The sequence below is a fragment of the Lynx rufus genome, unplaced genomic scaffold (genome assembly GCF_022079265.1).
Source record: "Lynx rufus isolate CCGP_SWC_20201006 ecotype Redwood Valley unplaced genomic scaffold, mLynRuf1.p SCAF_27, whole genome shotgun sequence".
Taxonomy (NCBI): Eukaryota; Metazoa; Chordata; class Mammalia; order Carnivora; family Felidae; genus Lynx; species Lynx rufus.
Genome location: NW_025814842.1, coordinates 4,676,545 through 4,797,027, shown reverse-complemented (window position 1 = coordinate 4,797,027; position 120,483 = coordinate 4,676,545). Strand labels below are relative to the sequence as shown.

General features: G+C 46.4%; 3 protein-coding genes across 6 annotated transcripts; 1 reads left to right on the top strand and 2 right to left on the bottom strand.

Annotated features, from left to right (window-relative positions):
- The first annotated feature begins 24,600 nt into the window (after positions 1-24,600).
- Positions 24,601-48,467, top strand: RAC1 (Rac family small GTPase 1). The gene is made up of 6 exons (XM_047089460.1): positions 24,601-24,859; positions 35,014-35,085; positions 37,751-37,868; positions 45,602-45,664; positions 46,436-46,595; positions 46,849-48,467. The coding sequence occupies exons 1-6, from the start codon at positions 24,825-24,827 to the stop codon at positions 46,977-46,979; spliced, it is 579 nt and encodes a 192-aa protein (XP_046945416.1). The 5' UTR covers positions 24,601-24,824; the 3' UTR covers positions 46,980-48,467.
- Positions 47,507-86,415, bottom strand: DAGLB (diacylglycerol lipase beta). Of its 3 annotated transcripts, XM_047089457.1 has the most exons (16): positions 86,252-86,415; positions 84,370-84,521; positions 75,331-75,502; positions 73,880-74,138; positions 72,107-72,229; positions 71,401-71,528; positions 69,826-69,952; positions 68,962-69,045; positions 67,430-67,507; positions 64,758-64,838; positions 64,540-64,667; positions 53,656-53,724; positions 53,501-53,573; positions 51,900-52,150; positions 51,619-51,810; positions 47,507-48,738 (listed from the first exon to the last, which is right to left on the bottom strand). In XM_047089457.1, exons 1-16 carry the CDS (start codon positions 86,344-86,346, stop codon positions 48,726-48,728), a joined length of 2,025 nt encoding a protein of 674 aa, XP_046945413.1. In that variant the 5' UTR covers positions 86,347-86,415; the 3' UTR covers positions 47,507-48,725. The 3 variants fall into 3 exon arrangements, with proteins under 3 accessions (XP_046945413.1, XP_046945414.1, XP_046945415.1); XM_047089458.1 differs by lacking the exon at positions 75,331-75,502 and having other exon boundaries at positions 73,912-74,138; XM_047089459.1 differs by lacking the exons at positions 75,331-75,502; positions 86,252-86,415 and having other exon boundaries at positions 84,370-84,502.
- A 5,510-nt stretch (positions 86,416-91,925) lies between these two features.
- Positions 91,926-109,008, bottom strand: KDELR2 (KDEL endoplasmic reticulum protein retention receptor 2). 2 transcript variants are annotated; one of them, XM_047089242.1, is made up of 5 exons: positions 108,814-109,007; positions 99,156-99,256; positions 95,498-95,656; positions 94,190-94,442; positions 91,926-93,014 (listed from the first exon to the last, which is right to left on the bottom strand). In XM_047089242.1, the coding sequence occupies exons 1-5, from the start codon at positions 108,902-108,904 to the stop codon at positions 92,980-92,982; spliced, it is 639 nt and encodes a 212-aa protein (XP_046945198.1). In that variant the 5' UTR covers positions 108,905-109,007; the 3' UTR covers positions 91,926-92,979. The 2 variants fall into 2 exon arrangements, with proteins under 2 accessions (XP_046945198.1, XP_046945197.1); XM_047089241.1 differs by lacking the exon at positions 91,926-93,014 and having other exon boundaries at positions 93,039-94,442; positions 108,814-109,008.
- Between the last annotated feature and the right edge of the window lie 11,475 nt (positions 109,009-120,483).

The window sequence follows — 120,483 nt, the reverse complement described above, 5'->3', positions numbered from 1 at the left end:
AAATAAATAAAAAATAGGGGCACCTGACTGGCTCAGTCAGTGGCGCATGGGACTCTTGATCTCAGAGTTGTGAGTTTGAGCCCCACATTTGGTTTAAAGATTACTTAAAAACACAGTCTTTAAAAAAATAAAATAATAGAGGCACCTGGGTGGCTCAGTTGGTTGACTGTCCAATTCTTGATTTTGGCTCAGGTCATAATCTCACAGTTTTTGGGACTGAGCCCTGTGCTGGGCTCTGCGCTGACAGTGTGGAAGCTGCTTGGGATTCTCTCTTGCTCCCTCTTTTTCTGCCCCTCCCCTGTTTGCATGCTCTCTCTCAAAATAAATAAACTGTAAAAAAAAAAAAAAAAAGAAAAGCAAAAAAATCACTTTTAATAAAAAATTAAAAAGTAAAATAAATAACATTAAAAATGATAGTAATTAATATTTACTTTGATAGAGAAAGTACAAGAGAGCAGGGGAGGGGGCAGAGAAAGAGTGAGAGACGGGATCCCAGGCAGGCAACGTGGGGCTTGAATTCATAGACTGTGAGATCAGGACTGGAGCCAAAACCAAGTCAGACACTTAGCCAACTGAGCCACCCAGGTGCCCCCTAAAAATGGTAATAGTTAAAAAACAAAATCAAACTGTTGTCCTGACCACACCCCCTCTGAAGGTGCCTGGGAAGAATTCTTCCTTGCTTTTCCAGCTTCTAGCGGTTGTAGCAATCCTTGGTGCCCCTCAACTTGAAGCTGCATCATTCCAATCTCTGCCTCTTTCTTCACTGGGCTGCCTTCTCTATCTGTGTGTCCTCTTGTAAGGACACCAATCATTGGACTTGGGGCCACTGTATACTTCATCTCAACTAATTCCGTGTACAAAGACCCTATTTCCAAACGAGTTCTCATTCTGAGGTTCCAGATGGACAGGAATCTTTTTGGAACACTATTCAACCCAATTCAGTAGCTAATAACAATAACAAAACCAAAACCAATCTCACTGGTTAATGCTTGGAGACAAATTCATTTTTTGTGAACTAGTAAATAAAGTGAAAGAGTAGAGCATTTATCCTACTTCCTCTGTATAAACTGAACTTCAGGGTAAATACCTAAGGGTATATTTCTCTTTATTGAGGGGCCCCTGCTAATAAGTAAAACAGGAATGTTAGAATCAGAGTATCACCATATTATAGCCCTTAATAATTAATGAATCTAACAACTAACCATTGATGAGTGTTAACATCACAAAAAGAAACCACCAGACATGTGACTCCTGAGGAAATACATTGGAAAAAAGAATGGAATCTGAATCCATTAAGCCTCTAGACCTAATTACCAGAGGAACATATTAAATGTCTGCAATGATGCAGCCAGAAAAATCAAGATTGTAACATTTACAAAAAAGATACTTAAAAAAGAATTAAAGGGAAACTTTGAAATCTGAAAACACACTTGAGAGACTTCTATCTACAAATCCAACATATGGATTTTATTTTCAAAAAGTCAACTGTAAAAAAAAAAATTAAGAGGGGACATTGGGAAAATTTGATAATGTTAAGGAATTATTGTTTTTTAAGGTTAATGGAGTTATGGTTAAATTTATTAAAAATTTATATTTTTTAAGGTTTGTTTATTTTGAAAGAAAGAGCAAGTGGGGAGGGGCAAAGACAGGGAGAGGGAGAATCCCAAGCAGGCTCCGCACTGTCAGTGCAGGGCCCAACATGGGGCTCAATCCCACGAACTGTGAGATCATGACCTGAGCTGAAACCAAGAGTCAGTTGCTTAACTGACTGAGACACCCAGGTGCCCCAAAAGTTTGTACTTTAAAAATACATCCTAAAATATTCACAAATGTCATGTAACTTGATTCCAAATAATGAGAGTGGGTATGGATGACCCAAAATAACCCATAAAATTGATCATTGCTAAATCAGGTGCTGTATATATGGACATGTACTCTGCTACTCTGTCTGCTTTTGCATACATTTAACATTTTCCATATTTAAAAATTATTTTTGAGATGATCCGAGAAAATTGGCCATGAGTTAGGCATATCTGATATTAAAGAATTATTGTGTTTAGTGTGCTAATATCTTTATACCTATTTTATTAAGTCTTTCTCTTAGAGATTCAACCTGAAGTAATTATGAATAAAATCTTATGATGAAGGGAATTTGCTTTAAACTACTTCGGTGTAGGGGCACCTGGGTGGCTCAGTCGGTCGAGCGCCCAACTCTTGATTTCGGCTCAGGTCGTGGTCCCAGAGTCATGGGATTTAGCCCCTTGTCCGGCTCTATGCTGGGCAAGGAGTCTGCTTAAGATTGTCTCTCTCTCTCTGTCTGTCTGTCTCTCTCTCCCTCTGCCCCTCAACCCACTCACTCTCTCTCTCTCTAAAAAAAAAAGAAGGAGGAGGAGGAGGAGGAGGAGGAGGAGGAGGAGGAGGAGGAGGAGGAGGAAAAGAAAAGAAGAAAAGTATGCCAGTGTGGAGAATGAGGAGAAGGGTGACATAAAACTAGCCTCATATTTATTATGATCGGTGTTGGGCTATAGGTGCCTAAGAGTTTGTCAGGCTCCTCTATTTTTCTGTATATTTGAAAGTATCTTTACTAAGGAGTTAAAATAAAATCCAAAGACAACAAATATAATGTTTCTGTTAAACTACAAAGTGTCAAAAATTTTCAAGTGTCTTTCATTGTTATCAGCATCAGTTAACAAAACTAATGTTCATGACAAATAGCGGACAGACAATAAATATTTTTTAAGTGAATGATCACTCCAAGGATGTGTCAGAATCAAAAGCATGACATTCAAAAATCGTGGAACAGGGCGCCCTGGTGGCTCAGTCAGTTAAGCATCTGACTTTTCATTTTGGCTCAGGTCATGATCTCACAGGTGGGTTCATGGGTTCAAGCCCTGCATTGGGCTCCGTGCTGACAGTATGGAGACTGCTTGGGATTCTCATTGTCTCCCTCTCTCTGTCTCACCCCCATGCACTCTTGTGCTCTCTCTCTCTCTCTCAAATAAATAAACTTTCAAAAGTCATGGGTCATCTAGGTAAATCCAGATTATTCTCCTTGATGTTAACTCTCATGAAATAAACTGCAAAATTTATTTAGTGTCTGTGGAATGCTTAAAGTTTTATACAGCTTAACAAAAAGCTAAGCATAATGCAAATTGCAAATTATTTTTTAGGTATCAATATAGTGGTTCTCCATAGTCTCATTTCAAATTTTTAGTTTTGACCAAGGTAAGTGTCCCTGTGATGCCTTTTTTATGAGTACTGCTTGAAGACAAAAGAAGTCAACATTGAATAGGCTATTGATGTTTCTACCTGCATGCTAATTGAATACTCTCCCACTGTACCACTTACAGTGTGTGTCTGTGGGGCTCCCCCAGCTCCACAGGATAATGAATGTAGGAGTGGCCATCATCATTCCACAGGACCCTGCTTGCTGTCTATTGTTTGAAGTATTTTAAGCTTAGGAGTGATTTTTTTCAAGTTTATTTATTTTGAGAGAGAGAGAGAGAAAGAGAGAGAATGCAGGGGAGGGGCAGAGGGAGAGGGAGAGAGAGAATCCCAAGCAGGTTCGGCACCAGCAGTGCAGAGCCCAATGTAGGGCTCGAACTCATGAACCATGAGATCATGACCTGAGCCAAAGCCAACAGTTGGACACCCCACCAGCTGAGCCACCCAGACACCCCAAGTTTGGGAGTGATTTGCTACCTAGCAAGAGATAACTCATACATCAAGGACAAAGGTTTAAAAACATGGCAGAATCCCTTCACAGGCTGGATTACCAAGGGCTAAGATTTTTCAGGAACAGAAGCTTTGAACAAAGACTCTAACGGACGGACTGACTTTGATGCTGGCCAAAGGCAAGGGGATGTCAGCAAGGGTAGTGAAAGGGGAAGTGAAAGATGTCAGTTACAGGCTTGTTCCTTGTGGAAATGGAGGCTGTGCATAGTGTCTGGCTGCATTTCCTCGCTTGCTGTATCATTGTTTAGAATCTGTGACATCTCTTTCCTCCTCCTGCTTCTCGTTATTCTATATAAGATGAGTTGGTGGTGGTTGTACTTCCGTTTGGCCCACAGATTGCAGAACTTGAGATAGGACTGAAGGCAGAGGGCACATCCCAGAGGTCCTGGAATTGGGGCCTTCGCCATACCTGGACTGGATTCTGTGTTTCTCTCCCCAAGATGGGTGAGGGTGTTCTTGGTTGAGTATGAGATTGTGATGGTTACATTATGGTGGGTGAGAGCATCTAAAAATATTTCATGTGTGGAAAGATATATGTGTGTGAGTGCCGGACAGCCAGATGGCACACAGTGCATGGGGGCAGGACCTGACAATTGTCCTGTAGGACCCACTCTTCTCTTCCTGAGGGGGAGTAGATTTTTTTTTTTTTTTTTAGCAAGGCCTGTATCTCCCAGCCCGCACACTGGCTTTGTGTGGTCATGTGACTGAGTTCTGGCAGATGGGGTGTAAGAAGTGAGGGAGTTTCCCGGGATCACCCTGAAGAGACCCTTCATTCACACTCCACCCCACCCTTGCCTCCCTGTTTCCCCATCTTCTTGGAACTCGTGTGCTGGCTTGAGCTCCACCTTGGTACATGAGGAAGGAGCTGGACCTTCAGGCTTCATAGATAAGAGGAACATACCGGCCTGAATTACTCACCTCTGGATTTAAAAACAAAATTTTTTTTTAATGTTTATTTTTGAGAGAGACTGAGAACGTGAGTGGGGGAAGGTCAGAAAGAGAGGGAGACCCGGAATCTGAGCTGTCAGCACAAAGCCCAACACAGGGCTCGAACTCGCGGACCTTGAGAGATCATAACCTGAGCCGAAGTTGGACACTCAGCTGACTAAGCCACCCAGGAACCTCTGGATTTTTACATACCAGTGGCATAAACCTTGATCTTGTCTAAACTGCTGTCACTTCAGGTCTCTGTCATTCTCACTGAAACTAATCCTAATGAATACAATGGTATCTTTTCATTTTCCCTGACCAGCCACAACTTCCCTCTTTCAGGAGGACTTCCTCTAACCCATTCCTTGTGCTTCCGGTGGGCTGTGAGTCACAGGATGGACTCCCTTTTCCCCAACAGGCAGGTAGGTGACCAAACCTTACTGATGAGAATACCAGCCCGCTTGCCAGGAACTGAAGCCTGAGTGGAGCTGATGAGGGACCATAAGGCAAACTGACACCCCCCAAAATCACCACCCCCCAGTCTGACACTCCTCCCATACTCCTGGCTGCCCAAGAACAAAGGAAAGGGGAAAGCAAATGGGTAACTGACTAGAGATCAGAGTCCTGCAGGACAGGAGTCTCCATTGGTTTGCAAATCTCTTAGTAAACTACAAGAAAAGGGCAATCTTATCAATAGCCTAATCTCCAGAAACTCCCTACTATTAATGATCTCAATTAAAACAACCTAAGCTTGACAATAGCTAGGCCTCCAGCAACTTTCTCCTTCACTCTTTCACTCTGGGGAGCGTTCCTTAGCATATGGAAATCCCTTTAAGAAACTTCCTCTTTAGTCCCCCAACTCCATAGTACACAACCAGTCACTCTTCACAACCCCAGTGCAGCTCTGTCTGCCCACGGTCCCTGTGCTTTAATAAAATCACTATTTTGGGGGGCGCCTGGGTGGCTCAGTTGGTTGAGCGTCCCACTTCGGCCCAGGTCATGATCCGTGGTTCACCAGTTCCAGTCCCACATCCGGCTCTGTGCTGACAGCTCAGAGCCTGCAGCCTGCTTCTGATTCTGTGTCTCCCTCTCTTTCTGCTCGTCCCTCAGCTTGTACTGTGTCTCTGTCTCTCTCTCTCTCTCTCAAGTAAATAAAAACATTAAAATCAATAAATAAATGAAAATAAAATCACCGTTTTGCACCAAAGATATCTTCAAGAATTCTTTCTTGGCCATCAGCTCTGGACCCCCCGTCCCTCCAAAAACCCCATCAGAGCCGCACCTGCGGGCAGTTGAGCCTGATATTGTGATGTCAGTGCCCTGGGGAGAAGATCCTTGAGGTCCCCAGAGCAGCCCTGGGTCCTGTCTTTTCTGAGCCCCAGTCACTCAACTTGTCCTTAGATTCCATGAGCTCACCAGTGTTCTTCCCATTCATATCTTTGTTTTTTCTCAATCCAGAGTAGCTTTCTGCTGCCTGCACCCCAAGAACCACAGCCCATGATGTCCTCTCATCTCTCCTTTGCCTTCCCATTTTTTCACCTCTGGTTGTGCCAGTATCCCCACCCTGATGCCCCTTAGTCACTTGTTCCATAAAAATATCATCCCATAACTTCATTGCTTAAAGCAACAACCATCATTTTACTATCCTCTCTCGCTGCCGTGGGGGTGAAGTCAGCTGCACTAAACAGGTCTCATTTGGGGGCTCTCATGTTTGCAGTCAAATGGCAGCAAGAACTGCTGTCCTCTTAAAGGCTTCCTGCATTTTCCAACACGACAATTCCTTGACGCTAACTGGGTGTCCAACAATCAACTTAGTTCTGGCACTACCTTCCTGGAGTTAGCATCAGACTCCACAGGTTTCAAGGTCTCAGTCCCATAACACAACCCCTTCTTTGGACACCAATCACAAGTCCTGGGAGCTACTCATGATTCTGACAAGCAGCCTATAAATTCAAGGGTTCCCAGACCCCTGTTCAGGTCTGATACTTCACGAAAATGACTCACAGAACTCAGGAAGCTGCTAGGAACTTGCAGTTACTGGTTTACTATGAAGGGTACAAATGAACAACCAGGTGAAGAGCCCACCAGGATACAATGGAATACCAAGGAAGGGGCGCCTGGGTGGCTCTGTTGGTTGTATTGCATCCACACGACTCCTGAAACAGAATGCTACGGGCACCAGTGACAGTCACAACAAAGTTTATTACAATGAGAGGCAAGGCCGACCGATCGGGACCAACACTCTTGATAAGAGTGCGGCCCCGAACAGCCGGGGTACAGAGTTTTTATAACCGATCACATCGTTTTATCATCACCTGGGAACAGAACAAAGAAACAGGTTCCAGATGAGTTAGAAACGGTTGCCTAATGAGGTGTTTACTTTAGACTTTCTGCCTCTAAGTTGCAACCAGTGGATCTCCTTGACCCTGCCTCTGATGCTCTTTTCTTTGAACTTTTGTTCTTAATTGGTGAAGCCTAATTTACAAGGGTATGAGGCGTAGTTTACCAGAGCAAAGCAAGGCTGTTATCTCTTAACCTTCAGTGTCAACACAAAGCTGTTATTTTTCAAGCTAAGCATTAGCCCTACACTACAATTTAACCCTTACAGTTGAGCATCCAACTTCACCTCAGGTCATGAGCTCGCGGTTCATGGGTTCAAGCCCGCGTCAGGCTCTGTGTTGACAGCTCAGAACCTGGAGCCTGCTTCCAATTCTGTGTCTCCCTCTCTGCCTCTCTCCCACTCTCTCTCTCTCTCTCTCTCTCAAAAATAAACATTAAAAAAAGAAAACAATGAAATCCTGTCATTTGTGACAACGTGGGTGAACCTGGAGGACACTATGCTAAGTGAAATAAGCCAGACATGGAAGGACAAATGCTGTGTGATACCCTATAGATGAGGAATCTAAAATAGCCAAACCAGGGAGCCTGGGGGACTCCGCCAGTTAAGTGTCCAACTTTTGATTTCAGCTCAGGTCACGATCTTGCAGTTCATGGGATGGAGCCCTGCTTCAGGCTCCGTGCTGACAGCACAGAGCCTACTTGGGACTCTGTGTCTTCATCTCTGCCCCTCACCCACTTGAGCTCTCTCTCTCTCTCTCTCTCTCTCAAATAAATACATTAATTAAAAAAATATAGCCAAACTCCTAAGAGAGCAGAATGGTGGCTGCCAAGAGATGGGGAAAAGGGCAGGTGTTAGAGTACAAAATGTCAGTTGCACAAGTTGAGTAATCCTAGAGATTTATGCACAGCATAGCCTCTATATTAACAATATTGACTGTATAATTAAACATTTGCCAAGAGCGCAAGTCTTATGTTTTCTTATAACAAATAACGATAATAGCCAGTAAAGGAGGCAGGAGGTAAGTTTTGGAGGTGATACATGTTTATGGCATAGATTGTGGTAATTATTAATAGTTAAAAATATATGTATAGCTTTTTGTCAATCATGCTTCAATAAACTGGTTTAAAAGAAAGAGTTGTAGGGGTGCCTGGTTGGCTCTGTAGAGCATGCAACTTTTTTTTTTTTTTTTTTTTTTTGAGCATGCAACTCTTGATCTTAGGGTTGTGAGTTTGAGCCCCATGTTGCATGTACAGATTACTTAAAAAAAAAAAAAAAGTTGATGAGGACAAAGTCCAAGTTGAGTGAGGCAGGGTTTCCCTGCCTTCTCCTCATGGAAGCCAGGCACACCACCCAGCACTTTGACCTGTTCACTGACCCGAAGCTCCTCCAGTCTCATTGTTTCAGGGTTTTCTTATGGGATCTCATTACACAGGCACGATTAATTAAGTTACTGGCCACAAGATGGAACTCAATCTCCAGTCCTTTCTCCGGGGGTTGAGGGAAGCTGGGGGGGGGGGGGGGAGTGCTGAAGGGGCCAACCTTCTTGTCATCACATGATTGATGTTTCTGGCCCTCAGTCCCCACCCTGAGGCTATCTAAAGGCCCAGCCATGAGTCACCTCATTAGCATAAACTCAGATGTGGTTGAAAAGGTCTCCTTATGAGTAACAAAGGGCAACGCTATTGCTCAGGGAATTCCAATAGTTTTAAGAACTCTACACCAAAAACTGGGGACAGAGACCAAGTATATATATATTTTTTATAATTTCTTAAGTTTATTTATTTATTTCGTGTGTGAGAGACAGAAAGTGCAGGAGGGACAGAGGGAGAGGGAGAATCCCAAGCAGGCTCCACACTTGTCAGTGCAGAGCCTGACGCGGGGTTTGAACTCATAAACTGTGAGATCGTGACCTGAGTCAAAACCAAGAGTCCAATGCTTAGCCAGCTGAGCCACCCAGGTGCCTCTAAGTATATTTATTATCATATTGCACTTGTTCAAGAATCTGGTGCTGGCCGTGGCTAGGTCCTCAGAAGAGGCTGGCAGTTGGAACACCTGTATGTGGCCTTTTCACGTGGCCTGAGCTTCCCTACACTATGATGATGGGGTTCCAAGAGCAAGCTTGCTGGCCATCCCAGACAGACCCCTGTTTCCACTTCTCCTTAGGCTGTGAGGGAAAGGAACATAGATCTCATTTCTCAGCGGGAGGAGTGTCAGTGTCACGGTGTAGGAGGGCATAGAGGATAGGAGATCTTTTGTGGTCAACTTGGAAAATACAACGTGCTACAAATATGGAAACCCAACCAATACTTGGCCTTTCAGATCCATATCTTCATCCTGCAGTCTTGTCTGCATCATCTCCTTGCCCTCACTTCTATCTTCCAAACGAAAAATGGTTTCTTTCTGTGGCAGGGCTCGTGGCCTTATTATATGGGAAGATCCTTGAGGACAGGGACCAGCTCTTCAAAATTTGTAACCAAAGAATAAATACATGAAGTAGCTTAGTGTAGTGACTGAGAGAGCAGATCCTGACATTAGTTCAAAGTGCCATTTGTGGGGCGCGTGGCTGGCTCAGTCAGTAGAGTGTGTGACTTTTGATCTTGGGGTTGTGAGTTTGAGCCCCAGATTGGGAGTAGAGATTATTTAAAAATAGAATCTTAAAAAAAAAAAGTTTCAAAATACCATTTCCCAGAAACCTGATCTTTTCAACGTTTTTTTTTTTTTTTTTTTTTTTTTTTTGGGACAGAGAGAGACAGAGCATGAACGGGGGAGGGGCAGAGAGAGAGGGAGACACAGAATCGGAAACAGGCTCCAGGCTCTGAGCCATCAGCCCAGAGCCCGACGCGGGGCTCGAACTCACGGACCGTGAGATCGTGACCTGGCTGAAGTCGGACGCTTAACCGACTGCGCCACCCAGGCGCCCCTCCAGAAACCTGATCTTGAGCAAGTTAATAAATGTCAATATGCCTTAATTTCCTCATTTGCGAAATGGGTATTTTAGTACTACCTTACCCTTAGAGTTGTTTTGAGAATTAAATATAATACAAGAAAAACATAAAAATAATACAAGAAAGGCATATACAGTGCTTGGTAGTTAGTATGTTAGTTGGGTTTTGTTCCTGTTATTAATTATTCATTATTATTGAACGCATCCCCCTCAATACCCATAATAATAAGTGTGATGGTTAATTTTATGTGTGAACTTGACCAGGCCATAGAGTGCCCAGTTCACTGGTTAAACATTATCCTGGGTGTGTCTGCGAAGGTGTTTCCGGATGAGATTAACATTTGAAGCAGATTGAGTAGGGCAGATGGCCCTCCCCAATGTGGAAGGCTTAAATAGAACAAGAGGTGGGGTTAGGCAGAATTTCCTGTTTTTAAACTGGGAAATTGGTCTTCTGCTTTCAGATTGGAACTTACACCATCAACTCTCTTGGTCCTCAGGCCTTTAGCCTTGGCCTAGAACTACGGGCTCTCCCAGGTCCCCAGCTTATAGCAGATGGTAGGTCATTGTCAGCCTCCACAATCACATAGGCCAATTGCTCATAATAAATCTCCCTCCCACCTTTCCTCCCTTTCTGTCTTTCTCTTTCTCTCTCAACAAGAGAAACATACATATTTCTCCTGCTGGTTCTGTTTCTCTGAAAAAACGCCAACTAATACAATAAGTATTACTGCATTTTTATTTGTACCATTTATCAGTGTATCTCAAATTATATATTTAATAACAAACACAGGGGCCCCTGGCTGGCTCAGTCAGTGTGGCATGTGACTTTTTTTTTTTAATTATTTTTTTTAAGTTTATTTATTTTAGGAGACAGAGTGGAGGAGGGGCAGAGAGAGGGAGAGAGAGAATCCCAGGCAGGCTCCATGTTGTCAGCGAGCGCAGAGCCTAATGCGGGGCTCAAACCCATGAACCGCGAAATTGTGACCTGAGCAGAAACCAAGAGTTGGACGCTTGACCGACTGAGCCACCCAGATGCCCCTTAAGAAAAGCTTTCAACTGTACGAAGAACTGAAAGGTGGTCCTCATAAAGGTGATGTAGTGGGAAAGATGATCAATAACATCCTCGTGAAAAAAAGCCAAACAGAAGGACCTTTAGACATTTGTGATAGTTTCTCCCAAGCAGGGGCTTCCGTAGCAGTAGCATCATCATCCATTAAACCTGAGTTGTCCTATGCAGTAGACACGTGACTTTTCAGCTTTTGAAATTTACTTCAATTTAAAGATTTTTTTTATTTATTTTTTTTTATTTAAGATTTTTTTTTTTCAACGTTTATTTATTTTTGGGACAGAGAGAGACAGAGCATGAACGGGGGAGGGGCAGAGAGAGAGGGAGACACAGAATCGGAAACAGGCTCCAGGCTCTGAGCCATCAGCCCAGAGCCCAACGCGGGGCTCGAACCCACGGACCGCGAGATCGTGACCTGGCTGAAGTCGGACGCTTAACCGACTGCGCCACCCAGGCGCCCCTAAAGATTTTTTTTAAATGTTTATTTTTGAGATACAGACAGTATGAGCGGGCAAGAGGTAGAGAGAGGAGACACAGAATCAGAAGCAGGCTCCAGGCTCCAGGCTCCGGGCTGTTAGCACAGAGCCTGACGTGGGACTTGAACTCACGAACTGTGAGATCATGACCCAAAGTCGAACACTTAACCGACTGAGCCACCCAGGCACCCCTGAAATTTACTTTAATTTAAATGGAAAAACTGGGGCACTTGACTGGCTCAGTCAGTAGAGCATGCTACTCTTGATCTCGGGGTCGTGAGTTTGAGCCCCATATGGCGGGTAGAGGTTCCTTAAAAAAAATTAAAAACTTGGGGCGCCTGGGTGGCGCAGTCGGTTAAGCGTCCGACTTCAGCCAGGTCACGATCTCGCGGTCCGTGAGTTCGAGCCCCGCGTCGGGCTCTGGGCTGATGGCTCAGAGCCTGGAGCCTGTTTCCGATTCTGTGTCTCCCTCTCTCTCTGCCCCTCCCCCGTTCATGCTGTCTCTCTCTGTCCCAAAAAATAAATAAACGTTGAAAAAAAAAATTAAAAACTAGTAAATAAATTTAAAAACTGATTCAGTTATTGGAAAAGTTTTAAGTATGTCTACTTTATTTTTATTTTTTTTTTAATTTTTTTTTCAACGTTTTTTATTTATTTTTGGGACAGAGAGAGACAGAGCATGAACGGGGGAGGGGCAGAGAGAGAGGGAGACACAGAATCGGAAACAGGCTCCAGGCTCTGAGCCATCAGCCCAGAGCCTGACGCGGGGCTCGAACTCACGGACCGCGAGATCGTGACCTGGCTGAAGTCGGACGCTTAACCGACTGCGCCACCCAGGCGCCCCAAGTATGTCTACTTTAACCTGAGTATCGGGATTCTACCTTTTGAACAGTAAATTTTACAAAATCTAAATACAGATCAGATATTTCTAATGAACACTAAAGCATCTAAATCTAAATATGATACAAGTGTAAAATACACCAGATTTCAAAAACTAGTACCAAAAAAAGACTGTCAAATATCTTCACAATTTTGGGGGCACCTGGGTGGTTCAGTCGGTTAAGCATCCGACTCTTGATTTCAGCTTAAGTCATGATCTCACTGTTTATGAGTTCAAGTCCCACATCGGGCTCTGCACTGACAATGCGGAGGAGCCTGCTTGGAATCCTCTCTCTCCCTCTCTCTCTGCCCCTCCCCCACTCACTCTCTCTGTCTCTCTCAAAATAAATAAACTTAAAAATTTTTAAATCGCCACAATTTTAATATTGATTACATATTGAAATAATATTTTAGTCCTGAGTCAAATAAAGCATGTGATTAAAATTAATTGCATTATTCCAAACTCATCAAGTTGTGTACATTAAATATGTACAGCTTTCGTCTGTCAATCGCACCTCCATAAAGTGGCTTAAAAATTAGTTGCAGCGTGGGGCGCCTGGGTGGCTCAGTCAGTTAAGCGTCTGACTTCAGCTGAGGTCATGATCTCACGGTTCCAGAGATCAATCATTGGTTTCTGAGTTCAGCTCAGAGCCTGGAGCCTGCTGTGGAAACTGTGTCTCCTCTCTTTGCCCCTCTCCCATTTGCACATGTGCTCTTTCTCTCTCTCTCTCTCTCAAAAATAAACATTTGGGGCGTCTGGGTGGCTCAGTCCGTTGAGCGTCCAACTTCAGCTCAGGTCATGATCTCACAGTCCGTGAGTTTGAGCCCCATGTCGGGCTCTGTGCTGACAGCTCAGAGCCTGGAGCCTGCTTCGGATTCTGTGTCTCCCCCTCTCTCTGCCCCTCCCCTGCTCATGCTCTGTCTCTCTGTCTCAAAAAAAAAAAAAAAATTAAAAAAACATTTTTTAAAAAAGGAAAAAAATTAGTTGCAGGGCACATGGCTGACTCGGTGGAGCGTGCAACTCTTAGTCTCAGGGTTATGAGTTAGAGCCCCATGTTGGTCAGGGAGCCTACTTAAAAAAAATCAAACTAAAAAAATTAGTGCTTTTGCCCTCCCCTCCCCGCTAGAGCCTAAGCACCTTCAGTTTTAAGAAGAGCTGCGTGCTCCCTCTGGTTCTGGAAACCCCGCTCATAGCCGGCAAAAATGGCCTTGGACCACAGCCTTCCAGACATAGTTGTCGTTTCAGGAGTCCTGTTCCAGCAGGCCTTCACAGGGTCCAAGATGGCATAAACAGAAAGGCCTCCTTTTGCTCTTTTTAACGTGGCCACTAGAACATTCTTATGTAATTTGTGTTATATTTTTGTCGGCCATCTCTAGGGAGATAACCTGGGGTGACACATCACACCTAGGAATCTTAGCAAACACAGGAGCAAGCAGCGACCAGCTTGGAGTCTGAAGGGGTGTGAGATAGTTTTGTTTTTTGTTTTTTTTTTTTTTAATTTTTTTTTTCAACGTTTTTTATTTATTTTTGGGACAGAGAGACAGAGCATGAACGGGGGAGGGGCAGAGAGAGAGGGAGACACAGAATCGGAAACAGGCTCCAGGCTCTGAGCCATCAGCCCAGGGCCTGACGCGGGGCTCGAACTCCCGGACCACGAGATCGTGACCTGGCCGAAGTCGGACGCTTAACCGACTGCGCCACCCAGGCGCCCCATAGTTTTTAAAAAATGTTTATTTATTGATTTTGAGAAACAGAGAAAGTGCAGGAGGGGCAGAGAGAGAGGAGAGAGAGAATCCTAAGGCTGACAGCTCAGAGCCTGATGCAGGGCTCAATCTCACATTAATTTTAACATCTTTCCCATGCAAATTCTGGACAGGACTGTGCCCTTCAGGCCTCTACCTGTCCTGACTTCAAGGACAAAATGGATGAATGTACAATGAGTATGAGTAAGTGCCCTTGGGTCAGAGGCACAAGCCTGTTGCCAGAGGCTGCGTGGTCACTCTCGAACTGCCCAGGCCTTCCTGGTCCAGGTGAGCCTCTGGAGCTTCCTCATTTTACCTGGGAGGATCCAGAAACAGTAAGAAGAGCAAAGAAGAGAGGGACAGTATCTTCTTTAAAGTTTCAACAGTACCCACGAAAAGAACTAAAATAGCGAAATATACATTAAGGGGGGAATGGTAGCGTCAGTGAGCCAAATCTGCATTTATCACAGCAGAAATGTAATGTTGACAGTTGATCAAGCGAGAAATAGTGGTATCAGTTTGTTCTTTGGAGATTCGGAGGAAATCACTGCAAGAAGACAAATAGAATTAAACATGGTTGCCCCTAACTGTACATTTAGTTTCATGCCTTCTTGTTTTGGTTTTTTATGTTTATTTATTTTTTGACAGGCAGAGAGACAGAGCACGAGTGGGGGAGGGGCAAAGAGAGAGGGAGACACAGAATCCGAAGCAGGCACCAGGCTCCGAGCTGTCAGCACAGAGCCCGACACAGGGCTCAAACTCACAAACCGTGAGATCATGACCTGAGCCTAAGTCGGATGCCTAACGACTGACCCACCCAGGTGCTCCCATGCCTTCTTCTTTAATTTGTTGTATTTCACAATTTTGGGGCAAAGCTTTTATTTTGAAGTAATCAATGTGGGGTTTGAACTTACAACCCTGAGATCAAGAGTTGCATGCTCTACCAACTGAACCAGCCAGGTACCCCGATTTCACAAATTTTTTTTTAAAATGTTTACTTATTTATTTTGAGAGAGAGAGAGAGAGAGAGAGAGAGAGAGAGAGAGAGAGAGAGCAGGAGAGAGGCAGAGAAAGAGGGAGAGAATCTGAAGCAGGCTCCATTCTCAGCGAGGACCTGACGTGGGGCTACATCTCATAACCATGAGATCATGATGTGAGCTGAAATCAAGAGTCAAATGCTTAACCAATGGAACCACCCAGGCGCCCCTACAATTTTTTTTAAAGAAAGGGGTGGCCCCTTGGGGGCCGACTTGGGAGTGAGGAGACCCAAGGAGAGGCCGGGCTGGGGACCATGATCTTTAGTATAAGCTGGGCTGTACCAATTGTTATTTTAACAATATGCATGCATGTCTATATTTACAAAAAATTCCAATAACATAGTAATGCGTCGGTACAGCTTATTTCTCCTTGTGTTTACAGTCTTTGCTGTTCTTGTGGAACACAAAACTGAGAGCACAAGCTTCATGTCATTGTGCAGATGAGCAGAGAAGTTTGGTGACTTAGCAAATCCATAGTCCATTGGTGACAAAGCAGGGGCATTCCTGGGCTCCTATGCTAGAGTTCCTTCCCCTGCCACACTTATGGCATAAGACGGCCGCGAGGCTAACATGATTAAGACAAGTTGTCTGTTGGAGTGCCTTGGTGACTCAGTCGGTTGAGTGTCCGGCCTTTGGCTCACGTCATGATCTCATGGTTTGTGTGTTCGAGCCCCATGTTGGACTTTGCACTGACAGCACAGAGCCTGCTTCAGATTCTCTGTCTTCCCCCCTTCTCTCTGCCCCTCCCCTACTCTCTCTTTCTCTCTAAAATAAATAAAAGACACCCTTATTAGCAGAGATATGGAATTTATCTTTATTTTAGTTTTTTTGTTTGTTTGTTTGTTTGTTTGTTTGTTTTAAGTAGGCACTACACCCAGCATGGAGCCCAACACAGGGCTTGAACTCAGGACCCTGAGATCAAGACCTGCCCTGAGATCAAGAGTGGAATGCTTAATCACTGAGCCAGGCTCTCCAAGAGATATGGTTTTTTTTTTAATTTTTTTTTTAACATTTATTTATTTTTGAGACAGAGAGAGACAGAGCATGAACGGGGGAGGGGCAGAGAGAGAGGGAGACACAGAATCGGAAGCAGGCTCCAGGCTCTGAGCCATCACCCCAGAGCCTGACGCGGGGCTCGAACTCACGGACCGCGAGATCGTGACCTGAGCCGAAGTCGGACGCTCAACCGACTGAGCCACCCAGGCGCCCCGATATGGATTTTAAACCAGACAGAGCTGTAGAAACAACCCTTGTTAGTTTTTTTTCCATCTACTACCTTAGCTTAGAATTCCCTACTTACTAGGAAATTATTAATTATAATTATTAATTCATTAACAATTGTCTCTGTCTAAAATGTATAAAAACTGTCTGCCCTGGTCATTTCATTTGGTCTTTATTTCAGTATTAGGCCTCCGTGCACATGCACATGTAATAAAACAATGTTTATTTGTTTTTTGTCCTGTTTACTTGTCTCATGTAAATTTAATTCTTTTTTTTTTTTATTTTTTTGAACGTTTTTTATTTATTTTTGAGACAGGGAGAGACAGAGCATGAACAGGGGAGGGTCAGAGAGAGGGAGACACAGAATCCGAAACAGGCTCCAGGCTCTGAGCTGTCAGCACAGAGCCCAACGCGGGGCTCGAACTCACGGAGTGCGAGATCATGACCTGAGCCGAAGTTGGCCGCTTAACCGACTGAGCCACCCAGGCGCCCCAATGTAAATTTAATTCTGAGTCAGCTGGAAGACCCTGAGGGGTAGAGGGAGAATTTTTTCCTTCCCTACTGAGCAGGGGAACAGAACATGTCCCTCATACTCCTTTCCCAGGTACCCAGGCCCCTCCCCAAAGTCAGCACTGTTCCCAGTTGCTGTGTCCTCTTGCAGAGAATGTCAATGCATCGATAAGCATGTATATATAATAATTTTTCTTATTTGGAAGGATGTGTGTTTTTGTCTGCAGTGTAGCCCAGGGCTATTAGAAGACTCTTGCACATTGTTAGTTCAAAGAGGGCCTGGTGGAAAGCCCACACACAAAAGTGGGCTATACCAACAGCTACCGGGGAAATGCAAATTAGAGAGATCACTAGAAATCCACCAGAATGACTAAACTCTAAAAGACTGATTAGATAGGGGTGCGTGGGTGGCTCGGTCCGTTAAGCTTCTGACTTCAACTCATGATCTCACAGTTTGTGAGTTTGAGCCCTGTGTGTTGGGCCCTGTGCTGACAGCTCAGAGCCTGGAGCCTGCTTCGGATTCTGTGTCTCCCTCTCTCTCTGCCCCTCCCCCGCTTGCTCGCTCTCTCTCTCTCTCTCTCTCTCTCTCTCAAAAATAAATAAAGGTTAAAAAAATAAATAAAAGACTGATTAGATGTAAAGACTGATAACACTATGTGTTCATGGGGATACAGCGTGATGGGAATGTGAAATGGAACCATGAGTTTGGAATAAAGTCTCAGTTTCTAATAAAATGAAACACATCTACTCTATTGACCTGGCAATTCCACTTTTGGGTACTTACACTCAAATAAGTGAAAATGCGTGTCTAAAAAGATCTGTACAAGAATGTTCTTCTCAGCTTTATTTTAAATGTTCTTCGCAGAGAGTGAGGGGGACGGAGGAGCTGAAGCAGGCTCCACACTGACAGCAATGAGCCTGATGCGGGGCTCGAACTTATGAACTGTGAGATCATGACCTGAGTGAAGTGGGATGCTTAACCAACTCAGCCACCCAGCTGCCGCAACGTTTTAGGTCTTGATGGAGTTTTGCATTACAGCTGCGTAGATTTGTCAAAAGTCAGTGAATGGTAAACCTAAGGTTTGTGCATTTTATTGTATATAGTTTTACCTTAAAAAAAGATAATTACATGTGTGGTAAAGTGTTTAAAGGTGAAAAGTATTGATTTCTCTAACTTCTTTTGAAATGCGGCCAAAAATTGATGAATTGATTGTTTTAAAGTTTATCCATTTATTTTGAGAGATAGAGAGAAAGCAGGGTGGGGGGCAGAGAGAGAGAGGAAGACAGAGAGAATCCCAAGCAGGCCCCGCACTGTCAGTGCAGAGCACAATGCTGGGCTCGAACTTGCCAACTGTGAGAACATGAGCTGAGCTGAAGTCAAGAGTCGAACACTTAACCAACTGAGCCACCCAGGCGCCTCTTGATGAATTGTTAAACGGATAAATAGATATGTGATAAAGCATAAATAGGAAAATGCTAATTGGAGAATTTAGATGGATATGTGGACGTTCACTGTACATTCCTTTCAACTTTTCTGTGTCAAAATTTGTATAATAAAATGTAGGGGGAAAGCAAAGAGAAAAAGAGAAGTACAGGGGTAGTGTGACCATTCACATCAAGAACTACTTCTCTATTGTCTCCTCGTTACTTTTTCAGTGTTGTCACATCCTCGTTCTGTCACCAGAGCCCAGCTGGTCGACAACAGTGCTGGTTTGTCTTTCACTATCCCTGGCTGTCCACGCTGGGGGAAGTAGGAGGAAGTGGCCAGGAATACAGGCAGCGTGTGGTTTATGGCCACAAAATTTCCCCGCTCCCAAGTGGGCTGGTCATAAAACAGTCACCATCCCCATTGTGGGGGTGGGGGCCCTTCTCCCCTCTGCTGTGTTGCATCTCTGGCTTCTGCGCTCCAGCTTCTTTTGGTTTATTTCCTCCTCGTGGAGGAACACATGTTCCAGAAGCTTCCTGGGATATGGTGTGTGGGAGATAAAACTTTTTTAAGAACTGACTTGTCTGAAAATGTTCTCATTTCACCCACCCACTTGATCGATAGTTTGGCCGTGAATAGAATTCTCAGTAAAAAATCATCTTTCTTCAGCATCTGGAAGGCATACTGCTCCATCAGGGCAACTGTTGGGAAATCTGAAGCCATTCTATTTCCTGTTTCCTTGTGTTTTCTCTTTGGAAACTTGTAGAATCTTATCTGTTCCCATTGTTCTCAAGTTTTCACAATGATGAACTCAAGGGCGGGTCTATTTTTTATTCACGGGGCTGGCACTTTCTGTCTCTGAACTCAAGTCTGGGAAATTTCCCTGAATATTTTCGTGGATATTTTCCTCCTTTGCTTTTTCTTTGTTCTTTGTTTTCTATTACAGGATATTATTAGGGTGACAGTTGGACTTCATCAGCTAGTACCTAATGTTCTCACCGTTTCCTATTTTCTATCTCTCCATGTTTTCTGGGTCCTCTGAGAGATTTTCTCATCTTTCTGTTGTTTTTCCTGCTAGTTTTTTTTGGGGGGGGGTTAATTATCTGAATGCTTCTTTTTTTTTTTTTTTTTAAATACCACTTCCGGGGCGCCTGGATGGCTCAGTCGGTTGAGCGTCCGACTTGGGCTCAGGTCACAATCTTGCAGCTGGTGGGTTTGAGCCCCATGTCGGGCTCTGTGCTGACAGCTCAGAGCCTGGAGCCTGCTTCACATTCTGTGTCTCCCTCTCTCTCTGCCCCTCCCCTGCTTCTACTCTGTCTCTCTGTCAAAAATAAATAAACATTAACAAAAAAAAACTTAAAAAAAATAAAAAAGATTCAGCCTAGGCTACTAGATCCCTTTGTTTTTGTTTTGTTTTCCCAGGCACTGTGCCTGGACTCCCTGCCTATCCCCCCCACCCCGCCCCAAACCACCCCCCAATCCAAATACTCTCAGTTTACGCTCTCTGGAGGGGAACCTCCAGTCTTTTGTAGGGGAGGAAGAGGGCAGCCACCTTGCCCAGTGGAAGATGGGAAGGGATGTAGACGGCCTGTTGCTGCTTATCAGCTTTTGTGCCATTTCCGTGCCCCATTCTCTCTCTACCCCAGTTCTGTAGGTGCCTGCTGCTGTCAGTTCCCAGCTCTTTGGTGATCCTCTGGTGTTGATCTGGTGTCCCTTAGCTTTTCCCACTGCTAGTCTAGGAGACTAAATCAGTTACAAGCAGTCTGTCTCCTCATCCCAATCTGTTCTAAGATTATGTCTTTTTTTTAAATCCCTTTTCTGAAGTTCTAGTGGGGTTTTGGGTAGAAATTAAATTAGATACTTGTATTAACCCATCATGTTAATCTGGAAATGAATACTATATGTTCATTTGCTTACTAAGCATCTCTCCTACGAGGATGTAGGTTTCCTGATGCCAGGAATCTGTTTTGCTCATTTCACACTTCCAACACCTTGACAGTAACTGGAACAGGATAACTGATTGACCTTGAATGAAGGACCTCAGTAGGAGATATGATTGTGTTAACCTTAAACATAAAACTGCCAGGGGGGCACCTGGCTGGATCAGTCAGTGGAGCATGTGACTCATGAGCTCAGGGTTGTGAGTTTAAGCCCCATGGTGGGTGTAGAAGTTACTTAAAAACAAAATCTTTAAAAAAAATTTTTTTAAACATTTATTTTTGAGAGAGACAGAGCATGAGCAGGGGACAGGCAGAGAGATAGAGGGAGACATAAAATCTGAAGCAGGCTCCAGGCTCTGAGCTGTCAGCACAGGGTCTGATCCAGGGCTCCAACCCACTAACTGAGAGATCATGACCTGAGCCCAAGTCGGTCGCCCAACCGACTGAACCACCCAGGTGCCCCTAAAAACCATATCTTTAAAACACACACAATAAAACTGCCATTTTACCTGTAAAAATGAGCTTATTTGGGAATAGCAGAGAATTGCAATTGAGGACAAGGAGGCTACAGCAAAACCACAGGACAGTCTGATAAACAAAGGAGAGGAACATTATTTTATGGGGAAGGAGGAAGTTGGGAGGTTTTTTTTTTTGTTTGTTTGTTTTTTTTTTTGAGAGAGAGAGAGACAGCACACACCTGCACTTGGGGGTGAGGCAAAGAGAAGGAAGGGTACAGAGGATCGAGGATCCAAAGCAGGCTCTGGGCTGACAACAGTGAGCCTGGAACTCAGGAACCGTGAGATCGTGACCTGAGCTAAAGTCGATGCTCAACCAACTGAGCCACCCAGGTTCTCCAGGGAGAGGTTGTTTTGAATAAAAGCCCACTGGAGAGAAGCAAGAGTTGCCAGTGATGACGATTTCCCATTGGCTGAGTGGCAGGGGTGGTTGATTTCTTATAGGAGATGCAATGTATGTGTCTCCCCGTTGGGCCCTGTAATGAGTGGTTCTTTTCTGTTGAGACTCTTCTGTTAGGTGTCTCTAATTGACAATTTTTCCTGTAATTGCCATTCAGTGCTGGGGTTCCCTCTACCAGCCTCCCCTTCTAGCATCTTTTTTTTTTTTTTTCAACGTTTTTTATTTATTTTTGGGACAGAGAGAGACAGAGCATGAACGGGGGAGGGGCAGAGAGAGAGGGAGACACAGAATCAGAAACAGGCTCCAGGCTCCGAGCCGTCAGCCCAGAGCCCGACGCGGGGCTCGAACTCACGGATCGCGAGATCGTGACCTGGCTGAAGTCGGACGCTTAACCGACTGCGCCACCCAGGCGCCCCAAGCATCTTTTTTTTTAACTCTTTAAAATATTTATTTTTGAGAGAAAAAGGGGGGACGGGGGAGGGGCAGAGAAAGAGGGAGACAGAGAATCTGAAGCAGGCTCTGCACTGACAACAGAGAGCCTGATGTAGGGCTCGAACTCACAAACTGGAAGATCATGACCTGAGCCAAAGTCAGACGTTCAACTGATTGAGCCACCCAGGTGTCACTAGTTTTAATTTTAATTTTTTTTGGCCCATTTGTTGCCATGGAGAACATTACTCAAGGTCAAACGTGGAGAAGTTTTAAATTAAGTTTTATTATTTTTTTTAAAGTTTATTAAATTCAGTTTTATTTATTTATTTATTGAGAGAGAGAGAGAGAGAGAGAGAGAGAGAGAATAAGCAGAGGAGGGGCAGAGAGAGACAGGGACAGAGGATCCAAAGCAGCTCTGAGCCAACAGACAGAAGAGAGCCTGACGCAGGGCTTGAACTCATCAACTGTGAGATCATGATCTGAGCTGAAGTCAGACGCTTAACCGACTGAGCCACCCAGGCGCCCCTTAAACTTTTAAATAAACTCAGTTTTGAATCAGTGTATTTTCATATGTGAGTTGTACGCTGATTTTGTTATTGTATAGACACAGTCAAACCTCTTGGGCAGTGGACTCTCACTTTACCAATCTAGAAAAATCATGATCTGAATGTGGGCTGTGTTGCCTGTTGGCTCAAAAACACATGTATCAGAATCAAGTCCGTCCTCAAGGCAGCCTTTGATGACCTCTCTGGATTCCAGACCCAGAGCTGCTCAAAGGCATGGCTCCCTTGGAGTCACATGTGAGGATGGCTTCTAATGCCCAGGCCTTTGTTCTCACTATGGAAAATTCTTCTTATTCCATCAAGACCCACCAGAAATCCTACCCAGTGCCTCCTTTCCACTCTTATCTTTTTGATGAAAGCCCTTTTTATTAGTGTGAATACAGTTTTTGGTCCCTGAGGTCAGCACTATGTTTATACCCCACTTAACAGGGAGAAGAGTGGGCCCGGTATCCTGGCAACTATGTCTCTATCTGTTTCATTTACTATCAGTCCATTAGGCAAGTGCAGCCCTCCACTATTTGTTCAATTGAGGTAAATTATTGACCTGAGGCCCCACCCTTTTATTTGCTCCTGTATTTAGACTACGTAGTTTTTGTTGGTCACAGATTCCCTGGATATTTTTGGGGCATCTGGGTGGTTCAGTCGGCTGAGCGGCCAACTCCAGCTCAGGTCACCATCTTGCAGTCTGTGAGCTCCAGCCCTGTGTCAGGCTCTGTGCTGACAGCTCAGAGCCTGGAGGCTGCTTCGGATTCTGTGTCTCCCTCTCTCCCTGCCCCTCCCCTGCTCACGCTCTGTCTCTCTGTCAAAAACAAACATTAAAAAAAATTTTTTTTTTTTTAAAGATTCCCTGGATATTTTTACCAGCAAAGGGGACACTGTTGCTCTAGTACCCTTAAAATTTTGACTCCTCTTTAAGGGAGAGCTTTAGGAACAGCGAAAAGGAGATGTCCTTTGCCCCAGGACCATATTATTTTGAAATAACTGCAAGACAAAGATGCTTTAAAAAAAAGAAAAGAAAAAACCCATGTAGAGAAGGTCTGATTTCAGAACACTGTTACTTCAACAGAGTGAATTCTAGAAAAAGAAGATCTCCAGGTAAAAATGTCATTGGAAATAAACTCCCCTGGAGGGTCTGTTGTCAAACAGAGCTGGTGGGTGGTGAACCAGTTACCACTTTGCAGGAGGGCAATGCAACAACAGGTATGGAAGTTTTAAAAACTCCATTTTGGGGCGTGTAGTCTAAAGAAATCAAACTGTGAAAATTCTGGCACAAACATGCCCAGCTCAGCACTGTTTCTCAAATAAGGACAATTCCACTGTCCAGTAATACATGAATTGGTTAAGGGACATGTGCATAATGGGACTGAATAGCAACGGGCCATTGAAAATGTCCCAACGTTCAGTGTTTCTACATTCTGTTTAAAACATGTTGTTACAGGAGCGCCTGGGTGGCTGGTCGGTTAAGCGTCCGACTTCGGCTCAGGTCATGATCTTGCAGTCCGTGGGTATGAGCCCCGCGTCGGGCTCTGTGCTGACAGCTCAGAGCCTGGAGCCTGTTTCGGATTCTGTGTCTCCCTCTCTCTGACCCTCTCCCATTCATGCTGTCTCTCTCCGTCTCAAAAATAAATAAACGTTAAAAAAAAAATTTTTTTTTTAAATAAATAAAACATGTTGTTACAGGTGCGCCCGGCTCTCTCAGCTGGAGGAGCGCACAACTCTTGATCATGGAATTTTGAGTTCGAGCTCCACCTTAGGTGTAGATTACATACATGCATGCATGCATACATACATACATACAACATGCTGTTGCATACATAAGTAACCAAGAGGGACTCCTGACTGGCTCAGTTGGTAGAGCAGGCGACTCTTGATCTCAGGGTCATGAGTTCAAGCGCCACGGTGGACATGGAGCCTGCAAAAGGAAGGAAGGAAGGAAGGGAGAACTGAAAGCAAATATCCCAAATATTGGCACCTTAATGGTCTGCCTACAGAACATTATCTCCAGAACTCGTACAAAGCATAGGGCATAGTAAACGCTCAGCAATGCTGGAAACAAAATGCATACGTGAGCGAACAAATTTCAACATATTTTTGACCTAATGAACAGGAGTTTTCTTTGAAAAATGGTAGTGTGGTATTTCCTTCTTTAGAGTTTCAGGTTCCGAATTTTCAGGAGGAACCTCCTCCTCTCCTAAGTTAAGGATATCACAGAAGAAGGCTAGACTTAGGCCAAGCATCAGGCGGCACGAAGATGGCGGCCGGCCGGCCCCGCGCCCCGCCCCCGAGCCGAGCGCCCTCGAATTGAGCCGAGCGCTCCCGAGCGTCTCCCGAGCATCCCCGAAGCCGGCAGGAAGCTCGGGAGGCGCGCGGGTAGGAACGACCCCGCCCCGGAGCCTGGGAGCGGCGCGCCCGCGCGGGGGGGGAGGGGAGACCGGATGTGAGTGGAGCGGCCATTTCCTGTTTCTCCGCAGTTTTCCCCAGCTTTGGGTGGTGGCCGCTGCTGGGCTCCGGCTTCCCGTTGGCGGAGGGCGAGGCGGCGTGGACAGCGGCCCCGGCACTCCGCGCCCCGCCGCCCGCAGCCGCGCGCCCGCCCGCCCGCCGCGCCCCGAGTGCGCCGCTTCTCGCCTCAGCGCCCGGCCGCCGCCGCGGCCCAGCGAGCGGCCCAGATGCAGGCCATCAAGTGTGTGGTGGTGGGAGACGGGTGAGTGCGCGGGTCGGGGCCGGGCGGGCTCGCCCGGGGTCGGAGCCGGCCTCTCTGCCGCGCGTGGCGTGGGGCGCGGGCCGCCCCTCACTACCCCCGGGACCGGGCGGCACGGGCCTGGTTCCGGCTACCCCCCCACCTTTTTTTTTTTTTTGGTGGGGGAGGGGGTCGCCGACCCGCGGCCGGAGGGAAAAGTGAACTCCACCCTCCCGCCTTCTGTCGGGCCCGCTGATCGCCGGGTGGGACCCCCCAGCCGCGCCGCCACCCTCCCTCGTCCGCCTGGACACCGGTGGGCTTGGAGTTGCTTTTCTCAGAAAACGACCCCTTCTGGGCTTTTACATCAACCTCTCGAGCCCGGTTGAGAGCTTCCGTGTGTCCCGGCGGTCAGGTCGATAATACCGGACGAATGTTTGCCTGGGCGGGTTTGGTGGCCCTAAACTGATTTACCACGGGCTATCTTCCGCTTGCACTTGGCCACTTGTTAAGATTTTTTTTTTTAGGTGATTATTTTTACTCTTAACGTGGAGAAACTTCTGAGATTCTAGCTGCGAGGAGTCGGGTGTGATTAAGACTGTTCTTTTCTCTGAACGTGGTGTGGTCATAAAAAAAAAAAAAAATTGGCTTTCGCTTCTTGCATTAGGTATGGGATGTAGCAGAACAGGCTCCCTGAGCGGAGCTGCCCTGTGACTCAAGGCATTTCTTTTCATTACTGTCTGTGGTGGTTACAGGCCCTAGAGGAAGACAAGACTTGGCTTATGCAGTTTTTTTTTCCTCCTCCCATAGAAACAAGAATCTCAGTGTAATCCGAGCAAAATTGTGTGTCTCAGCAGGGCTAGAGTAGTTGAGTGTTAACAAGGAAGCTCCAAGAATTACTACCAGTTTCATGAAATTCAGAAGGCGGTGGGTGCGTTTTTCAAGTTTTGTAAAGTCGAAGGAAGCGTTCTGGCATCGCTCTGTCTTTTGATTAATATTCCCCAAACTTGTCATTAGGACTGATGTGGCTTTTATGCCTCTCCAGTTGTGAATTGGCTTTGTTTAGATTGTTGCAAATTAGACATTCGAAATTGTTTCCACAGCTAATTCAGATGTGGGTACAGTTGAACTGATTTTTAAAAGATGCCCATCTGGGATTTGTCAGAGTCAACATGTGAAACATTAACACTTCATGGTTCTATGTATATAGCCAACAATTACACCTCCCACCTATTTGGGAATATGTATGGTACCTTTTTTTTTTTTTTTTTAAACCCTTCAGAAGAAAGTTTTATTTTCATCAGGGTGGGGGGGAATGTTCAGTTACTTAATAGGGAAGTCAGTAAACTGTTTAAGTGAAGTTTAAATTTAAACGTTTATCAAGTTGTCTTAACGCTTTAAGTGAATTTCTCTTAAAAATTAAAAATGTTGGGACGTCTGGGTGGCTCAGTTGGTTGAGCGTCCAACTTCAGCTCGGGTCATGATTTCGTGGTTCAGGAATTCAAGCCCCTCGTCAGGCTCTGTGCTGACAGCTCGGAGTCTGGATCTTGCTTCAGATTCTGTCTCTCTCTCTGCCCCTCCCCCTGCTCATGTTCTGTCTCAAAAATGAATAAACGTTAAAAAAAATACCAGAAAATATTAAAAATTAAAAATGTTCAATCAGTAATGCTTAGAATATGAAATAATACTAGTTTTTAAAAACGCCAAATTGCTGATAATTCAATAACCCTAGTAATATCCTATGTAATATCCTTAATTGAAAATTTCTGGAACTAAAACATAAGCACAGCAGATATATTTAACGCCTACAGATTATGGACCTCTGCTGTTTGTATTGGCTTGTTTACCTAGTCGCATACTTGTTGAACGCCTACTGTGGGATCTGGATCCTTCCTTCAAGTCTCTACCCCGCTGCTTAGGGGGAAACCCTGGGCATATCAGTCATCCTCCACAAGACAGGTGCCTCAAGTTGAATTTGTGAGGATTAAACCAGATGCTGGATACGAAGTGCCTCCCAGGTGTCTGCCCTGTGCGGAGTACGTGCTGTTTCTCTTACTCCGAGGCACTGAGGGACTCTGTGAGGGGAGTGGTAGGCATAAGACAGTTCTTGGCTTGGCTTAAAGTTTTCAGTTAGTTTTTTTCGTATTTGACATTGATGTAGACTGGGGGGCTAAGAATCCTGTTAAAAGTGGATTAAAAAAATGTAAGGTATTTATTTATTTTTAAAGATTTATTCATTTATTCAAGTAATCTCTACACCCAGTGTGGAGCTCGAACTCACGACCCCATGATCAAGAGTCGCATGCTCTGCCAACTGAGCCAGCCACGTGCTCCCTCTGTTACTTTAAGGGACGGCATATAGCAAACGTTACTTCAGTGAAAAATTTAGACACATGATTTTCCATACCAAAAATATTTTTCTGCTTTTACCCAAACAAAACATCAGCCTGATGATATGGTTGGAATGTTCTTTTATTCAAAAGTTGTTAAAGCTGTAAATGTAGGTCTACATTTTGTGGGGCAGAGAACTCCATGGTGGGGAATCTGAGGCAATTAAGGGCAGTTTAAGCAGTAAAGGCAAATTGAAATTGCACAAATTGCAAGCTTCCTTATTTAAAAAAAATATTCTTGGGAACTACAGTTAGAAGCCATGTCATAATCATATTAGAACTAGGATCAATTAGCCTATATCCTTCTTATGGATTATTTTCTATATAGCAATTCAGTTGGCATTGAGTACAAAATGTGAGCTGAAACTTTGATACTTTTTATGCTATTAATCCTTCTCTTGGTCCTAATTCTGTTAGTCCTTCTTGAACACAGGGTCTGTCATTCTTATTTGATGGACATCTGCCCCCAAGATTCTCTCAGTTTTACTTAGGTAAGACAGCATCTCACATTCAGATATTGCTAAGCCATTCAAAAAAAAGTTTTTAATGTTTTTAAATTTTATTTTGAGAGAGAGAATCCCAAGCAGGCTCTGCACCGTTAGCACAGAGGCTGATGTGGGGCTTGAACCCACGAACCATGAGATCATGACCTGAGTTGAAATCAAGAGTTGGGAGCCTTAACTGACTGAGTCACCCAGGTGTCTCTCCCTAAACCATTTTTTTAAATGTTTATTTATTTTGAGAGAGAAGGCATGAGTGAGCAGGGGAGGGACAGAGAGAGAGAGGGAGAGAAGATCCTAAGTAGGCTCTACAGTATCCAGAGCCTGACATGGGGCTCAAACTCATGAACCGAGAGATCACCACCTGAGCCAAAATCAAGATTTGGGTGCCACCCAGGCACCCCTAAACCATTTTTAATAGTGTTGTTTTGGCTTTTTGGTTGACCAGAAGGCTGGGAGTGAATGAAGCCCCTCTTAGTTCACTCCAGATTGGGCTAGTAGTCTCTCCAGCCCAGTGTCTAATTTAGGCATTGCTGTCCAGGAATGTTTTTAGTTGAGCATAAAAAATACCTTCCATGATGATGTCATCTTTTTAGGAATGCACCAGTTCCTCTCTACTTGTTTCCATTGAACAATCACTGATGGTCCGATCCATGAATTTAAGTGCTTCGTGAATTGTCTGTGTGTTTTGCCTTGAGCATGGGGTTCCATATGTTTGTGTTTGACCTGTTGTAAAGGTGTTTGAATTCTGCACTGGCTTCTAAGTTTAGATTTGTTTAAAAAAAAAATTTTTTTTTTTTAAATATTTATTTATTTTTGAGAGAGAGAGTGTGAGCAGGGGAGGGGCAGAGAGGGAGGGCTACACAGAATCCAAAGCAGGTTCCAGGCTCTGAGCTGTCAGCACAGAGCCTGATGTGGGGCTAGAACTCATGAACTGTGAGATCATGACCTGAGCCACCCAGGCGCCCCTAAGTTTAGATTTGTTGTTTGACTCTGATCTTGGTGGTTAAAATTATACGTATGCTTTTTTTTTTTTTTTTTTTTTTTTTACTTTCAAATGATAATCCCAGTAAAAGTTTGGGGTTGGATTCATTAGAGGAGTATCAGGAATCCATTTTTAGAGAACTTAAAGCCACTTTTTATGATGTTCTTTCTTTTGCATTAATCATCTAATGTATTAGTGCCTCCTACTTTTTCACCTCTGCCTCACCAGGTAGTTCTTGTAATTTTTAGTCTTCCTAAAAAGGAGATGTTTTATCAGGAATCCTGCTACCGGGGCAATTACCGCATGTCATCAGAAGAATATTTTTCCTTCCACATCTAAATATGAAAAGCTTCAGAGATACAGAAAAGTTGAAAAAATTGTGTAGTGAACACCTGCCACTTAGATTTTGTAATCAGTATTTTGCTATATTGATATTGACATATCTTCCCATTATCAGGGCATATTTTAAGAGGATTTGATTTTGAAGAAGGATGAGGCTGATATGCAGTTAGATAAAAAGTCTTTTTTGAACTTTTTTGTATCTTCCGCAGATCCAGATAATAACTATTCTAGGATTGGGTTTGGTGTTTCTAGAAGGGGGAGGGTTTCCTCTGTAGCTTAAAGGCTACTTCAGAATTGGACTCTCTTAGGGGTAGCATCTTCAGCCTTGAGGGTTCTAGAAGCTCCACAGTTTTTGAATTTTTTGAAGCCTCCAATGGTGATAATGGCTGGTTTTCCTAAGTTGGTTATGATGTCCCTGTTAGTGACAATATCAAAATTTCACATTAGGTTTTGTGTTTTTGTGAGCTAAACTACTCTATTCATGTATTTCCTGAATTTATTCTTTGCATGGTTATGCATTTACTGAAGGCCTACAATTGGAGAGTTCCCAAACCCCATTTCACAGGGTAAATTGAGGACTTTCATTCAGGGTCTTTCACTGATGCAATAAATATGAATATATATTTAATACTTTCACATTCCACTATGTTCTGTTAATATATCGTTAAGAACTAGGTACCTTTTTAAATTTTTATTGTTTTTTAAAGTTTATTAGAAAGTGCATGCAAGTGGTGGGAGTTGCGGGAGGGGCTGGGGGGGAGACCATCCCAACCATCAGGCCCCATGCTGTGGGCGCAGAGCCTGATGCGGGGCTTGCACTCATGAGCATGAGATCATGACCTGAGCTGAATTCCGCCGCTTAACTGAGCCACCCAGGTGCCCCAGGATCTAGGTACTTTTAGACAGCAATACAGGCTCCTTATTTTCTCATTGGAGAAATCTGGTCTTTGAGTCCTAAGATCAGTGTATCCTTTTTTTTTTTTTTTTTTTAAACGTTTGTTGATTTTTGAGAGAGCGCGAGTGGGGGAGGAGCAGGGAGGGGGATAGGATCCCAAGCGGGGCTCTTCACTGACAGCAGCAAGCCTGATGTGGGAGAACTCATGAACCATGAAATCATGAGCTGAGTCAAACTCAGAGACACTCAGCCTGTTGAGCCACCCAATAGGTAGGCGCCCCTCCCCTCCAAATTTTAAACGTTTCCTTGAAGTTCTCCTAATGGGAAAATGAAGAACATAATAGGGACATGAGTTACTGGCTTTAATCTTTGTAATTTCTACTAGAGCAGGAGAGGCACAGATAGGCTTAAAAAATGTTACTCACATAACTTTCTTTCAGTAGATTCGTGTTCATTTTCTACAGTTGTGGCAGCTTTCAAGGATTAAAAAGAGGTTGAACTCCGTGGTAGCATATATAAAAGTGGAAATTCCAAACCAGATAGTAACTTTCAGAGGTTCTTGGCCGCATCAGTCAAGGTTGTGACCAAATGCAGCTTCCATTCGTCGCGTGGGAGCTGTGTTGACTTTGGCCTCTCGAGTTTATTTGTGGAGTGTTTTTAAAAGGAGTGGATAAATAACACTAATGGGAGGTAAATCACCATTATTTTTTTCTTTTTATCTTTTTTTTTTTTCAACGTTTATTTATTTTTGGGACAGAGAGAGACAGAGCATGAACGGGGGAGGGGCAGAGAGAGAGGGAGACACAGAATCGGAAACCAGGCTCCAGGCTCTGAGCCATCAGCCCAGAGCCCGACGCGGGGCTCGAACTCACGGACCGCGAGATCGTGACCTGGCTGAAGTCGGACGCTTAACCGACTGCGCCACCCAGGCGCCCCATCTTTTTATCTGTTTTTTTAAAACTAAATATTTAAATCAGCGTTTGGACATGTACTTAATTAAGTCGGAATTTTATAATTTAATAATTTCTTACAGATTAGTTTGTAGCTGTAATGGTTGGTAATAAAATTCCAGCCTATCAGGGTATGCCAATACCTTGAATTCCTTTGCAGTTAAACCTTTCAAAAGATGATGCCTCGGCTAAAGGTGAAGTTTCAGGAAAAGAGATGTTAGAGCTTTTGGGTTTTTTTTTTTTATTATTATTAAAAACTGGTTGAGTTTTGGGGCGCCCGATGGCACCGTTAGGCGTCCACCTCTTTTTAAAGAAAAATTTTTTTTTAACGTTTATTTTTGAGACAGAGAGAGACAAGGCATGAACAGGGGAGCCTGGTCAGAGAGGGAGACACAGAATCCAAAACAGGCTCCAGGCTCTGAGCTGTCAGCACAGAGCCCAACGCAGGGCTCGAACTCACGGACTGTGAGATCATGACCTGAGCCGAAGTTGGACACTTAACTTACTGAGCCACCCAGGCGCCCCAAGATCTTAGAGCTTTTGAAACAGAGTGGGTCATATTTATAGTAATGGCTTTGTTCCTATACATATGGAAGAGATTTGGGATAGTACTCTTAAAGGAAGTACTGCTATGACGTTTTATCATAACCGTTAAAACCTTTATAGCCTCTTATCCTTGATGTTAAGAGGCAGTAACTATTACATTTTTACACATTTGTAATTTTGAAAAGAGGCTCAGCAATGATGGCCTTAGACTCCGTTCTCTTCCTCAGCTACCACATCCAGCCCATGGCTGGGCCATCTTGTTCTGCCACACGCCTAGGAAGCTCTAGAAATGGCCCACTTCTTTTTACCCTGAATCTCCTTCGTTGGTTCAAACCACTCTTGTTTTTCTGTCTCCAGTCCCAGCTTCCTTCCTCAGTCCTCTTTTCCACACTGCAGTTGGAGGCTGCTTCTAAAAATGCAAATTTAATGGTTTCTTGGCAACTAAAAACTTTCTGGGACTTCCCGAGTAGGATCAAGTCCCATGTCCTTAACAAGAAGAGATGACAGCCTCCTCAGAGTTTCCTTTGCTGCTTCCCCCTTAGTTCTTGGTTCTTCATTTGTGCTGGGCTTCTGGGCCTCCCCATCAATGCTGCTGTTTTTGCCTAGAATGTTCCTCCTGTCATGTCCCCATTCCTCCTAGGTTTCAGCGTACATTGCGACCTCTATCGGCTCCAAGACTAGGTTAGATCCCTTTGCATCTTAAAAAATTTTTCTTTTAATGTTTATGTTTGAGAGAGAGAGAGACAGAGTACGAGCAGGGGAGGGGCAGAGAAAGAGGGCGACACAGAATCCAAAGCAAGCTCCAGGCTCTGAGCTGTTAGCACAAAACCTTACGTGAGGCTTGAGCTCACGAGCTGTGAGATCATGATCTGAGCTGAAGTCGGATGCTGAACCAACTGAGCCACCCAGGCGCCCGCCCCCCCCCCCCCGCCCCTGCCACTGCCCCCTCGCCTTTTTTAAAGTAGGCTTCACACCCAGTGTGGAACCAAATGCAAGGCTTGAACTCCCGATGCCGAGATCAAGACCTGAGCTGAAATTAAAAGTCTGTTGCTTAACCCACTGAGCCACCCAGATGCCCCTAAAGATACCTTTTTTTTTTTTTTTTTAACTAGGCTCTACACCCAACGTGGGGCTCAAACTCAGGACCCTGAGATCAAGAGCTAGATGCTTTAGGGACTGAGCCAGCCAGGCATCCCCCAGACCATCTTTAGTAACACTAATGACTGCACTCTTCATTTTTTCTTCGAGTTTTTTTTTAAATGTTTACTTATTTTTGAGAGAGACAGAGCGTGGGGGTGGGGGAGCAAAGAAAGAGGGAGACATAGAATCTGAAGCAGGCTCCAGGCTCTGAGCCGTCAACACAGAGCCTGACACGGGGCTTGAACTCACAAACTGTGAGATCATGACCTGAGCTGAAGTTGGATGCTCAACCGACTGAGCTACCCAGGCGCCCCTATTTTTTTTTTTAAGTTTTATTTATTTATTTTGAGAGAGAGTGTGAGTGGGGCAGAGAGAGGGAGAGGGAGAATCCCAATCAGGCTCTGTGCTGTCAATGTAGGGCTTGGTCCCTCCAACCGTGAGATCTTGACCTGAGCCAAGATCAATAGTCTCATGCTTAACAGACCAAGCCACCCAGGTGCCCCATGCACTCTTCATTTTTTTACTTTAATAACTGCACAAATGGGGCACCTGGGTGGCTCAGTTTGTTGGGCATCTGACCTCGACTCAGGTCATGATCTTGCATCCGTGAGTTCTAGCCCTGTGTCAGGCTCTGTGCTTGTCAGCTCAGAGCCTGGGGAGCCTGCTTCAGTTTCTGGGTCTCCCTCTCTCTCTGTCCCTCCTCCGCTCACACTCCGTCTCACTCTCTCTCAAAAAATGAACAAACTTTAAAAAAAAAATAACTGCACAAATTCCATGAAGTTTTGTTCCTTGGAATATCTTCAGTACCTGGTATACTTCCTTGCATAGCACACACTTTGTTGGTATAGATTGAAATAGAATTCACGCTTTCAGTAGTTTTGTGATGGAGTTGGTAGTTTTGCATCCATTTTACAGTTGAAAAAACTGAGGCATAAGGGAGTTGAAACTTACAAAAAAGTCCAGCCTAGTAAGTGATACAGAGTTGGTCCCGTGTCTCAAATCTAGGCTAATGACTATGGATCTCCGCCTCCTGCTTATATAGGTTTGACATTGTAAGCTTTTAACAAAATGTATGGTCAATGAGTCATTTTTGTTGAGAAAGCCTTTAGGAGTTGGGAGCTACTTCCTGATGATGTAATGTAATGTTTGAGTCTGTGAGGTCTTCAGGGTGGGGGAGTTCTAATTTTTAAGCCCTTAATAATGTTATGAGTAAAACAAGTATTGGCAAACCGGATGGGCCTGTAATCTGTCTTCGCAGAGAGGTTTTTGCCTTAAGCTAAGAGTGCTAAGAAAATAGAAAAGCACTTAACTTCTTTATGTTGAATCCTAATTCATAGTAGTTGCGATTGGACAACAAATTCTTACAGCTCAGAGCTTCATTGTGTGAGGAGAGCATTTATATCGCTTCTCAGCCTTCTGGCTAAGATAAAGTATAGTAAGGAGAGCATTTAGTGAAAACTTAGGCCGGGGACACAGGCTCTCAGAAGCCCCTGAAGTCACCCTGAGAAATGTCAAATTTGGAACTCATTTTTTGGCTAAGGGCACAGTGATCTTAATTTGTAGGTGATATATTCTTATGAAAATTTCAAGTGGTTGGAAGACTCCAAGCCACCAGTCTGACCTCTGCCCCGTGGTACACTGTATCCCCCACTAGTGGTGCGGGAGGGCCTTCTGTCTCTGGAGAATTTCTACACGATTCTTTTTTACTTTCTCCTCTTTGCAGCTTTGCGAAGTTTATGCCAGCGTCCCTGAGCCGTTAGTTAATACGTCTGGAATATATTGTGTTAGCCGCTCTAAAGGCTTATGGTGATGTGTGAGGATGGGGGTTGCGGAGTGGCAAATGAATACAGATGAGTTAAAGTGAGTTCTGTATGGCTCTTTGTGGCTCACAGTTCTGTGTGCGGTGGTTAGTGACTAAGCACTCTGTTAAGAGAACAGTCATTACTGGTGCCAGGGGGAAGGCTTTAAAAGGTGGTGGGTTTGAGCTACCACTCTGAGGCTGCAAAATGTATTACTTAGCAGCCAAGTGGAAGTTGCAGAGGAAGGCTGTGTTTGCATATTAGGACGCATCAAAGTGATTTGAGGATAGAATTGAAGATGCTCAGATGAGAGACTCCTACACATAGTCGCAGAAGAGACTTTCCGTTTTAAACTATCGTTCCTCTTCAACCTGTGCTTAATTAACAGCTGGTTCTGTGAATGCTAATTCCTAAGCAGAGCAGGAAGGCTCCTTTTTGAGAAATTCGAGTTTGTTTACTTTAAATTTCAGGATAGAAAATGTGTAGGCTTCAGTAGAAGGTTACAGAAACTGTTTAATGCTAAGTACTTGGTGTATACTTCTTGATTTTTTTTCCTGTAAGTTTAACAGAATAATGAAAGAATTACATTCATGTTGACTAAGCAACTTACATCGTTGTTTTTCTCTTTCCTTAGAGCCGTAGGTAAAACGTGCCTACTGATCAGTTACACAACCAATGCGTTTCCTGGAGAATATATCCCCACTGTGTAAGTATCTGGAGTTAAATAAGGAATTTACTTGTGATGTGTTTTTTTAGTTCTTTTGACCTTTGTTTTGCTGTAAAGGCATTCTTAATTCTTACATGAACAGATCTGATTAGTTTTCCACTTAAACGTGAACATTGACCAAAGTCTGATTAATAAGAGAATCAGGCTTTTAAAAAATACTTAATCTGATGTAAAGTTTGTGCGTTGTGATGAAACACACAGCTTTCCTAATTGGTTTTTAGACATTCAGGAAACAAAGTTAACAAACCGAAGTGTGAAGACTGGATACAGTAAGAGTTTCATTCATATAAATTTGGCACTCGAGCATCTGTGTGTGAAGGATCAAGGAGCCAGAACATGAAATAGTCTGTTCTATTGTGATTGGCCTTTTCTGGCAAGTGATCCCAATGGTTCCATGTCACTGTTGAGTTATCAGGCTGTGGAACTGAAACAGGGTGGTGCTGGGGGCAGTTACGGGAGGACGGAATTGGCCACTGAGCTGTTTATTCCCTCTCCGCAGCAGAATTGGGTGGAGATGGAAGTGTTTTTCCGATGATAGGATTACTAGGGAGCCCCGTGTAGCACGTCACCCTGCTCTGTCCTCACAGCTGCCATCCTAGTAGAGGAAACACCTCAAGTCCCACCCATGCTGACCTTGTCGAGCACAACATGTGCGCTGCAGTGTTGCCCAAAGTTTTGCAGAAGTGGGATCATACTGTCCGTGTTGTTCAGGTTTTATGGTGGGGACTTTCCTAATCTACACATGTAGGTAGAACTAAATCATGATCACTGTAGGTGACTTTGAACTACTGTACACTGGTCATGGGGTTTGTTTGGGTTTTTTTTGCCGTGTTGAACATCATTGCACACGTCTTTGTGCACATGTGATAGATGATGACAAGTGGAGGTGTGCCAAATCCAGAGGGAATGGATATTTCGATTTCTGATAGGTTAACTACCCATGTGCTGCCCAAAGGCTGTACTTGGACCAGCTGTGACTGAAGCCGGCTCCTCTGGTTGGACTGTGGGTGACAGGAGTTGAAAAAGTTACTTTCTCATTTGCATTTCTGATCCCCGGTGGGGTTGAAATCCCTCAAATGTTCACTGTCCATTTGTAGTCTTGTGTGGATGGACTGTTGAAATCCTTTGCTTATTTTTTTATTGAGATTTTTTTCTTACTGATGGAACTTCTGTGTACAAGAAATATCAATTCCTCTGTCTCTCCTTTGCCCTCTGTCTCTTTGAACTTCATTATGAGGTCTTCTGCCATAAAGAAGTTTGACTTTTTTTTGTTTAAAAATTTTTTTTTAGTATTTATTTTCGAGAACAAGCATGAGCAGGGGAGGGGCAGAGAGAGCGGGAGGGACAGAGGATCCGAAGCAGGCTCTGCACTGGTAGCACAGAGCCCGATGCAGGACTTGAACCCGTGAACTGTGAGATCGTGACCTGAACCAAAGTCGGACGCTCAACAGACCAAGCCCCCCAGGCGCCCTAAGAAGTTTGATGTGTTTATGTAAATATGCCACTCTACCTGCATGGAGTTTTATGTCCTGCTTAGGAAGACCATTCCTACTTCAGTGATGCAAAAGTAGGTTTTCTAGATTTTTGTGGCTAACGCTTTAATCTTTAACTCATTTAGAATTTATTTTTTCGTACAATAGGAGGCGGGCACGTGATTCTTTTTCCCAGATAAAAAAGTCATGATCTTGTTCATTTGAATAATCTGTCCTTTTCTCACAGAAGCAGAATTACGATACCCCAGACCTTGTCTTCATGGGAGCTAGTGTGGTCGTTAACGTTCGTTAAGCCACATCGGAGCCTTACTCAGACTTCGGCTTTGCCGTCGCAGTTTAGGAAGTCCCTGAGTTTCAGTGTCGAGAGTGTGTGAAGGTGGCTTCCAAAATTGTATCTTACAGGCTGCTGTATTGGGTCCTGTTTGGTACTTGCCCTGGTTTGAATGGCAATGCCAGGTTTTCTTTTTAATGAAGTACTTGGTGGTACTTGTGGTTTGCTTTGGTTTTGTGGAAGTCCACCTTCCTTTCTGCCTGTCAGCCAGGCTTTCCTGGGCCTCTGCTTATCGTTAAGTAATCACTGGGGTGACTTGGTATGCATGTAACCCAGTACACTCACTCTGAAACGGTCCACCCCAGCCTCTCATATTAGGTTCATTTCATGTTCCCTTCGCGCTTGGGTCGCAGGCCTGGCTGGATGACCACGACCTGACTAATTGTCGCCCTGACTCAGTGCGGTGGCTCCGTGCCGCGCCACCTTGCTGAAGATGAGCCACATGTGGATGTGAAAAATCTCAGCAAGTGGGATTTGAAAGAGAGGGACTGATTTATACTCTGTTTCTCTGGGGCAGAAGAATCTTAATGTCCTGTTGAAGAGGCAGAGGTTCCTGTTGCTGCCACTGCTTTGTTTCGGGTACATTGAGGAGCTTGTCCTTTGTTTCTTGGGCGAGTTTCTCCAGGTGTTGGTTTGTTTCCCTTACACTCGTCCCAGTTTCCCTCCAACATTAGCTCCGCCCCCTGGCCCGGCAACCCCCAGACTGCACCTGGCCTTGGTGCATCTCCTCTGGGGCCCTCGCTGGGACAGTCACTCGAGTCCCTGATCTGTGCCCAATGCTCCATGGCTAAAGACTAACCATTTTTACTCCATTCTGCAGCTTTGACAACTACTCTGCCAATGTTATGGTGGATGGAAAACCGGTGAATCTGGGCTTATGGGATACAGCTGGACAAGAAGATTATGACAGATTACGTCCCTTATCCTATCCGCAAACAGTAAGGATCGTGACTGATTTTTAATGTGTCCTTTAGAATATATGATTACTGAATATGAAATTGCACATCACCTGTGGGTTTGCTTGCACAGTTGGCCCGTGAACAACACATTTGAACTCCACATGTCCGCCTAGACTAGGCCTGTCGGTACATTTCAGTGAGTATGTTTCTTCCTCCAGATCTGAGGGAAATTTTTTCTCTGGCTTACTTTAGTGTAAGAACGCAGTACCTAATGCACTTAACATATGACTGTTGATGTTACTGGTAAGGCTTCCAGTCAGTAGCAGGCCATTAAATTTTGGGGAACTTTTGATTGCATGGGGGGGTCGGCACCCCTTACGCTTCCCCCCCCCATCGCCCCCCGTGTTGTTCAGGGGTCTGCTGTATCGCCATCTTTGGGGCATCCTGAGTAGTAGCAAGCTCATGTTAGTTCAGTAGCATGTGTCCCCTACGTGCCAACCCAGAGTTGGCTTGTTCTCATTTCTCTGGTCTTAACCTGGTATAGAATATGGTGCTGTGCAGTTTACATGCTTCCATTGTTGCAATTTGTTTATTTATATATGTATTTATTAGAATTTTTTTTAATGTTTATTTTTTGAGAGCTAGAGTGTGAGCAGGGGAGGGGCATAGAGAGAGGGAGACACAGAATCCAAAGCAGGCTCCAGGCTCTGAGCTGTCAGCAACAGAGCCTGATGCGGGGCTTGAACTCATGAACCATGAGATCATGACCTGAGCCAAAGTCAGACTCTTAACCGACTGAGCCACCCAGGCGCCCCCCCCCACCCTTTAAATATTTATTTATTTTGAAAGTGAGAGTGTGTACAGGGGAGGGGCAGAGAGAATTCCAAGCAGGTTCTGCTCCCTCAGCGCAGAGCCCAGTGATGAGGGGCTCGACCTCCTGAACTGGGAGATCATGACCTGAGCCAAAATCAAGAGTCGGATGCTTAACTGAATGAACCACCCAGGTGCCCTGTTAGGATTAAGGCTTTTGAAAATCAAGTTAGTGACTTGTCTTTTGGGTTTAGTATTATTTTTTCTTTCTTTTTGTTTTTTTAATTTTAATTGGGCTCCATGCTCACGAATCTGAGTTCGAGCCATACGTTCCACCGACTGAGCCAGCCAGATGCTCTTTAATATTATTTTTCTATGTTACTCATGCTCCTTTTTCTATGGCTTTATTATTATCATTTATTTTAATGTTTATTTTTGCGAGCATGGGTGGGGGGCGGCAGATGCAAGGGCAGAGAGAGAAGGGAGACCAAGGATTTGAAGCAGATTCTGTGCTGACAGAGCCACATGCAGGGCTCGAACTCACGAACCATGAGATCACGATCTGAGCCGAAGTCAGACGCTTAACCGTCTGAGCCACCCTTTGGCTTTAGCACTTACATCTTCTCAGTGTAGAGTCAGGTTTCGGTTTTGTAAAATTACGTCCACAGTGTCCAGTCAGAAAAACTTCTAGATTGTTTTGCTTCCATTTCAGACGATTAAATGATCCGTGTACCAAAAGCTAATGAGAGTTGGTGGAAATATGCTTAGAGGCCTCTTTTCTTTAAATTAGGAATTGTCTTCTTTGCATCGTGTGCTTCTCTCATTACACATTTGTTCTTCGTCTTGAAAGTATTTGAAAATAACTCTGGAGACTCAAGTGGCTAACCAGCCGAAGGAATATGCACTAGCACAGACTCCTTAGGTTTCCACCCTGCGCCCTTGCTTCCCAGCTCTGTGACCCTGGCAGATTTCCTCAGGGCTCTAGTTGTCACCTGTCTCGACATAGGATTAGACGAGCAGTATGTATAAAGCTAACAGAAGGGTCCCGGTACGTCACAGACACTCCAGTGTTGTTGCGGTGAAGACGCACATCTGGAGAGCTCTTCACGTCCCAGCTGGCTGGGCCCGAATGACTAGAAGTTGCTGTGCGTGCTCTCAGCAACTCTGGATGACCAGAGGGGTCAGGGTCAAGGAGACACCCTGGAGAAGGCAGGTGTCAACCCTTGGATGGACCTGACCGTCACCATCCTGGGGGCGTAGTGTGGGTGAACATAACCATAGTTCTAGTCTTCCCAAATCTTTTGTTTTTAAATTTAACTTCCCGTTTTTAGTAATGATAGTTTTTTTTTTATACTTTTGAGTACAGTTTTAGAATGCAACAGTCATTGTCTTCTGTATTTATTTTCTCCTGGAGGAATTGCCAAATCCAGTTTCTTTGAGCTATAGATTTTTGCTGAGTGTCCTTCAATTGTAACCAGAACTATAAAATGGGAGGTTTGAATGAGTGCTCAGTTAATCTCCAGCTAAAAATTAACTGATTAAGGTTTGAAAATCAGTTCATAATCACCAAATGGTTTGAGTTCTTCAACATGTTTAGGAAACTCTTCTGTCCCCAATGGGTGCTTGATAATTCCAGATTTTAAATGGATTTGCTAACCTATTGACAGAGTAGGAGTCTTTAACCCACTGGATCCATCTGGAAGGGTGGGGTGTCACTTCTGAGAAGTGAGAGCCACCTCCTGTGACTCACGGTCCGGGCAGGGTGTGGCCTTTCTCTCTGAGGGAGTGGCTCACAGTAAGTCAAAGGTGACTTGGCAAGGTCCCTGCTCTGTATGCCAGAACACACGCAGGTAAAGTGACAGATTGAATCAGTCCGCAGGGTGTTGTCCTTCTGGGGCAGGACTTAAACTTTCTGTGTCCCTTCTGTGTAAGGTGCTCTTTTCCTGCCAGACGCTTGAACGGCTAAGGGGGTGAGGCACGACTCTAGCCCTCAGATGGCTCACACGTGCTGTGTGACACATCACGCGCCAGCAGACGGGTGTCCTGGGCACTTTGAGCAGAGAGGAGAGCGGCTGTGTAGCAGTTAAAGATGCGCCCGCTGGCCTCCTGCGGATGAGGACGTTTCATTGGCTCCCGGAGGGGCGGCCCCAAATGCGGAGATTGGTGCCTGGAAGGTCTCCTTCCTTTGGGCCACACTGTCCCTGCAGGGGGAACAGGCCCGGTGGCTGCCGGCTGGCACCTTGGCAGCGGGGGTGCCTCTGAACTTTGTACTGACTGGAACGTGGTCTCTGGTTGTTGGCTCTACAAGGCCTGTTTATGTGGCTTGTCCGTGACCGTGCTCAGACCTCCCCTGAAGGGCCGGTAGACGATTTTGTATCCACATGTCACCCTTAGGGCTTGGCGACCCCCCAAAATAGATGTCATGTTTCCTGTGGGCATTTAATGCTGCTGTCCTCCGTTGGGCAGCTTGGGTGGCGAAGTTAGGTCTGTTTAAGGCATTCGTTTTTGCGTTCTCCAGAAGATGGCGAGCAGGTAGTCCTGTTCAGTAGAGATTGCCCTCGAAAGTTTTATTTTTCTAAATTAAGTAATCCTTAGGGCTTTCCTGTCCTTTAATAAGTTATCTTTATATTCTCTTTTTAAAAATGTGCCGTAATAGGGGCTCGTGATGGTTTGGTGGGATAAATGTTGGGCTCTTGATCTCAGCTCAGGCCTTGATCTCACGGTTGGGAGTTTGAGCCCTGCATTTGAAGTAGGCCCGACGCGGAGCCTGCTCTCCTGCACGTTCTTTGTGTGTGTCTTGAGTTGATTTGTCACCGTGGCAGCGTGACCCGTGTGGTGCTCGGGCCCAGCATCGTGCGTCGTGTCGAGTCAGCTGCGTTTGCCTTTTTGTCCAGGACGTGGTGTGAGTGGGAACCTGTGTGCCTCGCCGGGGTCACGAGGCCTGAGCTCCGTGCGGGTCCGGAGAGACCTGTGCTCCCCGAGGCGCCGGGCCTCTTGTGTCCGGGCCTGCGGGGGCCCGCGGGGACCTGGGGTGTGTGTGCGCTCAGCTCGGGAGTGCCGGGTGGTGGCGCGGAGGCAAGGAGAATGGCTGTGTTTGGCTTGGCCGTTTGGATTTTCACCTGGCTTTTTCTGCTTTGTTCGGGTGGCCGCCTCTACCTGTGTCCTCCGGCCACAGGTCACTAGGAACACACCTGTGGCTTGAACAAAGTCGGGTTTGTTCCTGTGCCCCAAACGAGACCTGCACCTCGGGGACTGTGGGGTGTGTGATTTGGGTGAGGGCTTGCTCTGGATTGGGTGCTGGCAGGAAGTAGGGTAGCTCTGGGGCCAAATCTGTGACTGGTGCAGACACCGTCACACAGTCTCGTTGGCTGCGAGAGGGGGCGTTTGGGGTTTCTATAGTTTGCACGGTGACCTTGTGTTTGTGGTTAGACAAGATTGTTAAGTGGTCTTCTATTCGTTTCTTTGCTTCTGGTCTCATGTCAGCATGGTTGCGTGGTCTGACATGGGCGCTCTGGGAGATTGTCACATTCAGTGGGAACTCGCCGTAGCCTGGCTCCTGGGGTTCGGGGCTGTCCTGCTCTTTCTCCTGAGCAGCTCCCCATGGGTGCCACACACACAGCATCTTTGCTCTGTCCTGTTTGCGCCCTGGTCCTTTGCCCGGTTCCTAGAATGTCTGTAGGAAGAACTATTCCAGGCCTGAAAGTAAAAGCCGGGCGGAAGGCCTTAAGAAGAGAAGGAAATGAGAGGGAAAGAGAGAGCGCGCACGTGCACGAGCAGCGCTAGGGTGTTGGGAGATCCCAGCCACCCCCGAGTCCCCTCCCGTTCCACCAGGAACCTCTCTGTGGTGCCCCCCGCATGCCTGGTGGATGCGGTGGACCTGGCCAGTGAGGGAGCGGTGTTTGCGACCCGGAGCAGTCACTGAAGGCCTGGCGGGAGCCTGTATGGTCGGGAGTCGGCTGCCGGTGTGAGGAGAGCAGCGTCCGGGCCGGAGGGAAGGGGAGCCCGTGGCCTGGGGAGGCCCGGGCAGAATAAAGAGGCTCCAGGACACATGGGAGGAAGGCTGGGCCAGTCCTGCTGCAGGCGGCCCTGCCATGGAGCTCCGGCCTCCGGGGACCCCCGTGGACATCGAGACACCTGCCAAGGTCGAGCAGCAGGAGTCTGTGCGGGGTGTCTGGTTGGGAGGCCAAGGCTGCAATGAATCCCTCCTGGAAGAGCAAAGTGTCAGAAGGACTAGACGTTTTATGATTTCCATGTTATTGTTTTAGAAGAATTACCACATTATTCTTTACACCTTTTTAAAGCCTTATTTAGGCTGGGGGAAGAAGGAGAAGGGAACGGGCAGATGGTGGAATGTTAACGTAGGATGGAAAAGCATGTTTCTAGATCAAAAAGTATGTTTTAAAAATTGAAAAAGGTAGAACAGATGTGGTTGGAGGATATTTTGGAGCTGCGTTTTTGTGGCCAATCCCCAGGGGTCCCTGTGTCACCATAAAGAGTCGGGAGCACAAATCTTTAAAAGTAGCCCATAGATGAAGGTGGCAACTTTAATATTCTCAGAATCGTGGGTCAGAGAAGCTAGAGAGAGAGAGGAAATTAAAATAATTCTCTTGTTCATCTGTTAAAAGACGTGTGGGGTTCTGTGTTGCTTGAAGAGCAAGTCTTTCTTTCGATTTTTGTTGCAACAGGGGCGAATTGAAAGCCCTGTGGTGGCCGCTGGAGGTGCCGTCCCCTCTGGGTGGCCGTCCCGTCCAGAGCTGCAGGGGCTTGAGGGGGGGGGGGCGCAGTTCAAGTTCTCAGTGCATTGACACCGTTCACTCAGATCCTCTAGCTCCCTGAATTCGATCCGCACTTGCGGAATTTGGGGGGGAGAGTGAGCGCCAGCCTTGTCACCGTCACAGCTCAGACCCAGCAGTGCTTCTTGGGGCCCTTTCCTCCCAGAGGCCCGGTCCTACGGACAGATGCGCCTCCCGTTGGTGGCTGCTGCCACTGGGCCTGTGTCTCGGAACATGGACAGAGATCTTTGACCCGTGTGTCTCTTGCTAATGGACGCACGGACACGCCTTTGCTAAGGAGGAACGCACGCTTTCTGCACGTTTCCTGAGTGGACAGAGCCCGTGCGCTTCCTCGGGCGGGCGGGCAGGCATTTGTGTCATCAGGCATGGTGGCGCTGCTGCCGGAACAGGAACCTTCTGTGTGCTCCTGTGGGTAGCCCCCCCCCCCCCCCCCCCCCCCCGCCAGAGTGTGCCTGACCTCTGTCTTCATCATGGCCTTCACAGGTGTGATGGAGTTTCGGTGGGGTTTGGCATCACAGATGCTAGATAGTCCTCTGCTTTGGGATCCTTTGGGAGGGTTGAGACAGAATTCTGATGAAGAAGAAATAATGGATTGTGTTGACTTTTACTTTCCTCAGTTTTTACTAAACTCAAACACAGTTCTCATGCATTACTAGGTTGGAGAAACGTATGGTAAGGATATAACCTCCAGGGGCAAAGACAAGCCGATTGCCGTATGTAAAACTTTCAGTCGACTTCAGTTTCAAGCTTTATCTGTTCTCTCGTTTCACTTAGTTCCCCAGGATTTCCTCTCGAGCCCCACGTTCCTTGAGTGCTTTGTGTTCACTTCACTCGAGGTTGGGTTTTGCTTGATGAAATGTGCTTTCAGTGGAGCGAGACAGTTTACCTACTAGCTCGAATTAAAGCGGTTTGTGAACTGCTTGCTTCCCTCCTCCCGCGTGGAAGGAGGGACCTTCGTGAGGGGCCTCCCAGGCCGTCGAGGCTCCACGTGACGCCCACCCACCGTGGAGCGGGACTGAGCATGGCTGCGGGCACCTCCTCCTCCGCTTTGGTGTCCCCTGGTGTCTCTGGTGTCCGGGGCGCGGCTCTGCGGCTGAGCTAACCTCCCCCTGCTTCCAAATGATGTAACCCGGTGCCGACCTGCCGCGGTGATTCTCCGACGAGCCTGTGCATGCGCTAGCGTTGGTTAAATGTCATTTATAAAAAGCTGTTGTGTGGGATGTTTCTTTCCCTTTCCAGGTACAAGGGATCAGCTGGATGATTGAAAGTGCTAGCTTGGGAGAAGATACATTTCACAAAGTAGCAGAATTGCCTTTTTCTAGGAAAGGGATTTATAAACCTAGCATTTTAGAAACTCTTAGGCATTTTTAATACAGCTAAATATTTAAATGTGACTCTTGACACAATAGAGTGGGGCAGAGGTTTTACGTTTAGTCGGAAATCCTTCCAGGTATTTATTCTGCACGGACTTTTCCTCTGAATCTTTATTTCGGCTACGACTGCCCAGCGTCGAGTCCTCCAGAGCCCTGCTCGGGGCTGAGAACCGACAGCTGGGAAGATGCCGCTTACACCCGGGAACCTCCGTCACGGCGGAAGGTGCTCAGCGAACAGCCGGACCCCACTCTGTGCCGGGGACCCCGGTGGCAGTTCTTAAAGCAGTTTAATTGCAACCCCAGCGGTCAACTGAAAGTGTACTTAATGTGCACCCGGGGAGCTTAATGAAAAGCGTACCATTTATACATTTTTTTTAAAATCAACTCTGCTTTTGAAAAACAGACCACGTTTTACAGAAATGAGTGGTACCTTGACCCTGGTTTGGGTCCCTGTATATAAATAAGAGCATTAAAGTTGCCAGTGGGAGTTGGGAGTGTGAAGGAAGAGGCCTCCTGGGGGTCTGATTGGAGGCCTCTCCAGCCTCTAGGAAATGCTAGCACATTCTAGTAAATCCTCTCCCCTCTTCTCGTAAGTAGCTGGCTGCTTCATGTGCTGGTTCTGGTCTGGGAGCTTCTGACAGAACTGAAGGGTTGTAACCAGGGAGTGAGCTTTAGACACGGACTGCTGGTGCATAACATGCACTTCGTCTTGTGAATCGTCCCCACAGTGTTTACGAAGCAAAGCGCGCTCGTCACCGTGAGATCATTTCTAAATGCCTCTCTTTCCTCTTTATAGGATGTATTCTTAATTTGCTTTTCTCTTGTGAGTCCTGCGTCATTTGAAAATGTTCGAGCAAAGGTAAGCCGGGATGTTTTAGACCAATGTTTTGTTACATAGTGTCATCTTTGGGAGGTAAAACTACCATTTAGTGATAGAAATTTTAATGATTTTGTAATTCTACTTTAGGTAGATCAATTTTTGAAATCATTGACTTTATTATGTAGAATTCTAAAGTTCAGGGTCTGATTCAGAAACGCTGCATCCCTTGTTAAAATAACACTTTCGAGTCCATCTGATGGAGTCATCTGCTAAAACAGCGGCCATGACTTTCCTCTCCTGCGTCTTTCACACACTTCCAGTGAAAAGTGCCATGTGCGGGATGTTCGTTGTGATCAGGGATGTGTCCAGTGAGAGTAGTGGTGGCAGGGCTAAGACCTCAGTCCACATACATAATTCAGGCTCACTGTTGAATATATGTAGGTAGGATTCTCAGAGTTCATGTAAGAGCTTGACCCATTTTACCAAAAGGTAGTTTTTTGGGGAAGGAGGACCTTCCCTTCCTACCCCCCCTCCCCCCCCCCCGACAAGTAGAGCCTGTTCTGTTGGGTCTTTAGTCTTGGAATCCTGGTTTGCTGATCAAACACCCACAGGTAGGCAGGCCTGTGGTTCTTGAAAGTATTGAAGGGGGGGGGGGCGTGAGCACGGCAGGGGGGGCGCTTCCTGCCAAAAGGGCTGAGGGACTAAGGTGGGGTGGTGGGGTCAGTTGGGCACCCGGATGGGTATCGTTTAGGCAAAGAAAGTTCATGAGGGAGGGGAACGTGTCATGACTTTCTTCTCTCTTGCATCTAGTGGTACCCTGAAGTGCGACACCACTGTCCCAACACCCCCATCATCTTGGTGGGAACTAAACTTGACCTCAGGGACGACAAAGACACGATTGAGAAACTGAAGGAGAAAAAGCTGACTCCCATTACCTACCCGCAGGGTTTGGCCATGGCGAAGGAGATCGGTAGGAAATCCTTGCATTTTCACGTCTGCTTTCTTCGCACGGGTTTTATTTTCGTGACAGACTGGACTCCAGTCTGGGGAAGTAGAGAGCGTGTTTTCCGACTCAGGGTCGTGATGACGCTCACCAGGTGGGTGCAGGGTCAGGGCTGCCCCGCTGGGCCACACGTGCCGGCAGGTGGCGGGGCCCGGGGAGCTGCTTCTTCGTCCTTGTCCGGGTGAGAAGAGCGGGGCTGAAAGAGGCTGTCTCCCGGCAGGTGCTGTAAAATACCTGGAGTGCTCGGCGCTCACGCAGCGAGGCCTCAAGACAGTGTTTGATGAAGCTATTCGAGCGGTTCTCTGCCCCCCTCCCGTCAAGAAGAGGAAGAGAAAATGCCTGCTGTTGTAAATGTCCGGGCCCCTCTCCTGCCCTGCCCCCCTCAGAACCTTTGTACGCTTTGCTCAAAAATGGTGGAGCCTTCGCACTCAATGCCAAGTTTTTGTTACAGATTAGTTTTTCCATAAAACCATTTTGAACCAATCAGTAATTTTTAGGTTTTGTTTAAAGTGTAAGACTTCAAACTTTCACATTATATTAAAATTTAGCCCTAAAATGGCAAGCTTTTTTAAAGCCTTATTTTTCAGAAGCCCCTATTCTTGCTCAGATTAAGAGTTGCCAAAATACCTTGTGAACTAAATTGCATTGTTGTGCTGAGAACACTAAGCACTAAACCGTTTAAGACCTTTGTCTTGCTTGAGAAGAGACCGCAGCCAGCCTCTCAAGTTCGGACGCACAGACCCCTGCTGGCTGGTCTCTGCCGGGAGAGCCCCCAGCCTCCTTCCGGAGACTGGCCGCCTGGCGCAGCCCGGCCGCCCCCAGCACCGAGCTGTGTGTCCTCCTGGAACGAGCGTAATGACTCAGCTCTCTGATCAATCTTTTTGATTCTGTAGTGAGATTTTTTTTTTTTAAAGTAGTGTATTCGCTTTTGCTGAGATTTGGAACCGCCCTCTGGCTCCCGCCCCTGTGATGAAAGGGTCTGCTGTGGCCATGGGCACCTGGGGAGGGTGTGCGGGCCACGGGACGCGATCAGAGGACGAAGACAGTATTCTGACAAAACACTACACTGTGCACGTCATTACTAAACTGAAAGTGTCACGGGTAAAATCTTAAAAGGTTAATTTCTGTCAGATGCAGTAAATGATGAAAGGTCGGTATCATCACTAAGTGTTTTAAGCTTTTTTTCTTAGACTCCATCCCTCCTGAGATCGGGCATTTAATTCATCTTTGAACTGGTCGTTCCCATAGTTGCTGACTTAGTGCTTTTCTTATAGAACCCCTTCTTAATGAGCAATATGCCTCCTTGTATTATAAAATCTTTCTGATAATGCATTAGACTTTTTTTTTTTTGTAGATTTAGTGAAAGTGCATTCCTGTTCCCTCGTTACTTTATTCAGAGCTAATAAGCGCTTTCCTTAGTTTTCTAGTAACTAGGTGTAAAAATCATGTGTTGCAGCTTTACAGTTTTTGAAATATTTTAGATATTCCTAAACTATGAACTTTCGTAACATCACTGTCTTGCCAGATCACCAGTACTGTACCTTGACTAATGCTGACCCTCCTCCTCGCCGCCTTCCCCCGGACACACGCTTCCTGTCGCTCTGCCTAATCAACCACGTTCCTTTGGGTCTGTGAGGTTCTGTAAGCCCGTGCTCGTGCTAACCAAGTTCTGTACAACTTACCCGCTGGCAAGAATCCAAGGTTGGACCTTTCAACCACTAGAACAAAGTTTTTTAAATTGACCGTTGCAGACTTGTGGAGTGTTTTTACATTGATCTTTTGCTAATGCGATTAGCAGTTATGTTTTGCATGTGTGACTTAATAAATCCTTGAATCATATGACTGTAACACTTGAATTCTTGAGAGCTCGAACGACCTCCTGGGGTATGTGTACGTTTGCCTCACCTGAAATCCTAGGCGCTTGGAAACACTGATTTCCAGTGCAGGTTTTCATGCTGGGGGACGGGGAGAGGCTCCTCCAGGGGAGAAGCTGAAGAGTCAGCAGGGACCGGTGGGGAGTCGGGCTGGGTTTGGGACCTTCGGATGCGGGTGGGGCGTCCACATGGGTGCTCGTGCAACTGGGGCCAGAGCTCTGGGCTAAAGCTGGCGGCTGTTGGAAGCCCGAAAAGGGGGAAGGAGGCCGATTATGACCTTAAGCCTGAAACTGTACTTCAATGAACAGGTAATGTCAGAATCCATTTTCTAAATCCTTTATATCATTCTGAAGATTGCTTTATTTTTGAGTATTTTTTAAAGATGTTTTTAAAAGGCAGTTTCAATACCATGTAGTTCTGAAGGTTTGCTACAAAAACCGCTGTCTCCCATCACACCCTCCCCCAAGGCAACCAGTTTGGGTTCTTTTAACCTTCGTTTTATCTCCATACGGCTAAGTGATGTAGCTTTTTACCTACCAGTTTTTATCACCAGTTGCTTAGCAAAGAGGGATGCGTAGGGCCGGGTGTGGGGGAGAACACAGAGCCCCCACGCGGTTCCCAGCTCCCTCCCCACCCCAAATCTCCCCGTGTTCACCGATCCAAACCGCCAGCTCTCTGGACCCGTCCCGCTGGGTGAGGCTTCGTCACAGAGGCGCGCGTGCCTGACGCGACCGCCGGCTCTTTGCTTCACCCTCCAGCCCCTCTCCCCTCCGTGGGGGTCTGGCGAAGTCACAGGACTTTGGTGCTGGTTGCAGTTTTCAGTTTCAGCCGTTACCATTGGTCCTCCCGGGAGCCCCGGCTCTTTCCCAGTGGCACCCCGCCCCCGGCATACCTTTCCTTCCCGATCCTGGTTGGTGTTTGCTATTTAGCATCCGTGTTACTGTGCAGATGCGCCTGGCTGAGCCACTGAGGAACAAGACTGTGCTGCACAACTACTCATTTCTTTGAGGATAATTAAGACTATTTGCTCTTCTGTGTGCTTCACGATTTAACTGCAGACTTCCAGCCGATACCGAAATTCCTCAGGATGTTTGCTGAGTTTCAGCAATTTGCATTTTCCTAAAGTCTCAGAATCCTCTGGCCACCACTTTTCTTGTGTGTCGATGTTTTTGGTTTGTTTTTTTTTTTTTTGAGTTTATTTTTTAGTAATCTCTACCTCCAACGTGGGGCTCAGACTCCGACCCCAAGATCAGGAGGCACTGCTCTACCTACCGAGCCAGCCGGTGCCCCCGGCTCCTTGTCTCTTAACTTGCTTCCTCTTGCTGAACACATTCTCCGGGTGTTTCCTGAGAAAGAAGCATGTGGGGAACCCGTGCTCTCACGTCTTGGCCACTGCAGTCGTGTGGGATGTCTTCCCGCCTTGCACACCCTGTGCGGCTGCTGTCCCTTGTACTTCCCCCTCTGTCCTGCCTGCCCTTCTGCAGGTGGCCGCCGCCTGGCTGCTTTGGAGTTGATCTTTCTTGCTTTTAACTTTCAGGTGTTCTCTCTCATTCTCTGCCAGTTTTTCAGTGTCGGGATCTGTCTTCTCTGTCCGCAAGCTGTGGTGGGGGTAGCTGGAAGTTTCTCCCGGTCGCTTGTCGCTCACGTGCCTGGTGGTCCTTGGCCTCGGGCTTAAAGGTCGACAGCCTTTACAAAGCAGATTGGAAACAAGCCCACAGGTGGCGTCCACGGGCGTCTCAGATCTGTCAGCTTTCTGCCCCGAGTGTACGGGAACTGTGTCTAGAACCCAAACTCACAGCAACTGGACATTACCGTGGCATCTCAACTGGCGTTTTCTAAATGGGCCTTTGCAGGTTTGCGGAACCTAAGGCGTTAATGGCTGTGACAGCTCAGAGGCCCGGAGGGAAGGGTCTCTAGAGGTCAGATAACTTGGAGACTCTTCATGAAGGTTCTGGCAGCCAAGGGTGAGAAGCTGAGAGACCTCATCCCCTTGCCTTCAAGTGCGCTGCTGTCCGGGGCCCCCTCCACCCCAGAGCGAACCAAGGGCCAGATTTCTTCCAGCTTTCTGGCAGACCAGCTCACCTGACTAGTCCTGTGCCGCGCTCTGTCCCAGGTGCCTGGGGAATCTGAGCTGTAACCCAGGGCGGTTCTGGTCTTTCCTCCTCCACGTAAGATCCTGTTTCCTCCAGTCAACCATTTGTTCCTTCTCTTCTCTCCCCATCCTGGGGTATTTATGCTTTTTAAAGAGACCAATTTACCGTCATTTCCTAGCGTTCGGTGGGGTTAAATCAGATGCCTTTGCAATCTCAGTCTTTAGCCCAGAGCTCCAAGAAAAAAAACTATCCAAGAAGACTTCATTTTCGTTCAGACAGAAAGCTTTTCAAACGCGATTGCTGTGAAACTACCCAGTAAAACAGGCCTTCCCGCAAACATCCAGTGGAAGAGTACGTCACTGTACAGACGCGAATGACACGTGTAAGTGCTTTATTATAAACTCCCTCGGAATCCACTGGCTGACGTCCAAAAGCCAAAGTAATAGGTGAAAGTAAAGCAGCTTGATGTTGAGGCTGGAGCGCCGAGGAGCAGTGGCCCCAGTTCCCAGTCTGACCTCGGGGCTGACCCTTAGCGCCACCCAGGAGAAGACCCATCCGTACCCTTACAGTGACGCACTAAGATTGCGTAGCCAGGAAAATCCAGTCTGCCGGGTTCAGACTCCTAAACCGTGGTAAGACAAGACCCTGTCAGTGAAAAGGTGGGACCGGGGGGGGGGGGGGGTGAGAGTCCACAGATCCGTCAGGTCCTTAAACCTGGCCGTGGATCCCAACTTTTGCTGGGACGGTTCTGAGATCCTCAGGGAATTGCCCTGGAGCTTCCCGAAGCTTCCTACACGAGTCCCGTCATCTCCATGTTCTCTCCTGACACCCGATCTTGCTAACACTGTGATCAAAACGACTTCCCAAATCGTTCCGTGATTCAGAAGACCACCAAATCTAGTACCTGTCGGATTCCTATCGACGGACATCCACCGGCATCACGGACGTCACTCTGCTACTGTCCACGTAAGAACAAAAGTGTGAGTCTGCCGTCCTCGAGCGGTTTAGAGTAGCTCTACTTACACCACGTCCACGTTGGAGCCACCTCCGGGGGGACAGAAAACGTAGGCGGCCCTGTCGGACACCACGCTGTCCAAGGCTTTCATCAGGACGTCGGGCATGTGGTCCGTTAACATCTTCGGGCCGATGAGTATTTTGCTGAACTGTGATTCGTGTGCCCACCTCGCACTGTACCGAGCGGCGGCGCGGCAAAACCTGAGACAGACAGAAGCTGAACTAGCGGAGCGCCCCCCTTGGCTGGAAGCGCGTGTCAAGGGGGACGGAGCCACGCCGCCCGCACTCACCTCCCTGAGGTGCCTTCTTCCTCCAGGTGGATGATCCTGCCGGGAGGGTAGAGATGGGGGTACTTGGCGGGGGACTCCAGGGGGGAGTCGCTGGAGAAGCTGTATGTCGGGGACCCGTGCGTCAGCAGGCTCTGCTCCCCCAGAAGCGGCTGCGTCAGGTGTCCCTGGGCGCCCCCGTCCAGCTCTGTTGGAAGGTTGTCAGGGTCGCCTCCGAACAGCTCATACCAGCACCCGCGCAGCAGGATCTTGTACTGAGGGCAGAGCAAGAAGGCAGGTGCCTGTTACCCAGTCCTTCCCGGGCCACACAGACCTCGGACCACAGCACTTGCTGCGGGACGGTGACCTCAGAGCTCAAATGCCTCCCTGGTTTGTTTAAACCACGGGTCTTAGGAGCGTGGACCTCAGTGGCCCGAACTCCTGTATCTCTTGCACAACGAAGCCACATCAAACTTGAAGCAACAGTAAAAACCACATCATGCAGATTTTGAGAAAAAGTGACCCTTAATTCTTTTTAGGCAGTTCTGCCAACCAGCTTCATTCTCTCCCTTAAGCACATTACTTTTTAAAAATTTGAGGAGTGGGGGGTAGTTGGTAAGGAGAAAGCTTATTAAAAGAATTTTTTTGAAAGTCAGAAAACTTTGTTTTCATAGTAAATTAAATCATCAAAAACTCTACATCCTTGTTACCACATATCATCTGCTGCCTTCAAACATACCTCTAAGAATCATTTTTATATTACTTTTTTAAATGCTTATTTTGAGAGAGAGAGAGAGACTGTGAGCCAGGGAGAAGGGCAAGAGAGAATCCCAAGCAGGCTCTATGATGTCGACACCTGACACGGGGTTTGATCTCCTGCACCGTGAGATCATGACCTGAGCCAAAATCAAGAGCCGGATGCTTAGTCGACTGAACCACCCAGGTGCCCCTGAGAATCCTTTAAAAAAAATAATAATAATAATAAATATATATATATATATGTATGTTTCTTTTGAGACAGTGAGCTCAATTGGGGGAGGGGCAGAGAGAGGCGAACAGAGGATTGGAAGCAGGCTCTGAGCTGTCAGCCTGACGCGGGGCTTGAACCCACGAACTGAGAGATCATGACCTGAGCTGAAGTGGATCATTTTTAAATCTGCCCTTAAAAAAAAAAAAAAAAAAAAAATGTGTTTTTTTTCTCAGTACATCATGGATATCTTTCTCTATTGGTAAATGTTAATTTATGTCACCATTTCTAATGACTACAACATTCCATGGTATACTAATAATTCTTAAACTCTATTTGGCAGCCTTATTTTCTAAGCTTTGGGACCAAAAGCATCAGAATACTGTTGGTCACAAGACAGGGCAAAGACAGCGCATCACTGAAGTGAAACAGGGAAGGTTCTACCACAGTCTCTAACCGTGGCATTTCAGGACTGAGCCGTGCGCTTTCCTTGGCATCGGCCCCGAGCCCCAGATGGAAGGTGTACCCCGGGGAGAGAGAGCCTCAGGCAACGGCATCGAATGCGCTGGGCTAAGAGCCTCTGAACTGAGAAACTTCCTCTCGGGGCACACACAGCCTCCAACTCCTGCAGACCCTCTTCCGGGCACCCCCAGGTTACCTTGGGCTTGTTACAGTGCGCGATCACTCGCAAGATTCTCTTCTTCAAATCTTCCAAGTTGGTCACACTTAACCTGTTTAGCAAAAGACCAGATTGAAGCTCAAAATCCGGTCTTTCAGCTGCCCCCATTCCCGAGGAAGCGCCGGCAGACTCACCTGGGGATGATATCCTTGCCTAGCACAAGCGACACGGTGAAGTTCTTGGAGTGTTCATAAAGGGATTTGCTGAAATTTCAGAAAGATAAACATTCGTCAAGTTTCAGGATTATATTGCCCACAAAGAGCTCCAAAGAGAAATCAAGCAACTTTACCAGGTGACCGAGGTCAGTTTTCAGAGACTTGGGCTGTTCTCTACCCTTTAAAAAAGGGGAAGAGAAAGTAGAGAGCATCCAATCGGAGCGACTCCTTCCCCGGATTCTAGTAAAGCCACAACAGCCGTCAGCCGGATCCAGACGGCAGACCACGCGCGTGCTTGTACCCTTCGCCCCCGCAGCCCCGCTTGGAGGGACCTAACAGACACTCTGGCCGGGCTCCCGGGGGGCTCAGTTGCTTCAGCGTCCGACTCCATTTCGGCTCAGGTCATGATCTCACAGTTTGTGGGATCGAGCCCCAAGTCGGGCTCTGCAAAGACAGCGGGAGCCTGCTTGGGAATCAATCTCTCTCCTCCTCTGCCCCTCCCCGGCTCGTGCAGGGCTGTGCGCGCGCTCTCAAAATAAATACACTTCAAAGAAAAAACACCAACTGGCAAAAACGGAGAAGGACAGATACGAAAAAGGCTATCACTGCTTACAACAGCAGAGGCTGGAAACCCCAACGTCCACCCCTGGAGAGCTGTTCAATTCATACACCACAGCACGTCCAGGGAGTACCGAGTCCTTAGCAGCAGGAGAGTGAGGGTGGCCTGTGCTGCTGTGGGGTGGTCTCAGGACACACGGTCAAGTTACAACAACACCCACGGCAGCATGAAGACTTAGCTACCTTTTATCGAAGAGGAGGAGGAATGCAAAGTTGTATCCGTATTTGCTTTTATATGTAAATAGGTGAGAATTATGGAAAAGCCAAGTTAAAAACTAACGGTGACCTCAGGGAAGAAGGATGGAAAGGAGATCTCTCTGAGTGTCTCTTGCTCTGTAGAGTTGTCTTTGGAACCATGTCATTGTTTTACATAATCATAAAAATTAAAAGAAGGAAAGCAATTCCTAACATCGAGGGTGAAAGAAATGAACCTAGCGGTGTATTAGCCAAACGGAAGGATTATTTCAGGTGAGCTTCCAACAACAGAAGTTGGCTGTCCATCCCTGGGGGGGATGTTACATAAGAACAAAACCAAGTGTAAAAAAACCCAAACCGCCTGCAGCAATCCTCCCACTATGAGCATTCCGAAAGTGATCAGTCTGTGTGGCCTCTGCACACATACATCGGTGCGCACACGGCTCGTGGACCTACTAAAAACCGGGGCTCAAGGAAACCCAGATTTTTAGCATAAGAGAAAAAAAGATATAGTTGCGGTAAAAAATCCCGATCTTTAAGTTGAAAGTGTCAATATGAAGTAAGGATACATTTCCTCTTTGGGGTAACAACAGCATTTCCTACCTCTTAGCACCGAAAAGGCCTAGAAACCGTGACCCCGCCTGGCAGGAATGGGGCACCCGGTGCCCAGGTGACAGTCTCTAATACCATTTCCTACTCAAAAACAACACAGTACTCCATGGGGAGATGGCTGCCGCTTCCAGATGGCAGGACCGGGCAAGAAACCTGAGAACGTTTTGTGGTGCCAGAAAGGAGACACCTGTCCGACACCCGGGGCCGTGGCAGGGTGAGAAGCCTGGTTTGAAGGGACTCCGCTGGCCAAAAGGGGACCGTGGGAACATCAGCAACTCTGCTGCAATGGGCTGAGATAGTTTCAAAGAATTAAGGTCCACCTCTGGAGAATGCTAGAATACCGATTCAGCACTCGGCACACAGCTAAGGAGAGGGAAAGATTCAAGCATTCATGCATCTGTTCTGCTTAAACTGTGAGAAGCTTATACCTCAGATAACCAAGTACTTGGAAGAAAAGTTTTTTGTTTTTTGTTTTGAATTTTTGGCTAATAACTGTAGAAGGAATGCCAGAATATCAACATCTTGCAATCTCTAATAAAATATGTACATATCAGTTACCAGCTGCCAACGTCACAGAGCCCAGCAGACCGGTGTCTCCTGAGGTGATCCAATAGGAATCACGTACCATTCCCACCACGCATTACTGTCAAAAAAAATCAACCCTGAGTCTGTCAAGTTTCTAGACACAATTACCATCTTCTAGGACACACAGCCAGCGGTACGCAGGAACATGTTACGTGACATGGTGAATATACAAGAAAGGAAATCCAGAATGTGGATTCTCCACAACAGGTAACTTGTTTCGGAAATAGAGGGAAATGAGAAATCTATACATTAAGAGAGTTTACAGAATTTCTGTTGTCTGGATTGCCTGCATGTACACTACTAAATGTGATTAAAAACTAACAAAAAAAATACAGTTACAAGACAAATCCACTATATCCAATGTGAGAATCTTGTTTGGAATTTATAACATTTATGAGATCATTGGGAGAACGTGATCAGTTAGTTATTGGTACGAAGAAATTATTAACTTTTTAAAAAAGTGCTCTATGCTATAGAAATCAGCATATTTACGGATAAAATGATAGGTCTCAGATTTGCATCAAAGTAATCGTGCCATGGGATCTGTGGGAAGCAGGGGGTACCTGAATATTCAGCGTGTTAATAAACTACTGAAGCTGATTAAATGGTGGCTTCTGCTCTTTTGACCTTGGTTTGAATTTGTAATTTCTGTATGAAAATTCCATTTTAAGATGATCATAAGCACTGAAGAGAGCATTAGTGATCTCGTACAGGAATCCGAAGAACTATCCAGAAGGTAGCACTAGAAACAAAGAGACAAGGTACGAGAGACAAATTCACAACGTGCAGTAAGAGCAAGGCAGTAATGCCTGTCTGATGGGAGGCCCCCAAGGAGTGGGAGACCGCAGAGGCAGCCATCTGCCACATGTGACTAGGCCTTCACAGATTGGGGGATCTAAACCTTTCAAGCAAGATACATTAAAAGGAGATTCTACAAGCACTTAGGAAAAAAGCAAACACCCATGTAACCTGGATGCACCTTACTGAGTAAAAGAAACGCAACACCAAAGACAGCATATTGTAGGATTCCATTTATGACATGCTAGAGAAGAGAAAACTACAGTGACAAAAAGATCCTTGGATACCTGGGGGTGGGTGGAAGGGACTGACTGCAAAAGGACACAGGACATTTTAATGGTGATCAGCCCCGAAAGGGAAAAAAAAAAAGAAAACTGTCATTTGTGAAGTTATTATATACAATTAAAAAAAAAAAAAGAGGGGTGCCTGGGTGGCGCAGTCGGTTAAGCGTCCGACTTCAGCCAGGTCACGATCTCGCGGTCCGTGAGTTCGAGCCCCGCGTCAGGCTCTGGGCTGATGGCTCGGAGCCTGGAGCCTGTTTCCCATTCTGTGTCTCCCTCTCTCTCTGGCCCTCCCCCGTTCATGCTCTGTCTCTCTCTGTCCCAAAAATAAATAAACGTTGGAAAAAAAAAAAAAGAAAAAAAAAAAAGGAAAGCATCTGCAGAGGAATTCTAATTAATAGGGAAATTTAACAAGGCTGTTGGATACAAGACAAAAGACAAACTTCTATGAGTTTGATCTACGTCAGCCAAAGGAGAAAATGATAAAGTTTAATTGGAAGACATTAAAGGGTCCCGGAATACTTGAAAAGCCACTTTATGTTCAAAGGCTGGAAGCCTCAGTAATGTGTTAGTTACCTCCAGAGTGAACTAGAAAGTAAAGGCAGCTGAAATAAGAACTAAGCTTTTTGTTTACGGAACTTGCAAAGTTGATCCCAAAATTGATATGAGGTGCAAAGGGCTAAGAACAGCCACGAAGCTCTTGCAAAAGCAAAAGGCACACTAGATTTGCACCACTAGAGGCCAACACTTCGTGTTGGCAGCAGGGGAAGGGCTACGATGTTGCACTGTGTGAGGGGGAAATGACTGGATCCCAGACTCACACCGCACACAAAAACGCAATTAAACACAGACTAAAGATCTACCTAAAGGTGAAAGGCCAGACTAAGAGCTGTTGGAATAAAGAAGATGAGCTTCGAATCCTTAGGATAGAAAAAGATTTCTTTAAAAAAAAATTTTTTTTTTAACATTTATTTATTTTTGAGAAACAGAGTGAGACAAAGCGTGAGCGGGGGAAGGGCAGAGAGAGAAGGAGACACAGAATCTGAAACAGGCTCCAGGCTCTGAGCAAACGGTCAGCACAGAGCCTGATGCGGGGCTCAAACCCACAAACTATGAGATCATGACCTGAGCCAAAGTCGGACGCTCAACCGACGGAGCCACCCAGGTGCCCCGAAAAAGATTTCTTAAATAAGAAACAAAAATCATAAACGAAAAGGTTGACAAATGAAGGTTAAAATCAAGAACGGAAGGAAGTGAAGACAGGACTCAATGTAAGTACAAAGCACATTGAGGACCAGGAGAGCATATTCACGACACTTACTTGCAGCTGCACAAGAACGGACTACATAATATACGTGTTTGCAGATCGAGAAAGCAAAAGACGACCTGACAGAAAAATGGGCAAAAGGAACACCACCAAAGTACAAACTCAACAGACAAGGAATCCAGTTCTATAAATTCTGAAACCACACAAATCCAAACTGCTATGTGGAGGCCTGAATATAAGCGGTAAAACTACTTTTTATTTTTTTAAATTTTTTTTTTTTCCAACGTTTATTTATTTTTGGGACAGAGAGAGAGACAGAGCATGAACGGGGGAGGGGCAGAGAGAGAGGGAGACACAGAATCGGAAACAGGCTCCAGGCTCTGAGCCATCAGCCCAGAGCCCGACGCGGGGCTCGAACTCACGGACCGCGAGATCGTGACCTGGCTGAAGTCGGACGCTTAACCGACTGCGCCACCCAGGCGCCCCTAAAACTACTTTTTAAAGCAAAGGAAGAATTTTCACAAAGGTCAGGATGGGGAGTATGTGCAGGGAAGGAGAGGACGCACAGGGAATTCTAAGTCACTGAACGCTTGGTTTCTCAATGTGGGTACAGAGAGCTGTGTGTATTTTTAAATCCACTTTATTGAGGTGGACACAGCAAAATCACCCAATTATGAGTGGACAAGTCCTGACAAATGCTTTAACTGCTTAACTGCCACCACCATCACAATAAAGAACATTTCCAGCACCCCCAAGAGCCCCCTGTGTCCTCTGGCCATCAATCCCACCCCCACCCCAGGAGGTGAGATAACTGGAATCCTACAATAGGTCTTGTGTGTAGACTTTTCTTCACGTGGCAAAATGCATCCACGTTGTAAAGATGTTTGTTTATCCTTCTCAGAAAATGTAAATTTTGTATTAAATGTTTCACAATCTAAAAATTCAGTTAAAAAGTCATTCCTGGGGCACCTGGGTGGCTCAGTCGGTTGGGCATCCGGCTACGGCTTAGGTCATGATCTCATAGTCTATGAGTTCGAGCCCCACGTCGGGCTCTGTGCCGACAGCTTGGAGCCTGAAGCCTGCTTTGGATTCTGTGTCTCCCTCTCTCTCTGCCCCTTCCCTGATCACACTCTGTCTCTCAAAATAAAATAAAAACATAAAAAAATAAAAATAAAAATAAAAAAAAGTCATTCCTGTTGGGGCGCCTGGGTGGCTCAGTCAGTTAAATGTCCAACTTTGGCTCAGGTCATGATCTCGCAGTTTGTGGGTTTGAGCCCAACATCAGGCTCTGTGCCATCAGCTCAGAGACTGGAGCCTGCTTTGGATTCTGTGTCTCCCTCTCTCCCTGCCCTCGCCGGCTTCCTCTCTCTCTCTCAAAAATAAATATTAAAAAAATTTTTTTAGAAGTCATTCATGTCTTTTGATATGTATAAATGTATATTTTAACATAAAAAGAGCTTTAAGGGGCACCTGGGTGGCTTAGTGGGTTAAGCTCAGGTCATAATCTCACAGTTGGTGAGTTCGTGTCCCGCATCTGGCTCTGTGCTGAGAGCTCAGAGCCTGGAGTCTGCTTCAGATTCTGTGTCTCCCTCTCTCTCTGCCCCTCTCTGGCTCACACTCTGTCTCTCTCTCAAAAGTAATAAACATTAAAAAAAAAAAAAAAAAAAAAGCTTTGAGAATTGGAAAGGTATATAAATATTTATATATAAATATAATGGATGGAATTATAATTATTAAATATAATTATAATTACCAATAGTAACACAAAATGTAAATTTCCATCCATAGAATAGAAATGGCATAACCAGATAATAGAATACTCAGCAGCTACATAAAAAACATGCTCTCAAACAATATTTAAGGATATAATGTATACAAAATACTACGTCTGGGTGACTGGCTGGCTCAGTTGATTGGGCCAACTCTTGATTTTTAGCTCAGGTCATGATCCCAGGGCTGTGGGATCCAGCCCTGTGTTGTCAGACTTGACGCAGAGCATGGAAGCAGCTTAAGATTATGTCTTTCTCTCTTTCTGCCCCTCTCCAGCTTCTGCTCTCTCTCTCAAGTAAGTAAAAACTGTTAATTTGTAAAGCATAGCCACACACAAGCAGCTAGAAGTAAACAAACCTGAATAGTTCCAGTGTGATTTCTGGGTAGAAAATCTCTGATCTTTCCACTTTTTTACATTTTCCAAAACTTCCATGATGGATACAAATTTCTTTTTTCCTCCCCTTTTTCCTTTTTAAATTATAGCACAGACTTCTTTTATCATTAGTACAGAAAATGATGTAGGATTAAGTATGTTAAGTAAGAAAAAAATATACTTTCAAACTTAAAAAAATAATCAGGAAACAAATTCAGGAGAGTTGTAGGCTACAGGACGACTCCGGACATAACATGGGGCACAGTGTTACGCAGGTTCGGTTGCAGTAAAGCAAATACTGCGGTACAGCGACTAACGTGAATCGTTTGGTTTCCCAGCGCAGAGAAGTTCTGTTTACGCGCGTTGCAGTCTATTAAGTGTGCAACGTCTATTTAACTTTTTTTAATGTTTCTTTATATTCGAGAGAGAGACAGAGCTCAAGCGGGGGAGGGCAGAGAGAGAATGAGACACAGAATCCGAAGCAGGCTCCAGGCTCTGAGCTGTCAGCAGAGTCTGGGGCGGGGCTCAAACTCATGAGCTGCGAGATCATGACCTGAGCCGAAGTCAGACGCTTAACCCACTGAGCCACCCAGGGGCCCCAAGTGTGCAGTGTCTATTTAAAGTGTGCAATGATGTGTCTACAAAAACAATGTACACACTGTAATTAAAAAATACTTTATTGTGGGGCGCCTGGGTGGCTCAGTCGTTTGGGCGTTCGACTTCGACTCAGGTCATGATCTCACAGTTTGTGAGTTCGAGCCCCACCTCAGGCTCTGTGCTGACAGCTCCGAGCCTGGAGCCTGCTTTGGATTCTGTGTCTCATTCTCTCTCTGCCCCTACCCCGCTTGTGCTCTGTCTCTGTCTCTCAAAAATAAATAAACGTAAAAAAAAAAGTTTTTTTAAATACTTTATTGCTAAAAAATGCTAACCACCATCGGAGCTTTCAGTGAGTCATAACCACCCATCACACGTCAACATAACAAAATAATGAAAAAAATTGAAATACTGCAAGAACCTTTAAAATGTGACAAAGACATAAAGTGAGCTGATGCTGTTTGAAAAGTGGTCCCAACAAACTTGCTTAAGGCAGGGCTGCCACAAACCTTTACTTATTTAAAAAAAATTTAAAAAGTGAAGCAGTACCTACGAAGCACAATAACACAAGGTATGTACTTGTAAACAGGAATCTGTTGTTGGCATAAGCTAATGAGCTATCAGAAAGAAAAATAAGAAAGCAATCCTACTCACAGTTGCACCCCAAAACCACGAAGGAATCAGTTTAACCAAGGAGGGGCAAGATGTGTGCACTGGAAACCCTAAGACCTGATGAAAGAACTGAAGACAAGAATAAATGGGAAGGTTTCCATGCTCGCGGACTGGGAGAATTAATACTGTCAAAATATCCACACTACCCAAAGCAATCTAGAGTCAGCTCAATCCCTATCAAAATTCCAATGGCATTTTTCACAGAAATAGACAAAATAATCCTAAAATGTATGCGGAACCACAAAAGACCCCAAATCGCCAAAGCAATCTTGAGAACGAAGAGCAAAGCTGGAGGCATCATGCTCCCGGATTCCAAACGATATTATAAAGCTACAGTAATCAAAATAGTATGGTATTGGCATAAAAACAGACACACACCCCAGAAATAAAGCCAACTAATTTACAACATAGCAGCAAGAATATACGAGGCGGCCAGAACAGTCTCTTCAAGCAATGGTGCTGGGAGAACCGAAGCCACGTGCAGAAGAATGAACCTGGACCCCTATCTTACACCACAACACGACCCAACTCAAAATGATGAAAGACTTCAATATAAGACCTGAAACCATAAAACTCCCAGAAGAAAACAGGCAGTGAGCTCCCAGACATTGGTCTCAATGATGACTTTTTGGATTTGACCCCAAAAGCAAAGGCAACAAAAGCAAAACTAAACAGGGAGGGACCACATCCAACCAAAAAGCTTCTGCACAGAGAAAGGGAACAACCGACAAAACGAAAAGGCGATCTGCGGAATGGGAGAAAACATTTGCAAATCATACCTCTGACAAGGGGTTGATACCCAAAATATATAAAGAATTCACACAACCCACTAGCAGAAAAACAGTAAGATTTAAAAATGGGCAGAGGAGCAGAACAGACATTCTTTTTTTTTAAGCAACACTTTGTGGTTTTTTTGTTTTTGTTGTTGAGAGAGAGGACACCAGTGAGTGAGGGGCACAGAGAGAGGGAGAGGGAGAGAGAGAGGGAGAGGGAGAGGGAGGGGGGAGAGAGAGACAGAGAGAGAAGCAGGGCTCACCCAAAGTGGGACTCGAACTCACGAACTGTTAGATCACGACCTGAGCTGAAGTTAGATGCTTCACTGACTGAGCCATTCAGGCGTCCAATACCTTTTTTTTTTTAAATGTTTATTTTTGAGAGATAGTGCACACGCGTACAAGCAGGGGAGAGGCAGAGAGAGAGAGAAGGAGGGAGGGAGGGAGAGAGAGAATCCCAAGCAGGCTCCATGCTATCAGCGCAGAGCCCCACATGGGGCCTGATCTTGTGAACCATGAAATCATGACCTGAGCTTAAATCAAGAGTCAGACGCTTAACCGACCTAGTCACCCAGGTGGCCCTAAACATTTTTTTTTTTTAATTTTTTTTTTTTTCAACGTTTATTTATTTTTGGGACAGAGAGAGACAGAGCATGAACGGGGGAGGGGCAGAGAGAGAGGGAGACACAGAATCGGAAACAGGCACCAGGCTCTGAGCCATCAGCCCAGAGCCCGACGCGGGGCTCGAACTCACGGACCGCGAGATCGTGACCTGGCTGAAGTCGGACGCTTAACCGACTGCGCCACCCAGGCGCCCCAACATTTTCTTTTTAAGTAGACTCCACACCCAGTGTGGAGCCCAACACGGGGCCCAAACTCACGACCCTGAGATCAAGACTCGAGCCAAGATCAAGAGTCGGATGCCTGACAGCCACCCAGGCACCCCGAATGGACTTTTTTCCAAAAAAAGACATGCACGTGACCCACAGGTACGTGAAAATGCTCAACATCACTACTTCTCAGGGAAATGCAAATCCAAACCACGATGAGATATCACCTGACACTTGTCCGAATGGCTAGTAAAACAACAAAGGTCCCCAAACAAGAAATAACGAGTGCTGGCGAGGATGTGGAGAAAAGGCAACCCCGGTGTCCTGCTGGTGGGAAAGCAAACTGGTGCAGCCACTGTGGAAAACAGTGTGAAGTCTCCTCAAAAACCTAAACGTGGAACTATCATGTCATCCGGCAATTACACTTCTGGGTACGTGTCCAGAGAAAATGAAGACGCTAACTTGAAAAGAGAGCTGTACCCCTACGTTTACTGCAGCATGATTTGCAACGGCCAAGACGTGGGAACTACGTAAGCGTGCATCAGCACATGAATGGAAAAAAAGTGGTGTGTGTGCACGTGCATGTACAATGACCATAAAATACAATGAAATTCTGCGATTTGCAACAACACGGATGGACACTGAGGGCATTACGCTAACTGAAATCAGTCAGATAGACTTATTTACTTTTATAAATACTGTATGATCTCACTTATATGTGGAATGTAAAAAAAAAAAAAAAATCCCCCAAAGCCAAGCTCACAGACACGGAGAATACAAGCTGGTGGCTGCCAGAGGCGAGGGCTGCAGGGCGGGTGGACTGGGTGAACGGAGCCCAAGGGCGCAAAGCCCGAATTATAAAGAAGTCACGGGGACCGATGGGGATGGAAGTACAGCACGGTGACGAGTTACTAACACCAGATGGCACATTTGAAAGCTCCTGAGAGAGGGGCGCCTGGGGGGCTCAGTCGGGTGAGCGTCCGACTTCGGCTCAGGTCATGATCTCATGGCTTGTAGGTTTGAGCCCTGCGTCGGGCTCTGCGCTGACAGCTCGGAGCCCGGAGCCTGCTTCGGATTCTGTGTCTCCGTCTCTCTCTGCCCCTCCCCCACTTGTGCTCTGTCTCTCTTTGTCTCTCTGTCTCTCAAAAATAAACAAACACTGAAAGTTGCTAAATGAATCTTAAAAGTTCTTATCCCAAGGAAAGAAATTCTGTCACGTAAGGAGACAGAGGTTGCCTAGACGTCTTGTGACCATTTCACAACGTATTCTGTGGGACATCTGATGTGAGCCGTCCCTCTGTAAAGAGAGTCTCCGCTCTGCGCCCTTTTGAAGACAGAGCTGTGTTCACGCAGGCCTGTGAAAGGCTGTTCGGTGTCCCTGCAACTGTGCAGTGCTTGAAGCAAACGGGCTGAGCACGAGAGATCACGAGATCACAACTCCAAGACCGGTCGGGAGCACACGGCACCCCGTCACACGCCTGCCAGAAACAAGTACCTCAGCAACCCCCGGGGCGGGGAGAAGGCGTAGCACCGGAGTTGAGGATACGAGCTCCTGAGCATGATGGCCAGCAGGGCCGCGGCGCCGGCCCCCAGGCTGTGTCCCACGACCACTAGCCGGTATTCCTGCGGGACAAAAGCAGAACGTGTCGTGGTTAAAACGAAGCAGACGGCTGATGACAACGACGGGGAGGAAAAGAAAAATGAAAACCTCACGGGAGCAATGCTGAACGCTTGGCTCAAGATCCCATCGTTGATGAGGCGCTGGTACACATATCTGGCGGCTTGAGAAATCCCCTAAAAATGCAGACGAGAGAAGGTGGCTTTTGATCATCAGACGAAATGAGTTCCGTTATGACAGGTGACAGGCTTACACTGTGCACACTCATTTGTGACGGTCTCCCCAAGGCGGAGACCAGCACCTGGGGATCAGCGGCCACAGCTACCACTCGCCCTTGTGTTCCTGGTTCCTGATGCAGAGTTCGGCCTGGAGAGGGGGCTCCATGGCTGTTTTCATGAACCACTGAACGGGTAACATCGGGAACACACGTGCATGGCAAGGGGTCTTTCTATGGCTTATTCTGAAGCTATACGATATTTTGCTGTATACACATACCACGGTTTACTTCAGCCAAGTCCTGACGGATTGTCAGATTTAGATTATAAGTGGCTGATCTTCTAAGATATTCGCCAAGCATTCAGTTTCGGCAAAGGCAAAACTAAGACCATCGGAAATGAGTTCTAGGGGGGTCAGATTTTAGTTCCATTTCAAAGAAGAAATGAAATGTAAAACCTCCTAACAAATACAGCTGTCCTAAGAAACAGGCTTCTTGAAAAATGAAGCAGTTTCAATGGAGGACGAGACAAGGCCGTCGTGGCCCCTGTCCTTGTGCGGCTGCTCTTCTAACAAGACCGAAGGGGAGAAATCCTGTGTTCAGATGCGAGACGCGGGAGAGCCTCCCGAGCTACTGCAAATCCCTGAGTGGGTAACGACTGAATTCTGTGGGAGGAGGCGGGACCTGGCCTCACACGAGAGAGGCCCGGTTCCGGACAGACAGAGCCAAAAGTGACCTGGACACCACTGCAGCTGGCCGGAGTCCCTGGCCCGTGTCACACACGCAGGCCAAGACTGTGCTCGCTTGCACGGTCGTGAACTCCAACGACTTCGGCCAGTATCGGGGCCAAAACGTGTAGGAGTGAAGCCAGGGGCGGAGAGCAGCAGTACAGGCCCTTAGGCCTGCAGCTCCAGCAGCCACCTTCCTGGCCCGAGGGAGGAGCTGCTTCTGGAGGGACCGGGACCAGGCTCAGAGCGCATCTTGTGGTCGCACAAAGGCTGCGGCTAGATTCTAAGACCAGAGCCACTACCCAGCCCACTGAACCGCATCCTGTGGTTGGCTCATGGCTGTGTCTCTGTAAGAAAGTCGAACATTCTGGTTCTTCTTCCCACGTGTCCGACAGTTAAACTGGATTCCTGTGTGACTCGAGGCACAAAGAGACAGCTAGGGGTTGCGGGCGAACGTTCACTTCCGAGGACTGTCAAGCTTCTAACGGGGGGCAGAACGAAGCCTCCAGTCTGGCCCCGCATTGCGAACTATCCAGGCAGGACACTGGCCCAATCAGCTCCACTCCGGCTCTGACACGTTTATATAAAAACTAAGCACTTTGCTTAAAAAACGATTACTAGAGAAGTGATACGGGTTTTGGTTGAAAAACCCCCAAGTGCATAAAAACAGCACAGGCCCACCGCCGTCCACCCCGACAGCCCTGGCCCCGGAAGCAGCCGCCATGATCTCTGGGACCGGACATTCCCCCAAACGTTAAAACACCGTGCTCGCCACCGCATCAGTCATCAGGGAAACGTGAACCCAGACCGCAGCGAGACACCGCTTCGCACCCCTGGGATGGCTGTCATCGAAGCCACAGAAGATACGTGTGAACGAGAACATGGAGAACGGGAGCCCTCACACGCTGCAAGCGGAGCGCCAACTGGTGCAGCTGGGCCGGAAGACGGTTCGGCGGCTCCTCCCCGAGTGAAACCCAGCTAACACCCCAAGACGCGGCGGCCCCGCTTCCGGGTGGAGTCTCTACAGAGCGCAAAGGAAGGGCTGCAGCTGTGGCCGGCGGGCCCTCCAGTGGACAAACGGACAAACCAAAGTGGTCTGTGCACACAGCAGAACGTCTCTCAGCGGCTGCCGAGAGGGGACTGCTGAAGGGACAGTTTGTTCGGGATGATGAGAAAGTCTGGGCACAGACGGCGGTCATGGGGACGGGCATTTGGAATCTATCTACCGCCAGCAACCTGTACGCTTACAAGTGGTTAATGTGACAGACATTATGTCACGTCATCGAAACCGTTTAAAAAAACCACCTCTGCTCTAGGCCCTTTGTGTTCCTGGAGGAGGAGCCCGCAGCCCCACGCCACCAGCACAGAACCAACAAGACGAGAACTCGTGTGTTGTGTCCTCTGCACAGGAAACCCGCGGGCGACAGGACGGGGCTGCGGGGCCCCTCGGGACTCCTGGGCGAGAGACTCACGTGCGCTGGACGCTCCTCGGACCTCGACTTCCCCACGATAATGTGTGACTTTTATCAAGGGAAGAGCATTCGACTGGGGGGTCAAATGCCGAGTGACACTTATCCTAACAACTGTGTGGCCTCTGGTAAGTCCCTCGATGGCTCAGAACCTGCTGCTTCCTCTTAAAAAGCAACCTGGTGGGACTGTCGTGGGAATTTGTACTAAAGGGGAAGAGAGCACTCACTCGGCACTGGCTATCTGCTGTACGGTTAGCAGGTTAGCATTCACAGGACAGTCAGACTTGGAAAAACCCTGGCCCCTCTGAGCTTCTCTCGGACGGAACATTCCCGAACACAAACCCCAGGGCTCGTACCTTGTGCGCCGAACAGTCTTGCACCCCACACTCCAAGTTCAGGTCCTCGCTCTCCGCTGACAGGTCCGTGAGGATGTCCTGCAAAGAGCGCATTGGAAAAGGCCGCCGGGATGAGCTGAGAGCAGACGCTGCGGGGCGGGTCCCTCTGAAGGACAGTCTCCTGGGTCAGACTGAGGACTGAACCTCACACCCAAACTCAGGAGGGAAACCCAGGTGGCCAGGAAGCCTGAGGGACCCATGGCAGGGAGGGGGCTGTGGGACGCGTCTAAGACACACCTTCTGCCTAAGTACTCTGTACACCCCTCTTCTAAGTACCACAGAGCAGAGCCCTGTACCTGGGTTTTGAACAAAGCATGGTTCCTATCCTCAAGGGGCTATCAACGGCTCACAGAAACCTAAGGGAGGGTAAGAAATGCATTGGGGTGGGGGTGCTTCCTGGAGGAGGTGACGCCAGAGACTAAAGGAAAAACTTACTTTCAGGAAACAGAGAGGTGGGCAACCCCAGGTGAAGGGGCAGCAGGCCCCAGCTTGGCTAACCCACCAGGGATGGGACTCCGGAGCATGTGGAGTGCCTGGTGGGAAGTGGAAAGGCAGGGGGGCTCGGGTCACAAAGCTCCGATAGAGCCATGATAAGAGACATGAATTCTGTATTAAAAAGCAACGGGGAAGGGGGTGCGGTGAGGGAGGTCCTGAGGAGTGGGAAGATCGGACCCACATTCTGGAAAGAGTCTCTGTGGACGGTATGAGGACTGACTGGGAAAATGAAAGACCAGGGACAGGGACCCGGGTAGAAAACTGCTTCCCTGGCCTGGAAAAGGGGACGGGGGCACAATCAGGGCTACGGCACTGTGCACAGAGAGATGGCCGGAGAGAGACGGGCAGGAAGGCAGGACAGACACCGAGGACGGCTTCACCCTTTCTATAGGGGGCAGCTGGGGGCTGCTGCAGAATTACCAGAAATCGGGGCCCAGACAGCGGGTCTGGAGGAGGCGAGGTGCCTGCGGTGTCTGGCCAGAACCCCCAGGTGCACCCCCGCCCTGCAGAGGGTCAAGGTCTCTCTACACTTTCTGGGGCGGCAGCAAAGTGGGAATCAGGAAATGAGATTGAGGAACGGCCAAGAACAGACCGAAAAGCACATCACGGAAACGGGGAGAAAAAAGCCACCCAGGATCTCCCCGGGACAGGACGGGAGAGGTCTCGCTGGGCTGGGGACAGGTAAGTGGCAGTCCTCGAGGCGTCCGCATGTGAGCACCAGGAGGGGACTGGCAGGCGCCTCTGTAGCAACTTCTTGAAGGGAAGCCCCCCATCTCCCCAACCCCGCCAGTCTGTTTCTGATGCTTCTCAGTGAAAAGGAAAACGACTTCCTGGGTTTTTCCAAAGGGAGTGTCTCACAACCGGGGTCTGCTTCGGCAGCTTCTGTCCCAGTGTTCCCCCCCCCAACGCCTGCTGCCCTGTCTGACGCCCCCTTGATCCTCAGCTCCTGGTGCCCGCGGCTGGCCGTTCGCCCCACCCCTCGTCCCTGGGCTCCCTACCTGGAGAGACATGGTTCCTCTCACTGCCACCACGACGGACTCCTTTCTGTGGTCCAGAGCCACTAAAAAGGGAAGCTCGTAGACCTGAGGGCGAGGGAAAGAGGCAGGAGGTCCCGAGGGTAAGAACGTGTGGCTGCGGATACAGAGTTAGGCCGGCCCCCGTTGCTAACGGTTCCGCAGCCACGACTGCCAAGTGCAGCTCCCTGTCCTTCAACAGGAGGCGGGCTACGTGCAGACGCGGTGCAGGGGCATTCCGGGGCGGGGGGGGGCTCAGTCGGTTAAGTGACTGACTCTTAGTTTCGGCTCAGGTCATGATCTCACAGTTCGGGAGTTTAAGCCCCTGCTTGGGACTCTCCCTCTCTCTCTGTCCCCACCCTGCTTACTAGCAAGCTGTCTCTCAAAATAAATAAATAAACTTAAAACAAAACCAAAAACACAGTACAGCATCTCTATGAAGACTTCTGGCTCCATCTACGTTAAGCCGAAACAGTATGCAAAGTGTGTGTGTGTGTGTGTGTGTGTGTGTGTGTGTGTGTCTCCCCATGTACATTTTTCTGGGGAAAATAATCTGTAGGGGCGCCTGAGGGGCTCAGTCGGTTAAGCGTCCCACTTCGGCTCAGGTCATGATCTCGCGGTTCGTGGGTTCCAGCCCCGCGTCCGGCTCTGTGCTGACAGCTCGGAGCCTGGGGCCTGCTTCACATTCTGTGTCTCCCTCTCTCTCTGCCTCTCACCCGTTCCCACTCTGTCTCTGTCTCTCTCTCTCAAAAGTAAATAAACATAAAAAAAAAAAAAATCTGTAACTTCTGTCAGAATCTCACAGGACTCCAGGACCCCAAAGAAGTTCAGAAGCGCCGTTACACCTACCTTGTCATGAAAGCTTATGTGAATGAAGTCCCTGTACTGTAGCCCTGTCGTCTGCAGGATGGAGCCAAAATGGCAGCTGAGCTGATCACCTCCAACCAAGTCATATTCTGCTGTCCTGGTTCTACAACTAAAAACACAGGCAAGGCTGGTACTCTGCCAACCTGAGCCACTGACCAAGGAACATCGATCCCCACTGTTCTGTCTTCCCCAAATCACGAGGACCCAAGTTTACAATTTTCAGGCCTTACTCTGGCGAACATATAATGGCCTTTAAAAGATTATTACATTCCTGTGCATACTTCTTACTACAGCTTTCATCTCTGGAGTCATGTCGATGTTTTACATATACAAAAAAATCAGTATTAAGAATGGGAGATACTTGGGGCGCCTGGGTGGCTCACTCAGTTAAGCGTCCGACTTCGGCTCGGGTCATGATCTCACAGCTTGTGAGTTCGAGCCCCACGTCGGGCTCTGTGCTGACAGCTCAGAGCCTGGAGCCTGTTTCACATTCTGTGTCTCCCTCTCTCTCTGTCCCTCCCCCACTCATGCTCTGTCTCAAAAATAAATAAACATTAAAAAAATTTAAAAAAGGAGCGCCTGGGTGGCTCAGTTGGTTGAGCGTCCGACTTCAGCTCAGGACATGATCTCGCGGTTTGTGAGTTTGAGCCTCGAGTCGGGCTCTGCGCTGACAGCTCAGAGCCTGGAGCCTGCTTCGGATTCTGTGTCTCCCTCTTGCTCTGCCCCTAACCCACTCGCATGCTGTCTCTGTCTCTCTCAAAAATAAATAAAGCATTAAAAAAAAAGAATGGGAGAGACTCTGAAACTCCAGTGACGGGACAAACTGACCTCTTGCGTTTGCTGATATGATGTAATTCTAAGAAGGGTGCAATACCCCTCACGGGACATTCCTGCCAAAAATGTGTATCTGGACTCTCATCAGGAAGAAACCATCTGACAAATGCAAATTGAGGGCCATTCCACAAAATACCTACACTGTGTCCTTTCCAAAATGTCAAGATCATGAAAGATGAAAAATGACTGAGGAATAGTTCCAAAATAGAAAAAAACTAGGGATGCATGTCAACTAAGTGCAATGCGTAATCTTGACCTGGAGGAAAAACTGTTACAATCCTGGCAACTGGAAAACTGAATACAGAATATAAATGAGTTATTGCTTAATGGTAACTTTCTCTCTCTCTCTGCCCCTCACCCCACTTGTACTTTGGCTCTCTCAAATTAAAAATAAAGAAAGGGGAGGGAGGGAGGGAGGGAACAGAAATACAGGCTGAAGTAACCGCAGAGAAGGGGCATGCTGATTGCATTACACTTCCAGTGGTTCAGGAAGAAGCTATGTATTTATAGTAACACAGCACATGTGACCAAACTGAGTCACAACTGGTGGCCCCATATAAAGGATATATGGGAGTTCTCAGTACTGATCTTGCAGTTTTGAAATATTTCAAAACAGAAAGTGTTTCGAGAGGGGAAACCGGATTATTTTTAGGAAATAAAGGACAGACTGCGTAGCAAGTGACAAGCAGAAGGAAGACGGAGGCCTCAAACCCATCCACCTACCAGTCCCCACCGATCTTGCACAGCCCTGTGAAGGGGTTCCGATAAATGTACAGGGGCCACCCGTAGGCGGCTGCTGCAAACTGCATGTAATGATGGCAATTTTCTAACTCTGCATCTAAATCAGCTTCCTGTAAGAGAAGGAAAAAAAGCTTTTTGTATCAGGGAACCCCTTACGGACAAGACCAACTCACCAAGGTCATAAACCTGAACTGAAACTCTGGAGTCTCCCCTTCCTGCAACAAGTGAGCCGTGAAGACCTGGACAGCTGGATGGGGTGCGGAGAAACGTATACTCCTACGTGCCACCTTCTCTTTCAGAAGCATAAACACCCGTGGCAGGAAAACCCATCAAGCAAAGCTGACCCGTTTCCGCTCCCCAGGCGCAGAGCGCAAACACACCCAGGGAGATCCAAGCCCGGTCCCTGAGTTTCTGCCAGGTAGACTGCAACAGCCAAGTTCCTAAAAGAGAATGCTTTCAAGATACATGGATGTGAAGCAGCCAGGAACGGGCTCCGCTCCCTGAACTCCGGGTGAGCAAACGCCTTACCTGACGGGTGAAAAACCACAACCAGCAGAAGCCACAACTCACATTCCAAGCCAGCTGCTCCTGAAATTGGTGCTGGCCAGGTTTTTCTGTTCTTTGTTTTTTGAAGATACATAAATAGGTGTAAATGTCAAAACTCTACAACCCAACAGAACGGGCTTACCTGGGGGGGGCCTGGGGAATGGCTGATGACCTCATCAGGCTCCTGGCTGTTCCTGATGTTGTCCTGTTGCTGATGGAGAAGGGTGAGGCCCGCCGCAATGTCGCTGGGCACCAGATCTGTGTCCTGGGTGAAAACAGCGGCTTGTCATAAAACTTAGCAGGGACAGCCCAAGTTCCTCAAAACCCAGTTTTATACAGTTCACATGCACACACAGTTATGTGTAAATGGGTATCTTAAAAAGTATTTTCCTTTCAAGACTTCTGCATGTGAGCTTAATGTTTTTTCCTATCCTGCCCTCAGACAAATCCACTGGACAACAAAAAAATGTGGCTGAGCTCTTATTTCAAATTTCACTTTAAGTAACTGAACCACTTAATGGACTTCACATCTTTTGTAAAGCTGGGGAGCAAACGGATAAGTAAATTCACCATCTTTGCCAGTAACAGCCGATTTTAGCCCAAACTTAGATGCTTGCTCAAGATGCTGTGGTTTTGTGGCAAGAGTCCCTGGGGCAGAGATTCGACACTGAACTTAAATACACCAGCTACTGCAAGCCTCCGGGAGAACCCCACTCCAGGACAGCAACAGAGCAAGCCGCCTGCCCCTGACTTTCCCCTCCTCCTCCGGGTGGGGTATGGAGAAGGCAGGAATCCTCAGCTGCCTCCAGGCACTTCCAGTCCAGAAGGAGCAGGTACTGGCCACTGAGCCCCTGAGTCATCAGCTCTACCTGTGATCAGGTGAAGACACCTGCTGAGAACACTCAGATTCTCTTCTTCCTTCTTCCAAAGTTTAAAAAAAAATTTTTTTTTTTAATGTCTATCTTCGAGAGAGAGATTGAGAGAGTGAGTGCATGCACGCATGGGAGAAAGGCAGAGAGAGGGAGACAGAGGATCCGAACCAGGCTCTGCACTGACAGTAGAGCCCCACGCGGGGCTCGAGCTCACGGATCATGACCTGAGCCAAAGTCGGATGCTCAACCGACTGAGCCACCCAGGCACCCCCGCTTCTTCCAAATATCTTAAGACTAGGCAGAAGCACTCCTGGGGATTAGTTTAGGGAGACCCTTGTCCACTGTCTACACAGAGGCTGCTGCTACCCGCCGGGTGTCAGCCTACGGGGCCAGCCCTGGACACTGCTGACTCGGACGCCGCAGGAAAGGGACCAGCAGTCACTCAGGATGGCAAGAGAACTCCTGTCCCTTACTTGGTCTCAATACTGAACACGATAGTTTACTAAAGGATGTTACACGAAAGCACTCGATGTGAAAGAAAACCAAGTTTTTCTAAATCACTGAAGAAACTGCTCTAGAGTGAGGACACCTTCCTGCGCTGCAAGGACACATCCCGTCGTGCCGTAATGTGGCACACGAGGTCTGACACCACCCCGGATGCAGGACACTGCTCACACCTGCCTGCACCTGCAGCACACCGGCCGGAGGACAGAGGATCCAGGTGACTGGCAAATTACCCGCGAAACATACAGGTTCCATTATTCGCCTCCTTAAACACTAACTAACACCCTTCACGGTGCAAAGAACCATCAGCAACGCAGGACACACTGACCGGAGACACGGCGTCCGAAGCGCAGGGCCCCGGCTTAACGCTCCGGAGCCCACGTCCCATGAGCATCTCCCCTGCTCCGCCACGCACAGACCACACATCCGCAAGAGCTGTTTTATGTCAACGGGGGCGCAGCTCAAAACACAGAGGGCTCATCTTCACGGAGGAGACATTTACTCAGGAGAAGAGACGAAAGCAGACCCCTTCGGCTTACTGAAAAGTAGGTTGAGAAAAGCTCTGCCGTACTCGAAAAAGCAACTCGAGTATGGTCATCTTTCCCGACGCAGCAGCACAGTAACTTGATCCTGGTCTCCCACACGCTGGTAGCTGCTGTCTTGAGGCCGTTAAGTAGCTGGCTCGACTCATGACTGTCCAGGTGGTTGGGGCCAGCAGAGGAATACGGAGCCATCTTCCCCCCCAGCGGGTCAAAGACGACGATAATGGTAACCACAGCGGAGACGATGATAATCCAGCTGCAAAACAGAGAGAGGAGAAGGCGCGATGACCGTGGGTCCCACGTCCACATGCATGAGCCAGGGCTCCCTCCTCAGGGTTCAGTTTTTACATCTGTACAGCCGTGGCTCTAGTTACCGAGGAAGATGCGGATTTCCCAGAACCAGGCTGAGGTGAGCGACTTGTTTTTTCTAGAAAGTTCTTTATGCATCCACGGCTGACCCAGGCCTCACAAAAATCAGAGCCTTAAAAGTAAAGACCACAAAAGGGGCACCTGGGTGGCTCAGTCGGTTGAGTGTCCGACTCCTGATTTGGGCTCAGGTAATGATCTCACGGTTCATGACATCCAACGCTGTGTTGGGCGTGGAGCCTACCTGAGATTCTCTCTCCTTCTGGCCCTCCCTGGCTTGTAGCTCATGCACGCATGCGTGCCCTCCCTCCCTCCCTCTCTCTCTCTCAAAAAAAAAAAGTAAAGGCCACAAAAAAGATGTCTAGTGGGTACAGTTGCAGCCTGGGCGTGGAAGCAGCTGGAACCTGCTCTCCACGGGCCACCAGCACGACCCAGACTCCTCCATGCCTCAGGGTTCTTCCCGGCAAAACCAGGAGAACTTTGCCACACTGTGGAAGAGTCCAAGAGGTCTTCCATTCATATGTGTGAGTGTGTCCAGACAGCGCACAACGTGCCAGGCGCTGTGGCTCAGGGAAACGCGTGCCAGCGGAAGACGCGCCCCCGTGAGGGGATTCTGCCACCGCTGCCCGGGCGGCTCGGGAAGCCCCCCTTTCCTTCTCTGTAACAGGACGGGAATTAACTTGATCAGTTCTAAGACCGTTAGCCTGGAAAACGTGAAAGCCTGACTCCCAGGCAGCAGCCCCCGTCACAATTCCTGGCACTGCGTTTCTACTCCCCTTGCCTTTAGTTTTTGCCCTTGGTTTGGTATCTGGGTTTTCTTCCTTCTCATAACACAAGGGACGAAATGCAGAAAAATGAGAACCAGTGAGAAAGAAAATGACATCAATACACGCATAATGAAAGATGAATTCTCATATATGAACAAGCGTCTCCCAACGTTTATGACCTACTCAAAGAGGTCCAATTCCTAACGATTTCAGGAAGCCCCTGTGCCACTGGGCTATCCGCAGTTACCCAGAAAGGTCTGTTGACTTCCATCTCACCTGAGACAAGAAGCTGAGAGAGAAGACGGAAGGCCTCACCTGACAACGACAGTGGCAATGATGCCATTCACAACCGTCTTGTCACACTGAATGTCGTCTGCTATCCAGGCGGCCCCCAGAGAAGCCCAGCCCATCTCTGGCAGAAAGAGCGCCAGGCGGATGTAAAGCAGCTTAGCCATGGATTTCCGTGGTCCAGGGTTACAAATGGTTCCTGAAACACAGAAGATATTCAAACTGGTCACCTGCTTCCTCAGACACTTCCTTCCCACAGAAACAGCAGAGCACCTATTAGCACGGTACCCACCTGGCTCCGTCTACTTGTAACTGGTACTCAAGGCCTAAGACTGACCGTCAGTGACCGATGAGGGGTGGGAACATGACAGAAAGCCTCCGGGTTCTACCCGGGGCGACCATATAATCGCCAAACTGGGATACCTCTGAGAGAGGAAGGAGGAGCTGTTCATAATTATGCTGGAACGGCTGGCACCAAACAGAGCCGTCCCAGGCCAACAGACCTACACAGTCACCAAGTTCAAGCAGCCACAAGAATGACTCCACCACCTACTCGAGACCTATGGCGTTCAGGCACCATCTGAAACACTTCACGTCTATTATTCTGTAATCCTCACGACTCTGAAAACAGTTACCATCCCATTTTTTTTTTTTTTAAATATTTATCTTTTGAGAGAGAGAGAGAGAGAGAGACACGGAGCACGAGTGGGGGAGGGCCAGACAGAGAGAGGGAGACACAGAATCCCAAGCAGGCTCCAGGCTCCGAGCTGTCAGCACAGAGCCTGACGCGGTGCTTGAACTCACGAACCATGAGATCATGACCTGAGCCAAAGTCAGATGCTCAACCGACTGGGCCACCCAGGCGCCCCCACCATCCCATTTTACAAATGAAGAAACTAAGGCTGGGAGAGCTTGGTAACTACTTTCTACAACATAATCCAGGTCTGTGTGGTCCCAGCTCTGTCTCACCAACGAACTCACTTTTGGGAAGTGAACAATTCTGATGCGCAAGATCACGTGAAGAGGCCTATTCAGACACGGACTTTATTTTTTTTAAACGTTTATTTATTTTTTGAGAGACAGAGAGACAGAACGTGAACGGGGGAGGAGCACGGAGAGAGGGAGGCAAAGAATCTGAAGCAGGCTCCAGGGTCTGAGCTGTCAGCACAGAGCCGTATGCGGGGCTCGAACCCATGAATTGGGAGATCACGACCTGAGCCGAAGTCGGATGCTTAACCGAGTGAGCCACCAAGGCGCCCCCAGACATGGCCTTTTTACTCTGCATACAAAACAAATCCAAGTATCAAGAGAGAGGCCTGGGTGCTTCAATTCCTGATGTTAAACATCAACTCTCTCCCTTTGGGAAAAAGTTGTGATAAAATACTGATTTAGGCAACATAAAAATGCCATGATTAAAACAAAAACAGTGAAGGAAAAAAGCCCCCAGAGCAATGATTGAAAACAAGATCTAAAGAATGATTTGGGGGGCGCCTGGGTGGCGCAGTCGGTTGAGCGTCCGACTTCAGCCAGGTCACGATCTCGCGGTCCGGGAGTTCGAGCCCCGCGTCAGGCTCTGGGCTGATGGCTCAGAGCCTGGAGCCTGTTTCCGATTCTGTGTCTCCCTCTCTCTCTGCCCCTCCCCCGTTCATGCTCTGTCTCTCTCTGTCCCAAAAATAAATAAACGTTGAAAAAAAAAAAAATTTAAAAAAAAAAAAAAAAAGAATGATTTGGTGAGGAAATAGCTTTTAGGTTCCAAAAATGACCTCAGAGTCACATTTTAAAATGTTAGACACTATTGGGCCCCATTTTTGGCAAAAAGACAAAATAGAAGGTAACCAAAACAAAACCGTCTCTCTCTGAGGGACAAAGTGCAGGCATATGAAAAACCAGTGCTCTATTTGGAGCCTGCTGCTAACAATAGGCGATCACCCGCAAAACAGGAAACAGTATCTGGGCTCACCCACGGGGCGCACCGGAAGGCAACAGCTCCGAATAAGGGAATGAATTCCCCAACAGCACCTGGGCCCGAAACTCCCAACGTCCTGATACTATGCGAATGAAATAAATACATAAATAGGGAAGCAGAAAATGGAGTTCTGATTAGGATTCCAAAGAGAAATAAAGATGCTGAAGAAAATCTCCTTTATATAGTCATTCCTATGAAAACGTTTTTATTTACATATAGATCTTCCTCTCAAGGCAAGGGGTCGCCAGGGCGGACTCAGCTGCTGCCGTGCGCGAGGCTGCTGCTGCTGCTGCCTCATAACGAGTGAGCAGAACTTCATCCTTGAATGGAATGTCCTCGGCACAGCCTTGGTCTTCATCAGGCATGGCCATTTACGTAAAAACCACAAAAGGCAGGCCCGTGTCACAGAATCTTTGGCTCAACACCTCCAGACACTGCCGCAATCTTCTCCAGCACGAAACGAGCTGCGAGCTTGCATATAAATGCAGAGGAGATGCAAGGAAATGTCCCACAATCAGGGTCAAACACAGTGAACGGCAGACCCTGGAGGGTGAGGGTGTTCTTCCAAAATGTGGCTGTCATGAGGCTGGACCTTCCCTAATCAAACCTCCTACATGGGAGCAACAGCAGGATTTCATCAGAGAGGTTCTCAAATCAAAACTGGAAACTACCACAATATCAAGATTCTTCCCAACTACGCTACACAGATGACCAGGAAAAAGAGGACAGGTAGATACACACGCATCAGTCTTCTGGGCAAAGATGAGCTCCACTGGTTCCAAATGCATCCTCTGCAACTGGGGGCGTTTCCTTTACAGAGTAAGGTCAGCCAAAAGCTACATAAACACTGTCTTTCAGTACAAGTGACAGGTTAATCACCGAGATGCCTCCCGGAACAGAAGGGGCAAAAGAAATTATCCGTGTATCAAGAATAAAATTAACCAATGTGCTATTACAAAATATAACTAAGGTGTGCCTGGGTGGCTAAGTCAGTTAAGGCGCCTGACTCTTGATCTCAGCACAGGTCTTAGGTCTAAGGGTCATGAGTTCAGGCCCCGCACTGGGCTCTATGCTGGGTGTGACACCTGCTTAAGAAAATAAAAATAGGGGCGCCTGGATGGCTCAATTAAGCGTCCGACTTCGGCTCAGGTCATGATTCCATGGTTTGTGGGTTCGAACCCTGCATCGGGCTCTGTGCTGACAGCTCAAAGCCTGGAGCCTGTTTCGGATTCAATGTCTCCCTCTCTCTCTGCCCCTCCCCTGCTTGCGCGCTCTCTCTCAAAAAATGAATAAACGTTTTTTAAAAATTAAAAAATAACAATTTACATACATATACAAAACTTACAATTTACAGAAAACTCATCAATTTTGTGCAGGTAATGCATGTAAACGGTAAAAAGTTCAAACAGTTCAAGTAGGTACATAGTATTAAGCCTCTGTACCCCAGTCTTTCGGTTGTCTTCTCTTCAGGAAAAGGTAGCAAACTACACACAAGGTCCTATACCTCAGTGTATTGGAAATCACTCCTTACCTGTCCACAAAGCAGTCCTCATTCTTTGTAACATGTGCAAAGACCCAACCCATGGCCTAGTGACAGGAATGGGGTTTGTTCTGATCTTTCATACCTACAAATAGCACTGCAATGAACATCCCTACGAGGACATCTTCCCCGCCCCCCCCATTTTTATTTACATTCTAGCCAGTTAACATACAGTGCAATATCGGTTCAGGAGTAGAATTTAGTGATTCGCCACCCACACGTAACACCCACTGCTCATCACAAGGGCCCTCCTTAGTAGCAACCTCTTGCCTCCCTCCATCAACGCTGTCTGTCCTCTATTGTTAAGAGTCTCTTAACATTTGTTTTTTTTTTCCCTTCCTATATATTCATCTGTTTTGTTTCTTCACCTACAAGGACTTGTCTTCACACGTGCAAATATACACAAAAATACTGCCTAATACACAGTGTACTTCCCAAATCTGGCTTCCAACGTATACTTACAAACAAAACGAGCTGCTTATTTCCACACAGCCTTGCCAACTCCATGTATTATGTGGGTGACTTTTTGTTATGGCGACTGAGGCTGAACGTTTTTAGTACATGTAAAAGTCACATATTTATTTTACTGTTTAAGACCTTTGACCGTTTTTCTACTGACGATCAGTCTTTTTCTTATTTATTGTAGTAGGACCCCTAATACATGAAGAAGATTGGCTTTAAGTCTCATAGTGTCATATGTTACGATATTGTTTTCATTTTGTTTTTAACCTTATGATATTTTTCTGAAATTTACTTAAGATATATATTTTTTCATGTTTATTTATATATTTTGAGAAAGAGAGAGAAGGTACGTGCACACACGCACACAGGTACAAGAGGGGCATAGGGAGAAAGAGAATCCCAAGCAGGCTCCGCACTATCAGCACAGGGCCTTATGTGGGGCTCAATCCTACGAACCATGAGATCATGACCCAAGCCAAGATCAAGAGCCACCGAGGTGCCTTTAATAAGGCATACAATATTATTTGTAACACACTGGCAATTAAACTAACATGCTTTATAAAGTACTGTTTTTAGTTCGGTGGTGGTATCTCCAGCCACAAGTAACAAAAGGTTTAAGAACAGGAAGGACCTGTCCTGACTTCAGGGACTGGAAGTGCAGAGCCAAGACAGGTGTCACCCGCATTCTTGCTTCTCACGGCTCTGCCCTCCTTTGTGTGTCAGCTCATCCTAGGCTGTGAGTAGAGATACAGCAGGAATTCAGCAGCTTATCCATACACAGAATCACCCAGGGCAAAAACTGTGTTCCTTCTGGATCTTTCCTACAGGAGCAAGGAATTGGGTCACATGTCCACTGGCTCATCCTGAGAATCATTCCTGAGCTGGGTGGAGGGTCAGCTTCTCTGACACACACACTTCCTATGTGAGCGAGGCGGGGAGGAGGGGGTGTCCTGAGTAAAACTGGAAGAGGCTGCTGGACGGGCAACCTCCCTATAACACACATACAACCAGCACATAATGCTTAACATGTACACCGACATGTTAAAAAAAAATTTTTTTTTAATATTTATTTTTAAGAGAGAGAGGAGAGAGAGAGAGGGAGAGAATAGGAGTGGGGGAGGGGCAGAGAGAGACAGGGAGACTCAGATCAGAAGTAGGCTCCAGGTTCTAAGCTGTCAGCACAGAGCCCAACACGGGGCTCGAACCCACAAACTGTGAGGTCATGCATGACCTGAGCTGAAGTCAGACGCTCAAACAACTGAGCCACCCAGGCGCCTCAACCCGTTATATGTTTTCTGAGCCCTGACCATGAATGTGAGATGGTGCAGGCATTAAGCAAAGGCTCAGGAGGAAGAGCCTCAGTGAACATGGCCATCCATCATAGGGTGTGAAAGTGCCCTGACACCACCAAAAATATCAGGAAAAAAATATTTAAGGGGGAAAAAAAAGCTACATTACTGCTTTAAATCTGAACCTCCTGATATAGCTGTACACTTGGTCTCCTAACCAGAATATGACATGAACAGAAAGGGCAAATAAATGAGATGATGCTACGGGCACCTGGGTGGCTGAGTTGGTTGAGTTTCCGACTTAGGCTCAGGTCATGATCTCACAGTTCATGGGTTTGAGCTCCACATCGGGCTCTGTGCTGACAGCTCAGAGCTTGGAGCCTGCTTCGGATTCTGTGTCTCCCTCCCTCTGTCTCTCTCTCTCTCTGCCCCTCCCCGACTCATGCTTGGTCTTTCTCTCTCTCTCTCTCAAAAATAAACATTTAAAAAATTTTTTAATAATTTAAAAAACTAAAAAAATAAATGAATAATAAATAATAAAATAAATGAGACGATGCCATAGCTGAAATGACACCAATCTAACTACTTCATCTTTCAGAAATTCAGACTTCATTAAAAAACTCTTTAGTGCTGGGGCACCTGGCTGGCTCAGTCAGTAGAGCATGCAACTGCTGACTGCTGAGCTAAGGGTCGATTCAAGATCTACGTTGGGGGTAGAGTTTACTTCTTTTTTTTTTTTTTTTTTTCAACGTTTATTTATTTTTGTGACAGAGAGAGACAGAGCATGAATGGGGGAGGGGCAGAGAGAGAGGGAGACACAGAATCGGAAACAGGCTCCAGGCTCTGAGCCATCAGCCCAGAGCCCGACGCGGGGCTCGAACTCACGGACCGCGAGATCGTGACCTGGCTGAAGTCGGACGCTCAACCGACTGCGCCACCCAGGCGCCCCGAGTTTACTTCAAACAAAAACAAAAACACAAAGGTACCTCTCCCAATAGGGAATTACACAGATCACAAAACTGGGACGTTCTTCATGCATTCATGTTTCCAGGGCCATGCTGAAATACCCAGAGCTCTCTTTCCTATACATTTCTCTAGGAAGTGGGCACAAGCCACACTCCTTGGTCGTCCAAAACCCTATGGTCTTTCTCATGAAACACTTGGCCACTGAGCGACCACCACCTTTTAAGTTTCAGTTGGTCATTCCAAACCATCAAGATCGTGATCCTGCCACCCAGTTTTACCATCTTCATTTTGAGTGGGTAAGCATGCCTCCTGCAGCCCCATTCAAGCAACGATGAAATGCACTGGAGAGCGGCACACCATACATCCTTGCCTTTGATACTTCCTAATGCGCCACACTGCTTGGCTCATCCTGTGAGCCTAAGCAATCATACAGGGAAGGTTCCCAACATTTTGGGTGAAGTGACTAGTAAAAACCCTATCACACAGAAAAGAATTATCACTTAAACAAAATTTTTGTTAATCTTTATTTATTTTTGAGAGAGAGAGAGAGAGAGAGAGAGAGAGAGAGAGAGAGAATCTGAAGCAGGCTCCAGGCTCTGAGCTGTCAGCACAGAGCCCGACGCGGGGCTTGAACCCACAGATTGTGAGGTCATGACCTGAGCCAAAGTCAGACACTTAACCGACTGAGCCACCCAGGTGCCCCAGAAAGAATTATCATTAAGAACAGACAGGACTCTGGGGCGCCTGGGTGGCGCAGTCGGTTAAGCGTCCGACTTCAGCCAGGTCATGATCTCGCGGTCCGTGAGTTCGAGCCCCGCGTCAGGCTCTGGGCTGATGGCTCGGAGCCTGGAGCCTGTTTCCGATTCTGTGTCTCTCTCTCTCTCTGCCCCTCCCCCGTTCATGCTCTGTCTCTGTCCCAAAAATAAATAAAAAACATTGAAAAAAAAAATTAAAAAAAAAAAAAAGAACAGACAGGACTCTGGGGCGCCTGGGTGGCGCAGTTGGTTAAGCGTCTGACTTCAGCCAGGTCACGATCTCGCGGTCCGGGAGTTCGAGCCCCGCGTCAGGCTCTGGGCTGATGGCTCGGAGCCTGGAGCCTGTTTCCGATTCTGTGTCTCCCTCTCTCTCTGCCCCTCCCCCGTTCATGCTCTGTCTCTCTCTGTCCCAAAAATAAATAAACGTTGAAAAAAAAAAAAATAGACAGGACTCCTGGGGCACCTGGGTGGCTCAAGTGGTTGAGCGTCCGACTTTGACTCAGGTCATGATCTCGCGGTTTGTGAGTTCAAGCCCCGCGTCGGGCTCTGTGCTGACAGCTCAGAGCCTGGAGTCTGCTTCAGATTCTGTCTCCTCCTCTTTCTGCGCCTCCCCTGTTCATGCTCTGTCTCTCTCCATCTCTCAATAATAAATAAACGTTAAAAAAAAAAAAAAAAGAATAGACAGGACTCTTGGAGTGCCTGGGTGGTTCAGTCGGTTAAGCAGCCGACTTCAGCTCAGGTCATGATCTCACAATCTCTGAGTTCAAGCCCCGCACTGGGCTCTGTGCTGACAGCTCAGAGCCTGGAGCCTGCTTCGGATTCTGTGTCTCTCCCTCTCTCTCTCTGCCCCTCCCCCACTCATGCTCTGTTTCTCTTGCTCTCAAAAATAAATGAACATAAAAAAATAGAATCCTTATAACTCACTAATAAAAATGACAACCCCACTTGAAACTGGGCAAAGGATCTGAGTAGACACATCTCCAAAGATGATATACAAATGGCCACTAAGCATATGAGAGGATGCTCAATACCATTAGTCCTCAAGGAAATGCAAATCAGGGCGCCTGGGTGGCTCAGCTGGTTAAATGTCTAACTTTGGCTCAGGTCATGATCTTGCAGTTCATGAGATTCAGCCCCGTGTCGGACTCTGTGCTGACAGCTCAGAGCCTGGAGACTGCTTCGGATTCTGTGTCTCCCTCACTCTCTGCCCCTCCCCTGCTCCTGTTCGTGCGTTCCCCCGCCCCCCCCCCATCTCTTCTCTCTCTCAAAATAAATAAACCTTAAAAAAAATTTTTTTTTTTAATTTAAAAATTAAAAAAAAAAAAAAAAAAGGAACTGCAAATCAAAACCACAATGAAGTGCACTAGGATGGCTATGCTCGAAAAGGCAGACAATGAGAAGTGTTGGTGAGGATGTAGAGAAATGGAAACGCTTCATAAACTGAAAGAAAAATGGTACAGCTGCTTGGAAAACAGCCTGGCAGCTCCTCACAAGGTTAAACACAGGGTGACCACACGATCTAACAATTCCACCCTAGGTACGTCCGAGAGACACGAAAACTTCTATGTACACAAAAACGTGGATCTGGATGTTCATAGCGGCATTATTTATAATAGCCCAAAAGTGTAAAATAACTCCAAATGCCCACCAACTGGCAAACGGATAAGTGAAATGTGGCGTATACATTCAATGTAATTAACATTACTCAACCGTAAGAAGAACGAAGTACTGACACGCTAAAACATGAATCAACCTTGAAAACATGCTAAGTTTGGAGCCAGACCCAACGGCCACATGGTGGATGATTCTACCTATATGATCCAGAATGGCCAAACCTACAGACAGAAAGCAGATACATGGATGGCTAGAGCTGAGGAAATCCGGAAAAATGAGGAATGATTGCTAATGGGTATAGGATTTCTTTCAGCGATGATGAAAATGTTCTAAAACTGTGGTGATGGCTGGACAGCTCTGTGAACAGACTAAGAATCTTTGACCTGCACACTTTAAATGGGAGAATTGTACAGTATGTGAATTGTATCTCAATCAAGCTGTTAAAGAACAGAGAGCAAATACAAAAGGCTTTACCTTTCATGCTGACACATACGATGGCTGTCAGGGTACATATTATAACTGCTAGGAGGACAATAAGAACAATCAAGTAACTGCTGAGGAGGACACCGCCAGCACAGTCCAGCTTGCCTCTGTGCAGGAGGTACAAAGTCAAAATGCCAATCCACCTGCCAAGAGATAGGGAGAGTCAGAAATGGAATCCAAGGAACTACTTCGCAAAACATAACAGAAAGAAATAAAAGGAGTTAACATTTCTAAAAATTTTTTTTAAATATTTAAAAATAAAAATTTTAAAGGAGTTAACATTTCCCCAAACAAGGTGAAATTTACTTTGGACTAAAATTTTCTTCGATAAAAGATCTAAAAAAAATAATAAAAAATCTACTAAGTCAATTAAAAAGTATGACTTTAAAAAAATTAGCTTTATGCTTTCTGTGCCTACATGACTGCCCTTCTTCTATGCCTGATGTAATTCATAAGAGGTATTTAACGCCATACGCAAACATACTATGAACTGCTGAAAAACAGCAACCCCATAATGACTCAGAAAGATGCAACCGTAGGAGCACCTGGGTGGCTCAGTCGGTTGAACATCTGTCTCTTGGTTTCAGCTGACATCATGATCTAGTGGTTCATGAGTTCAAGCCCCGAGCTGGCAGTGCACGGAGCCCGCTTGGGATTCATTCATTCATATTCTCTCTCTCGACCTCTGCCCCTCTCCCACTCAGGTTTCTCCCCCCCCCCCAACCCGCCCCAAATAAATTAATGAAAAAAAGAAATATGCAACTGTAAATCAACAAAGTACATGCTTGCTAAATTATTAACAAGATAGCGTTTACTCCTGTGTATTAATGAGAAATTGACACATTGTAATCTGCTGTGATACAAAAGCAGCAGGCAAGAAGTTATCCAAAGACCATCGATAGTGAACGCTGATAAGCGTGAAAGGCCAAGTATTGCGACTTCGAGATTTCAGTGCAGTACTTCAGTGCAGAATAACAATAAAGACAACCCCAAACAAGGCAAAGTAATAGCTACCGGTCCCCAGAGGTATTTCAGCAAAGGGCAGAGCACCCCTGGCAAGAACGCTGTATTAAGGATTCAAGCCCAGAGGTGGAACTGGACTAGATAACATCTTATGCTTTTGTATAAGACTGTGGGTCTGGAAATAATATTGGGAAATGATTTCAGAGGCTCGGCTCTGGAAATTACGAAACTACTGAGAAGCCACTTCCAATATTTCGTGTTTTTGTATTCCTTTCCCCTCAAGAATGTGTTTTTAAAAAATGACAGTGGTGCTGTTTTATTCCCTGCTCAGACCGGTTGGGAACAGACCTCAGGAGCCCAATTCCAGTTCCCATGGGTTCCACACTTGGAAAGACGAGAGGGTACATATTTCCCGAGCCTGAGCCTGACTGCTCCTCATGCATGGAACTCGGCCACAACCGGCTCGGGAACGGCAGCCACGCTATTATGTTCCATCTTTCCTCTGGCGGACAAAAGATGCCCGGCGTTTCCAGGCCAAGCGCCGTGATCATGCAAGGGCTGCTCCCCGGCTCCAGGAAGCGGAACCGGAGGTCACGGCCTTTGGTCGGGAACGACATTCCGGAGGCTCCCAGGGTCAGGCCTAGGCGCCGCACGCGACGGGCGCCGGTGCCACGGGACCCACCTGGGTGCCCCCGGGCCTGGCCGACCCGCTCCGGCCTCAGTGAGCCCTCCGTGAAATGGGCAGAGCAGCAGCACCCAGGTCCTCGGCGGTGGGGAGGCCCCGATGCGGGAACGTGGGGCCCGAGTCGGCGCGCACAAACCCGGCGACACGGACGCTACTCCCGGACCCGCTCCCTGCGCACCCCGGCCGGCCGGCCGGCCGCCAGCCCACACAGCCCGCCGCCCTTACCACACCACTCGCAGGGACAGCTCGAAGAACCCCGGGAAGACCAGGTCGTCACTGGCGATGGCCCAGCGCCGACCGAAGAGCACCATCCCGGGCATGGCGGAGGCCCCGCTGCCCGGCCTCGGGCCAGCCTGCCGCGCGCCGGCGGCCACTCGAAGCCCCGCGCCCTCCGGGAACCAACGCCAAACTGACTGCGACTCTGCGCAGGCGCACGATAGGGCCCGGCCCGGCGCACGCGCACTGAGCCCCCTCGCAGCAGAGGGACGCTCCGCGCCTGCGCAGATACGCTGACCCGGAGGACTCTGGTTGGCTTGATAGCTGTTTTTGCACGTGAGGGAAGTCCGTTCTGACAATATTCCCATTTTGTAGGTAAGGACTCTTCAGGCCCGGAGAAATTGCCCTCCCCACCGAGATCCACGGCTGTGAATGGCGGATCTGAGGCTCATCCCAGGTCTGTGGGCTTCGAGGCGTGTGACCATCGATGCTCCCTGCGGTTATGAGTGCCGCGTTAGGACGCCTCTGAGTTCCGGGTCTGAAACCACCTGGCGGCTCGGGGCTGGGGCGTGGGGGTGATAGCCTGATCCGCGCCCCTTCCCCGCGAGCAGGCGGTCGCCTAGTGGCGTGGTTTCTGAGCACTTAGCACCTCCACTCTCCTCCACCCTCGTCCCAGCCTCCTTTGCCTTATGCCTGGTCCGATCTCATTGTGCCCCCTCATTCTGCTGTTACTCCCCTCGCCCCCAACAAGGTATTTCCCCTGAATACACTTTGTGCGTAACATTGAGTCCAACCCCCCACCCCCACCCCGGAAAGGTTTTTCCCTGGTAGTCACACATCAAGTCTGTCAGTGCGTGATTGTATGTCTCCCTGGGTTTGGGTTACCATTCTCTCTCTCCGTCACTCCGCTGCCTGCCGCCTTCCCCAACCCCCAACCCCCAAATACAGCAAGTTCATTGTCGCCCCAGGGCTTTTACATTTTCTGTGTCCTCTGCCAGGGCTGTACCTCCCCAGGTAGTTCCATGTCTCTCTCTCAGTTCATTCAGGCCTCAGCTCCAGTGTCCGGGTCTCAAAGACGCCTTCTCTGGCCACCTTATCTAAACAGTTGTACACCCACCTGTTTCCATTCCCTTACCCTGCTTTAGTTTTTCTCATAATAATTACTCCGTGACACTGCACCATGTTTGTTATACCTCTCTCCTCCCACCTGAGGGTGTAAATTGCATGAGCAATTTACCCTGTCCATCTTGTTGACTGCTGTGCACGTGATAGAGCACATTACAGGCACTTACTAAATAGTTGATGAATGAATAAATAAATTCATTAAATGTCAAGATTTTCTAAGTCTGAAGTTCCTTCTAAAGGGCAAAATTTCAGGGTTAAATATAAAATTGAAATTGTATTGATGGTTGTGGAAATCGTACAGAGATTGTAAATGGGGATGTTACAACGTTTCTATAGAAAAGAGAACTATTCATTATAAAATAAGTACTTAAGTACTTGGTGTGGCCAGTGACTTAATCAGAGAGGTCAGGGAGGACTTCCCTGAAAAAGATACTAAAATGAATTTGGAGGAAGAGTAGGAAAAGAGGGTGATTCTGAAGTTAGAGAGGCCTGTGTCTATGATCCGAATATTCTCAAATGTAATACTTCCCTTTTGAAAACAGGATTTGTAAGGCTTAGGAGTAAGAAAATTCTTCTGTATAAACTTTTTTTTTTTTTTAATTTTTTTTAACATTTATTTATTTTTGAGACAGAGAGAGACAGAGCATGAACGGGGGAGGGTCAGAGAGAGGGAGACACAGAATCCGAAACAGGCTCCAGGCTCTGAGCTGTCAGCACAGAGCCCGACGCGGGGCTCGAACTCACAGACCGAGAGATCATGACCTGAGCTGAAGTCGGCCGCTTAACCGACTGAGCCATCCAGGCGCCCCTAAACTTTTGTTAGTAAAGATAAGCTGTCAACTTAATGTTAAGAACAATAACAACCCACAAAACTATCATTTCAAAGAGGTAGTGTGCATATTAAAAAACGTATTTTGGGGCGCCTGGGTGGCTCAGTCGGTTGAGCATCCGACTTCCGCTCAGGTCATGATCTCACAGTCCGTGAGTTCGAGCCCCGCATCAGGCTCTGTGCTGACAGCTCGGAGCCTGGAGCCTGCTTCGGATTCTGTGTCTCCCTCTCTCTCTGCCCCTCCCCTGCTCATTCTCTCTCTCTCTCTCCCAAAAATAAATTAAAAAAATTAAAAAATAAAAATAAAAAACGTATTTTGAATAGTTCTAATCTCTGCAAGTATGTCCTATTTCCGTATAACATTCCATTGGTTGAATTAGAGCTATTTTATTTTTTAAAGTTTATTTTGAGAGAGACAGAAAGCACGAGCAGAAGAGGGGCAGAGAGAGAGGGGGAGAGAGAGAATCCCAAGGAGGTTCCATGTGGTCAGTGCACAGAGTCTGATGCGGGGCTCGAATTCACAAACTGAGATCATGACCTGAGCCAAAGTCAGACACTTAACTTACTGAGCCACCCAGGTGCCCCAAATTAGAGCTATTTAAAAACATTAACTTGGAGAAACGGTGATTTTTCACTTTTCCAAATCAACTGATTCATTTCTTCCACTATTCCTTTAGCACTTAACTTTCTTTCATATGAGTAAATCTCTGTCCTGAGTAAAATTAATACCCTTGCATTTAGACTCTGTCAGATGGGTGTCGGGCAATGTTAGCTAGGTGATCTTTCAGGAATTTGGACAGTTGTTTTTCTAAGGCCTTCTTGACAGCCCTGAGATCTTCAATTCTCAGAATTCCAAGTAAACTTAAGTGACTTTTTTAGTTTCGGGGCACACCAGTTTCCCTATTACACAACCATTAATTGTCTTAGAACCCTTATTAGAGGAATAAATACATTGCGTATTTCCATTCTGTTTTGGTAATAGAGTCAAGTGTAGTGTAACATTTGCCTCGAGACTTTCACCTTTAAAGTGCTCAAGGCGATCAGAGCGCCTGGGTGACTCAGTTGGTTGAGCATCCAATTGACTCAGGTCATGATCTTACGGGTCGTGAGTTCAAGCCCCGTGTCGGTCTCCGCACTGGCAGCCTGGAGCCTGCTTTGGATTCTGTGTCTCCCGCTCTCTCTGCGCCTTCTCCACTCATGCTCTGTGTCTCTCTCAAAAATAAATATTAAGAAAAAATTTTTTTTTTAAATTAAGTGCTCGAGGTGAAACTAGGAGTGGAGACCTGGAATATTCTAATGTTGTAAAAAAGTGCCCCTGTCTTTTTAAAAGATTAGTGCTATATTATGCTGCAACTTTCTTTAAAATCCAATGCTAAGAGGGAATTGTTTCAGAATCAGTAGGAGAAATACCCACAGCACCTACACAAGACGCCGCCACACTACAAAGGCTAACTCAGAGGGGTGAAGGGACTGTCCCCTGTACAGAGCAGGGCATGTTTCTTGCTAATTCCACATTCAGTCACTAGAGGGCGAAGGACACAGGAGAAAAAAAAAGCCCACGTGGAGCCCCAATTCAATCAGCCCTCGTTAGATGGCACTCAGGTGGTTTGGGGAAGGTACTTAAGAGTCAAGGTCTGCAGATGCATTGCTCTCCCAACAAGGGCAAAATTGACCAATGTTCTCAAATAGGCCCCAGGAACTCCTGCCAGAAGTGGTTTCCAGCCAGCTTGCAAGGCAGCTGTCCCCAAACTAAGCACAGTGGGAGGGGAGCAGGGGGTCACAGAGGTGCTGAGCACTTAATGTGTGTGCCTCAAGTTCTCTTTTGAGCTTCACAGACATGGGCTCATTCACACCTCACAAAAATCCTACAGCAAGAGTCTGCAGGTAACAGAGGGAAGAGACTCGTTAATCCAGGGTCACAGAGCTAGAGTGTGAGGAGCTGAGACTCCTAAAACAAGGCTGATCCCAAAGCTTGTGATTTTCTTACTCAGGGTTCCCACTAACCACTTAGGATTTTTTTTTTTAAAGTTTATTTATTTGGGGGGGGGGGAGAGGGAGAGAATGCCAAATCCCAAGCAGGCTTCGCGCGATCAGCACAGAGCCCAACTAGAGGCTCAATCTCACAAACCGTAAGATATGACCTGAGCCAAAATCGAGTTGGACGCTTAACCGACTGAGCCACCTAAGCGCCCTTAACCACTTTTTAAAAGTTTATTTATTTATTTTGAGAGAAAGCAAGAGAGCACAGTAGGGGCAGAGAGAGGGAGAGAGAATCCCAAGCAGACTCTGCATCGCCAGCATGGAGCCCGAGCTAGAGCTCGAACCCACTAGCCTCGAGATCATGACCTGAGCCAAAGTCGGAAGCTTAACCGATTGAGCCGCCCAGGCGCCCCTCACTTGTGATTTCTATTGAAAGGAAATCTGTGCTTGTCATCCAACCTAGTGGCATCTTGGGAAAAACTGGACTGGATCTTCTCCCAAGGGTTTCCACCTGCAACCTTCCCCCCCCCCCCCAACCTTTTCTCTACCTACTTACTTCCCTCGTGACCAGACTGCAAGGAAGCAGGACACGTTACTCTGACAGCGGCTGAACTGGACCAGGGAACGGATTAGCGCCTGTCAACAGCCAGCAGCTTTTCACAGAATGATCACTCAGTGGGCAAACTGGTTAACTTTGCTGGATTTCTCATGCTTTCACTTTTAAAACAAATTCACACAAATAAAACACCTGGATAAAAATATAATTACCTGATAACCTTTATTGGAGACGTGAAAGGGACTCTGAAACAGTGCTTTATAAAGCGCATCACACAAGGCCTTCGTTTCCTATGTGTGCGGAGACGCGGCCCCAGTCCCGCACTCCCACTCAGCCACCCTATTTATGAAGATGTCATCCTGGTTGGCCACAAAATGGTGGTCCCATCTTGGCCGGCTTTATTTTTACGTGGGCACAGTGACTAGAGAAGGCGTTGATACTTCCCAAGCCAGGCGGCCTGCTGAGGTCCCAGATCTTGTCGTCTGCACTATGCTCTCCCCCAAGTGGTCCCAGCTCGTGTTTGATTTACATGCACAAAAACAGTGCAAGCCTCCCACCCACCCCCAGTGTGGGCAGCAAGCAGTCTGCTCCACTTCTGTGGCAATTTCCCACCCTTCCTCCGTGCTCTCAGATTCTTCCAGGGAGGATGAAAACAAACTAAACCAAGACTAGAACGCTAGAAACATACGGATACACCAAAGCAAAACCATGAGGTATGGAGTGGAGGGAGCAAGATGAGAGAGAAAGACAAGAGGTTAAACTACGCAGTTACACTGCCAGTTCAGAAAGAGGGTAAGAGACACACTAGATAAAAATAAAACCCATCTAGCTCCCTTCTTCCACAAACTATTTTAATGCAGCAAGCAAAAATACTACATCCTGTAGTAAGCACTGTTAGTATTCAACACTTCAACATTTTATGGTGCATCACATAAAAACAAAGTCATATGCTTTTGCATAAAATCAAAAAAATGTAGCAGATCAATAAAACAGCAAAATCAGGAGGAAAAACTCCCAATTTTTCCTCAAAATACAGATAGTTTTAGATTCATTAGTGGACAGTAAATGTTTATGGCCCTATATTGAGCTTTTGTAGCCAATCAAAAAATGAAAAAAGTCATCCTGACATAGAATAGTCCAAAAGCCTAATTCACAAAAAAAAAAAAAAAAAAAAAAAAAAAAAAGACAATTTGTTCTATGTTTAATAACATGTTTATTTAGGATGGTAACAAGATAAATCATGCAAGAGCTCAGTAAAAACAAAACAAAAACAAAAAAAATCTAAAGAGTATAAGGAATGGCAATTGGTGCTGCCAGTTAAGAAAAAAACGTAAATCAATTTACTACCCGAAAGTGATACGAAAAACCGTGTGAATCTGAGCATGGACATGGTTGTAGTAATCTTTTGAAAGTGAAAATAAAGGTGACAGGTGACTGCTTGGGTTCCGTTCCTCAGAGGACATAATCAACGTCCCTCACATCCCACACCTGGGTGGCAAGCGGCCTAGAACCCCTGTCCACCAAGTTCTTCGACATCCTCGGGACAGTCTCACACTGACTCTTCTTAGCAGGAGAAGAGGGCGGGCACCACTGGGGACTCTTAAACCTGACTCCTTCTACGTTCAGAATCTTAAAATTTTGGTAATGAAAACCAGAAGACTTGCAAGCCATCCTTACCAGCCTTACGTGTAGTGTTGTCATGTCCGAGGAACGATGTCCACGTTAGGTGGGAAGAAATTTGAACAGATATACCAAATTCAACATAGTGTCTCAGATTTCAAACAAATATAACTCATCTTTTGGCAAAAAATAAATATAGTGGAATGCAAGTTTGATAGATGGAAGAATATATAATCTACCAACTGTCAAGGGAGTACAATTTCATTGCAGACACAAAGAATCAACAATTTCAAAGAATTAAAAAAAAAAAGGTTGCACTTATTCCTCACAAAATCTTCACTTTTGGAACTACCCCAATTGAAGCTACACACTGAATTTATTAATACAGCATTAAGTTCCTTTGTGTAAAAAAATCTTTGTACATAGTAATAAAAAAAGATAAGGCAAGATGCATTAAACAGAAACCTTCGGGCTCTTTTCCTCGGGGTTCCTACAGAGCCACTGATGACTATCTGAACAAAAGAGTTAAGTTTCTGATTTTCCGTATCAAGCATCTTGTGCCTTTGCTGTGGTAAGAACTCTGTCCGAGCACCCTGAGGGACAGATGCTGGTGGTGGTCTTTGGCACTTACGCTGGCAGACTGAGCTTCTTTCCCTTGAGTACTAGGATTTTAAAGAGAGGAAGAGAAAACAAAAGGTTACTGCTATTGATAAGCTTACAGTTTCCTTTTTCCCGTTCCCAGAGGCCTGTCACGCTCAAGACAACACAGAATAAGGTCCAAGGAGACAAGCTTTTGGCGCCAACAACCATTTGATTTTGGTGTCAATAAACAGAACCCTCTGAGCTATGAATATGTCATGCACACATACACTCGAAATTTCTTCATGTACCTCAATGCCACAGCAAGTGAATTTAAGAAACACACATTCGATTGAAATTGTCACCAAATTCACAGCAGCGTTTTACGACTTTCTCCCCTGATTCAACATATATTAAAATGTAACTGTTACTATGTACAAAAGTCTATGAAATATTGGAGGTTAAAAAAGAGAGAAGATCTATGTGCTCTTATATCTAGCCATTAGGAATCATACCGTCTAGCTGTTTAGCAAGGGTTCTTAGCCTGGGTCAGTGGCTGCGTTTCAGGGGTTCCTGAATCCCCTAAAACTATATGCTTACATCTGTGTGCACATGCATAAATATGTCTTTTTTCCCCCCATCAGATTATTGTGACGTTTGCATGTCCTATATTCACATAAATGGGGCAATGTATATATACAAGGATACCAATTAAGCACTGGATTTTAATAGCAGCTAATGAGTAACAGCCTGAATGCCCACGAACAGGGGGCTGAGTAAGTAAATTATGGTAATACACATAATGAAATAGTCTATGGCTACTGAAAACTACGTAGATTTCTATCTAGTGACTTGAAAAAATGTAAGTGGGGAAGAAAACCCAGATTACAGAATAGCACGTGTATTTTAAAAATCCGCCATCTGTGTATACACATAGACACATCAGGAATTACATTTCCCGAAACATTAACAGCAACTATCTCTGAGTGCTAGGGTTTCAGGTGACTGTTTTCAGAATGATGAAAGCTAATTCAATTTTTTACAATAAAAACACGCTGTCACAGAAAAACAATAAAGCTCGGAAAAGAAAAAAGGCTGAAAACCTTGATCCAGAATTTTATTTGATGGTCGTTAAAATGTTTCTCTGAAACGAGCTGTGCTTTTGGAGCGAGCGCCAGATTAGGAGCGTGCGGGGCCAGGTCGCTCCTGAAAACACGCGGCGGGAGGAACAGGGCGGGGAGCATGTAGCCCGAGGTACCTTTTGTGATGTACAAGTAGAAGAAGTCGCAGTACAGAATGGTCTGGACGACGCCGGCCACCACAGCGATGAGGTCAAAGAAGCCCTCGAAGTAGAAGCGCCAGATCCAGTTGACGAGATAGAGAGCGCGGTAGAGGCCCAGGAAGAACAGGTAGTGGGTGGTGATGGTCTCCGCCTCCCCCGTCTTGCTGATCATGAAGAGCTGGGGAAGGATAGCCACGGATTCCAGGTAGATGGAGAAGGTCCACAAAATCTGTAAGAGAAACCACAAGCTTCGGTCAGTACCCACCGTGAGCTCACGGGAAATACTCTTGCTTTATCGTGGAGCAGCTCAAACAGCAGTCAGAGTAGCTTAGCAGTTTGATAAATCACAGAAACTTTAGCTACGTTTAAGAGGCACGACACTCCCAATGACAGGCTGGGTAACTGGACGCCTCGGCCGGTGTGAATTTTCATGACCTCGTCTCTCCAACATCTCCTTCCCTGTACAATTTTCTGTGAATCTACAGACACGTTTCTCCCGGATAAGCCTGACCCACTGCGAATCTAGGCTCCCGAGTGAACACTGCTCTCTGCCGGGGCGCACGACGCTGACAGCCGGGGCCACCCCTCTCCCACTGCTGGTCTGCCTCACCGGCTGGTCTCCTTCCCAGAGGATCTCAAGATTCTCATCATCTTTCTTATTCTTTAGGCTTTTTCGGTGTGGCTAAATCAAAGGGGCAAGTAATGGGAATTGTAATTATGCAAACTCTCTGCCCCACACGGCCCTTTATTCATGCCGACGACAGAAGGCCTCGAGGGGAGCCCTGAGTGTCTGAACCCATGAGCGGCAGTTTCCCCAAGACACGAAGGGAAGGGCGAGGCACCTAGGAGCAGGCACGGCTCTGTGCAGCGCAGGGCGCCATGCCAACCACTCCCCCTAAACGCCAGAGCGCAGCAAGGCTGCTGAGGGGATTCGCACGTGGTATCCATGCACGACACCCTTACGTGAAGAGGAAACAAAAGCTGGGTCAGAGTGGAGAGAAGATCACGTTCTTCCAGCACTCGGATAGGCAAGGCACTGCGTTCACTACTGCAGACGCCTACTTTATGTTCTAGGGGAGAATCTGGCAATAATCCATCAGCAGACACCCAAATACCTGGGGGCTTTATTCCCATCTGTGACTTATTTACACCAAATAGTATATGCTGCCCCAGAAGCTTGCCAAACAGAAGACACAAGCAAAACAGAACCGTCCCACGTTATCTGCAAACACGGCTATTTCCCTGGGGAAGGAGACATGCCCACTAACTAGCCCCCTGACTCACCTCAAGAGGAGAGAAATCGTGATTGACTAGAAAGGAGAGACCTCCCACGGGGACCACCAGGAACTCCACTCGGAAGGTATCATGGTTTCCGTCGTAGGTCGCCTTGAATTTCATGTAGATCAGGTACACCGTGGCGTAGGAGCAGGCGATATAGATGAGCTAAGAACGAGAAAAGCACCAGGTCACGGATACTTCACGGCGGTTCCAACTCCCTTGGCTTCCTTCTACATCATTCGTATGCTCAGAAAGGCAAGATTTATTTCTTTAGCTTTTTTATTTTGATGCTTAAAGACAATAAACTTCATTTTTGGGGGGTGTATACTTCTATGAGTCATATAACCACCACCACGATCAAGACACAGAGTAGTTCTATCTTGTGACCCCCCCAAAACCCCCTCATGCCGCGCCTTTGGAGTCAAGCCCTCCCCACCCAGGCCCAACCTCTGGCGATAACTGATCTTTCTTTCTTTTTTTTACAACTGATCTATTCTTGGTTTCCATAGTTTTTGCCTTTTCCAGAATGCCACATAAATGGAATCATATGGTATGTCTCCACTTCTTTCACGCAGCTAATGCCTTCTTGATCCAACCATGCTGCCGCATGTAGTAACCACGGCTCTCTTCTGCTGCCCAGGAGCGGCTCACTGCGTGTGTGTTACCAGTCTGTCCGCCCATGCACGAGTTACAGGACAGGTGGGTCGTGTCCAGCTTGATGGACGGGAGATACAGTTGCTAGGGACATGTACGTACAGGCATCTGTATGAAACTAAGTTTTCATTACTCTTGGGTAAATACCTAGGAATGGGATTGCTGATCTTATGTTAAAAGTGTACATTTAACTTTGTAAGAAACCGCCAAAGCGTGTATTTTTAATCTCACTTCAAACTATTAGATAGCAGCTTAAGAAAAAAAACGAACACAAAGTTCACTCCATGCAGTTCAAAACTAGCACACACCCCCTCCGCCAGTGCTTGTGTAAAGATAAGATACCATGTAACTCACATTTGACTTTACAATGACCATTTTTGCTGACAGTGTGTTACTTTAACACAGAAAAGTCAGATCATTTCTATGAAATTTTGTCTGGTAACATAACAAAAGCAAAACCAAAAGCTGCCTGCGTAAGGGAGCTCCCATAGAGGTGCAGCTGTTCAAAGGCTTACAACCCAGTTATGTTCTTCCACGTTCAAAAGGCCAAACACCATATATTCATCCAACCCAAAGGAAAAGTCTGATATTTTGAAATTATAGCAATTTTCAGGATGTGGAATTTTAGGCCCAAGAACCAGGGCAGGTTTAGCTTATGGATAGGAACGACTGGGGTATCAGCTACACTGCCTGGGACTCCTTATCCCTGGGAAAACCACCTGGTGAAACCTAATGAGGAAACTTCTGGGCAAAAGACTTAACAGGAAAAGGAGAGCAATCATCAAACCCCATCATATGCTTAACAACGAAACAAAGACACTAAACTGTCCCCAGCACCTCATCATGAAATTATATTTGCAAATAGCCAACAAGGTATTAAAATTGGTCATACCCATATACCAAACTACCAAAAAAAAAAAAAAATCAAGGAAGATTAATATCTTACTTATATTGTGAGGAGTTCTCTCCACATACAAATGTGTGTGTGCATATATGAATAAAATATCATCTACATGTATCAACAAAATATATATACATTTACACAGAGTCCCCTCCAGCAGAACATCCAACCAAGTCATGTCAAGGTCCCTCCTCAGCACCCGGCCTTCCGCCAGCCAAGATCATGTCCACGAAGGCTTCGGTGGCCACCAGGGAAAGCAGCTGTTGTCTCCTCTCACCAATGCTTGGCTTTTAAAGTGAAAGCAACGAGGGGCGCCCGGGCAGCTCAGTCAGTTAAGCGTCGGACTCCTGATTTCGCCTCAGGTCATGATCTCACGGTCATGGGATCGAGCCCTGCATCAGGCTCCATGCTGACAGCTCAAAGCCTGCTTAGGATTCTCTCTCCCCCCGCCTCCCTCTCTCTGCCCCACTCCTGTGCTCTCTCTCAAAATAAATATAAATAAAGCCAAAGCCACGAGAACATAAAACTTGGCCCTCACATCTCTGATTTTCAGGACATGCCTGGAAACTAGAATCAAACAAGAAGGAGCTCTCTAAAGCTAGGTATCCTGAGGGGAATGGAGGAAAATTCTTGCTCACATGCTTCTAATACCTGCAGCTTTAACTTGCCTGGACAACAGGCAGGGACCTAGCCATTTTAAGTAAGCAAACTATTTCCTGATGACGAGGCTCCCATCACCTAGTAATGAAGAATGGAATGATTACAGGTAACTCAAATTTGCTTTTTAGTAAAGACCTCAAGTCCAAATACTTGTCTCCCCTACGTGTGTTTACAAAAAATGTTTTTCAAGTGCCACAACAGGCTTCAGCTTAAACGCTACTTCCTCGGGTGTGCCGACAAGCGCTGACAACAGGGCCCCACACACAGGTGCTCAGTAAGCTACGCAGAATGAATGAGGGAAGAAATGAGACTCCTCCTGCACAAGGTGAGAGCCCCATACTTCTCCTTCCCAGTACCCATCCCAAACTGCGGTCATTCATTTGGTGCTGGGATGATCGGTCTACCCTTCCCAACTAGACAGTAGGCCTTCCTTCTTAGCTTCTGCCCTGTCCTCAGCGCTAGGGGAGGGCCAGTGCTGTGGGTGTTCAGGAAGTGTAAGTTCCACGGCTGTGTGGAACCGAGGCCTCTGCAAGTGAAACATGTGCACCCCCAAAGGTCCATAAACATTCTGCGTTTTAATTTTTTTTTTTAATGTTTATTTATTTTTGAGACAGAGAGAGACAGAGCATGAACAGGGGAGGGTCAGAGAGAGAGGGAGACACAGAATCTGAAGCAGGCTCCAGGCTCTGAGCTGTCAGCACAGAGCCCGACGCGGGGCTCGAACTCACGGACCGTGAGATCATGACCTGAGCCGAAGTCGGACGTTTAACCGACTGAGCCACCCAGGCGCCCCAACATTCTGCATTTTAATAACTACACATTTTTTTTCATGTGGATAACGACACTAACGCCATGGATACTAATGCTTAGGACAAGGTAAAAGGTTTCAAGAACACACTAAGTAAATGATGGTACGGATGTTATTTAGGCATGGCAAAAGCAAAAGATGGCCCATAAAGAAGTTTATAAAACATGGATTTAACAGGAAAAAAAAAGTAGAAGCCTGCACATAATCCCTCGCACAACAGCAAAACAGGCACTGCAGCGAGGAGCGCTGGTGGCTTTCATTTCTAGTTCTGAACCAACCTGCTGGGTTTCCCAGGGAGTCTGTAATTTCCCACTGCTTGAAAACATAATAGTCACCCCTCTTTCTCACAGGGTTATCAAGAGCTTTAGAAGTTTATCATACTCAAGGAATTTAAGATTAAAAAATCTTTAAGTGCGAAGCACTTCAATTAAATAGATTCTGCTTTGAAACAGAAAATATGCTTGATGATAACACTATTCCCACTTCTACATACAAGGTGGTCTGAAAGTGCTTACGTTGAGAACAGCATGTTTAGACATCCCTCTAGAAGACGTTTAAGCACGCCACTGGCCCAAACTTCATAGCTTCCATCAGCCTGTGAACCATGGATAAAATGCATTGTGTTGGCTGTCATACCATACCTTCATAGATGTATTATATAATGAAATAAATGAAGTAAAAAGATCCAGGTAACGAGTTGTGAAGACCAGTGCAAAGAGAAGCTGGCTTTTTCCAGAAATACCTAAAGAAACAAAAGGAGAGTGTTAGCAAAGTGTCTGTGAGAGGAGCTGGCTGTTTCCTGCGGAGAACACTGCAGAAAGTGCACACATGGGGAGTGGGCACCAGGGTTAGTGGCTCACGTCTGGGAGGACTCCGTCAACGAGAGCTGCTGTACTTTTCCTTTCACTTAACATTCTTTTTGTTTTCTTTTCCAGTTAACATTTTTGAACACGCTCTTCCGGGGAGGTTCTAACCACTTTGCAGTCTTATCATGCCAGGTAACTGCGAAAAGTGCCTTAATTATGCCAGCACCAATATACCAGGATATGTACTGTTCAAATGAACATTCTATTTCTCAAAGACTTTAGACAGGAATAATTTCACTAATTCCGCTGTTAGTGTTATAACTGGTCTGCTACCTTTAGCATCTTTCTTTCCACTTTAAAACAATGTATCTCACGGTGACAAATCCTTCAGGGGATGGTGTTGGAATCTAACCCGATTAAGCAGATGAGGAACCCAGTTAGGTGCACTGCTTCAGGTAACAGTCTGAGCAGTAACCCCCGGGAGCAGTGGAAGGGCCTCCCAAGGTGGCTTACTTTGCGAGGGCAGCATTTCTTGGACATGTTAACATTTAAAAAAATTCCACCTCTTAGATTCGTCATACAACCATAAAAATGTTGCTGTGGATGCTGGATGCAACGACGGAAGGGTGGGAACCTGCCACTACAGCCAGTCCTCAAAAGCAGCACTTTAAAAAAACAGTTTGGGGGGCACCTGACTTTGGCTCAGGTCATGATCTCGCAGTTTGTGAATTTGAGCCCCACATCAGGCTCTGTCCTGACAGCTCGGAGCCTGAGGCCTGGTTCAGATTCTGTGTCTCCCTCTCTCTCTCTCTCTGCCCCTCCCCTGCTCACATTCTGTCTCTCTCATAAATAAATAAATAAATAAATAAATAAATAAATAAATAAATAAATAAATAAATAAAATCTTTGAATCTGTTTCCACCTCCAACAACCAGGCCACCTCCAGAGTGCTCTTGCGGCATGTGACTCAGCTGGGGGAAGTACCGAAGGTCACATAGCATTGTGCACTAAGCTTTTCTGACATCTGTATGTGGCCAGGTATTTATGTGACAAAGGATGTGAACTATGGGTTTCAGATGAAGATTGAGCGAATTCATGAAGAAAACTGAATCTTTCCAGGTCAGAACCCACCCACCCTCCTCTACATTGCAAACTTCACCCCATTAGACATCGTTTTAAAAAAATTTTTTAAGGTTTATTCATTTTTCAGAGACAGAGAGACAGAGCATGAGCGGGGGAGGGGCAGAGAGAGACACACACACAGAATCCGAAGCAGGCTCCAGGCTCTGAGCTGTCAGCATAGAGCCCAACGTGGGGCCCAAACTCATGGACGGAGAGATCATGACTTGAGCCGAAGTCGAACGCCCAACTGACTGAGCCACCCAGGCGCCCCACCCCATTAGACATTTAAGTAAGCATGTATTTAGCGGAAATGTCGCTGCACGTAATTATCGGCAATACTCCTATGGATGTGAAAATCACATTGTTTTTATTTTTTTTAATATTTTTAAATTTATTTTTGAGAGAGAGAAAGAGGGAGACAGAGAACCCAAAGTAGTCTCCCCACTGTCAGTGCAGAGCCCAACACGGGGCTCAAACTTATGAACCATGAGATCATGCCTGAGCAGAAGTTGGATGCTTAACTGACTGAGCCACCCAGGTGCCCCCAAATCACATTGTTTTTAAATGACATTTTACGAAACACTTTTGCCCATTGTTGAAACTCAAAGCCTGGATACAAGAATGTTACTTACTACCTATGAACATTTGTAGTTTGAGTCTATTCGCAAAAACACCCAAACAGAAACTGAAGAAAAAGTTGACTCTCTTCCTTCTAGATCAATAGTAACCAATTTCAAGGGTCAAAGATGGAGATACAGACATTCTGCTCCTTTTAGTCTTCCCCAGTAATGGGGAGCTTCTTTTTCTTATCAAAGATCAATGTTCCAGGGGCGCCTGGGTGGCGCAGTTGGTTAAGCGTCCGACTTCAGCCAGGTCACGATCTCGCGGTCCGTGAGTTCGAGCCCCGCGTCAGGCTCTGGGCTGATGGCTCGGAGCCTGGAGCCTGTTTCTGATTCTGTGTCTCCCTCTCTCTCTGCCCCTCCCCCGTTCATGCTCTGTCTCTCTCTGTCCCAAAAATAAAATAAAACGTTGAAAAAAAAAAAATTAAAAAAAAAAAAAAAAAAGATCAATGTTCCAAAGGAGAATAATGAAGCTGTCATTCACAAAGAGACATGGGACAGAGAGAAGAGAAGGGAGGGGAAAGGAAAGGGAACATGCAGTTCACATTTGAGATCCGTTGAGGCTTTGAGAGAGAAATTCCCAGTTCACTTCCTATATGGTTCTCTCCAACATTTTAAATAAAAAATTATAGGGTACATACAGGCAAGTTTATTATAAAGGATTTATTCTAATGGAATTTTGGAAGCCAGATACATTTGAGATTTTGTCCCCATTTTCAGCATTCCTATAGCAAAAATCCAGGACTCTCATATCATTTCTACCACTCCCTTTTGAGACCCAATTCACATATCACTTCCCCTGGCAAGCTGTCTTTGAAGACACCTCCCTTGGTGCTGTTTATTCATTCAGCAAGTACATAATGGGAACCCCTTCCCAGCAGCTGCTGCCCTAGCTCCTATTAACGGTCTTATAAAATACACTGTTGCCTGTCTTCCCTCTTTCCCCACAGACACGGAGATCTCCAAAGGTTGGGGTCATGTCTTTTCTGTTTTGTATTCTCTGTGCTCAGCAATGGGCTTGACACACAGCAGGGCTAAGAAAATACCTGCTGAATGAATGAACAAATGGTCAAAAAAAAAACAAAACCAACTCGTTTTATTTTCATGTCATGGGGTAAATTCTCATTTTGGAATAACACTTGCAAAGAGTTTCCAAGTCATACCATCTCTACGACTGTAAATAGGCAATGTTCTTTGGGCTCTGCCCTAATTTACTGCCAACCAGAGGGTAGGAGAGCCCCCTGCGCAGGAGAGAAGAGAGACAGGCGGCGTGTGGCCTGCAGCTTGTCTCGTGGTGCAGAATCCATGCAGGAACTGCTGTGCTGGAAACCTGAATGTGCTTGTGCACTTCTATCCCATTCGTCCTGGTCTGGGATCCTCATTAACAAGCTGCAGCTTTCCCTTTAAAACAGAAAAACAGTCCTGTCTTCACAAGATGGCAGGGATCCCAGATGAAGACAGAGGGGGCAGGGGCAGGAATCTCCTTGTGGGCGGGGACCTCCTGCAAAGCCTGAGGGGCTCCCTCAGTCACTTTCTCCCTGTTTTGAGACCAAAGCATGTGAATACTAGCAGGTCAAGCTCTCAATACTCACTCTAAATGTTTCTGAAACAGCCATCCCAATACCAAATGCACCAAATATACGTATTAAGGAGTAGAACTTGTTATGTGGAAATCAGTCATTAAACCTAACACCATTTCTGTCTTTTCCCATTGGGCCAAGTTAAGTTTCATAAAATCCTACGACTATATACTATAGTGTGTACTATATATATATATATACTATATACTACAGTGTACATTACTTTAAATTGTGCTGCAGGTTAAAAGTTGACTCTCTTATATTCCCACTGGTTTATAGAACAGAACCCTCAGCCAAACAGAAAAGCTTCCCAAGAATTATTTTTGTCCTGGTAACAACTGAGCTGCAACCAAGCCCCACAGGTCAAAGCACCAGGACAGTTTGCAGGGCAGCATTCAACAAGGGCCCCTGGCACCCCACTCTGGACCCACTGTCTCTAAAGAAGTCGATCCTCTCCTATCTCCTAAAGGCCATGAACCTTCCCTGGAACAGCAGGCTAATAGGAAATGATGCATAACACAACTCTTGTGACTTAGGGAAAAAGAGGCTCTTGGAGCCAAATGGACTCTGTTCAAACTCAACCCTTGAACACACAGGATAAGCCTGGGCCCATTACCTACATCGCCCCCCTACCTCACCTCACTTTCTGCATTTGTCAAATGGGGACAAATCTTAACAACTCGATGGGACTGTTGGAGAAAAACTGTTTTATATTATACCTGCCACACTGCAAATGCTTGATAAATGACAGCTCTTACTACGTACTGTTTTGTCGTTTTTCTCTCGTTTTCAAAGAAATACATGCTATTTAATTAAAAATTTCAACTGGGTTAAAATATATGTAATAAAAAGCAAAAGGACCTTTTAACATCCCTCCCAACTCCACTTTAAATGCAACTTTCCAGGCTTTTTAAAAGCCCCTTTCTATACATGTGCTTGTATACGTACCTGCATATATGTTTGCCCCTTAATATGGGTCCATACAATCTTTTGCTCTTCAACTTTTTTAAAGTTTTTTTTTTTTTTTTTTTAAGATTTTATTTTTAGGTAATCTCCACATACAACGTGGGGCTTCAATTTACAATCCTGAGATAAAGAGTCGCATGCTCCTCCAACTAAGCCAGCCAGGGGTTCCTACAATTTGCTTTTTTAACTTAACATCTCAGATTTACCTTCTGGGTTTTTTTTTTCTATACTTTCCTTTTTTTTTTTTTTTTTTTAAATTAAGCTCTTATCTTCCCCTGTTAATACTTCTAGCTCATTCTTGTTAATGGCTGCATAATGTCCCATAGTGTGAATGTACCAACATTTGAGCAACCACTCCATTAACGGACATTTGGGTTGTTGATGATTTTTGTTCTTATGAGTACTGCACAAACATCTTTTTTATCTATAAACAGTGTTTTGTACATACTTAGGTACAAGGAACATCTTCACACCTATAGATAGTTTGTGCACATAGGTTTCTGTAGTTCAGCTTCTTAAGAATTACTGGGATAAAATATACAAACGTCAACTTTAAGTTTTGCTGATTTCCCCTAGGAAGGCTATGCCAATTTTCATACTCAAGAACACCAGATGAGAATGCCCTTCTGCACCTTTGCATATATTAGATGTTTTGAACGTCTTTTCCCACCCAGCAGGCAAATGATGGTATGCATTGCTGTTTTACTGTCCAAGTTTCTATTAGTGAGGCTGGGCATTCTTTCATGATTAACGGGCCTTCTGTTATTCTTCTGTGAACTGCCAACTTTGCCTATTTTTCTATCCGTTTTTTTTTTTTATTTGTAGGAATGTTTCATTATGTATATTAACTTTTTGTCACTTAGATATATTGCAGATTATTTCTCTCAGTTTACTGTCTTTTAACTTTGATGATATTCTGAATCAGTAAATTAATTTGGGAAGATGAATCATCTTGCTTCGTTACCAGCCTGACTGGTCCTATCCAGGACCACAGTATGAACATACACTCAGGTCATCTTCTGTGTCCACCAGGAAAGTTTCATATTTTTCTTCACATAGGTCTTACATACTCCTTGCCAGGAAGTCAAGGGTCCTTTTTCTGGGATCCTTCTAGCCATTTCACACCTATTGGATTTACTGTCTACATGGTTTATTTTTATTTTTAATGTTTATTTATTTATTTAGAGAGACACAGAGAGAGCAAGAGAGCGTGCAAGAGAGAGAGCAGGGAAGGGGCAGAGAGAGGAGGAGACAGAGAATCCCAAGCAGGCTCCATGCCATCAGTGCAGAGCCCGACTCAGGGCTTGATCTCATGAATGGTGAGATCATGACTTGAGCCAAGATCAAGAGTCAGATTCTTAACCGACTGAACCACCCACGCACCCTTAATGTCTACACAGTTTAATATTTAATACCCTTTATTTTTATCTTTTCATATGTGTCTTATTTCAACTCCATTGCAACTTTCTCGACAGCAGAGACTTTGATAGCTGCTCTGAATTGTGTCCCCAGTGCCTTGCAATCAGTGGGTGGTCAACAGATGTTTGAGAGCAATGATTAGCCAACAGACTGGCACTCAAAAGAAGAGAGGTGACAGCTGCTACAAAGAGGGAGCTAGGAATGTAATACAAAAGCTTCGTGAAGTACACCATGACCACAATAAAAGATGAGATTCTGTACTTCAAAATTATAAGCTATCCAATCATGAGAAATGCAGGGACACTGTATGTTCCTGTCATGTTTAGTATGATAAAAGTCTATAACACAACCTACATAACCACAGCTAACAACAATCAAAGCAGTAGATGCGGGGGAGGGGAGAGACTAGGAGAGGGTTGCTGGGAGTCATGGATCTGAGAAGGACCCCACTAGTAATTTAAGCACAACAGATAGAGCGCTATTAATAACTATCAGCCGGCCTACAGGAAAATGTTGCTAGGAAGTTCTTCATCTACAATCCAAGGCTTGTTCTCCCAAGGCTATCCAGGTCAGCGTTTAGGACACCGATAGGGATAACTTCAGCATACTGTGGATCCGGTTGCAACGAAGGTTCAAGCATATGAGAAAAGTCACATTTCATTCGGGCACCCCTCTATAATGACAGTGGCAGACAAAGGCACAGGAGACTGCCAATTCAACACAGCTATGCTGAGATCAGCTCTCCTGTCCCTACTTTAAAACAGGCCCTTTAAGGTGCTCATTCTCAAACTAGACGCTCAGGAAAACAGAATCTCCAGCTTCCTCCCTAACCCATCTCAGCCCTTACTCCAAGGGAAAAAGCCCCATGGTTCTGGCTGCAGGCATGTTCAGAACAGGTGCCAAAATCCTAAAAATGAACCCCAATGCCAGTATTTTCAAAGCGAGAAACACAACCTGAATGTACATGTCTCTTATTCCAGTTATTTGAGAAACTCCTATCAAATTCTTACTCCTTCAAAAGCCTCTAAACAACTTTCATAATTTAGAATGGAAAAGCAAAGCAGCTAGTCAAATTTAGCATTTAACTCTGAATAAATCATCTTGGTGATTCTGATTTTTAAAAGGCCAGGAATCTCATGTATAAGAACTAAAATGATCCTAAGTCCGACAAAGAGAAGCTTAATAATGCCCTATAACTAGAGCATTAAATTGTAGGAATACTTGACAAACACCCGTGAACTTAACTATTTATCTTCTTTATTATTTTGGCAGAAATATTTTCAGTTTTCCTAAATGCTCCTTAATTTCCCAAATGAAAATAGTGAATATTAAAAAATGAACAAAATAGCAAACCCTCTCACTTTCTCTATATAACTCAAGGTTTCCTTAAGAATTCTATACCTGGGGGCCTGGGTGGCTCATTCGGTTAAGTGTCTGACTCTTGATTTCAGCTCAGGTCATGATCTCACGGTTTGTGAGTTCGAGCCCCACAGCTGGCTCTGTGCTGAGAGTGTGGAGCCTGCTTGGGATTCTCTCCCTTTCTCTCTCTGCCCTTCCCCTGCTCACACTCTCCCTCTCAAAAAATAAACATAAAAAAAAAAAATTCTACACCTGGAGGTGCAGTAGCTTCTCCCCAACATCTTAGTTTAGATACATATTTAAGAGACAACATGCTTCCGCACTTAAGGACTTGACAGAGAATGGGTTTCTGAGAAATATGTGAAAGATGAAGGGACTCATACAAAAATTTTGGAGCAAACATCAAGATTAAAAGTAATATCTTCAGACTGAGGGGTGGATGAAATGGGTACAGGTGATTGAAAGGTACAAACTTCCAGTTACAAAATGAGACCTGGGGATGAAGGTATAGCACAATGACTATAGTTAACAACACTGTATTGTACATTTGAAAGTTCCCAGGAGAGTAGACCTTAAAAGTTCTGATCACGAGAAAAAAAATGGTTAACTATGTGTGGTGACGGATGTTAATTAACTAAGCTTGTTGTGACCATTTCACAATATATACGTACATCAAATCGCTATGTTGCACACCCAACACTAGTACAATGTTCTGTGTCAATCATATTTCAATAAAGCAGGAGAAAAAAATTTCCTGAACGCAACAAAACCATGACCTAAACTACCGGTCTGCATCAAACGTTTAAACTAACGTTACTTAGGCCAAAATAGACATTGATTCAAAAGCCTTCGCTGTGAGCTACGCTGCTTGTGTTTCAATCCGGGCTCTACCACGAATTTCCTCATCTCCCTTAAGACTCAGTTCCCTCCTCCACAGAACGGGGACAACAGCACTCAGCTCTAAGATTAAAGACTAGGTGGGATAAGCTAGATCAAGCAGTTAGCGTCCTACCTAGCGCACAGCAAGTGCTTCGGTGTCAGCTACCACAACTGCTGCAATTACTCTGCTTTAACTGGAAATCACACAACTGAACCTCTCAGAACAGGTACGAACTGCGAGATCACCTCCAAGCCAGACAACACCGGCTTCAGTATGTGGACTTTGTAATACCCATTTTGATCGCTCAAAGGTCTCTTTTGCTTTTGCTTACTTCCTCCATCTCGGGTATGTTCTGGGGAGATAGGTGATTCCTGAAGACAGCAAAGATGTGGGGTGTTACTCTAGAAGGGGCAATTTCAGAAATCAATCAGGTAAATGGGATCTCTGCCACCCAGGTCCTTTAGGACTCCCCGTCTCTTATGGCCTCTGCAAACATTTAGCTCTTGAACTCAGCTTATTTCACTGAGGCCATGGCATCAAAAACACGTTTAAAGACCCCACTGCATTTTAAGACATCATTGAAAACGTCGCCGCTCTTACGCTTCTAGGGTTAATGCGATGTAAAACTTCACAGCTATGATCTGGGGAAGATTTGTCTCACTGCCTCCCGGCAATGCATGCATGAAATGTGTACTCCAGAGGAGGGAGTCGCCAACTCACTGGTGACGTGGAGTGAGGATTACAGGAGACCACATGAGACCTCGGCGGTACCCGGCGCCGCAGGCTTAAGAGAACCCGTTATTAGATGGAGGCACTCGGAGTTCGACAAACTAGTTCGTTTCTCAAAGCAGCACTGACGGTCCCCAAGAAATTCACTTAAGAGACCTCCTCACACCCCCCTCCCGTGGCGGGCGTGATCCTGGACCCCAGAGCTGGGGTGAAGCCCACGGCACTCTAGGGACAGGCCTGACCCGACACCCTAACCTAAAGGCCAGTCGTCGAAGGGGCAGGGTGGGGAGCGGGGTGACCTCCCCGCGCCCGCTCCACCTCCCGGGCTGGCCTGGCTGCCACGTCAGGCCGAGCGGGCCGCGGTCCTGCCCATCCTCCTCCCTCCCGTCCCATTGATTCGCGGGCTCCCCGCACCTCCGGCCCCTCCCGCCCCCTCCCCCCCGGCGTGGTGCTGCACCCATTAAAGTCGCGGGCGGGGGGTGGGGGCGCGCCAGCCGGACTCCCCCGGCCCCCGCCCCATGCAAACTTTTCCGACAGAATGGGGCCCAGCGCAGTCCGGCTGGCTCCTCCTCCGCCCCGACAGCTCAAGTTCGGGAGTCGACCCCGCGCCGAGCGGGGCCCAGCACGGCGACACCCCGCCCGGCCTGAGCGCCACGCAATGTTCCCTCCCGCCCCGGGTCCCGGCGCCCGCCGGGCCGGTCGAGGGGGGTGTGTCGGGCGCCGCAGGCCCGCGAGCCGCGGGGCGGCCGAGGTCGGCGGGTCCTCAGAGCGACCCGGCCTGGCGCCCGAGCCTCTCCGGGACGTCGCCCGCCGCTCACCGGCGCAGGAGCGCGTCTTCCAGATCTTCAGCAGCAGGATGACAATGGCCGCCAGGTGGGACAGGTCCCCGGTCAGCCGGAAGATGTTCATGGCGGCGGCGGTCGGCGCGGCGGCCCCGGGGCTCGGCGGCTCAGGCGGCAGCGGCGGCCCCTGAGAGGAAGCGGCGAAGATGGCGAGAGCGGGCGCGACGTGGCCAGGGACGTGGCCAAACTGCCGGCGCGCGCGGGGCAGTCTGGGAGGGCGGGCCGCAGCCAGGCCCCGCCCCGGACCCGCCCCTTAAAGGAGACGCGTCCAAGCTCAGGCCGGGCCCGAAGCGCCTGCTCAGGGGCTCCCTCCCCAGGACCCGGACCCCTCGCCGACTTCCCCCTGTCGGTTTCCGGCTCCCCCTCTGGTGCCAGCGATTTCCTTTAATTTTTGAAATGACACTCCCTTGCAAGGGATTCCACCCCCCCATCCCCCCCGCATTGATCTTAAGAGCTCTGCAGGATTACTGGACGAAAAAGTGTGAAAGGAAAATAAACATTAATCCGCGGTGGATTCGCTCAAGATAAAGTCGATATTGGGGGTGCTGCGGGGGATGCGGCTTATGCGGGAAGTGATTGAAGCTTTTACCATTCTGGGGAGTCTCTTTGAGGAACAGTGCAAAATTAGGTGGAAAAGTGAACATTTCTGTAGGGTGAGAAAATGAACCACAGGAAATTACAAACAGAACAAAACTGACAAGCTGGATCCGCTGCATAATTTGCGGAACCCAGTGCAAACTGAAAACGTGGGGTCCCCGGTTCAAAGGCAGGAAAAGAAAATGCTGTTTCAAGGAACCAAAATATAAAGCTTTTCCCTTTCTTTTGCAGTCTCTCTTGGGGTGTTTCCTGTTTGCTATTTAATGTTCTGAAGAAGAAAAAGCCTTCAATCGTGATCATGAGTTTTACAGATTGTCTTTGCATCGGACCATGTCAGTTTTGAATGGAAATACCATAAGACTTAATTCCAATGCTCAGTGGCCGAAAGAACACAATTGCTGTTTCACGACTTGTCCCAGAGCCGGCCAGAGAGATGAACACAGGCCAGACCCAGGAAGGTTGGAAGGATAAAGGGGGGTCCCCGTGGCACAGAGCAGGCCAGGGAGGGCATCTTTGGGCATGGGATTACTGGAGGGGCCAGTGCCACCACTCATGTGAGGCAGGGCCCGTCCTGGACTCCAGTGGCGTGTGCACCTGGGCCTGATGACTGGCTGCTGGTTCCCTCCTCAGCCAGCTGACATTCCTGGGGCAGGGAGGGCAAGCCAGGCAGCTCCCCTTTCCATGCTCAACCCACAGGCGGAGGGCAACCCTCCAGGGTATCGCAACCTCAGTACTAGGATACACAAAGTGCCTGGATCAGGGCAAGGCGACAGGCTTGCCCCTTATGGGTTGGCCACCAAATGGTTGGATGGTCACCTGCCATACTCTGCTCAGAGAGGCTACAGGGCACATCAGTTCAACCAGACCCACTCTGACCCAGCCAGACCCACCCTGTACCTGCACCACTTCCTAAGTGGAGGGTGCCAGGGCACAGGGGAGCAGGCAGTTTAGAACCCATCCTGGGGAGGTAAAAGGCAGCAAGAGTAGAACAAGGCAGGAATCGAGGTTCCAAGTCTCTGCTGTGTATCCCATTGTGCCACGGGACCTCACCTGCAAAACACCAATTCAAAGATAAAATTATTAAGAATTTGAAGACGGTGACTGCAGAGCATCAGGCCTTGACTGAAGGGCCCTTCTGTCCCCTGAAACTGCATTGGTTGCTCACCCATGATCTCAGCACAGAATCCTGAAAATACTACAATATTTTTATTAATTAACAACCTTGCATACTTCTGTAATACTCCTACCTCTTTTTTTCACTGTATACTCTTCAGTCACCTCTATGACTATGATTTTGTGTGTGTCCAGGTGTTGGGAATAAAACTTGAACAGTGCAGGGGTGCCTGGGCGGCTCAGTCTGTTAAGCATCCAACTCTTGATTTTGGCACAGGTCATGATCTCACAGTTCCTGGATCGAGCCCCGAGTCCGGCTCTATGCAGAGCCTGCTTGGAATTCTCTCTCTCCCTCTTCTCTCTCTGCCCCTCGCCTGCTCGTGCTCTGTCTCTCTGTCTCAAAAATAAATAAACATTAAAAAAAATTTTAAAAAGGGGCGCCTGGGTGGCTCAGGGAGTTGAGCGTCCGACTTTGGCTCAGGTCATGATCTCGCAGTCTTTGAGTTCAAGCCCGCGTTGGGCTCTGTGCTGACAGCTCAGAGCCTGGAGCCTGTTTCAGATTCTGTGTCTCCCTCGCTCTCTGCCCCTCCTCCGCTCATGCTCTGTCTCTCTCTCTCTCTCTCTCTCTCTGTCAAAAATAAATAAACATAAAAAAAATTTTTTTTAAATTACAAAAAACTTTAATAGTGCAGAACACTGATTTTTTTCTATTTTTGTATAAGATATAATTGACATAACATTATATTAGTTTTAGGTGTATAACAATGATTCAATATTCATATACATTATGAAATGATCACCACAATAAATCTAGTTAACATCCATAACCACACAGAGTTACAATTTTCTTCTCATGGTGAGGACCTTTTTTTTAGTGTATTTATTATTTTTGAGAGAGGGAGAGACAGAAAGTGGGGGAGGGGAAGAGAGAGAGAGGGAAACAGAGAATCCCAGGCAGGCTCCACACCATCCGTGCAGAACCCGACTTGGGACTCAAACTCATGAGCCCTGAGCTGAAAATAGGAGTTGGAGGCTAAACTGACTGAGACACCCAGGTACCCCTTATGATGAGAACTTTTAAGATCTACTATAAGCAACTTGAAAAAATATAATACAGTATTGTTAACTATAGTCAACATGCTTTAAATATCATTCCCAGAACTTACTTATTTTATTATTAGCAATTTGTACCTTTGACCACTTATGCCCATTTCTCCCACACCAAGCCCTACAATAATTTCAAAATATTCTCTATAGAGAGAACACACAAATGACCTTTTCTCCAGCATGATTGACTGAAAAATAGTTCAATCCATCAGAAATAGTTCAAATGCTAGCTTGGAAATGTTTCTTTCATCTTCCCAAGTTGTCATCAGTTACACCATGGAAATTTGTAGGACTGTTGTCACATTTGGAAAAACCTCAAGTTACTTCATATAAAAGCTGCAAGATTTTAGGACAATTCTAGTTTTCTTGTGCAGAGATTTACATGAGACTTTTTGAATTGGTGACACTAATTCACCAGCTTGTTGGCATGTCTTGTTATATTTCATGATTTTGAAATATGTCCATAAATTACTTGATCCTTCCCTTAAGAGGGGGACTTAAGGGGCACTTGGGTGGCTCAGTCGGTTAAGCATCTGACTTTGGTTTAAGATATCTCTCTCTCTTTGTCCCTCCCCACATGCACTTTCTCTCTCTCAAAACAAACTTTTTTTTTTTTTTTTTAAAGAGAGGGGCTTAATCCCTCTTCCCTTGAATGTGGACTGGATTTAGTGACTTGTTTCCACCAATAAATAGAATATGGCAGAAGTAGGGCACCTGGGTGGCTCAGTTGGGTGAGCGTTTGATTTCCACTCAGGTCATAATCTCATGGTTTGTGGGTTCGAGCCCCACGTCAGGCTATGTGCTGACCTCTCAGAGCCTGGAGCCTGCTTCGGAGTCTGTGTCTCCCTCTCTCTCTCTGCCCCTCCCTCCCCCAAAATAAATAAAACATTAAAGCTTAAAAAACAATATGGCAGCAATGATGTCATTTCCCTTCCAAGACTAGGTCCTAAAGGTATTATTTTATCCTCCTTATTCTCTCAGATCACTCACTCTGGGAGAAGCCAGCTGTTGACAACAAGGACATCAAAGTTGCTCTTATGGAGAGGGTCACCTGGTAAGAAACTGAGTCTTCCTACGAACAGCCAGCAAGGACATGGGGCCTTCTGCCAAAAGCCTTATGAGCGGACTATCAGGGAAGCAGCATCCCAGCCCCGGCCCAGCCTTCGGATGAATGCAACCTCAGCTGATGTATCTTAACTGCAACTGCCAGGGAGGTGGAATTCAAAATAAAATCTCCTGCCAACCCAGTAAAACCTCTGCTCAAAACGTAGGGGAGAGTGAAGCAGTTCTCTTCTTACACTCAGTTTTTATGGTTTTTATTTTATGTTATTTTTTTTTTTGAGAAAGAGAGAGAGAGAGAGAGAGAGATTGGGAGAGAGAACGTGCTGGAGGGAGGGCAGAGAGAGAGGGAGAGAGAGAGAGAGAGAGAGAGAGAATCCCAAGCAGGCTCAGCACGGTCAGTGCAGAGTCCAATGCGAGGCTATATCCCACAAACTGTGAGATAATAACCTGAGCCAAAATCAAGAGTCTGACGCTTTTAATCAACTGAGACCCCGGGCTCCCCGAAGCAGTTTTATTATTGAATAAGCATCAAAGCAGACTGTGATGTGGCTCACAGGTAATCTGCTTAGGAAATTTCAAAGACGGAAAAACCTCACCCTTTTGTACAGCCGGGTAGATACAACCCATTTACACATGTAGGTTGTCTTTGTCCAAATGAAAAAAAAAGAAAAGTTGTCATATCTTTTCAACAAGCGGAGTTAGAACATGAAGCCAGGCACATAAGCTCGACTCCCACAGAGACAGGGAGACAAGGTGCCACCCTCCTTGGTGTTCACATTTCAAAGACGTGGTTCCACAGCCCCCAGGAAAAGACTGTCCTGGGATGCACAACTGGCAAGGGGCTGGTTTCAGTTTTAAGATGATTTATATACATTTGAAAGAGTCAGAAAAGGTTTGAGATTACAGGTTTTCTAAAGGAAATGCTGAAAGAAAATGTATGGGGGGGGGCGGGGTGCAGGAGGGTCTTTTCCCTTTTGACACCAGGGAAATTTTAATTTTTTTAGATTTTTATTTACCCAAACTCATGATATTTCCTGAGCCAGAAGCAGCCAGCTAAGTCAACCCCAAATTCCTGGCTGTCCAAAACGGTGAGATAATGTATATTTGCTGTTTTGGGATGCTGAGTTTGGGGGTAATTTGTTACCCGGCCACAGATAACCAAGACAGCAGCGATGCGTAAAACATGCATCTCAAGACGCAAGTGATGGGGGCACCTGGGTGGTTCAGTCGGTTAAGCTCAGGTCATGATCTGGTAGTTCTGGATTTCAAGCCCCCCACGGGGTGCTGTGCCGACGGCTCAGAGCCTGGATCCTGCTTGGGATTCTGTGTCTCCCTGTCTCTCTGCTCCTCCCCAACTCGTGCTCTGTCTCTCCAAAATAAATAAACAAAAAATTAAAAAAATAATAAAGACACATGTGATGTCTCACACAGAAGTACAGAGGAATTGTGATCATTCTATTTCCCTGGACTCCCATAAAAACCAACACGAATCATGTGTCCGTAATTGCATAAGCTGGATCTTTGAGTCTATTCACCCAGGAGAGAATTTCCACGGTGATGCAGAGATACAGAACACTCAGCCCTCTGCTTACCATTTTACATTCTTACTGGTTGGAAGGATTAAAAAAGAATTTTTTTAATGTTTATTTTATTTTTGAGAGAGACAGAGAGACAGAGCACAAGTGGAGGGGCAGAGAGAGAGGGAGACACAGAATCGGAAGCAGGCTCCAGGCTCTGAGCTGTCAGCACAGAACCTGATGCGGGGCTCGAACCCACCAACCGTGGGATCATGACCTGAGCCCAAGTCAGACACTTAACTGACTGAGCCACCCAGGCACCCCTAAACACTTCAAAGAGTTCCACAAGTTTCCAAGGATAAGAGTTCTCAATAAAATGTTTCAAAAGCAAACAAACAGCAAAAAAACACACACAAGGAGAAAGCCACCGTGAGATAGAAATAGCAGAATCAAGAAGCTGCAATACCAGACTTGAAGACATTTCAGTTATTAGAATTAGCAGGTTTTAATGTGTTAACACATTAAATGTGTTTAAAACATTTCTATAGATAAAAGAAAAAATATGAATGGGAAGCAAGAGACTATCAAAAATGATCAGGCACCCTTGAAAAATAACCAAATAGAACTTTTGGGGGAGGGACGCCTGGATGGCTCGGTTGGTTACTCTTGATTTCAGCCCCGGTCATGATCTCACAGAGTTCATGAAATCAAGCGCTGACAGCAAGGAGCCTACTTAAGATTCTCTTTTCCTCTATGGGGCTCCTGGGTGGCTCAGTTGGTTAGACGGCTGACTTCGACTCAGGTCTCAGGGTCTGTGAGTTCGAGCCCCATGTCTGGCTCTGTGCTGACAGCTCAGAACCTGGAGCTTATTTCGGATTCTGTGTCTCCCTCTCTCTGTCTCTCCCCTCCCCCCCCGCTTATGCTCTGTCTCTCTCTGTCTCAAAAATAAATAAACGTTAAAAAAAATTTTTTTAAAGATTCTCTCTTTCTCTCTGCCCCTCCCCCCTCAAAATAAATGAATACACCTTTAAAAATAAAATAAGTTTTTAAAAAAGGTTTTATTTGAAAGCAGTATACACTCAACATGGAGCTCGAAACTCCCAACCTTGAGATCAGGAGTCACATACTCCACTGACAGAGCCAGCCAGGCACCCCCCAAACAGAACATTTATACGTTAAAGACGTAATAATTGATATTAGAAACTCACTGGTGAATCAAACAGAGATTAAACACACCTAAATAGAGAATTAGTAAACTAGAAGTTAGATATGAAGAAATTAAAGAGAATTTATGGGGCAAATAGATGGAAAACGTGAAAAAGAGGGTTTGAAAGAGACATAGAGGATAGAGGAAGAAAGAAACAAAGTATCTAACTGGCGTTTCAGAAGGAAGAAAAAAATGGAAAGAAGGAGAGAGAAGCAATATTCAGAAAGATAATTACTGAGAATTTTCCCAAACAGAGGAAATATCCCAATTCTTGGATCTAGGAATCCCAATGAAGCCCAAGTGAGATAAAGTAAAAAATTAAAAAAAAATTTTTTTTAAATGTTTATTTTTGAGAGAGAGAGAGAGAGACAGACAAAGCGTGAGAGGAGGAGCAGAGAGAGAAGGAGACACAGAATCTAAAACAGGCTCCAGGCTTTGAGCTGTCAGCACAGAGTCCGACGCGGGGCTCGAACTCACAAACCATGAGATCATGATCCGAGCCGAAGTCAGACACTCAACCAACTGAACCACCCAGGCGCCCCTAAAGAAAGTAAAATCTTGGGGCACCTGGCTGGCTCAGTCTGTGGAGCACATGACTCTTGGTCTCCAGGTTGTGAGTTTGAGCCCCACACTGGGTGTGGAGATTACCTAAAAATAAAATCCTTAAAAAAAAGAAAAGAAAATATCTTTCTAGACACAGAAGAAGGCCAAGAGGAAAGAGAAAACTTTGAAATTAATCACATAGGAAATACATACAACCTACTGTGCGGGGTTGAATAGTGTTCCCTCGCCCCTCACAAATTCATGTCCACCGGGAAACTCAGAATGTGACCTTATTTGAAAATAGGATCTTTGCAAATGTAGTTAGTTAAGATGAGATCATATTGGATTAGGATGGGTCCTAATACAATGACTGGGGTCCTTTTAGGAGAAAACTGAGATGCAGACGCACACACACACACAGACACACACACACACACCCCTTATGAAGACACAGACACACACGGAAAACACCATGTGATGGTGGGGCACATCTATACACCAAAATGGCGCCAAAGGTTGTTGGTAACCACTAGAAGGTAGGGGAGACCCATGAAACAGATTGCTCCTCAGAGCCTCCGAAAGGAACGAACCTGGCCAACACCCTTGATTTTAGGTTTCTGGTCTTCCAAACTGTGAGAAAATACATTTCTGTTATATTAAGTCACCCAGTTCGTGGTAATTTGTTTACAGCAGCCCTAGGAAACAAATACACCTACCTTTTACAACAAAATAATTATTAGACGGACAGCTAACTTCTCAAGACCGAAAATGGAAGTCAGTAAGCAGTAGAATGGTCTATCTTCAAATTGATGAGAAAATATAACTGTCAGCCTAGAACCATATACCTACTAAAACCATCTTTCAAGAATATGGGTGATAAAAAGACATTTTCAGATACAAAAACTGACAGAATTTACTACCAATAGGCTGTCATTACAAAAAGTCCTAGGGGCACCTGGGTGGCTCTGTAGGCTGGGCATCCGACTTCGGCTTAGGTCATGATCTAGTTCATTCACGGGTTCAAGCCCCACATTGGGCTCTCTGCTGTCAGCACAGAGCCTGCCTTGGATCCTCTGTCTGTCTCTCTCTCTCTGTCCCTCCCCCCTCCTCTCAAAAATAAAGAAACATTAAAAAAAAAGTTCTAAAGTAGGGGTGCCTGGCTGGCTCCATCAGAGGGGCATACAACCCTTGATCTTGGCATTGTGAGTTTCGAGCCCTATGTTGTGTGTAAAGATTAAATACAAGCATACTTTTATAAATAAATAAATAGTTTTAAAAAGTTGTAAAGTAAAACATGTACTTTAGAAGAGTGAACATGATCCCAAAAGGTTCAAGAAGCAAGAAGGGATGACAATTGAGAAGGATGTGAAGGTGAGAATTCTTGAGAGGCGGAAACTGGGAGCCGGAGAACAACACCAGAGCTCAGCGGCCAGGATTTCATTAGGCGAAAACTCTGCATCTGGGAGACAATGGGCCCGATTGTTTCCCAGGATGGAGTTTTCCACTTAGCCAAAAAAAAAAAAAAAACAAAAAAACAAAAAAACCTGACAAACTAAGAAATATCTCGGAGACCGGTGAACCCCCGTGACTCAGCAGTTCAGCTCCTGAATCAGCATTGTAGTAATTAGTGTCCGTTTCCACAGCCTCTTTCAGAAACACTGGTTGGTACTTAGTGTGAGGAAAGGCTGATCAAGGTTTGGGGATGAATTTGTTGAGCACATGAGAATTGGCTCTACCCTCTTGATACAGGTGCAAAGACTCTCATTTATTTCTGGAACTTTAGATAGTTTTTGGTAACCGTGTAATGTGTCTTCTGCACATATTATGTATTTCAAGTAATTTTACCAACTGGTAAGTACAAATCTGAGATCACTCTTAATACTTTGGGTCACTCGTTGGCAAACATAATTTTTTCACTGACCCTCTATTTTCGGACATCCTGGCTGCTTCTGATTTGACCTACTCTTTGGAAAGCGTCACAAAACAGATGGACTTGTGTGGCAAGCTGCTGCCAATTATATAAATATTTACACGCAGCCTACGCCTGTATATTTCAGCAGTGGCACAGGGTCCTATCACCTATTCCACTTTTCATTCACAGGCATGGGCAGATTCAACAGCTTCCCATCAGAGCAATACAAAGTTAAACACGGAAAGTATTTAAATACTTTGAAAAAGCTGTCCTCTGCTAATCTCTCCCTCTATTTGAGGTACAGTGTGTATGCCTTTCTTGGTATAGAGTAAGCTTTGGCTCCCTTTCTAAAAATTTTTTATTTATTTTGAGAGAGAGAGAGAGAGAGAGGCAGAGAAAGAGGGAGAGAGAGAGAGAATCCCGAGCAAGCTCTGTGCTGTCAGCGCGGAGCCCAACGCAGGGCTCGAACCCGCAAATCGAACTGTGAGATGGCAACCTGAGCAGAAATCAGGAGTTTATTACTCTACCAACTGAGCCACCTAGGCGTTACACCCTTTTTTTGTGTATAAAATTCTAGCACCTAAGCTCATATTGACAGTAGCTCCTAAGAGATTTATCATTTTTTTTTTTACTCTTTTGTAGAGCTTATGAGATAAAGCTTCAGCTTTAAGTAAGCATCATCAAAACTTTGCGCACACATTTCAGTTTGTTACTGAATGCAGCGATATAACATCGTACCTCATTTTCTCTTCTCATTTCTCTTTTGTGTGTAATTTGCTGCGGAGATGCACATCTCTGAACGTGAATGAGGTTATACCTGAGATTTATTTCTGCCTATTGTATATCTGAGTCCATGCTGACTTCAAAAGAACGATGAATTGCCTTCTACGTGTGTATACACATATACATACATAGATATGCCTCAACACACACATGCATGCGCATGCTTTTGAATAATATGAAATTATTTGAGGACAACTCTGCAGATTCCTTGACCAGTGAGGATGAAATCAGTGATTGTTTAAAGGCCCTTGGCGATCAAGGATAATTTCTCATGGATTAGATTTAATGGCTGAGAACACTTAGAAATGGCAAAAACGGAGGGGCACCTGGGTGGCTCAGTCGGTTGAGCGTCTGACTTCAGCGAAGGTCTTGATCTCGCGGTTTGTGAGTTCGAGCCCCGCGTCGGGCTCTGTGCTGACAGCTCAGAGCCTGGAGCCTGCTTCGGATTCTGCGTCTCCTCTTCTCTCTGCCCCTCCCATACTCACGCTCTGTCTCTCAATAATGAATAAACGTTAAAAATTTTTTTAAAAAGAAATGGCAAAACATTAAATTGCATGCACCTTGCTCTTCTCTCTTCCTCTGCAGACCGGTCTCTGCATCTCCGCCCCACCTGGCAAGTTGACATCTCTCCTGTTCTGGAGAGCAGCCGTAATGAGCCTGAAATCTCTGTTATTTATTTTAAATCTCCTTGGGCGGGGTTCTGATTGGCTCAGCTTAGGCCAGGCATCCCTCAAAGTCCAACAAGCCAGCCAAGTGGGCAAAGACGCATTGTGGAAAATGGCTGCCAAGGGTCCGTTGGGTTTATTGGGTTTATTGGGACCCCCAGGGGCACTGGGTGGGGCCCACACAGACAACCAACGGAGCTGCCCACCACATGCCGTGGGTTGAGGGCAGGCTCCCTGCCTCCTCTGAAAAGATTCCAGGCATCTTCTGGCTTCAGAATTCAAGCAGAAAGAATGGTTGTCTTCAGCCCAGCGTCAGGCTTGCTCTGATTCATTTCAGGGCCCAAGACTCACCTTTTCAAGGATGACCAATAGTACGATTTACCTTTCCATCAGGAGAAGACTCATCTCCCAGAAAGGCGATCCCATGGAAGTTGGCATTTAGGCGTCCCCCAGTGTCCACGTTGTCCAGTTCTGAGCAGCGGCGCCACAGACACGGGTGACCCAGTCCAACCGGATACCCGCCCACACTTCTCCTTCTCCTCCCCTCATCGAGACTTCAAAAAACTCATTTCAGGGGTGCCTGGGTGACTCAGACGGTTAAGCGTCCTACTCTTGATTTCGGCTCAGGTCATGATCTTGCAGTTCGTGGGTTCAAGCCCCACATCGGGCGCTGCTCTGACAGTGCAGAGCCTGCTTGGGATTCTCTCTCTCCCCCCTCTCTCACGCTGCCTGACCCTGCTTGCTCTCTCTCTCAAAGTAAATAAACTTAAAAAAAAAACAAAAACACAACACCTCATTTCAGCCAAGGTCATCTTGTTACATCCAATTTTGTGTATTTTTTACTTATTATGTCATAAGCTTTCTCCCATGATTTAACTCTTCAACATTTTAATTGCTACGTTCTATTCCAACATGGGACTGTCATATATTTTATTTCACAAATCTTTTTTGTTTCTGGACATCCTTGTTGCTTCAGATCAGCTCCACAAACAAACAAACAACCGTGGGCTTCCATGTCTATTTGCATTTCTGACTGTTTCCATGGGGTCAATTTCCTAGTAACTGATACGACCCATTTCACCAGACCGGGGCATGCGGTGACTCCATGTGGGTTCCTTCCGTAGAAACCACACTATCCCC

Excerpts from the sequence above, each read along its gene's own strand:
- RAC1 (XM_047089460.1), top strand. The coding sequence starts at position 24,825 with ATGCAGGCCATCAAGTGTGTGGTGGTGGGAGACGG. Across the intron at positions 24,860-35,013 it reads TGTGTGGTGGTGGGAGACGG|AGCCGTAGGTAAAACGTGCC; the intron begins GTGAGTGCGCGG and ends CTCTTTCCTTAG. Across the intron at positions 37,869-45,601 it reads CCTTATCCTATCCGCAAACA|GATGTATTCTTAATTTGCTT; the intron begins GTAAGGATCGTG and ends TCCTCTTTATAG.
- DAGLB (XM_047089457.1), bottom strand. The coding sequence starts at position 86,346 with ATGCCCGGGATGGTGCTCTTCGGTCGGCGCTGGGCCATCGCCAGTGAC. Across the intron at positions 71,529-72,106 it reads ATTCCCCAGGCCCCCCCCAG|GAAGCTGATTTAGATGCAGA; the intron begins GTAAGCCCGTTC and ends CTTCTCTTACAG. Across the intron at positions 69,046-69,825 it reads ACATAAGCTTTCATGACAAG|GTCTACGAGCTTCCCTTTTT; the intron begins GTAGGTGTAACG and ends CCTCGCCCTCAG.
- KDELR2 (XM_047089241.1), bottom strand. The coding sequence starts at position 108,904 with ATGAACATCTTCCGGCTGACCGGGGACCTGTCCCACCTGGCGGCCATT. Across the intron at positions 99,257-108,813 it reads GAAGACGCGCTCCTGCGCCG|GTATTTCTGGAAAAAGCCAG; the intron begins GTGAGCGGCGGG and ends TTGTTTCTTTAG. Across the intron at positions 95,657-99,155 it reads TATATAATACATCTATGAAG|CTCATCTATATCGCCTGCTC; the intron begins GTATGGTATGAC and ends TCTCGTTCTTAG.